This window comes from Oryctolagus cuniculus, chromosome 11 (assembly GCF_051225735.1).
Source record: "Oryctolagus cuniculus isolate XC-2025 breed Fujian yellow rabbit chromosome 11, ASM5122573v1, whole genome shotgun sequence".
Classification (NCBI taxonomy): Eukaryota; Metazoa; Chordata; class Mammalia; order Lagomorpha; family Leporidae; genus Oryctolagus; species Oryctolagus cuniculus.
In genome coordinates, this window is record NC_142877.1 from 112779454 (window position 1) to 112920882 (window position 141429).

Here is a 141429-nt window from a genome sequence, read left to right on the forward strand (position 1 = left end):
TGCCCCGCACCATCTCTGTCCCACCCAGGGTGCTTTGCGCTAACTTCACCGAGGTATTTATTATGACACCTACATTTGAACTGAACTCTAGGAAGGGAGGGCTCTGCCATTCTCCATCATCCCCATTAGACTGTAGATTTCACAAGAGCAAGCATACGGTTCGGTTTGTGTTCATCCTGAACACCCCCAGGGGCCCCACGGCACTGTGTGTGCGCTAAAGACCGCGTGAGAGGAAGGAGGACGCAGGGGCTGCGAAGAGGAGAAGGGCTAGGAGCTGAGCCTCGGAGCACGCGGCTGCAGAACGGGGATGAGCCGAGTTCCGATCCTGCCACCGCCCCGACGCGCTGGCTCCTCCTCGGAGTCCCCGACGGCCATCCGGCACCCTCTGGCACAGCAAATTTCCCAACAGCCACGGAAGTTCTGTTTTTCCCAGGCCTGGGGAAGGCGGAGGCCGTCCTGTGAGTCCAGCAGGGAGGCCAGGCCTGGAAGGAGCCCAGCCACCGGTGAATGATCAACAAGAGGAGCCACACAGCACCCAGGCTCCAGGAGGAGCTGGTGGAGTTTTGTTTGGGCTGATGGGGCACGGAGAAGCAGTCTCGGCCTGTAACACAGGGCTTCCTTTCTGGCTCGTCTGCCTGGGGCCTCAGCCCGCGAGAGAAGCAAGAAAGCTCTTCTACTGGCCTGTTTTCACGCACGGGACCTCTCTTTAGGGAAGGACTTACCTGCCCTTTCTATGGTGAACTCTTATTCGTCCTTCAAACGCCCCTGAAATGCCCCTCTTCTCTGAAAATGTCTCTGCCTCTCCCAAAGTTAGTCACTCCCTCTTGTGTACTCCTATTGTAGCTGGTTCATGCGTCTACCAATACCAACCTGCTCACAAGACCACAGATTTCTTTTTAGAGTTGTTCTCACCTCTTTGTAGCTCCAACGATAAATAGATCCTAACTACACGGTACTCCTAACAATAGCCACCGCTTACTCGGCACACACTCCGTCCTCGGATTTGGTGCTAAAATATTTCCATACGTCTCTGAGCCCAGTGCGTTCGGTTCTGATAGGATCCACGTTTTACAGCTGAGGAAGCTGGTGAAGACAGAGTTCACGACATCCCCAAGAATGAGAGCGGAACAGCTGAGCAAATGAGTGCGCGACCAAGTGCAGTACTGCAGTCTTTCAGTGGCTACCTTGGTGGCCCGGGACTCCCACTAGACCGAAGGGCTCCGTGTCAGGGCCCCCGCGTCTCGCAGTGGCAGGAAGGCTGAAGGCAGAGCGGGGGCTCAAGTCCCGGCTGTCACACGTCACTCCCCAGACACCCTGGAACAGAAGGCCTAGGACTACGGACCCGCGGGGAGGGCGCCACCTCCTGGAAGGCTGCTCTTCTCTCTGGATTTCTTTCCTCCCACCGGGCGCTCCCTGCGGATGCTCCTCCAACCCCTCACGAAGGGCGTGTCTGGGGGTATTTAACGCACACACAAGTCCACTTCTTCCCACGCACGTCGTGGGCCATGTACTCAGAGATCGGAACGCGCTCCCTCTTCGGCTGCTTCTCTTTGAAGTCTTGGGCTGGGAAGCAGATTTGCTGCTTGGGTCTGAGGACGAGAGCTTCCGGGCGCAGTCCCAGAGCCTTCCCAAGGGACTGCCACGCTAGCTACCAGCCAGGGATAGAAGCTGCGAATGAGTGAGCTCGGGAGCCCTTGAACAGCCCTGGTGTGGAAGAGACAGCATCTCCGCGGGCCCACCATCCAAACAGACTACAGTGCCCAGGCCGAGCGAGCCAGCCAGCCCAGCAGGTGGCAGCGATGGCCCCCACCGGTGCCAGCCAGAGCCACAGAAGCTGTTTGTACATGAGCAAGGCACGAAGAGGGGCTGCACCCTGTGGAGCCCTGTGGAGCCCTGTGTGAGAACCTTGTGAGAGCCCTGTGGAGCCCTGTGGAGCCCTGTGTGAGAGCCTCACTGGGAGTTCAGGTGAGGAATCAGATCTGCGCATTCGGAGTCTTACAAATTAAATCACTCCAATAATAGTAGTTATTAATGATTTTTTTTAATTTTTTATTTAAAAATCACAGCTACAGAGGGGGGGAGGGGAGGAAGGGGGAGAGAGGGAGAGGGAGGGGAGAGAGGGGGAGGGGGGAGGGAGGGGAGAGAGGGGGAGTGGGAGGGGGAGGGGAGGGAGGGAGGGAGAGGAGAGAGAGGTGGGAGGGGGAGGGGAGGGAGAGAGAGGGCGGGAGGAGAAATCTACCAACCAGTCCATTCTCCAAATGGTCACAAAAAGCCCAGGCTGAGCAATGCCAAAGCCAGAAGCCAGGAGCTTCTCCCAGGTCTCCCATGCAGGTACAGGGGCCCAAGCCCTTGGGCCATCTTGCACAATTTTCCCAGGACATAGCAGGGAGCTGGATCAGAAGTGGAGCAGTGTGGACATGAACTGGCACCCACACAGGATGTTGGCATCATAGGCAGCAGCTTTACCTGCTATGCCAGGGCCCCGGCCCCACAATGATACTTACTCAGCATTCACTGGGACCAGGCCCTGCGCTCAACAGTCTGCATGCAGTACTCAACATAAATCTGTCAACAGCTACAAGCGGGGCCAACTACCAGCAGTGCTCTCATTTTACAGTGGAAGATGCTGAAATCCAAGTAGGTCCAACGCCCAGACTAAGTTCCAGGCTCCTGGCTTTGGCCTGGCCCAGCACTCGCTGATGGGACATTTGGAAAATGAACCAGTGGATAGAAGAACACTCTCTCACTCTCTCTCTCTCCCTTTCAAATAAAAATGAAAATCAATAATGTTTTTAATTTATTGAAAAAATTTACAAACCAGCCAGGTCCAATGGCCTGCACCTGACCTCACAGCTATGGGTTTGTGATGCAAATCTGACCAGGACCCGACGGCTCAGTCTCCACGCTGATCAGCCAGAGTAAGAGTCAAGTCCGACTCTATCAGCCGGGTCATCTGCCTTGTGGCTTCGAAGTCCCTGGCACAGAATCAGGCCCAGCCTCCTGGGATGATCTCAGAACACACATGGCAGTCTCCTCTGGGGGAGGGGGGACACCCTCTGCAACCAGCAGCACTCACGGCAAGCAGTCGGCTCCTTCCCCACTGCCCACATCGCAGGAACCAGGAGGAGGGGACTCCCTGCCCCCAAGAGACACTTGGAGATACTGGCCCCGGCCCTCGAGGTGGTTATCAATAAGACCCTTAAGTCACGCCCCCGGGGGTCTTGAAGCACACTGGCCCCCAGGACTGGATCTTTCCGGACCTCGGCCCCTTTTCCGTGAAGCTGGCCATCAGGACATTTGGAGTCTACCGCCTTGGCTGGCTCTGGCACCGCCGGCTCTTCTGGTACAGGGTTCTTCCCCCGAACTTTCCACCGTGATGGAAATGTCCTCCAGGGAGCTGTCCAATAGGCAGGCACAGCCTCACTGACCATTCACTCTCGAGATGTAGCCCCGAGAGATTAAGGAACCAAGTCTTTCATCTTATTTAAGTAACTTTGGTGGATTTAAAGTTGAGTAGCCATCTATGGATCGTGGCAACCACAGGAGACAGGAGAATTCTATTGTAGGATAGGACATTGAGACAGCCTCGGGGTCCCACGGGATAGGGAGGCCAGTCTGTGTCACCTGTAATGTCGCTACAGTGACCAATAGGACACCAAGGCATCGCTGGAGGGGCCAAATGCCCCACAACCTGCACCAGCACCTTGCAAACACAGCAGAAGAAAAGGAAATTTTCTTTAACACAAAAAAGTGTTTCCTGTGCCAACAAGCTTCCACACCATCTGCCTAACTTCACTGTCTCCCAAACTGTCCCCCAACAGGCCTGCCACGGCCGCCAGGCCCTCTGCTGGGGCTTCTACACTGTCTCAAGTCTCTACACAGAGACCACACCGCAGTGGCTCTGGTCCCCCTAACAGCTCTCCAAGGGTCGCTATGGCCATTTCACGGACCAAAACCCCCATGTTTTAAAGACACCGGATTTAAATGACTTCCACACAAATATTCTCGAGGCAAATCTGGAAATTGTGGAAGCCGGAATCCATGGCCCCTTCTAAGTAGGTGAGCAACGTGTACCTCGGTGTCCTACAGGGGTGTACACACACACACTGCAGCGCGGGGAGGCGAGCTCCTGCGTGCACAGGGCAGAGGAGGAGCCTGGCTTGATGAGAGGGCGAGGGGGAGAGCCCGCCACAGACAGCAATGCAGGGATGGTGTCTACAATGCCACCGGGATTGCCAACGCATCTCAGTCTGTCTGGGTCTTTGTCACTCGGTCTGGATAATAAAGGTCAGGTGCTCCAGGTGACTTCTCAGGTCTCAGGCAGCCTAGGATGCAAGGAATTCATGGAGTGCTGGGTGCTGCGTGCCTGGCACCGTGCAGGAGAGACACACACGGGAGAATCAAAGAGCCCTGAGCTGGCCGCTGTGGCTCTGCCCCACAAGCTGTGTGGCTCCAGGTGGATCACATAACCTCTCTGACCCTGGATTCTGTCAATTGCAAAGTAGGGACACTGCCACCCCTCGCCAAGCTTGTGGTGAGGGCCACGCAAAGCAATGCATTATTAAACAGTGCCTATCGGCAATGCGTGTGTCACGCGTGTCCCTTCCTTCCACTTGGCTTTCGCAGCCAGCTGAGAGAGAGAACACCACTGGGTGCCAGGAACTCCTGGCATCGGTCTTGATTCACCGCAGGCCCCTGCAGCCCTAACCTGTGCTTCTAAGCCCCGCTGGGTGCCTGTATCGCACCGCGCAAGCTCGCCTGGTGACGCAAGAGACGCAAGAGACAGGAACAGAAGAGAGACGCGGGTCGCACGGCGGGGAGCAAGAGTTCCTCCCCAGGATGCAATCTTCAGCCAAATCATCCTCGTGCTGGCCCAGACTGCCTGACAAGTCGCCCTCCTGAAGGCTCCCCCCACAAAATACCACTCATACATCATGCTCCGCGCAGGAACAGCTCCCATGGCGACAAGGAAGAGGCATCTGTCCCTCTCCTGCCTCCGACACCCAGAACAAGTCTAATTAAATTGTGTCTGCTCTCAGCTCAGCTGCCACTGTGATCGGTGCCACGGAAGTGCAGCAGCTGGGCAACCGGGGAGACAGACGCCCAGAAATGCCACGCAGTCGCCAACTCTGGGGGTCAGGTGCTTTGTCAATGCCGAGAGCACACCCTCAAACCGCAGGGACCCGCGGAGGGCAGAGTGAGATGAGGCCAGGATGCAGACTGCTTTTCTGGAAGGAGGCAAACATTTTGTCAAAACAGGCTACAAGCCAAGCTAGCTTTGGAAATCTCGTTTCCCAAATTCTGGATCTCGGATGAGAAATCCGATCAGCCAGGGTCTTGGCAGGAAACAGGAGCTCGCCCGGCTGGTATGATTGAGGATATTTTTAATGAAAGGTCTAGAGGGGGCACACATGGGTGGGCAGGATTCGGAGATCCCAGAAGGGGTGTGGAAGACCCCAGAGCCCAGCAATAGCAGGAGACTGTGACACCCCTAGGGCAGACAGGACAAGGGGAGGACAAGGTTGCTCTCAGACTCCAACTATCAGCCGGAGCCTAGACAAGGAGCTACCTTCCCTTCCTCTCCTCCCAGTCTCCACTCCCTCTCCCAACCACAGACTGAACCCCACCAGAAATCAAAAGGCAAGAGCCATACAGGTGCAATCCACAGAGGCCAGGCTTGTGGGGCACGCGGAGGGCAGAGCAAGGGTCGGAACAGACGCGGGCGGTTGAAGTGCATTCAGGTGAGAAGGGAAAGGATCCTGGTTTTAGGAATTACTCGCCTGGAATCAAATCTTAGCTCACAGTGAAGTAACCCTCAGCAGTCCCTTGCCTTTTTTGAACCTCAGTAGCCTTTTTCAAAAATGGCATGCTGTCACACCCAGAACATTAGAAATAATGTTTGTAAATGGACTTCCTAAGGGCAGGTACAGAAAAGGGAGATGATGACATACAGTTTGGCTTAAAAAGAAATACAGGTATTTCCTGCCTTGCTCCAGCACCCCCCAGCTGTGGGCCTCTGAGCAAGCACTTCCACCTGCCTGAACCCCGGGGTGTCACCTGCTAAGCAGGTATTACAGCGACACCAGCCCCACAGGGTGGCTATAGCTCAAAGATACCTAGAAAGGGCTCAGTCCAGTGTCCAATGCAGAGGGTACCAATGAATAGGTGTTGTTACTCTTTTTGTTAGTTTTTTTGTTTGTTTGTTTGTTTGTTTGTTTTTTGACAGGCAGAGTGGATAGTGAGAGAGAGAGAGACAGGGAGAAAGGTCTTCCTTTGCCGTTGGTTCACCCTCCAACGGCCGCCGCGGCCGGCGTGCTGCGGCCGGCGCACCGCGCTGATCCGATGGCAGGAGCCGGACTCTTTTTGTTATTGCTAAAGATGGATAGAGGACGGCGCCGCAGCTCAATAGGCTAATCTTCCGCCTTGCAGCGCCGGCATACCGGGTTCTAGTCCCGGTCAGGGCGCCGGATTCTGTCCCGGTTGCTCCTCTTCCAGGCCAGCTCTCTGCTGTGGCCCAGGAGTGCAGTGGAGGATGGCCCAAGTGCTTGGGCCCTGCACCCCATGGGAGACCACAAGAAGCACCTGGCTCCTGGCTTTGGATCAGCGTGGTGCACCGGCCACAGCGCACCGGTCACGGCAGCCATTGGAGGGTGAACCAATGGCAAAAAGGAAGACCTTTCTCTCTCTCTCACTGACCACTCTGCCTGTCAAAAAAAAAAAAAAAAAAAAGATGGATAGAAAGTATCTCTCAGGTATGTCTTAAGATCTATGCTTCTCCTATCTTGATTTTCTCTGCCTAGCAGGGCTGAACTCAAATCTCCATGAACTTGAACTTCAGTGGGTCTCCACTCGGCAAAGCCTCATCTGTATTTGTGATGGTCTTCAAGCTGAGATTCACAAGCCCAGGGAGAGCCAGGCCATCAATCTTCATGCCAGCTTGGCTCCCACCCTCCACAATCCAACTGTTCCCTTATCCGGAGGAGAGCAGCACTCAGCTGATGGATCGCAGAGGGAGCCCAGCTGACACAAGGAAGTTTGATCTTCCATCTCCATGCCAAAGGGATGATTTCCCTAAACCATGATGAAGCTGGAGACACAGCCCTGAAAGCCTGGGCTTTGGTGGCCCTTTCCTGCTGAAGCAATGTGTATGCCCTGACCCAGGCTCCCATCTCGACCATGAGCAGCCCAAGGACTAGAACTGCTCCGTGCAACTTGCTGTCCCTGCACCCAACACAGGGCCTGAGTGATGCCGTCCCTGAGCTCCTCCCATGGGCGAGGCCCTGAGCTGGGCAACTGGTGTACCTCATGAGCAAAGCAGACATAAGTTATGACCTCATGATGTCTACAGAATGGCCAAGGAGTCAACAATTACACAAGTGTCACAAATGTTATTGTTCAAGCTCATGGAAGAGATCCACAGCCAGTTCAGATGCTCCAACTAACAGCTGGAGCCTAGACAAGGAGCTACCTTCCCTCCCTCTCCTCCCAGTCTCCAACTCCCTCCCCTGACCACAGACTGAACCCCACCAGAAATCAAAAGGCAAGAGCCACACAGGTGCAATCCACAGAGGCCAGGCTTGTGGGGCACGCAGAGGGCAGAGCAAGGGTCGGAACAGACGCGGGCGGTTGAAGCGCATTCAGGTGAGAAGGGAAAGGCTGCAAAGAACTGATGCTCCCACTGTAAACACAACAAAATGCCAGTGAGACTAAATATTGCATTTTCTTTAAAGTCACCAAGAAGTGGTGGATGAAAACAAATGAATGACCCAAATCCCCAAGAGGACCAAGCCCTTCATCAGTGAGAGAAGACCCGCTGCTGCTGTCATCCCTGGGGCTTTCTATCCTGCCAGGTCCAGGAGCATGCAAGCGAGAGGAAGGCCTGTCACAGGCTGGGGAACTTCGCTGGAACGAGTGTAAACCAGCCGAACGTTTAGGGACAATGTGGGCTGACATGACAGATTGGAATCTTGAAGAGTCCAAATGCAATAATAAATCTCCGGGCCCAGCAGTTCCCCCCTGATGGGAGTTGTGCTGAGTAAGCAGCTGTTGGGGAGGAGCCGGGACGCAGAGATGGATCTTGCGGTTTTGTGCAGTGCTTAATCTAAATCTACAGATGAACTGAAATGAAAGCTGAAAACCACGTCTCCCCTAGCCCAGATCCTGATCAGGTCAGTGGACTGATCCCTCAGGGGTAGCAGCATCGGAAGTTGGATACTAGGAAGGAGAATAAAGAGAGATATCTATCTCATTTGAAACCAGTTGTAAATTAAAAATACAGTTTCAATTCAGCTCCACTCAACTTGATCATGATGGAATCTCAACGATCAGCCTCACACCCTGGCTCCTGACAGGGAAAGGGCTGTACCTCTCTGGGAAATGTATTACTTATTTCAGTCACTGCTGTTCTTTTAGTCAAAGTGTCCAACACAATATCAAAAATTACAAGACATGCAAAGATGTGGAACATGTGACCCATGGTCAAGAGAAAACAAACTCAATACAGACAGACCCACAGATGACCCAGACGTGAAAATGAGCAAATAATTAGTGTAGATATTCTCAAAAAATGAAACCTTAGAAGGAAATATGAATATAATGAGTGATCATATAGGGAATTTTAGAATGCAATGGAAATGTTTATAAAAAAAACTGCATTGAAATTCTAGAACTTGAAAATACAGTTACCTGAAATAAAGGATTCAGTGCATGAACTTAACAGCAAATAAGACTCAGCAGAAGAAAGAATCAGTCAAATTCAAAGAGCAGCCAATATAACATACCCAAGCTGAACCACAGACAAAATCAAATATCAAGAGAGAAACAGGGAGAAGAGAGAACTATGATAGCTAAGATCTAACACACGTAACCAAGAAGGTTAAGTTCCCACAGGAGTACGCAACCCACCAGCATGTTCCCACTCAGATCTTTAACTGTGCCATTCCCTTTGCCTGGAACACAGATGACCACCCAGGTCATTCCTTCACATCCTCCATGGGTTTGCTCAATGTCTCCATCTCACTGGGGTCTTTCCTGCAGGCTCCATACAAGATGTATGAGGTGAACATTGTGTGCAGTGATTAAGATGCTGTTTGGGGGCTGGAGCTGTGGCATAGCAGGTAAAGCTGCTGCCTGCAGTGCCAGCATCCTACATGGGCACCAGTTCAAGTACCTGGTGCTTCACTTCTGATCCAGCTCCCTGCTAATGTGCCTGGAAAAGTAGCAGAAGATGGCCTGAGTGCTTGGGCTGCTGCTACACACATGGGAGACCTAGATGAAGCTCCTGGCTCATGGCTTCAGCTTGGTGCAGCTGCATCTGTTACAACCATTTGGGGAGTGAACCAAAGGATGAAGATAAATAGTATATCTCGATCTCTGGAGATTATATGTGTGTGTGTGTGTGTGTGTGCATAATCTCCCTCCCCTCCTGTCTGTAACTCTTTCAAAATAAATAGATCTCTAAATTTAAAAAAATAACATGCACGAGGCCAGCGCCATGGCGCAGTGGCTTAATCCTCTGCCTGCAGAGCCAGCAACCCATATGGGTCCTGGTTCTAGTCCCAACTGCTCCTCTTCCAATCCAGCCCTGTTATGGCCTGGGAAAGCAGTAGAAGATGGCCCAAGTCCTTGGGCCCCTGCACCTGTGTGGGAGACCTGGAGGAAGATCCTGGCTCCTGGCTTCAGATCGACACAGCTCCTGCAATTGCTGCCATTTGGGGAGTGAACCAGTGGAAGGAAAACCTTTCTCTCTGTCTCTCACTCTCACTCTCTGTAATTCTACCTCTCAAATAAATAAATCTAAAAAAAAAAATGCTGTTTGGATGCCTACCTGCCGTGTTGAAGTACCTGGCTCTAGTGCTGGCTCCTCCACTTCTGATCCAGCTCCTGCTAATGGGCACCCTGGCAAGGTAGCAGGTGATGCTCAAGTCTTGGGTCCCTGCCTCCCTCAGGTGAGACCTGGATTGAGTTCCGGGCTCCTGGCTTAAGCCTGACCCAGCCCTAGCTGTTGCAGGCACGTGGGAAGTAAACAATGAGATGGCAGACAGCTCTCCACCACCACCTTTCAAATAAAATGAAAATAAATCGAAGTTTCTTGAAAAACACAATTTCCATTCACCTATCCTCCCACTCATAGCCGGGATGTCTTCTCTCCATATTTGTTTTATTTTTCCCTTAACTCTTCTCACTATTGATAAACATTTTATTCAGCGTGTTTGTTCCTTCTCTTCTCCACTGTAATGTCTGTTCCCTGAGGACAGGAGTTTTTATCTATTTTAGTCACTGTTGAACAAAACACCAGCCCCTGGAACAGAGTAGATGCGCAACAGACACTGCGATCTAAACCGACTCAAATGCAAAACGACGCAGGAGCAGAGGGCTCCTCGGCTTGCTGACATGAGTGGGTGAGGCAGATCCCTTCCAAATCCGCGGGACGGAAATCCAACTCGCGGGGTAGACGCACAGCGAGACGTGAATACGGCAGGGTGCCCGGCCCCGGGTGTGCCCAGGTCCAGACGCTGACACGCTCTCTTGGCCTCTGTGTTCTACTTTCCTCTCTGGGAGCTTAATTCCCCGGAAACCTCCGGCTTTCTGCGTCCTTCACTACTCCGGGAGGGGAAACTTTCTTTCCCCAACAACTTCAGCGTGGAGTCCATTAGCCAGGCTGCAGCCCTGCTCAGTTCCTCAATGGCGTCGCCACAGCGGGGAGATAAAGAGAACTGATTGGTCAGCCTGGGTCATGTGACCACGCCTCCCACGGCAGCTGAGGGGCGGGGCTTTGAGGGTGGCCGCTCTCCAACGGGGACTCAAGGGGGCAATTTCCTATGAAAGTGAGGAAATGCTGGGCCGGGGAGAAGCACGTCTGTGCCCGTGAGGATGATCTGGAAGCGCAAGGGAAAGCTAGCGAGAGGATGTCTGGCAAAGGCCTGAAGTCGCGGAGGAGAACGGACGCCGCTTGGGTAGGGGAGCGAGGGAGGGGAGATGAGAACCGGGGAGACCCGCAGGCCGGGGCTGAGTAGCGGTGCGTGGGCCTCGGCCGGGAGTCCGGCTGTGGCACTGGCAGCAGCCCACGCAGGCGGTGCCAGTGGTTACCCCTGTGCCCGGGACAGAGCCCGGAACCGTCCTGTTCTGAGTGCGTCCTACAGGTGCAAGGCTGGACCCAGCCCCAGGTGGTGTCACGAGTGTCTGCGGAGAGTGGTGGCAGAGACTTGGAAAGGGGACAGTGGGATGAAGAGGGCAAAGTATCTGGGAGGGGCCAGCGCTGTGGTGTAGCGGGTAAAGCCGCAGCCTGCAGTGCCGGCATCCCATAGGGGCGCCTGTTTGAGTCCTGGCTGCTCCACTTCTGATCCCACTCTCTGCTATGGCCTGGGATAGCAGAAGATGGCCCAAGTCCTTGGGCCCCTGCACCCACGTGGGAGACCTTGAAGAAGCTCCTGGCTCCTGGCTTTGGATTGGCTCAGCTCTGGCCGTTGTGGCCAAGTGGGGAGTGAACCAGCAGATGGGAGACCTCCCTCTCTGCCTCTCCTCTCTGTGTGTACCTCTTTCAAATAAATAAATAAATCTTTAAAAAAAAAAAAAAAAACAGGCCGGGACATGGCTCTATAGGCTAATCCTCTGCCTTGCGGCGCTGGCACACCGGGTTCTAGTCCCGGTCAGGGCGCCGGATTCTGTCCTGGTTGCCCCTCTTCCAGGCCAGCTCTCTGCTGTGGCCAGGGAGTGCAGTGGAGGATGGCCCAAGTGCTTGGGCCCTGCACCCCATGGGAGACCAGGAGAAGCTCCTGGCTCCTGCCTTCGGATCAGCGCAATGCGCTGGCCGCGGTGGCCATTGGAGGGTGAACCAACGGCAAAAAAAAGGGGGGGGGGGACCTTTCTGTCTCTCTCTCTCTCTCTCTCACTGTCCACTCTGCCTGTTAAAAAAAACAGTATCTATGAGACTCAACTCAAGTGCACTCTGCACATGTCAGCATTTATAAAGGTTTCCCCTGAGCTATGTGCTGCTTCTCGCCCTTCCTGTATGAGCTGTATAAGTCCTAGTAGAGAGATCAGCACTGGGACACAGTGGGTGGAGTTCCCATACTAGACTGCCAGTTCGAGTCCCAGCTGCTCCACTTTTTTTTATTTATTTATTTGAGAGGCAGAGTTACAGACACACAGAGAGAGAGAGGTCTTCCATCTACTGGTTCACATCCCAGATGGCCACAATGGCCAGAGCTGAGCCGATCCAAAGCCAGGAGCCAAGAGATTGTTCCGGGTCTCCCACATGGGTGCAGGGGCCCAAGCATTTGAGCCATCTTCTGTTGCTTTCCCAGACCATAGCAGAGTGGAAGTGGAGCAGCCGGGACTCAAACCGGCGCCCCTATGGGATGCCGGCACTGCAGGCGGCATCTCTACCTGCTACTCCAAGGCGCCAGCCCCCTGCTCTACTTTCAACCCAGCTTCCTGTTGATGCACCTGGGAAGGCAGAAGATGGCCCAAGTGCTTGGGCCTCTCTCACTCATGCGGGAGACCAGGATACAGTTCCCATCTCTTGGCTTCAGCCAGGCTCAGCGCTGTCTACTGCAGCCGGCCAGTCAGAGTGAACAGGAAGCTCTCTGTTCATCTCTCTCCCTCCCTCCCTCCCTCCCTGCCACTCTGCTTTTCAAATAAGCAAGCAAACACAAGTCCTAAAGCAAAGGCAATGTTGCAGCCACCTCCCCTCCTCCCCTCTGCCCTCAGCCTGGCTGTAAGGCAGACCCAGCCAACTCCTTGGAAAGGAGTTCCCTGCTGTGAAAGCCACACACAGATGAGCTGATTAAATCTGTGTAGACAGTAAAGGTGAGTGAGGGAGCCCGAGCCGGCACACCTAGGGCACCCACATTGCTCTGGAGTCCAAGAGAGCCAGACTATTCCTGCCTCTGCCGCTTGTCAGCTGTGTGCCCTTGAGCAACTCACTTAACCTCTCTGAACCTTAGCTTCCTCATTTGAGAAATGAATATATTACATTAGCTCACGGAGTGCTTATGAGATTTAAATGACTTTGTGCATCGGAAGGCTGGGAACAGCACCTGGCACCCGGTGAGCTCGGCTGAGACTGGTTCCATTTTTCTTCCGATCCTTCTTCCTTAGGTGCCTGAGGCCCTATTTGCACCCATTTGCGTTTTTGACAGCAATCCTTCATCAAGCCCTAGTTTTCTGATATAATTTTGATAAATGAAATGCAAGTAGTCAAGAGCCATCTCATTCATTACTTTCAGCTCCAATGACAATTACTAACTGTTCCAAGCCTCTGGCAGGACCCTGGAAGAGCCTGGGGAGCCTCAGGCTACTGGCTGTACCCTACTGAACCCTGAAGTCCTCTGTCTGAGCTACTGAGTCAGGAAGGGCACCTGCAAAAGTGCAGGTTAGATGGATGCCTTTAACCAGCGGGGCTTCGTTAGACCGCAGACATCAGGCAGTGCTACACGTGATGTCGCATAAGCGATTACGTCACAGTAAGCCACAGCACCATCTGGATCACAGCTCTCACTCCCTTGCTGATGTAGAGCAAACGAAAGCCATGCGGGGGAGTGCCGTGTAGCCAAGAACCACAGGCAGCCTCCCGCAATGGCCAGTGGGAAATGGAAGCCTCCGCTGGTGTAGTTCAAGAAATGGAACCCTGCCAAGAACCGTGAACTTAGCAGGAGACCCCTCCCCAACCAAGCATCCACATGCGACCCAGCCCTAGCCAATGCCTTAACAACAACCTCGCAAAGGGCCCACCGAAGCCACATCCACGCTCCAAACCCACAGAAATTGTCAGAAAATAAATGCTTTAAGCCACAAGCTCATAGTAACACTGCCACGTAGCCACAGATAACTGGCATACATACTGAGTACTGAATGAATAGATTAATGTCTCCATGAATGAGAAACCAGAGAAAATGTCTGATCAAAACAGGGACAGACCAAGGTGTTTTGATTCCACACGCACGTACAGACAGTCCCTGACTTAAAAGAGCTTGGGTTGCCATTATTCAACTTGCTGATGGCACAAAGTGATACACGTTCAGTAGAAACAATAGGCTGAATGTTGAATTTTCATCTGCTGGGCTGGTGCTCTGTGCAAGGTACTGTCTCACCATGCTGTGTGGTGGGGAGGGGCCTGCAGTAACCCATCAGCCACAGAGCACAAGGGTAAACAAACAAGACCCTCGGGGTGCTGTGTCGCTAAGCTGGGATGTTTGGTAGCTCAAGGTGTGTTCAGTGACTTTTAAGCCTACAATATGTTCAATTTATGATGGATGTATTGGGACAAAGCCCTGCTATCAGTCAAAGAGTATCCGTACCTATTGAGGTTCTATTTGTGCAGAATAGCAGCCGATTATGCTGAGGGCTGATGGGTGGGCCACTGCTATAGCAGACAACCCTAAAACCTCAATGAGGGGTAACACTCACATCAAAATCCAGTGCAGGAAAAGAGTTGGCTGAACCCATACCAGTCTCTGCTCCAGAAAGGGCATAGTTAGGATACAAGTAACCCACCATGCATGCAGGTAAGCAGACAAGTAACAACCAATCATAGCATGTGGCACAGTAGACATATTCTTGAAAGAGAAAATCAATCTGATACAAAGGAAACTTGGGGCCAAGTCTCACCTCCATCCCTAGCCGAGTTGCGGACTCATGGATTCAGTTACCTTCTCTGAGTTTGTTTTCCCACATTTAAATTTGAGAAAATAACCTCCCAGCACCTCAAGTTTTGTCTATTAAAAGGAAATAGTGCTACTCCCCCTGCCTAATTGTCTGTTATGATGAGATGATTCATGTTGGTAAAACGTTTCACATAGCATCTGACGTGCAGCCAAGCCTTCTAAGTATTCGCGGACATTATTGTCATCATTTCATTCTTGTGAACTGTGGGGGCTCAAAGGGCTCTGGAGGTGCGTCATCAGGTGTGAAGAATTTTTCTTTATGTAGCAGATGGTTGCCATATTGCCCGCAACGCTTGGCTACTCAGCGTAAGAGGAGACTGATTCCAGGCAGACCTCCAAGAGGAGGTGATGGCTGATCCAGACTTGGAAGAATCAGAATCTGCACGCGAAACCCAAGATGGATGGCCTCTTCACCCCAGGGGGTTGCAGACGGATGAGGGAGATGAAGTCTGGGGGGCCCAGGGAAGGCTGGGAGGCCACGGCAGGCCCATCCCCAGCCCCCATTCCCGGCAGCCACCGCCACCACACCCACCTTTCTTGGATGATTTAAAAAGCACCAGGTGATTGCGGCAGGGAATAAACTTTTGCATTTCATTTCCCCAGGAGGCTGTCAAGGTGGAAATTTTAAATCATTTCCCGCAAAGCTTAGTTCAATTCATGAGTGATTGATTCCTAATGGGTTATCAAACCCTGTTAAGGAGCAAATCCTTCAACTTTAAGGTTGAAATCCGGGAAAACAGGTGTGTTCTCCGATGAGCCTTCTCTCTGACACAGACAAAATGCTAGGCTGTGTGTGTCTCAGGGTGGACGCACAGTGAGGATTCAGTTAGAGAGCCAATGAAAGGAGACACCTGCACCTGCACTTTGGACCAGGAAGGGTCAGTTCACGGCACCTATGTCTTACTCTCCCCTCAGATTCACAGCAGACATCATTAATCCATCACAGCACCATCTCCCAGAGAACCAGATATGAATGATGGATCCAAGGCTGGTGTTCCAGGGTTATCCCTTCAGAATGTCTGGACAGGTCAGCCACTGTGGGAATCAAATAAAACTCAGTGTCCAAGCCTCTGTCCCACGTGCTTCAGTCCAGAGTCCTGAAGCTCCTTCGCTCCCTTCATATTCATAAGCCTGCTGTTCAGCTCCCGCGTTGAGGCATAACTGGCTACGCCATTGCCTGCCACTCCCGCATCTCATATGAGCTTTGACTCAAGTCCCGGCTGCTCCACTTCTGATCCAGCTCCCTGCTCATGTGCCTGAGAAAGCAGTACAAGATGGCCCAAGTATGTGGGCCCCTGCACCCATGGGGGAGACCCAGAGGAAGCTCCTGGCTTCAGCCTGGCACAGCCCTGGCTGTTGGGGCCATCTGGAGAGTGAGCCAGCAGATAGAAGATCTGTCTCTGCCTCTAACTCTGTCTTTCAAATAAATCTTAATAAAGTAAATGAATCAGCCTGCTGCTCACTTTACGTAACGGAAGTCTGGGCTTGGTAGAGACTCAGAGTCAGGAGGAAGAGGAGCAGCAGGTAGAGTATGAGGTAAAGGAAGAGAGGAGCAGGAAGCACTGGGCAGGGAGGAGGGCCCTGCGTGTGCACAAGGCATCCGACAGCTCACACGCGCACTCCCGTCACCGTCACGTTCACCCATCTCCCCTGCTTTACACAGAGAGCCGACCAAGGCTCACAGAGGGGAACCGACTCACCTGCTCCCGAGCCACAGAGCTAAGACACGAACCAGCCTGGTGGTGCCACACTGGGCTCCTTTTCTACTCCCACACACTCAGATTTGTTTGGAAGCAAATCTTGCTCCTCTAGCTGTCACACTTACCCATCTTCCAGTTGAAGAGAGGGAGGGGGTCAAGCATCTCAGGCACACCCCCAGGACCCCCAGGCCCACGCCAATTCGTCCCTGGCTCCCCTGAACCGGCCCCTCCTTGTTCAAAGCACTATTTCATTCTCTAACGGAACCCTCACTGTGTGCCAACCCTGAGACATACACAGCCTGATATCAGGCCCACGATGAAGACACGTCTCTTGACATCCTAGCAGAGAACACGGTCTACAGCAGCTGAGGCCAGCACTTGGGTGCTGGGTGGCCGCCACCTCCCAGGCCAGGTCTCTGTCCCCCTCTAATGGTGACATTGGTGGCTGCTGGAAATGTCCTAATTATTATTGATTCGCCCAGCAAATATTTATTGAGTGCTTCCTATGTTCTGGGCACAAGGCCAGGCCCTGGGGACACAAACAAGACAGTCTGTGGAGTGTGCGTCGTCGAGAGGAGGGTGAATAATGAACGTGCTTATAAATAAGTGAAGCAAGTTCCCTCCGAGGTGATGGATGTGGCCGTCAGGGCTGTCCAACAGAGGGGAACTGGGTAGTGAGCGGGGACTTCAACTCCAGACCGAGCTCTTGGCAGAGCGACCTTTCAGTCAAGTCTCTAAGAAGGAAAGGGAGCCATCCATGCGGCAAGAGGCGAGAACAGCATCCCAAGTGTACAGAGGGTCGAGGCGGCCAAGCTCAAGGCCAGGAAAGTGCAGGGGAGCAGGAAGCCGAGGGGAGGAGTGGTCATCCCTGCTCAGAAGTCCCCGACTAAGATCTCACAGGCATTCCTGAATGATGCAAATGTACACAGACAGCACACATGCATTGTGCTGTCAACAGTTTCCCCAGGTCTCTGTGCGAGGTCGCCTCTTCTTCCCGCTCAGGTCCTCACCTCCCCAGCGTCCCTCCACAAGCGCTCTCAGGCCACGGACTGCAGAGCCGCCGGCCCAGGATGGTCCTACGGGCTGAGGCAGAAGGGGAGGAAGGAGAGGAGATGCCTCTAAACCAGACTTCTGCAGGAGGAGCCAGCACGTGGAATGGCGTAATCAGATCGGCGGGTGGCTGGTTTGTTCTTCCAGAAGCACCTGCTGATCTCAAGAACTCGGCTAGGATTCCAGTTTGGTATGTTTGCCGGGGAGAAAATTCTTCAGGTTCTCTCCATTTCGGTTCCTCCATTTCCTGAACAGTGATTTGCTCTGGGTCCATCTCCAGCCATGAGATCGGTGCCTGGATCAGTAGGTCAGGAGGCAGCTAATACCAGCCGGATAAATGAACAGGCTACACACAGAAAGAGAAGGATACAAAGGTGTGTAAGCCTGTGTCAGGGCTCACCAGAGAGACAGAACCCGTAATGGGTGTGTGCGTGTGCATGTGTGCCAGGAGAGATTTGCTATGAGGAATCAGCTCACTTGGTCAAGCTGAGAAGTCCCACAAACTGGAGACCCAGGAAAGCCGATGATGTAGGTCCAGAGTCACAAGTCTGACACCCACAAGAACCAATGATGTAGGTCCAGTGAGGGGTCACAAGTCTGACACCCACAAGAACCAACGGCATCGGCCCCGGCTGGGAGCAGAAGCAGATCCGTGTCCTTGAGCAGCAGGCAGGAAGCACACGAGATCAGTTCCTTCTCCCTCTGCCCTGTGTCCTCTATGGGCCTTCTAAAGACAGTGTGATGCCCACAAGCATCAGAGAGGACGCCCTACTGAGTCCTCTGACTCAGGTGCACAATGCCCCAGGCACACCCAGAAATGCTGTGTCCTCTGGGCACGCTGGATACTGGCACTTTGATGAATAAAATTAACCATCACATTCAGGCATGCGTGCATGTAGTCATTACTTATCAATAAACACCGAGTGCCGGACATGAGACGGGAGGGGTTAAGAGACAGAAAAGACACGTTCATTCCTCGATTCATTCAGTCTCTGTCGAGCCCTTGGACTAACAACTCATAGCACTCCCACGGCTTCGTTCCATAGCATCTGTGTGCCAGCACAGCCCTTGGAGTCTGTCCTGTGTCCCGCCAGCCCTGACCATCCAGCCAACCTAGGTTCTCAGTTCTCCAACAGAACAATGGGAATGATATCACCTTTCTGTGTTACTACGCGTCTTCATGTTGATGTGTGAAAGGGACTTGGCATATGGTACTTGCTCACTAAATGGTAGCCCCGGGCCGGCATCGTGGCAAAGCAGGTGAAACCGCCGCCTGCAATGCTGGCATCCCATAGATATGGACACCAGTTTGTGTCCCAGCTGCTCTACTTCCAATCCAGCTCCCTGTTAATGGCCTGGGAAAAGCAGCAGAAAATGGTCCAAGTGTTTGGTCCTCTGCCACCCACATGGGAGACCCAGATGATGCTCCTGGCTTTTCAGCCCGGCCCAGCCCTGGCTGTTGCAGCCATCTGGAGAATGAACCCGTGAATGGGAGATCTCGCTCTAACTCTGACTTTCAAATAAGTAGATCATTTTTTCGAATGATAGACCATCTCATTTTTATAATGTGTGTTCGTCTTGATCCTCCTGCCAAAGCTCTGAAGTAATGCTCTTCTCCCATCTCGCAGAGCTGACAGACATGGACAATTACACGGCCAGTATCTTGAGGCCCTGGGGAGGCCGCTCAGGTGCCTTCGTGGAAAGTTTCCCAGGGGAAGCTCACAGAGAGGTTAAACAAACCGTGCCCGGAGAGCTGCAGTTTCTTGGGTTCTTCCTGCATTTCAGACAAGGTGGTCAACTCCAGACGTGGAATTAATACAACCCATGGCCCGCCTCTGAGCACTCGCAGTCTATGGAGGGAGAGGCAGCTGGCACAGAGACAGACATCCCTGGAGAAGACAGACCACGGTCTTCCTGGCGTGGCTGCCATCCTCACTTGTATCTGAAGCACCATCCTGTGCAAAGGGAAGGTGAGGCAGGAAGGCAGCCAGCAAGGGGGCTTCCGAGATAGGCAAGCCCAGGTGCAAACCACACCTCCTGTGCACTCAGGCGTTGTGACTGGGGGCAAATCCCATAGCGGCGCCATTAAAACAAAAGTTTAGACATCACAAGCTCTCTGAAATGAGGAAGATGTAACTAAGCTGTTACACGTGCCAGCCAAAGTGACGGGACCAGTCCTGGGATAAATTCCCTGAGCCTCCAGTGACACGTGCACTTGGAAAAGCGCCCACTGACAAAGACGTCAGGCTATTTTATAACAAAAGTGTGGAGAGAAGAAAACCTAAACGGCTCACACCGAACCTGCAATGGCCCTAGATGAGAGGGAAGGAACGAAGGAACAGCACACAGCAAAGTCCTGGCATGGGACAGGCCGTGGAGTGCTCGCTGCCCCTTGGTTGGTTCTGTACGCAAGGTGCGATGGTGCCTTGTCGGTTAATCCGCCACACGCAGAGGAGTGTGGAGCAGTTCCTTTCTTTATTGGTTTAGCCCAAAGCTGTCAGCTGATATAATCTCTTCCTTCCATCCTCTGGTCTGTAACTTAATTTAGGACATCTCAGAATTCCCTTCCTATCTCCAAATCTGTTTGCTCCCCTCTAAAAGGGACAGGATAGCATCTCCACGGGTTGCTCACAGCCAATCAGGAAGGGGCCCCACCCTTAGTCTTGCTCTTCCCCAGGGGGATGTAGGTGAAAATAGGACTAAACCCTAAGTTGCAAGAAGGCAGAGACTAAACATCTTGGTTGCTGTAGTTCTGCTCACGTCTGCACATAACTAGGCACAACGAGGAGGGGTTAGAGGAAGCCTTGCAAGGAGATTGCAGGAGAAAACCCTGGGCAACAATGGCCTGTGTTCAGAAGATTGGGAACAACCAGTAGGACAGGTGCAGCCATCAAGACCCCTGGCAGGGAAGGTGGGCAGGGACACTGACAGTGCAGGGAGAGGCACTTAGCCCCTGCATTCTCAGGGCGGGAGGGGCGCTGGGGCAGGCAGTGTGAGTTAGCTGCCCAAACACTGCTCACCGCCAGTCTCTCCCAGCCTCAAAGGATGAGGAGCTACAATGATCCAGTTCCCACCTGCTGCATACATGGTTCTGGCCAGTGAGCAGTTACAAAAGCCCTGAGGATTCTAGGAGAGTTCGCATGTGTGTGTGTGTGTGTATGTGTGTGTATATCTGTGTGTCTGTATGTGTGTGTGTACATGTGTGGCAGCATACACGTATCTGTATGCACATGTGTCTGCCTGTGTGTTTATATCTGTGTTTCTGGATGTACGTGTCTGTGTGTACATATGTCTGTGCCCATGTGTATCAGAATGCATGTGTCTATGTATGTCTGTATGTGTCCACGTGTGTGTGTGTGCATGTATCTGTGTGGATGTGGATCTGTGTACATCTGTAGGTGTCCATGTGTCTCAGAATGCATCTGTATGTCTGCATGTATGTTTTTATGTAGCTGTGTCTATGTGTGTTGTGTGCCTGTGTGTGCATGTATCTGTGTGTGGATGTGGATCTGTGTACAACTGTGTATGTGTCCATGTGTGTCAGGATGCATGTGTGTAGGTACATGTGTCCATAAGCCTGCATGTGTGTATCTATGTGTGTGTCTGGATGCATGTGTCTGTTTGTGTGTCCGTATGACTGTGTGTATGTTTGTATGTATCTGAGTGTCTGGATGCATGTGTCTGTTTGTGTGTCCATATGACTGCATATGCATGTGTCTGTTTATGTGTCCGTATGACTGCATGTATGTGTGTATCTGAGTGTCTGGATGCATGTGTCTGTTTGTGTGTCTGTATGACTGCATGTATGTTTGTGTGTATCTGAGTGTCTGGATGCACGTGTCTGTTTATGTGTCCGTATGACTGCATGTATGTTTGTGTGTATCTATGTGTGTGTCTGGATGCATGTGTCTGTTTATGTGTCTGTATGACTGCATGTATGTTTGTGTGTATCTATGTGTTTATCTGGATGCATGTGTCTGTTTATGTGTCCGTATGACTGCATGTATGTTTGTGTGTATCTGAGTGTCTGGATGCATGTGTCTGTGTGTCTGTATGACTGCATGTATGTTTGTGTGTATCCGAGTGTCTGGATGCACGTGTCTGTTTGTGTGTCTGTATGACTGCATGTATGTTTGTGTGTATCTGAGTGTCTGGATGCATGTGTCTGTTTATGTGTCTGTATGACTGCATGTATGTTTGTGTGTATCCAAGTGTCTGGATGCATGTGTCTGTTTGTGTGTCTGTATGACTGCATGTATGTTTGTGTGTATCCGAGTGTCTGGATGCATGTGTCTGTTTGTGTCTGTATGACTGCATGTATGTTTGTGTGTATCCGAGTGTCTGGATGCATGTTTCTGTTTATGTGTCTGTATGACTGCATGTATGTTTGTGTGTATCCGAGTGTCTGGATGCACATGTCTGTTTGTGTGTCCGTATGACTGCATGTATGTTTGTGTGTATCCGAGTGTCTGTATGCATGTGTCTGTTTATGTGTCCACATGACTGTATGTATGTTTGTATCTACGTGTGTGTCTGGATGCATGTGTCTGTTTATGTGTCTGTATGACTGCATGTATGTTTGTGTGTATCCAAGTGTCTGGATGCATGTGTCTGTTTGTGTGTCTGTATGACTGCATGTATGTTTGTGTGTATCCAAGTGTCTGGATGCATGTGTCTGTTTATGTGTCTGTATGACTGCATGTATGTTTGTGTGTATCTGAGTGTCTGGACGCATGTGTCTTTACATGTCCATATGACTGCATGTATGTTTGTGTGTATCAGAGTGTCTGGATACATGTGTCTTTACGTGTCCATATGACTGCATGTATGTTTGTGTGTATCCGAGTGTCTGGATGCATGTTTCTGTTTATGTGTCCATATGACTGTATGTATGTTTGTGTGTATCTATGTGTGTGTCTGGATGCATGTGTCTGTTTGTGTCTGTATGACTGCATGTATGTTTGTGTGTATCTGAGTGTCTGGATGCACGTGTCTGTGTGTACCTGTGTCTATATGTGTGCCCCCCTTCCCTCCTTTTTGCTCTCTGCCCTGGCCGCCTCTTCTCCCACTGGAAGACTGCGGGGAAGCAGCAGCCGTGAGACCTGCACGAGCAGGAAGACGGAGTGTGGGTCTGCTCGGGAGTCTCATCTGCTGGAACCAAATGCAATCCTCGTGAATGCGGGGACTTGCCAACCAGCCTGTCCAGGCAGCCCTGCTCTGACACACCTGTTCCCCTTAGACCGTTCTTCTAGATGTTTCCAACTGGAGTCATCAACATGCCCCCTCAAGATTGAAACGCTCTTTCCTGGCCTTGTAACCCAATTCTGTTCCATATCAGGGTGAGACTCAAGGCGGAAGCGACTGATGAGTGGATGTAGCCTCTGCCTCGCGGTTCTGCTGAACACCGTTTGGGTTCCCAGTAGCCTGCCTGTTCCGTCTGCCACACTGACAACACCCCAACCACCAGAAAATCGGGCTTGCAGGAGCCGTACTGGAGCAGGAGCCCAGCCCAATGCGACTCTCGGGATGCTTTTCCTTCGTGCGTTGCCAGGAGGGTTCACACTGTCCTTTCTCTCCGTCCTGCTTCACTTCCACAATAAGCTCTGAGGAACCAGGGGAAGGACCAAGGGGAGCCGGACAGACTAGCGAAAGAACAGATGGAGCCACACGGCCTCGCACCAGGGAGACCAGAGTGCGCTGCGGGGTCAGGAAGGCTTGACAAAGACTTGGAAATGAGCAATCAGGTACTGGGTGCCCTTTGGGGGAAGGTCTGAGCGTTCTCTCACGGATCTCCTGGGCCTATCAGCTCCGCAAATGGGTGCCTCTGACAGACACCAGTCAACCAGACCACGGCAATGCTCCACAAGGGGAGACTCCGCACCAAGTTCGTGGTAACGCCAACAAGTCCTGCCTGTGGCGCTGATGCAGTGGCTGCTGGCCCTGTGTTCCACACCTGTGTGGCACCATCTCCCGGGGATGCCCATGGGAAGGCGTGCCTGATCCCCACTTCTACAGGGATCCTGCAGTCTGCAAGGAAAAAGCAAGCTGTTGCCGAAAAGGCTGGGACTACAGGGCAGTTTCAGGGTGAATGGAAATGGACTGCCCAGCTCCAGAGTTCACTGCCGTGGTAGAGACGGGTCTGCAGGTGCCCCTGTGCCCTGTTCAGCAGTCCCCCACTGGAGACTGGGCGGCAGCTCCACTGCTCAGGCCACCCGTGGGGTAGGAACGACCACTGGTCTTAAGCTGCTCTTCATAGTCTCTGAAGCAAAAAGGAAATGAGGGTGATGGCAAATAGATGCCAGTTTCTAAATAAAATCATCATCATCATCATCAACTATTTAACAGTCAAGCACTATTTTCCTCTTTTACTCACTTTCTCACGTGGATGGCAACACTCTCCAGAGGTCATATGACCTATGACATGATTTGCATTGGTCTGACAGCTCAACAGAGTGAGTGTGCATTCTTGGGTTTTAAAATGTATTCGTGCCGGCGCCAATGCTCACTAGGCTAATCCTCCGCCTTGCGGCGCCGGCACACCAGGTTCTAGTCCTGGTCGGGGTGCTGGATTCTGTCCCAGTTGCCCCCCTTCCAGGCCAGCTCTCTGCTATGGCCCAGGAGTGCAGTGGAGGATGGCCCAAGTGCTTGGGCCCTGCACCCCATGGGAGACCAGGAGAAGCACCTGGCTCCTGGCTTTGGATCAATGCGGTGCACCAGCTGCAGTGCGCCGGCCGCGACGGCCATTGGAGGGTGAACCAACGGCAAAGGAAGACCTTTCTCTCTCTCTCTCTCTCTCTCACTGTCCACTCTGTCAAAAAAAAATGTGGTTTTTGGTTTTTTTTGGTTTTTTTGTTTGTTTTTTTTACAGGCAGAGTGGACAGTGAGTGAGAGAGAGAGAGAGAGAAAGGTCTTCCTTTGCCGTTGGTTCACCCTCCAATGGCCGTCGCGGCCGGCGCACTGCAGCTGGTGCACCGCATTGATCCAAAGCCAGGAGCCAGGTGCTTCTCCTGGTCTCCCTTTTAATTTCTGATGTGGCAGATATCAGTGTATCTATCACATCAACAAGAGACCTTTGAAGTCCTCCACGATTTTCCTGAACGTAAGGGGATCCTGAGATCAGAAAGTCTGAGAATCACTGCACTGCAGCCAGAGTATCAGTGCAGTTAACGCAGCATCTAGGAGCAAATTCATTTCCACATCCCTGATCGGTGTGTGTATGTGTGTTCGCCTTTCAACTGGTTTCAAAATCTTACTTTTCCTCTCATTCATGAGTTAAATAAAATCCTTGCTCATTTCATGACTGTCTGAGCATCATGTTTTCAACTTTGTGAAAAAATGAAGATGGAACACTTGGCTTGGAGTGGGAGAGGGAGAGGGGGAGGTGTGGCCAAGAAGGAGGTCCAGAGCCCTGGTCCCTGTGAGGGCGGCCGGGGGGCACCGAGATGGGCACCGCTCTCTCCCTGTGCCGAGCAGCACAGTCAACGGGAGTCAGATCAACCCCTGGTGACCCTCATCACTCAGCCAAGAGCACCACAGGAGTCAACTCCCACCTGGAGTCTCCTGCGTGGCCCTGGGTGTTCGTAAGGCCCCAAAACAAGCGGCATTCTCAACAGTCAGGAGGATAGGGCGAGGCTATGTCACATCATCTGGTTACACAGCCCAAAGCCCCAGAGAAAGCCAGACACCTGCCCAAGGTAACATTGACCATGGAGAAGGAGGCTGGAGCAGAACGCAGAGCCCCCACCTCCCAGCCCAGGGCACCTGCTACCGCTTCCTACTGCCTAATCATGTTGACAAATCCTATTAATTCCCACACTTTGCTTCTCTGAGAAAAGCAGGGAGAATATTAACAACTTCCAAGAGGCTAAAATAATCCATCCCAGAGACTGGTAAACTATGGCCCACAGGCCAATTATAGCTCTGTGTTTTTATATAGCTATGAGCTAAGAATGGTTTTTAAATTTAAAAGGTTGAAACCAAATCAGAACAGAATATTTCATGACACTTGAAATGTATATAAAATTCACATTTCAGGGTACAAAAATAAAGTTTTATTGGAACACAGCCACACACGCTAATTTACTTCTGGTCTATGGCAGCTTTGGGGCTACAATTGTGGAACTGAGTCGTTGCTATGAGACCACATGGCCTGCAAAGGCTAGAATGTTCTCTCTCATCCTTTACAGACGTTGGCTGACCCTGATGGACACACTAAGCCAAGAGGGGAGAGAGGGAGAGAGAGAAAACACAGGCAAGCTGTGGATCTGGAGGGATGTGGAAGAGTGAAGTGGGGGCAAGGCATCCCGGGTGAGGCAGCAGCGGTCTCTGTGAAGATGAGCGGTGCAGCACTGCAGAAAGGGGGTCTTCAGCATGCTTTTGGGGTTAAGGCTGTGACCCCAGGGCAGGTCACTGCTCGGATGCCCACGTCGCTTATCAGAGGGTCTGGATTTAAGTTCCAGCTTTGCTCCCAAGTCCAGCTTCCAGCTAAGGCACACGGCAAGAAGTAGCTGACGATGGCTCAAGTACTTAGTCCCTACCCAAGGGACACCCACATGGGACACTCTAATGGAGTTCCAAGCTCCTCGCTCTAGCTTGGTCCAGCCCTGACTCTTGTGAGCATTCGGGGAGTGAGCCAGCAGATGGAGGCTCTCTTTCTCTCTCCCTCTCTATGTGTGTGTGTGCATGTGTGCATGTGTCTATCTCTCAAACCAAATAAATAAGCATTTAAGACTACCTCTCATTAGAAGTTTAAGTTTTGGAGTAGATGCAAACATACATAGTAAAAATAAAAATATGAGACTAATCCCCACAAAATTCAATGATTCCCTCTGGGAAGGAAAGAGGAAAGAGATAAAGCTGTATCTGTTGTATACTGAACCTTTAAAATTTTTAAGGAGAATGTATATATTTGAAGAAAATTAGCTTATAAGAAATGGAACAAGATTAATGATACAGGGGCTGTTGCTGTGCTGTACTGGGTTAAGCCGCCATCTGCAACTCCAGCCTCCTGCATGGGCACCAGTTCAAGTTCTGGCTGTTCCACTTCTGATCCAGCTCCCTGCTATGTTCCTGGGAAAAGCAGTAGAAGATGGCCCAAGTCCTTGGGCCCCTGCAACCCACATGGGAGACCCAGAAGAAGTTCCTGGTTTTGGTCTGGTCCAGCCATGGCCATTGCGGGCATCTGGGGAGTGAACCAGTAGTTGGAAGATCCCTCTCCCTCTACCCAATAAATAAAAGATTAGTGACACAAAGCCATAAGAATTGATTTATTTTATAGTTCTCTCTGGTGTATGGGTCTAGGGATGTGAAAGGCGTGCAGGAGATTCTTGCTGTTAGCTCTCCTGTGCCAGGTGTCTGCTGTTGTTACTGTTGCTATAGTACCACTACTCACTGTTTGGCACTGAACATAAGGCTTGAAGTTTCCTCACATGTTCATGACTCTGAACAGGCATGCAGTGTGCAATTAATGGCAGAACCCCGTCAAAATGGCAGAGTTTATCTTTTGTAGCACCAAAGGAAGAAAAGGGTTCAACGCATGATCCTCTTCCAAAGCCACAAATACATAATGGATCCTCTTCCAGGCCACGCCACTGCAAGACTCAGAAAGAAACGAATCATTGGTCATTTCCTGTCGGATGACTGGGGTGGGGGTGGGGGAAGAGTGAGACACTTGCTGAGACAGGGCCACCTGCTGTCCCAGGATTGATGTGCCTTCCGTGACCTCCTGGGAGGAGAGAAGCCGAGTTTGAGTCACACACCCCTGGTTCCAATTGCCTCTTCTTGGAAAAGGGACCGAGGAGGAACCCTATCGGGTTGCATTGATTTGGAAGTTTGTGATGAATCACAGGAAACTTGATGCCGGTCAGCAGAACCTGACCTGGAGAGAAGTTTGTCCTAATTCCTATGTGTTATTAAACTGTCTCCCGGAGTGAGATACACAGTCAATAGTCATTAAGCCCTCTTCCCTCAGAGTTGGTATTAAAAGTAAGGGATTTTTCTAAGACGCAAATCCCACTTCCTGATGTAACCACCCCACGGGAGAGAAAGCGGAGGAAGCGAATGGAGCTCTGCTGAGTACAGCCGAGTGTGGGGGAGCGGGGGCGTGGAGAAAGGCATGAGCTGTGGTCAGAAGAGGGAGCAGCCACAGCATCCACCCTTCATCCCTCCCCCTGCAGCACGAGCCTCAGAGTGGACTTAAGAGAATGAAGCCTGGTTCTCCATGAGCTACCCACGGGACCCCTGGAGTCAGCCACACCCACCCGACAAAGCCAAGTCTCAAGCCCCGGAGGTACCGAGACTGAGCGGACAGGCGCTGCACGCCACCCAAGGAAGCGCCTTCCCCTTCAAGTGCTGGATTCCGCGGACCCACGCGGCATCGACTGGTGGGAGCCTTCATTCAGACAGGGTTTGAACCCCAACTACGCGGCAGGCACTGCCGTAGGAGCCTGGGAGAGAGGCTTCCCTCGGCACGCCCACATTTTCTATTCCTATCCCTTCCCCTCGTTTTCTGTTAGTATTAGCAGACAGCAGGGCTGGAATTTGAACCCAGAGGGTGGAGACTCAGAGTCTGTGTTCTTAACTGCTCTGTTGTGTCACCCCTTCCAAGTGGCAAAGGAAATTTTCATCAGTGCACCCGAAACTTGCTCTCCTGTCTCAGTGGTCGTTCTGAACAAAAGTTAACAGGCTCTGGAATTCCTCCCTCTCTGCTGGCCTCTGATCTCTGTCGCTCCCCCATTCGCAGAGGAACGACACTGGACCCTGCGCTGTTCTTTTTTGCCTGCTCGGCTCTTCCTGGGTTAGCTGCCGTTCCCTCACTCGCAGAGGAACGACGCCATCCCGGGTTAGCTGCCGCCCACCCCACCTCCGTGGAGGGACAGCTGCCCCTGCCACTTTCCCCGCTTCCGCGGAGGAGCGGCACACCGCCGGCCGGCTCTCTCGGGGGCTGCTCAGATGTTATCCGGATGTTCCCCTTAGATGTTCCTGGTGCATGTTGTCTCTCTCCTCCTTTATAGTCCTCTTCCACCAATCCCAACTCTGCTGCCCACACGCTGAGCACGCTGCTCTCCTCCAATCAGGAGCAGGATCAGCTCCTGCAGTTTATCAGTCGAACCGGTGAGGCAGCTGTGTAGAGGTTGTTTGGTCTCTCTCTCTCAGCGCCATATTGTGGGAGAGCAGATGCATAGAATAAGTCTTAATTCCAGTAACTTAGTCTAGTCTCCATTGCTCCCCACAGATTTCCATCCGAGCAAAGACTCCGTCGGCCTTGGGACTGCTGTGATGCACAGCGTCAAGCCCAGGACAGAATAGATGCTCACGCAATGTGTGTTGACTGAATGAACGAGTGAACTCACTTCCAGGGGGAGATCTGGGCAGAGTCGCCTGATCAGTCAACCCTCGGACTCCACGTCCAAGTCCATCCCCACTGCTCTAACGGGATACCCTGGACTAATCCATAAACAATAGAAACTTGGCAGTTATGGAGACCAAGAAGGTCAAGGTCAAGGTGCCAGCACATTCAGGGTCTGTCCTCACGGTAAAAGAAGTGGGAGGGGCCAACCACGCTCAGGCTTCTTTTTAAGGATACTAATACCACCTATGAGGGGTCTGCCCTCACCATCTCATCACCTCCTGTAGGCTCTACCTCTTTTTAAAGTTTTTATTTACATAAGGTAAATGGATTTCACGCATTTCGTATACAGATGTAAGCGCATAATGGTATACAGATTTTAAAGTATAACGGTACTTCCCACCCTCTCTCCTCCTCCACCTCTTGCAGTTTACTTTATAATCACAAGCTTAACCCCCCACCAAATAAAGAATTCACCAAGTCGTAGTATCAAAGACCACTGTTCCTCAAGAGCAGAGACAAGGGCTGTAAACAAGACTCAAACCGTCAAATGTCAATTTCACTCCTACACCTTTCCTTGTGCTCTGCATATTAATGACCCCCTGTCAGGAAAAACATACAGTTTTGGGGACTGGATTGTTTCACTAAGCGTGCTTAGTACTACTGTGGTTTGCGATTGAGTTTTGACACACAGAGGGCTGGGGAAGGACACACATCAACTGTGGCACCCGTCTGTTTTCATCCCTCTGAGTGCAGCTGCTGTAGGGCAATGAGGCCGCTCAGTAATGGAGTCTGACACGCACCGTCACCGTCACACCGCTGGGACACGGGCGGGTGCTCTACAGGAGCTCGGAGCTCTCCTCCAGGGACACGGTGAGCATGGACGGGATGGCATGAGGAGGGGGAAGGGAACGAGGGAGACCAGAACCCAGCTCTCCTTCACAGCAACACCCTTCCACCCTTCTGGGTCCGCCCCCAGAGCGGGCCCTGCTGGTGGGCTCTCGGCAGCCACTCCTCCCTGTAGGAACCTGAAGGGCCCCACCTTCTCTCTCTCTGCCCCAGCATCTACAAGAGGCCTGGACATCTGATCAGATTCAGCCAGTCGTTTCCTGCTTGTCTCTCTCCCTCCCCATCTCCCTTTCTCTTGGAGCTGGCCGGGAATCAGTCACCACCGGAACTGAGCAGTTGCCACGATACTACAGAAGCTACGGGACCCACCAATGCTCTGCGCCAAGTCTGATACTCCCTAATGAACGTCCAACAATTCCCTTTGGGCTTCAGACAGCTGTTACCTGCCCCCCAAAAAATCCCATGTGCAGAAGCCTGAACCCCGAGAACTTCGGAATATGTGGAGATCGAGCCTTTAATGATGCAGTCAAGAAAAACAATGCAGTTAGGTTAAAATGAGGTCCTTCGTGTTGGCCCTAATCCAATAGGACTGGTGCTTTACAGGAGGCCCTTAGGGAATGGACGGACACACACACATACACACACACACCCCTTGGGAAGACACAGGGAGAAGACAGACAGCTACGGGCCAAGGACAGAGTCTCAGAAGACATGGACATGGCCAACATCCTGGTCTTGAACTTCCAGCCTACAGAACCATGAAAACCACCCACTCCACGCCACTTCCTTGCGGCAACCCCACAATCAAGGCAGTATCCACGGTCAGCTTCCATTCTTTGCAGTCCTCAGATCACACGGCTCATGAGTTGCTAGTTAGAGACAGGTGCAGACGATGGTAAGTAGCACAAGACGGGAGGTAGAGCCCCAACGTCCAGGCCCAGCCGCCTGGGTTTGCGACTCACCCTGCCGCTTCTACCACGTGACATTTCAGCTCTCCATGTGCCTTGGGTCGCCCTCTGATAACAGTGCTTCCCTTGGAAGGTTGCTATGTGAGGAGCTAACACGTGAAAGAGACGTCAGCGCTTGGCAAAAGCTAAGTGCTGCTAGGCGCTCTAGGTTGTAACCCCGTGCTCTCAATGGAAAGACAAATGCCGGAAGACAGAGGGCCTGGTCTTAGAGATGGAGCTGGCCTTCCAGGTGTTCTGCCTCTTCCGGGTTGAGGCGCCCACTGCCCTCACTCTACCTCAGTAGGCCCTCCAGCACCTGTGACGAACGGCTTATACCAACACAACGACCTTACACTGTTTCAGCCACGACGCCATACACAGTGGAGCTCAGGGAACACCAGCCCCTCACCCCCCTCCCCTCCTCCCCCCCCCCACAGTGGGCAGGGGCTCTGTGGAGGGCAGAGTGCAAACGGCCCAGCCCAGCCCATTTGACCGCAGAAGGAGCCGAAGTTCAGACAGGAGCACCCGTCAGTGCACGGCAGGGCTAGGACAAGGAGCCTGCTCTTGACATCAAAAATTCAAAAACGCCAAGAACCCACCCCTGACCTCCTACAGCCAGGGAGAAGTGAGGTGAGGAGAAGAGGAAACGGGGCTTCCTGTTGCCTGGGCAGAAACAAGACAGACAACAGAGTCACCTGCCTAGAGCCGCCCCCACTCCTCCGCACCCGAGCCCTTCTGTCTGCAGACAGCGAGATCCCGGCGTGGGAAAGGAGCCCCTGCTCCTCCTCGCGGACCCTGGATGAGCGCCAGCCCCGCTCAGTCTCCTTTCCTCCCTGCAAGCTCAGAAACAGCAGCACCTACCGCAGGGGGCTGCCCGTGAGCTGTGCACCAGGCACTGCGACCGACCGCTGGGCTGCGGCTCAGCTGGGAGCCAGGGCACCAGCTGATAGAGGCTCCAGTGGGCGCCCAGGTAACCACTCCAGAGAGGTTTCACGACCAGGTCCATCTGCGCCGGGGCTCCAGGCCTCGTGAGTTCCTGTTCCCCGGGCAAAATGCTCCGGTCCTTGCTGTTAGCCGCTGCACAGCCCACCCACCAGAGCCGGTGAGAGGAAAGGATTTCAGGAAGCCGGCGGTCTTGGGGAAGGAGTGATCTCTGGTTGCAAAACGTACGCTTTCTGCCCATCAAGGCAGCCAAAAGCGTCTTTAAAGGGAAGGAGTGGCCGCAGGTGGAGCTCGGGTCCAGTCAGTTGATCATTAAGCATATTTTCAAGCTCTGTTCTGATGAGATCCGTCCCAGAAATCCCGGGCGTCAGCCAGGTGGAGGTGTCTTAATAACGCGCCCAGCTATTTGCGGTTGACGGCTGCAGACGTTGTCCTTAGTTGGGTGTGAGGTCGGCCCTCCCAAGCCCCCTCCTTTCAGCTGGAATTCTTACACAAGCACTGTTATTCGCAAGACTGGGCACAGGTAATTGACAGCCTCAGCCAGTAGTTGGCCATCGTTAGTTACATCGTGGAAAGGGAGGGGAAGATGGCTTCCTTAGGGTTACATCCGCTCCAGCTGAGGAGCCACCCAGCCTCGCTTCTCAGAGAAAGCCAGGGTCCCTCGGGCGGCTCTGTGAGCCCCCACAGCCCTCCCACCCCACCCACGCTTCATCAGCCTGTTTGCCTTCCCCTACTCCACACAACAGGAAGCCACCCTGGTCCATGGAGCTGACCCAAGTGACCGAGAGCCCCACCCACCCTCCCAAGACGGTGTGCATCGTGGTTTCTAATTACAGCTCAAGAGAAAGTGGCAGAATCCCCCAATGTGGGGGCCTGGGGGCTTTGCCAAGTATGGCTGCCCACAAAGATGGCCACGCCCACAATGCCTCAATGCCTCAGACTCACGGCTTCCCCCAGAGGCCACATCAGCACCTTCTTTCGGGCAAAAGTGGCGTGTGGCTCTGGCTGCAAAGCTTTGCCCTCTCCCCACTCAGCCATCCGCCCCATCAGGGTGTTCCTCCTGAGCCTTATGTCAATTCCGGAAGAAGAGGGGCCCCAGGAATGTGGCACCCCCGTTGATAACCACCACTTGATCTTCCCGACTGGAAAAATTGAGCTTCCCAGAGCGGAGTGACTCGGCCAAAGGCTCAGATGAAATTCACAGTGGAGCGCAGCCTGGCTCCAACAGCACAGATCCCGCCCCCCCTCTCCGACACGCGCATAGTAGGCACCTCCACGTACCTGCACGCCTCTGGATCGCACGGAGCCCTACAAGACCCCTTCACCTGCAAGATGGCGTGAGTGCCAGCCGCAAAGCCCTGCTGCGTGGACAAGCCTGGGCAAACCTGTCTCCTGGATGCCTGTGGCTCACCCTGTCCTTTGACAAACTTGAGACCGGGCTGCCTTTTTGCTTGGCGGAGCGAGAGCCGGCATCGCTCCCTGTGAGGCTGCAGGACGCTTCCACGCTCAGCACCTCTTGTTAGACCCTCGGAGTGAGGATGCTAACACATCGAGAGGCACACCCCAGAGACTCAGACTCCAGACCAGCTGATGCAAAAGCAAGAGGATTTATTCGGCGTCTGCGCAGATGGGCCTCCTGAACTCGGGAGTCCGGAGAGCACCCCCAGTACAAGCCACACGGTTTATATACCCGCAGCGACCAATCAAAAGCACTATAGAGTCCATGCACACAGCAGTCCAGTCTGTGAGCTGATCATGTGAAGGGCATGCGTCTTCTATCCAATCAGCTATGGAATCACATGGGAGGCATGCACCTCGTCGCCATTTTGTTGTTTACTTCTTTAGTAGTTCCTTTCCCTGCCAGTGCCATCTTGTTCACCCTGAGGGGGACGACATTTTGCTCCCTTTGTTCCCCTGGTGGGAGAGCGGCATCCCGCTTCCCACACCGTTATTTGAGTATTAGGAGGCATACAAACTGGGTTAGGTCTTAGCACAGCCAGGCACAAGTGTCGCAGCTAGCTAAGCATAGGGTCCCTTATTTTATAGCTGCACCTAATTTTAGCTTTGGGGGAAAAAGTTTAGGGCTGTAACTTTAAACTTTAATTTTTTATTTGGGGCAAAGGTGACTTCTTGTTTTTAATAGTGTTAGCTTAAGTCACTCCACCTTGGTTTGATTTTTAAGGTTCTTCACTCTGAACCCACCCAAGTGCCAGGTGCATTCAGCTATGGAGATGGGCAGGTGGAGGGACACACAGAGAAACCCATCTCTTCTGAGATGTCCTTTGGGATTCCGAAAATTGGAGGAAGCGGGGCCAAACGGCGAGGGGCGGGGGCTGTTCTCTCCCTGGTGGGAGGACTCCATAGGACCCCCCAAGTGCTTTGCCCCTGGAGCTTAGGAGGGTCGGTGGCTTACAACTCACTGACTGGTTTCTGTGCCCCTGCCACACAGGGCCAGGCCAAAGTCAGGAGCCAGGAACTCCATCCGGGTCTCCCAGGTGGGTGGCAGGGGCCCAGGCAGCTCAGCCACCACCTGCTGCCCCCCATCCAGGGGGAGCGTGAACAGGAAGCTGGAAACAGGACTCCCACCCAGGCCCCCTGATGTGTGATGTGGGTGTCCCAAGAGGCATCTTAAGAGCTGCACCGGCCGGCGCCGCGGCTCACTAGGCTAATCCTCCGCCTAGCGGCGCCGGCACACCGGGTTCTAGTCCCGGTCGGGGCGCCAGATTCTGTCCCGGTTGCCCCTCTTCCAGGCCAGCTCTCTGCTGTGGCCAGGGAGTGCAGTGGAGGATGGCCCAGGTGCTTGGGCCCTGCACCCCATGGGAGACCAGGAGAAGCACCTGGCTCCTGGCTCCTGCCATCGGATCAGCGCGGTGCGCCGGTCGCAGCGCGCCGGCCACGGCGTCCATTGGAGGGTGAACCAACGGCAAAAGGAAGACCTTTTTCTCTGTCTCTCTCTCTCACTGTCCACTCTGCCTGTCAAAAAAAAAAAAAAAGAGCTGCACCACATGTCCACCCCTGGGGAAGGAAACTGAGTTGGTAAATAGAATAAGGCACTCGGTTCTAGACCGACCTAAAAAGCCGTGTCCCTGGGCGCGGGGGAGGGAAGGAGGTGCCACCCACAGGCAGTCCAGGCTGCTAGTAAGGGGCCATGGACGGTACTGCTACAGGGCAGGCTGGCTTGAGAGAGCGCCAGGTGGGAAGGGTCCAGGGCTCTGCAAGCTTCAGTCAAAGCAGACCCTGTGTGGCAGTGGCACAGTAACCGGTCAGGGAGCTGTAAGCCCCGGCCCCATCTAGGGAGGTGAATGTGGTGGCCCCCAGGGTCCTCTATACCTGGGCAGGGGAGGGCTGTGTCTCCTGACAGGTGTCCCCTAGCAGCAGCCCAGGCAGAAACCAGGAGGCCTCAGGAGGGGACGCCCCTCTGCCCAGGGTTGCGGGAACAGCTGGTCAGAAGCAGCTGATCTGGAGCCAGAGCACCCAGATCAACCCAGGCAAATCACTCAGCCTCTCCGCGCCTCCATTCCATCCTTGGTAAACCTGGATCCTGCCCTTGCCTTGTTGGGTTGTGTTGGAAGGAAGTGATGGGAACACTGCCCTGCCCAAGGATGCCCCAAGGGCCTGGAATTCCAGAGGGTCAGGGAGCATCTCATGGAAGCCCCTCCCCCACCAAGGACCCCCAGGGAGCCCCTTCCGGAGGCTGCACAGTTCCAACAGCGCCCACAAGGTGTGCTCCTCCAACTCAGCAACCTTCCTCTCTCGGCGTCCTCTATGGGGTCAGAGGAGCAGGAATGGTTCCCTGGGCCCAGACGGGGCACGGGGCAAGAGGATGATGTCATGGGGAGAGGCACTCAGCAAAGAAGCGGCCCCCATCCTGGCGGCCCACCCACCCACCAGGGCATTCTTCTCCACCTGCACCAGCGGGTCTGCCCCAGAGCCAGGAAAAACTAAAATGAATGGAAATGGTCCGCAATTAGAGCAGGGAGGAGTGAGGCAGCACACTCTATTAATAGTGCTAATAAATGCTCCAGGATAATACGCTGCCTTCGGAACCTGCCCGGGGGAGGTGTTGCTAGCGCTCATTTGCATATTAATTTGGAAGGAAAACGCCCGGCTCTTTCTGCTGGGATAAATCAATTCCAGTGGAAATTCCTAGACGGGAAGCTGCCAATTCTTCTTCCCTCTGCCTCCCAGCAGGAAGACACCTAAGTGCTGCCAGGAAAATACTTTTAAGAGCCACCCTGGTGGGAAAACAGCAGGCAAAGGGCAGGTTCTCAGAGACAGCCGCAGCCTGGCCGCCAAGGGCTGGGAAAGCAGGGGTTGGGGAGGCCTGGGCCGGGTGACCCAGGCAGACCCATGGCCAAAGGAAGCACCTTTGGAGCAGGGGTGGCCGCAGGTTCACCCTGAACGTCCCTGAGTTTGTTGATGGGTAACAGCTGGCAATGCCAACACGCGCCTGAAAAGGATTTGAAATCCAGGACCAGACTCGGAGCACAGAGTGCCATGATTGATTGATTAGTGATGTCTGCCATGACAACCGGTGTGGTGGGCTGAGTGCTGTCCTCGGGAGATGGCTCGTAACCTCCATCAGGGATTCAGGGGCCACCAGAGACAGGCAGGGAGGGGGGCAGAGAAGAGACCATCCAAAGGATGGGTGAGAGAGGACATCAGTGAGTACTAATAAAATTCCTGAGTGTGTACTGTTTTGGATACTGTGTCAGACTTGGAGAGACAGTTAACCGAAACAACGCTTTATTTTAAGAAATTAAATCTGATGAAGGAGACAGTTATGTAAACAGTACTTAGGAAATAATGAGACACTGCGCCTCTGCCTCTCCGGCTGCTGCCCACCCTCGGCCCTCCACACCCCTGCTTCTTCTGTGGAGCACCGGTTCTCAGCCAGAGCTGCCCGCCCTGCCCCGTCCAGCTCCTCTCCTCAATGTGACTGCCCACAAGGTGGTCTCTTTGCTCCCCAAGCCAGAACTTCCTTTTTGGCACGATGGCACCACATGTTGGCCTCACTCCACGGTTTGTCTCCCCAGCACCATTCTCGGTGGGCACCAGGCGCCTCCACAGCTCCAACCCTGGTGTTCCAGATGCAAGAACGGAGGCCTGGAGAGTTCAGCAGTGTCCCCAGGCTCCTGGCTCCGGCCAGCCCCAACCATTGTGGTCATCTGGGAAGTGAACCACAAGGCCCCAGCTGCATCCTGTCTCCTCCACTAGCCTAGAAACTCCACCAGGGCAGGGACTGCATTTTGTCCACCACCAAAAAGCCCTGGCATTTAGAATAGAAAGCAACTCAACACAGCTCTGCCAGGCCCATGACAAGGCCAAAGCAAAACTGTTCAGAAGGGACAGCGCGCAGGCTCTACCGAGAAAACTACGACCAGACTGTTAAAACGCCAAGGGCCGAGAGCCGTGATCCAGAGAGACCAGGCTGAGGGCCGGGTCAAGCCAAGTGATCGGCCACCAGACAGGCCTGCTTCCTCACCTGGGACACGGGAGCTCGCGCCCCGCAGGCAAGGGTAGAGTGAGACAGAAAAGCAATCACGCCCACAGCCATGCGGGCCTGCAGGTGCCCGGTCGGCGGCCTCTGCCACTGCTGCTCAGGGTTCCAGCCGAGCCCTCTCCTCCCTGCGTGTCTTCCTGGCCCTGCTGCCCCACCTCCAGGGCCTCCTATTCACCAGCCAGACTCCGCCTGTCCGCCACCAGTAAGACAGACCTGCTGTTTCAGTGACACCCGAGCTGGAGGAGGGAAGGGCCGCATCTCCTGTTTTTGCTTTCCCAGTGCGAGATTTGTCAACATGGCCCCGCTGACAGGCTGTCTCTGTGTCACCGCACTGGCTCCCTTAATTGCTTTCCCCGCGTGCAAGCATCTGTGTGCCTGTGTGTGTGCGTGTGTTCCCTGGGAAAGGCTCACTCGCCTTGGCAGCAGAGATGCTGATGCTGGGAGACGGGGCCAGAACGTCCGACCATGACCTCGACCTCAGCGAGACAGCAGAGGTGGGGGCAGGAGGCCTGTCTGGGCGTCGGGCAGCTGAGATCCCGTTCCACAGTCCCACCCTTCCACAATGGGGAAGTTGGGACTCCCAGCTGACAGATGCCCCAGGGAGCTCTTTCTAGCGCCACCTCGGATCCGGGCCTGGAACTCGTCCCACGCCAGCCGAGTGCTCAGCCCCTCCTCCACCTCCTGTGAAGTGCGTGGCCCACACCTGTTGGCAGTCCTGCAGACCTCCCACCTCCACTCTGCTGAGCACCAGGGCAGCCCCAGAGTTTGCATATGAAGGGACTCCACCGCCTTCGCCCAAGGTGGTGACGTGGGGGCCAGGGGACATCCTTCCTACAGCAAGCCCAGCCAGATGTGCTTCCAGGAGGCCAGCAGCTGACCTTGCCTGGGATCTGGGGCATCTTCATCCTTGAAGAATCCAACGAGGCCGGCGCTGTGGCACAGCGGGTTAAAGCCCCAGCCTGCAGCACCAGCATCCCATATGAGTGCTGGTTCGAGTCCCGGCTGCTCCACTTCCTATCCAGCTCTCTGTTGTGGCCTGGGAAAGCAGAAGAAGATGGCCCAAGTCCTTGGGCCCCTGCACCTGCATGGGAGACCCTGGCTCCCTGGCTTCAGATTGACACAGCTCTGGTCATTGCAGTCATCTGGGGAGGGAACCGGCAGATGGAAGACCTCCCTCTCTCTCTCTCTCTCTCTCTCTGGCTCTCCCTCTAACACAGGGAAAGAGTCAGCATGAAGCCAATTCAGACTGCAGCAAGGTGACCTCAGCCATGGGACAGACACCAGCACCAGACTCCCAAGTGTGGAAGGAAGAGAGGTAGGTGAGCAGCAGGTCCCCATGACCCTGAGACAAGCTAGAGATGGGAGAAGTGACAAGACAGACAGAACCCGAGTCCCTGGTGAGCCCCTGACCTCTGCATGAGCCAAGCTCCGTTGTCACACCTTTAGTTTTCTATTTTGTGGGTTCGAGGCAATATAAGTAGCTGGAGCTAACTGTGCAACAAGCAAATGGAAAAGTTAAGGCTGGAGGACAGCTCTGGGGGCTCTGAGGGCGGGGCTCTCCCTGGGTCACGATGCTGAGCTGTTCGGGTGGTCACACAGGAAGGGCCGTGTAAGCCCCCGTCACAGCTGGGACACGGGAGGCACGAGACACGGAAGAAACCAGGCATTCACAAGCTTCCAGGGAGCAGGAGCTCGAAGCATGCGCCGGGATATAGTAAGCACTCAATAAAACTGTGTTCTGGGAAATCCTAGGGCAGGGGAGACCGAGGAGACAGGGCCGTTATGAGGGCCCTGGATGGGCTCCTGGAGCAGAAAGAGGATGCTGGTGGGAAAGGCATGGGCCCCAGGTACAGTCTGAACTTCAGCCAATGTGCATAGTAACTCAGCAAGGTCAGGTTCCTCCTGTGACCGCTGGACCCAGCAGGGTAAGACCTTAGCAATGGGGGAGACTGGGCGTGCTCTGTGGCCCCACCCACCACCTGGCCTTAGGGTTAGAACCTTGCCAGAGCCTGGAAGACCCCTGGCCTTCTCTCTGTGGCCACGCCAGCCTCCTGCTGCGTGGTGGATGCTTGGAAAAACCTAAAAGCAAGAAGGTGCAGGCCCTACGGACGCCCCGAGAATGAGCACCATGAATCTCAATGCTGACATTTCACAATATTTGCTTCTGCACGCATGGTATTATCATTATGGAGCGGTCTGCATGGACTCAAGGTGGATGTAAGTGTGGAGGCACCCACCCGCCCTGGGGGGCAAGGATTCTGACAGGGGGAGCCAAAGGAAATAGGGCGGGAGGGTGGGCGTGTGAGCCTGGCTCCCTGCCCCTGCTCCGCACCTGCAGACCACCTACGATCCCTCACACACTGTACCCGTCACAGCATTCATCCCAGCCAGCCTAGGTAAGGGACTCACTCATCCACTCGGCATCTGTTGGGCTGTGTCCTGAATCTGTGTTATCCGCAGAAACAGGCCGGGGCTGTGTGGCCAGCACTGCAGGAAGCCAGTAGCCCAGCTGTTCACGGGGGAGTCTGCCTCCCCCAGAACGGTGGGATTCTGGGGGCTGCCATCTGTCTTTCCATCATCCGTAACAGCCAGTGCTTCGCTCAATACCTGGCACACATGAGGAGCATAATCAATGCTTAATGAACGCACGATAAAATGAACCAACACTAAAAAAAAAAACAGCCTGTTTCTCTCTTCCTTAAACCTCTCCAACGCCCCAATTATCTATGACCACGGGCCACAGCCAAATCCAACCTTCACCTGTTGTTCTAAATAAAGTTTTATTGGAACATAGCTGTGCTCATTCAAGTGTATACAGCCAATGGTTGCTTTCACGCTACCATAGCAACAGAGTCGATGAGACTCTAAGAGGCACAAAACCAAAAATCTTTACTCTCCGTCTCGTTGCCGAGAAAAGCCCTCTACTCAGGAGGAAAAAGCTCGAACTTCCTAGGGAGGCACCGGGGCCCTGTCCAGCCACACCTCCCCCCCACCCCACCCCCCACATCCTGGGGCCTGGCCGCAGCAAACTGCCCATTACGGGTGCAGGGAGCTTGGGGGTGGGGAGGCGGCCACCACGCCCCAGGTGGCAGGCCCAGCCCGCTGGGGAGAGCCCAGGGGGACCATTCGCCTGCCCTTTGCTCAACTTGCCTCACCTCCCAACCCTGCCACCCTGCGGACTTCAACAACGCACACAGGACACACAGGATGGGCTAAGCTGATCCAAGCCGGGGGAGGGGCCGCCTCCTTCCCCTCCCCCAGCCGAGTCCCCCACCCCAAGGCCATCTCCTCAGCAACTTTGCTGTGCACTCCCACCTGGGGAGCGAACCAGTGATGGGAGAGTTCTCTGTCTCTCACTGTCACTCTGTAACTCTGATGCTCAAGTGAATAAATAAAGCTTTTAAAAAACTTAGCCTGCTGGGGCCGGTACCGGAGCATAGTGGGTAAAGCCTCCGCCTGCGACACCGGCATCCCATATGGGCGCTGGTTCAAGTCCCAGCTGCTCCACTTCTGATCCAGCTCTCTGCTATGGCCTGGGAAAGCAGTGGAGGATGGCCCAAGTCCTTGGGCCCCTGTACCCGCGTGAGAGACTCAGCCCAGTTAGGCTGCTGAAGTCATTTGGGGGGTGAACCAGCAGACGGAAGATCTCTCTGTCTCCTCTTGCTGTCCCTCTGCCTTTCAAATAAGTAAACAAATCTTTTTAAAAAAAAATTAAAAATAAGGGGCCAGTGCTGTGGCGCATCAGGTTAAAGCCCTGGTTTGCAGCACCGGCATTATATATGGGTGCCAGTTCGAGTCCTGACTGCTCCACTTCTGATCCAGCTCTCTGCTATGGCCTGGGAAAGCAGCAGAAGATGGCCCAAGTCCTTGGGCCCCTGCACCCACATGGGAGACCCAGAAGAAGCTCCTGGCTCCTGGCTTCGGATCAGCACAGCTCTGGCCATTGCGGTCATTTGGGGAGTGAACCAGCAGATGGAAGACCTCTCTCTCTCTTTCTCAGCCTTTCTCTGTGTAACTCTGTGTGGGGAGCAATTCGGACTAGACTAAGTTACTCGAATTAAGACTTATTCTATGCATCTGCTCTCCTCTGTGGGGAGCAGCTCGGACTAGACTAAGTTACTGGAATTAAGACTTATTCTATGCATCTGCTCTCCTACAATATGGCGCTGGGAGAGGAGAAAACAGCTTCTACCCAGCTGCCTCCAGTTCAACCAATAAACTGTAGGACTTGCTCCTGATTGGAGAGCAGCGTACTCGGCGTGTGGGCAGCCGAGTTAGGATTGGCGGAGGAGGACTATAAAGGAGGAGAGAGACGGCATGCACGGGGAACATCTATGGGGAACATCTAAGGGAACCCGTGCAGCCCCCAGAGAGCCGGCCGGCGGAGTGCCGCTCCCCTGCGGAAGTGGGGAATGCGGCCAGGGGGAACCGCCCTTCCACGGAGGTGGAAGGGACAATAGCCAACCCGGGAAGAACCAGCAGCAAACCCGGGGAGGGCCGAGCAGACGAAAGAACAGCGCAGGGTCCTGTGTCGTTCCTCCACGAAGAGGGGGAGCGACATAATGGTGCCGTGACTCGGATAGGAAACCTAGCTCGGATAGGAAACCTAGGACGGATAGGAAACCTAGGAGGGAAGAAGCAGGAAAATACCGGAGAGAGAGACTAGCAAAGAGCCTAGGTGCCGGAAGAAGCTATTGAAAGCCTAGGCAGAGACTCGGATATGGACTGTGGGAAAGAAGTTAGGATTTAAAGTGAAAGCAAGAAGAAACTTAGATACGGACTGCAGGTTGAAAGTGAAAGTGAAACCTAGAGGAAACTTGGACTCGGATATGGACTGTGGGGAGAAGCCAGGAGAAATGAGGGAGGAATATTGTTGGAAGAAAACTTGGGGAAGCATGCCGGGTAGAGAAAAATGTTAGGGAGGATGAAGCCGCGAGTGCAGGCCAAGCCACCTTGGAATTCTTCAAGTCACCCCGGGGAGCAAGAGGCGAAGATCTGGAACCAGAGGCAGAGACGTGGGCCGCCAGGATTCGCCAGGTTAGTCCGGGGAACTTGGACTGAATGCCGGTGGTGGCGGAAACATTCGCGGAAGCCGCCGCGTGCAGAGAGAGCACGGGGCGTTGGCGCGAGGCCGTGGTGCGGGCGCGAAGTGCGTGGAGACCGCGGAGCGTGCGTGCAGAGCCGGGAACCCGCCGGCGGGGCGAGGCGCCGGGAAGCCGCGCAGAGCCGTGAAGCTGCCGCGGGGCGAGGCGCCGGGAAGCCGCGCAAAGCCGGGAAGCCGCGCAGATCGGAGAAGCGCGGGCTGAAGCGGCTCAGAGCCGGGAAGCCGCCGAGAAGCAGTCTCGGGGCGGGCGCCGGAAAACCGCGGGGATAAGAGAAACAGAAGTTTTAGAAGTAAAGTGAGAGAAATAGGAATGCTGGAAGATAGAAGTGGAATGGGAGAAATAGGAATGCCCGGAGATAGAGAAATAGAGAAATAGAAAGCCCTCCCTACAACACTGCAATGTGAGAGCTTGGATTCGGTCTGCCTGATTAAGTGAGGCGATGAGCACCTGGGCGGCTAGCAGCTTATGCGCCGCAGGTCACCGAAGACAGGCACGAATTAACATCAGTAAGGCCTCCCCACAATACTGCAATTAGAAAGCTTGGATTCGGTCTGCCTAATTAAGGCGGTAAGCACCAGCAAGCAGCTCGACCAGAGTATGAGCTGCAGGTCACCGAAGATAGGCACGAACCAACACTAATAAGTCTCCCCCACAATACGGCAATGAGAAAGCTTGGATTCGGTCTGCCTGATTGAGGCGGTAAGCGCCAGCAGGTGGCTCGACCAGAGTATGAGCCACAGGTCACCGAACACAGGCACGTATCAGCGCCTAAAAACCTCCTCACAACATGGCGAAGAGAGGACCCGGATTCGGTTTGCCTGATAGGACTTGTAAGAGCCTGTGGCAACTCTAGCAAGTAGAGCAGAGTGTGTGCCGCGGGACACCGAAGACAGGCGCGTATCAACGCCAAAAAATAAAAAGAAAGGGGGATCTGTGGGGAGCAATTCGGACTAGACTAAGTTACTCGAATTAAGACTTATTCTATGCATCTGCTCTCCTCTGTGGGGAGCAGCTCGGACTAGACTAAGTTACTGGAATTAAGACTTATTCTATGCATCTGCTCTCCTACAATATGGCGCTGGGAGAGGAGAAAACAGCTTCTACCCAGCTGCCTCCAGTTCAACCAATAAACTGTAGGACTTGCTCCTGATTGGAGAGCAGCGTACTCGGCGTGTGGGCAGCCGAGTTAGGATTGGCGGAGGAGGACTATAAAGGAGGAGAGAGACGGCATGCACGGGGAACATCTATGGGGAACATCTAAGGGAACCCGTGCAGCCCCCAGAGAGCCGGCCGGCGGAGTGCCGCTCCCCTGCGGAAGTGGGGAATGCGGCCAGGGGGAACCGCCCTTCCACGGAGGTGGAAGGGACAATAGCCAACCCGGGAAGAACCAGCAGCAAACCCGGGGAGGGCCGAGCAGACGAAAGAACAGCGCAGGGTCCTGTGTCGTTCCTCCACGAAGAGGGGGAGCGACACTCTGACTTTCAAATAAATAAATCTTTTAAAAAAAAAAATGCTAAAGCGAAACAAGTGTGAGAAGAGCCACCGAGGAGGACAGGGTTATAATTTCACAGAAAGCGGCCGCACTCGTCCTTGTTGGGGAGGCAGCATCTGGCAAAGAAGTGAGAGGCTGGAATGGGTGAGTCAGGCGGGTGGGGAGGGTCGCGGGTCAGTGCAAATGCCCCGAGGCAGCAGGGAGCCCAGCCTGCTCCAGGAGCAGAGACCAGCGAGAGCATGAGCGGAGGCAGGTGACGGCGGGCACCGGGTGCCTCAGCCGCAGCCACTGCCCGGCCTTCCCGGCCTTCCGGGCTGGGCAGTCTGGTGCTGTACGGGGTCTCCCTGTGCGAGCCTCTGTCGTCAGGAGCGTCTCCCGCCTTGTAGAACGCATGTCCAGCATCCCCAGCCTTCACCCACTCGGTGCCACTAGCACACCCCCTTCCCCAGCTGTGACAGCCAAAACTGTCCCCAGATTTGGCCAAGTGTCCCCTTGGGGACGAAACCACCCCCTGTTGCCGTCGCTTGCCCAGGATCGCCATGACTCATGTGAAGAATCTCATTCCAGGGTCAGCACAGGCCCAGGCCGGCAGCCACCCCCGGAGCAGAGAGTCCTGAAGCCTGGGCAGAACTGTGGCCCCCGCGTCACAGCGCATAGCAGCAGCAGGGGTCCGGCACCTGCCCGGGGCCTCCCCGCAGCCTGCTCCCACCCAGCAAAGGAGCACGGGAGCACGCCCTTAGGGTCACTCCTGCTCCGGGCAGGGCCCGGTGGACGTCCCCGCTGAGGACCCAGGCTGGCCCGAGCCGGAACCTGGCTGCGAGGCCCGCGTACGGGATGTTCGCCCAACTTCATTCCCCGGGGCCGCCGCAAAGCAAAGCGCAGGCGGGGAACTGCTTCCCTGGCACTTGCACTTCCGGATCGGCCCGGAGGATCCCTGGGGACCGCGAGGGCCCAGGCGGAGCCCGCGTGGAAGAGGGTCGGGGAGAAGCTGCCCCTTCCCGGCGCCCGGCTCCGCCGCGCTGGAGCAGAGCCGCCCGGCCCCGGCCAAAGCTGGGCACGCAGCGCCCCCTGGCGGCCGGCTTCCCGCGCTCCCGCAGCCGTGCGCGGCGGAGCCGGCTGCAAATGAATTTAGCATCAGCACAGTTATTTAAATTGTTTTAATTAATCACAGATTGAGCAGTAAATGAACCACTAAGTGGAAAGAGCGAGCGGCAAAGAGGTGAAGGGAGGCAGGCAGAGCCGGGCCAGGTGAGGACTCCGAGAGGCGCCAAGAGCTTCCGTGGCCGCAGGCCCCGGGTGCGGGTCCCGGCCCTCTCCCTCTCCCCCACGCTCCGGGGCGGAGCCGGGAGGCACGTGGGGCTCTGGAGCTGGAGGGGGCGGCTGAGCGAGAGCCGGACGCACGGAGACGGGCACCTGCGTACCAGGGGCCGTCCCTGGCAGCCCTGCGGGCAGCACGGAGCGCCCCACCGCCACCGCTCCTGGCACCGGGCCTGGCAGGGCCCGGGGCTTGGGGCTTAGTGCTCCTGGGCCCGTCGGCGTCGGGCGTCCGTCACACGAGGTCACCAGCGCCCTTTGATGCGCCCGGGCCCCTGCGCCTGGTCTCCACCGGCCCCAAGCCAAGAAGACGTCCTGTTTTTAAGCCTGAAGAGAATAATATTGCGTATAGCAGTGAACATGACGAAATGCATATTCCGTGGGTTAAACGCTGTTGGGAACGTAGCCACGCTCTCCAGGGCGGTGCCTGTGGCTGCTTTGGGGAGGTGGCCGCGGCAGGCTGACCCCCGGATGAACAACCCCCATCTGCAAGATCTGTGCCCTTTCTCCTTCGCTGAGAAGGACCACAGTGCCGTCCCATCGCTGAGGCTCTTCTGCGTATTTATCTTGGGCCATTTAAACCTAGGAAGCTTCTAGAAACGGAGTGCGCAGAAGATCGGTTTATTTCGGTGCACCGAAATTCAGAAATCCAGGCGTCGAGTTTTCATATGAATTTTCCATGGCTTTGGGGCACCAAAATACACGGGTCTTATGAACCCACTTTGCACAAGGTTTTTGGGGGGTGCCAGTACAGATTTGCGGGGGCGTCTCCCAGGGGAACCCACACAAGCGCCAGTGTAGGCCCCACTCGGAGCACTCTCGCCCTTGTTCTGCACATGGGTGCTCCGTGCCTCTGTGCCACCCGGCGTCTCTCGAGAATGCTTCTCCGTGGCCGTGGGAGCCCCTCGCCAGCTGCCGGGGCCGGCTCTGGGGGCTCTGATTCAAATGTCCACACTGTGACAGCCGCCTGGTCAGTGGGCAGAAGGAAAGCTCCAAGGAGGGAGGGGGTTTTGAGCAGATCCACGGCAGGCTCTGGCGCCCATGTTTAAAGTCGCTGTGGCTTCGCTGGGTCAGAAGGAAGGCAGTGGGCTAGAGCGGAGCAAGGAAGAGCTGGGGCCGCGCCGAGAGGTGCAGGCGGCTCGGGCCCGGCGGCTTGTGATGGAGACGTGAGTAGCAAGAACTTGAATGTCTTCTCAAAGCAGAGCGACAGGGTTGTTGGTGAATCGGACATAGGCGTGAGTGAAGCAGCCCCGAGGGTCCAGGCGGAGCCAGTGGCGGGAGGGAGTCGCCACTGGCAGACAGGACAGGTTCCGTGTAGGAGAGGGGAACAGGGAACCAAGAAGCCGTCGGTTCTTGGATCCTCCCTGCAGATACTAAAATCCCAGCCCTGGGAAGTTAGGGCACCTGGGAGCTCCAGGTCTCTGAGATACACTTGGGGCCCACAGGCGACCGCGAGGAAGGAGGTGGCGGAAGGATGTTCTCGTGGTCACGGCGAAGACAGGTCCTAGGAGTCCCCACAGCTGCAGGGGACAGGAGCTCACAGCAGAGCTGGTGCCCCGCGGGGCTCGAAGGGGAGGAGCTGAGGGCCCAAGTTGAGTTCTAGAGGGCTCGGAGGAGGGGCCTGGGCTGGCACCTGGCCCCAGGAAGGGGAATTCGGCCCTGACCTTGTTAAGGTCATGGGGGAGGGGGTGGTACATGGATAACGAAAAGCAGGTGCTGGTTTTAGTCTAGATTTTAAGTCCTCTGCAGGCACAGACACAGCCCTTCTTGCCCAACCCAGGGCAGATGGCTTCTGTCCCTGGCCTGGAGTGTGCCCTGGTCTGGGAGTTCAGGGCCGCGTGGAGCCGAGTCGGGGGAGGGATGTGCCAGAAGCAGCAGGGCAGGAGTTTGTGCGGGGGGGGGGGGGGGGGGGCAGAAGCGCTAGCCCAGGGCGGGCGTTCGGCGGAGAGGTTAAGACCCAGGGAGGGCCTCCTGCATCCCTTATGCAAATGCCTGGACCTGCTTTGCTGCTGATCCCAGCTTCCCGGTAGTGACAACCTGGGGAGGTGGCAGCTGGTGGCTTCAGTCCCTGGGTCTCTGCCACCCTGATGGGAGGCCTGCCCTGGGTTCCCTGCTGCCAGCCTCCCCCTGGCACAGCCCTGGCTGGTGCTCTAATCCTCCTGGGGCTCACGCATGTCGCCAGGCAGTGAGCAAAGCCCCTGGCCAGGACCGTCTTCGCTGTCCACCCGGCACCCCTGCAGCCATGCCGCCAGCATCCTCGGGGGCAGGCTGTCACGCTGTCAACCACTCTGTGCCCCCCGCCCCTGCCCCCCGCGGCTGTGCACTTGCTCTTCCAAGGCACCACGACGGGGCAGCTCCTGTGTCCCTGCCACACACAGGCACCCGTGGATCCTCGGGCACGAAGGGCAGGCTGTGAGCTCTGTCTTGCAAATGAGGAATCAGATCTGAGGATGAAAGCTGCCTTGAGGAGCAGGTCACGGTGACCAGGAGGCAGAGCCAGGGACAGGGCCCTGTCTGAATTTGGATTCCTGATATTCCTGGAGGCTGAGAAACCTGGGGTCGTAGGGCCGGCAAGTTTAATGGCAGGTGAGGGCTTGGTCCCTGCTCCCATGATGGCACCTTGAACTCCGGGTCCTCCCATGGCAGAAGGAACAGGACAAAAGGGCTCCCTGGCTCTCTCCAGCGCTTTGGAGGGTGCTGGTCCCACTCGGTCCTGCCTGTCCTGAAGGCCCACTCCTCAGCGCTGTGCATCAGTCATTTCATGTCCACATATGAACCGGGGGCACACATCACAGCAGGCAGGAAACCACCCACCAGTTGCTTTCTCCCCAAGCATGGTCTCCGAGGGTCTCCCACGCGTCACTGGCGGGGAAGCCGCTGGCTGCTGCTGAAGCCACCTGCTCACAGCCAAGCCCTAGGAACCAAGAACAGAAGCTTTTCCTCAAGCGCCCTCTACTGGCCAGCTGGGGGAGCCGTGTACAGGGTCCGGCTGCACAAGCTGGGATGGGGAGCTGAGAGGGGCTGGGTGGCACCTGGTCAGAGGAAACAGGTAATCCCGCAGCAGCAGCCCCTCCCACCCCTCCACGCCATCTCTCCTCACACCCTTCCCCACCTGCCCTTCTCCAAGAAGCACTTACCACCCCCAACAGGACCACCTGCCCGGGACCCGTCCCCCGCAGGGAGCACCCAGCTCCCTCCTCCCAGTCAGCTTCCCTCGAATCTGCAGGCACATTTCGAATGTCTGCTAGCTTCTAGTCACTGTGCTAAAATAGCCCATTTCATAGCCCAAGAAACTGAGGCTCCGAGAGCAAGGTCAATAGAACGAGGCTACGCGGGGAGCCAAGGGCAAGGGTGGGGCTGGGAGGTCCCTCCCGTTTCAGGGCTGGCCCCTTGTGCCAAGCCTGGGCTCTCTTGCTCCCAGCCAAGGTCGCCCAGCACAGAGGGCTACACCCAGGTGAATCCACCTCCTACCTACAGGGCCCCACCACCTAAGCGGCACCTGTCCCCACGTGTGTCTCCAGTGGATGCCTGGGCCCAGCCACCAGGGACAATAAGGCAAACACAAAATTGGATCATTCACAGCATCAGACGCACCCAGAGGAGAGCTACGTGTGGAATAAAGAGTCTCACTGAGCGCAGACCACCACCCTGACCCCGCCTTGTCCCCAGCGGTCCCAGCCCTCCTGTTGCCGTTTGAATTCCCATCTCTGGAGCTGCTGCCGAGTGCTTTGTTCTCGGTATAAAATCATCTCCATTTCCTCCAGAGTCCATGTGAACCCCAAGACCGTCTCCCGAGGTGCTAATGGAGTCCTCTTCGCCTGGGGTGGGGGGCTGGAGGAGACAGGAAGGCACAGAGAAAGAGGCGTGGGAAGGGGGCGGGGTTGTGGGGGCAGGCAGGGAGCTGCCCACGCTCCCCACCCCACCTCCCCTGCACCCCCCAGGTTTGCATGGTCCTGCAGGTGACGCCCACTCCCCAGTGCCACCCAGCTCTCACCACCCACCAAGCTCTGTGCCCTAAGGCTCCGTCCGCCTTGGGGAGAGCCTTCTCCTGGCGGCCACAGGCCCTGCACTGGCCAGCACAGCACTGGAGGTACACCAGGAAGGACCCACATGCATGGGCAGGGCACCATCGCTCAGTTCTTCAGCCAGGACCTTGAACCTGGACCATAGGATGATGTTGATGGGGAAGAGAAGGGGTCTCCTGGCCCAGGCGGATGGACTGTGAGATGGACACCTGCAGGAGGGGCCAGGCCAGGAGTAGCCAGCGGGCTAAGCAATCCAGGGGCAAGGTGGGCCTGGGGGCGGGGCAGGGGGGTGAGCCCCCTCTGCTCTACCTTCTGGTAGCCTGGGAAGGTAACACTCTGTTGTGTGACCAGCACGTGAGCCAAGGGACGCACTCCCTGTCCATCCATGGTGTGCCCCCGCCTCACTCTGGTTCTTCTCCAAGAATAAAACCACCTTCTCTTTTTGCCATTGGAAGGTATAAGGGGCGCTGTGGCATAGTAGGTAAAGCCACCGCCTACAGTGCCGGCATCCCATTTGGGCGCTGGTTCGAGTCCCCACTGCTCCACTTCGGATCCAGTTCTCTGCTATGGCCTGGGAAAGCAGCAGAGGATGGCCCAAGGTCTTGGGCCCCTACACCTGTGTGGGAGACCAGGTACTCATCCGGGGGTTTGGACAGCGGGGCGGCCCATTCCTCCCAGCAGTGGTCATGGCTCTCTCTGCTGCATGCTGGGAAGGCTGGAGGGGCTGACTTCAGACGCATGGTTTAAAGGACAGCAGGTGCAGGGACAGAGTCCAGCACACTCTGCGAAGCAAAGCTCCTGGAAGCCACGGAGAAACACGCCCACAGCCGCCTGCCGGTGTCCGGACCTCAGTGGCTCCACACAGGGAAATGGCCCAGGGCTGGGGAGAAGTGGGCTTCCCCTGGGCGTGGTCTGAGGAGCCCTACACTGGGTTCTCCTACGAGGAGCAGCCGTGAGCCTCAGCCAACTCAGTCCCTTCGCAGAGGCAGCTCTGGGCCCACGTGTTGCCCCTCCCTATAGAGGGGCACTGGCAGGTGAGGCGAGCGCCCACAGCAACTCCACACTGTCCGTGAACAGCCCCTCTAGGGGGGGCAAGCTCTCACAAAGGGACGTACAATAACACCTGTGCCTGTGGGACACCTGTGGGGGCACCTGTGAGTCCCCTGAATAACGTAGTCTGCAAATGTGGACCTTAGCACCTAATGGAGCCATCAACCCCAATTTACAAGTTGTTGAATAAAAACCAAATCCATGTTGCAGGCCACCTGCCAGGAGCGCCACCTAGGGGAGGAGAGGTTCCTCTGCAGAGTCTTCTGCCGGCAGGAATGAGGCCATTGTGGGTTGATGACCCTAAAACCTGTCCTCTGCGTGGAAGGGACTTGGAACATTCGGTTCCCCACGGCCAAGGGCAGTGCCTCCCACTCGCCCAAGAACCGTCCAAGTCATAACACATCAGCTAAAGGGAGCCGGGAGCGAGCCACGCCGCCATTGTGCTGTGCCCAAAATCCTTGGCTGTTTGTCAAGACTCCCGGTGTCCCGAGCCTGGCCCCCAGGCCGGGTTCAGATACACGTTCTGCACGGGCAGGAACAAACGCAGAGCTCCTGTAATTGGTTTCTCTTCACGCAATTCGTTTCTCTCCACTGAAGGAAAGACCAAAAGCAGTCCTTGCTGCTGTAATTCTTAGTGCCTGACAATTTTTTGCATGAGCGGTATGTAGAAAAAGGTCACTCATCTGGAATAAGTGTGCCAGAAACCCAGGAACTCCTTGTACAAAACAGCAGCCCGAGAGAGCTCGGGTGGGCAATCTGGCAAAGAGGAAAATTGGCAGATGCATTGGCGGGAGCTAGCAAGTAAATCAATGGGTCTGTCCTTTGGGGAAAACCTCGTGTGGCCGGCTAGTCTATCCTTTGGGGTCGTCAAGACAAGCTCTCACACCTCTGGAGAGTTGAGAAGAGCAGAGCTATCGGACAACTCAAATGCGGGCTGTGCTTAGGTGTAAAAGACACCCCGAGGTGGGAGTTTGGTGCAGCAGCTAAGCCTCCAACAGGGACACCTGTATCCCATAGCCCAGTGCCTTGGTTCAAGTCCTCCAGTTCCAACTTCCTACAGGTAGCAGGTGATGGTTCAAGTCCTTAGATCCCTGCCACTCACCAGGAAAACCCAGACTGAGTTCCCTGCTCCTGGCTTTGGCCTGACCCCCGCGCCAGCCGCAGCTGTTGCTGACATTTGAAGAATGAGCCAGCAGACAAAAGCTTGCTCGCTCTCTCCCTCTTTCAAATAAATAAATAAAACATTTAACTGTAATCAAATACACATCAGCTGGAAAACAGGAGTGCAAGCTAATGCATTCATAATCGTACACTGATTACAAGTTGAAATTATTCATATTTATATATCCTAGGTGGATCGGGTAGGTTGTTCCCTGTGCTAGCTCATACGTGTTGCTGTAACAAAATCCCTGAGGTAGGGCACTTTATAAAGAAAAGAGGTTGATTTAGCTCCCAGTTCTGGAGGCTGAAAGTCAAAGACTGGGCAGCCCCATCTGTTTGGCCTCTGGTGAGGGCTTTCTGGCTGCATCGTGCATGGCGGATGGCATTGTGTGGAGTGGAGGAGGGGAGGGGAGGAGAGGGGAGGGCAGGGGGAGGGGGAGGGAAGGAGAAGGGAAGGGGGAGGGGAAGAGGGGAGAGGAAGGGAGGGGAGGGTAGAGGAGGGTAGGAGAGGGGAGGGGAGCAGACACAGCGGAGCTCACTCCATAACTCTCATAGTGACCTATCCAGACAGCAACCCCTTTCGAGGGTGATTCCCCCGATGATGTCACTCCCCCCCCCTGCTAGGCCACGCCTCTTAAAGCTTTACTACCTCTCAACACCATGACCACCGTGGGGCCACACCCACTTCCCTTCCTCAGGCTGGGTATCCACTTACTCCCTGCCAGACACCAACTCCCTACAGCCTGAAACTTACTCCCACTGCACCTGGGGCCACCCACCGCCCTCCACCTGCCGTTCAGATGATGGGGAACTGCTGCTCCCGGTTCAGACGTTCCCCGTGGGATAATCGGAAAACCGGCAGTGCGCTCCCACCCCCAGCCATGCCGTGGCCCAGCACCCGTCCCGGTTTAGCTGTAGCATCAGCGACCTTAAGCTTGCTTGCTTGGCACACATAAGTGAAACTAGACGAGCTACTTCTTGGAAATGCCTACAGGGAAGAAAATTAGAATTTGAGCCCCACCACAAAGAGGCAGCCACCAAGCTTACAATCTGTGGCTGGGGACTTTCAGCATTCGGCTGTATGCAGTCAGGTATTTTCTTCTCTGTACAACTTTTACATTCAGCCTGTCTGTTACTCTTCGTAACAGAACTCCTGGTTCCTGAAGCACGGTGTGCTCAGAGAAACTCTCAAAATCTCCTAGAGCCTCAGTGTATTGTTCAACATCACAGAGGAAGTCACATTGGCCACTTGTTCATTCTTTGTCATCTGTTCACGCAAGGGCCATGACAGCAGACATCTGGTCTACCCTGATCACAGCCATTGCCCCAGCACAGAGATCACTGCCCGGCATATCATTGCTTGGAAAACACTGGACACAGGCATAGGAAGTGGATGGCCAGTCTACCTTTCCTAAGTACCCTTCAGAAAATGGAATGTCTCTCCCATCGATGAAACTAGGAACAGTGCGTGCGTCGTGCCTGCCCCCCACAGCCCTGCTCCAAGTCCTGCTTCCTGCTCTGGTGCCCATGTGACCTACTGCATTGTTCAGCACCAGCTCTCTTCTGAGTCCCAGGGTCGCTAGGATACACTGGAAAGAGTGACTCATTTGAACTCAGCTTGGAACCTCAGCTCTGCTGCAGCCTGGCTGTGGGGTCCTGGGCAAGTTATTTAAATCCCCTGGAGCCCAGACGCTTCCCCAGAGGGGGGCTAAGAAATCCACCCTAGGGGCCAGCACTGTGGTGTAGCAGGGAAAGCCGCCACCTGCAGTGCCCGCATCCCATATGGGCACTGGTTTGAGTCCTGGCTGCTCCACTTCCGATCCAGCTCTCTGCTGTGGCCTGGGAAAGCAGTAGAAGATGGCCAAAGTCCTTGGGTCCCTGCACCCACATGGGAGACCTGGAGGAAGCTCCTGGCTCCTGGCTTCAGATCGGCATAGCTCCAGCTGTTGTGGCCATTTGGGGAGTGAACCAGCAGATGGAAGACCTCTCTCTCTCTCTCTCTTTCTCTCTCTCTCTCTCTCTCTCTGCCTCTCTAATAAATAAATAAATCTTAAGAAAAAAAGAAAGAAATCTGCCCTGGCAATGTTTATGCTTGGGTGTTTTTGAGTAAATCCAACTAGAGTGCTCAGAAAGGAGACTTGTTACGAGGATATTTCAAAAAGTTTGTGGAAAATGCAGCGAAAAGCTAGTTTTTGAGGTCCATGCATAGGTCTTTCATAATACACATTTCCACGAACTTTTCAAAGGAGCCCTGGTATAGGACAGCCCCAACTCCCTGTGCTCCGCCCCCTCCTGGGCACAGCTTCTACACAACCACGCCCCCTTCTCTGACCGCCCACCAAGATCCTGCCCCGGCCACTGGCCCCTCTCCACCTCCCATCACGCTTGTGTTGGTGCCATCCTCGCCCTTCCTCCCGCCTCAGAATGTGAGTCCCTCAGGGCGGGGCTGTGTCTCCCTCATCCGCATCTCCCTCCAGTTTGGTGCCGAGTAGGTGCTCAAGAAACACCATCTGCATGTGGATGATCTAAGAATTGACACTGGCGGGGTGAGGGCTGCGGCTGGCCCTGGGAAAGCCAGCCTGGAGCAGGTGTGAGTGTCCAGGTCCACACCGCACCATGGACAGGTATTCCCTTGACCTGCCCAGGGCCATGCTTCCCCAGTAGACCCAACCTCCAGGGTATCCCCGTATATGAGGGCCCCTCCTTCCTGGGCCCTGCCGCCTCCTCTTCATAGCTGCCATGGCTCCAGGCAACCATACCCTCTGACTTCTCTCAACGCCCACGAGGCCCCACCCCGGACCAGAGCCTCTCCCCGCCTCCTGCTCCAGATACACCTGCGCCATCTTCCCACCCCTCCCCAGCACATGGCAGGGCTGCACCTGCTGACCACATAGGGCAGCAAACGGTTCATCTTCCTCCACTCTCTCCAGCCCTAGCTGCTGGGCAAGGTCATCACACACCCTGGGCACAGCCAAGGAGCAGAGTCCTGCAGCCACTTCCACTTCTGACCCTTTGCTCTCTCCCCTCCTCTGGGGCCCCCAGCTGGCGGCACTGGGCAGCTCAGTGAATGTCCCGCTGCCCTGGGCTGTGACATGGGCGAGTGAGCAAAGAAGCACTCGAGGTTTGGGGGTTCACTCACTGCAGCTGAGCCTAACTAATGGGAGAGCCTGACAATTCCAAGGGGTGTCAAGCCCATCCCAGGACATCTTGGCACATCCTCCCCACCCCCAACCCTATAAGGTCTGGGTGTTCACACCCAAATCCACATTCGAAACCTCTGCCGGGATGTGCAGAACTCTCATTGGTTCCTTATGGCCAGCATGGCCGGAAGTTTCCCAGGCACCACGTAATCAGACCCTGCCATCTCATCCCTCCCCTCCCTCACTCCCCACCCCCGCACGCCTGGACCTGGGCCTCAGGTTCTCCACGTACACCTCTGCTCTGTTATTTGCAAGCTGGTAAAGCCACAACTGACACCCAGCAGGTCCCACCCAGCCCAACCTCCAGCCTGTACGTGACCCATAAGTCTCCTCGTTGGGCAAACACATTTGATTGCACCTGGGCGCACTTCCTGGCCCAACCCTCCCCCGCCACCTTGCCTCTGCAGCTCGGTCCCAGCCCCTCCCCAGAGCCTCCATCCTGCAGCTCCGCGGCCTCCTGACACCTGCATCCCGGCCTTCGCCGGTGGGAGGCTCTGCCCTTATCAGCCGGGTTTACGGCCCCTCCTCCCTGGTTACACAGTCATCTGGAGCAGAATTCCTGGCAAGGTCGCATCCGTGACTGTTAGCTCCCAGCCCACGGTCTGTTGGGCAGGACGGGTTCTCAGGAGACAGGTAAGGGGCGTGCACACAGGAACGAAACAGAAAGGACTCCAAAGTGAGAGAGAGGCACCGCCGCCAGCCCAGGCGCTCATGGAGAGAGGACTCAGAATGTGAAGTGAGGTTAGGCGGAGGCGAAACAGAAACGGGCAAGAACAGGGGCCAGCCCAGAGACGTCCACAAGGACTCAGACCCCACACCAGGCTGAGCAGTGACGTGACCGCCCCCTCGGCTCGGCCCGCACCTGCAGGACAGAAGCACACACCCTCCACAAGGCGCATCCTAGAATCTGGAGGCAGCAACCCTACAGGAAGCCCAGTGGGGCTCCCGCGAAGACCCTGCCAGCTGCAGTGTGGCCCAGGACTGAGTTGCTCACCTGGGGCCCCCGGGAGACACGGCAGCCTCCCAGAGCCAGCCGGAAGGGGCCACCAGCCTGAGAGAGGGCTCAGCCTGAACAGCCTCCTTCCCTCCTCTCTTTGTCCCCCTGGCTGGCCTTCCCTCCTCTCTTTGTCCCCCTGGGCGGTGGCCTTAGGGACCCTGGCCTAGGCTGCCGACTGTGAAAGCACCTGCCTTGGAGAGGAGCCACCTGCGGAAGCCTCCATCACAGCCCAGCAGGGATGACTCCTCCGTGTCCGGCTGGGGACAGCTGACGGCAGGGCCACAGGATGTGCTCCTGTTGCGTCTGCCTCCGTGGTCCCCGGGCTATTTGGAAGTAGCACACGGAAGTGCCTGTGGAGAGGGAATCGTGCTTGGCGAACCCAACAGGAGACCAGGCACAGGCTGCGCTCTGCAGGGGCATGGAGAGGAAGAGCTCCGAGTGCCAGGAGCCCCTGAGGAAGCGGGGCCTGTCCTTTTCCATCGAGGCCATCCTCAAGTGGCCCGCGGAGAGGAGCGGTGTGGCCAGGCTGGAAGGCGCAGGTGGAGAGGGCCCTGAGCAGGCAGCAGCCGCAGACTCCAGGCTGGTGCAGCCCCCACAGGAGCAGCCCCAGGGTGAGTGACTTCCGACCCCTTCCTTCCATAGGGGACTGTAAAACTCAGAGGGATGCGGGGTGCTGGGTGCTGGGTGCTGGCCGTACACAGCGTCCAGTGTTGTTCCAGGACCCTGGCTTTCCAGGCTGGACGCTCAGGCTCAGACAGCTGCAGAGTGCGGGGCCCCGGGGCTCGTTCCTGTAATAGGAGCACACCTAGGGACGCTGGCCACCACGAATCAGCGCAGACAGCGTGGCGGCCCCGTGCTCTCACTTTTGTAAAATAACACGGGGATCGAAACTGAGCAGAGGAGGAAACTCAGCTGCGAACGAGGAGAGATGGACGAGGTCTCTTGGGTTGCAGGGCTGCTAAGCTAGGACCCGAGACCAGGGCCTGGCTCCGGCTGCCCCCCAGAACCCCTGTCCATTCCAGCACTTCCTACTCCTCACAAGCGGAGTTCAGTCTGCACAGCTTCACCCAGGATCTGCCAACCCCACACCCTACCCCAAGCCAGTGGCCACCCAGGGCGGAGATTCCAGTGCTGTCCTTAGGGACCGGCTTGAAAAGGGGAGGTAGCTTTGGGGCCTCAAGAGTCAGGAACCCTCAGAGGAGGGTAACGGGGCTCCTGGCCGGTGGCAGGCAAGGGGAGGACCCAGGAGGGCCACGTGTCCCCCGGCAGCCAGGGAGCTTGCCACCTCCCTTAGCTGAGCCCCTCAATGGACAAGGGTCCTTGGCTTCATTTTTAGGTGCACATTAACATCTTCCATTCAACTGTGCAGTCAGACACAACCTCACAGTGGGGTCCAACCCGAGTCTCTCCTACTGCAGTCTTGTCAAGTCCATGGGGAGGGGGAAGAGGGACACAGGAGTCTGACAGCTACTACCGGAGCAGCTTCCCTTCCCCAGCCCGACAACAGCTGGTGGCACAGAGGAGGCCTCTAGAATATTCTAGCATATCCCTTGTCACCTGACCCAGAGCAGCTCACAGGACACACTGGCCCCAAATAGCAGCTGTAGCATTGTCAGAGAACGGCCTGTGGCTCTCACAGGGCTCTCATGGCCGTTTCCCATCTCATGGTCATGCCCGGGACCTCAGCTTATATCCAACGAAACCAGGAAGTGGGGACGGGTGACTCGAGGGACGGACGTGAGCCGTTAGCACTGGAATGGCACCTGAGACCACCCACGCTAGATGATCCCTGAACACAGCTGAAATCCATGCATCTCCCACTCTGCTGGCATCCTGCAGTCCCAAAACCTCAGTGGGGGGTATCTCTGATGGTCTTCAAGGCCGCTTTGGGGGCACACAGGAAAGGACTCTTGGCATCGATAGTTCTGTAATGACTTCTACGCTAACCTTCTGGGTACAAGCTCAAAAAATTCTTTTTGGGAAAAGGCTAAGTAAATACTAGTCCCGATGGGTGTCAACCTATGGGAAAAGCAAAGTGAGCTGAGGAACTGCAAAGGAGCCGGCACCCCGGGGTGGGGAGTGTGCGGTTGAGACACCTGTCCTCCAAGCCCAGGTCTGCACCCATGCCCAGGAGACCCCAAGCAGGCAGCTGCCTTCTCCCAGCCTCAGTTTCCCCCTCTGTGACAGGCCCAGCTAGACCATGCACAAAATCTCTCCGAGCTATGATTGGTTCAACAACAAGCTCATGGCCGGGAAACCCTGGAGGACTCCCTCATGGTCATTTTCTGGGGCAGAGCGTTTGGCCGGACCAAATGGCAGATGCCGGCCAGGAGCAGGGTGGCGAGGAGGCCCCACCTTTTGCCAGCTGGTCTCTCCCCAGCCTCCCAGGAGTGCCCACACCCAGACCAGAGCCCAGCCCCGTGCGGGCTGCTGTGTCACTCCTTGCACGGTGCCCCTCCTCTCCTTCAAGACCCTACCAGGGAGGCGACAGTGCCCTCCCCAGCCCCAGCGCTCACCAGGGAGGAGTCAATGCCTCCTGGCCACCACTCGGCACTCAAAGGGCCTTGCCGAGCGGCTCCCAATGCACCCTCGCAGGTCTCCAGTCAACGGGAAAACCCCAAAGGGCCTCCCTATCTGAAAGGCTGCGGGCCCAGCCCAACGCCTTCAAAGCCAAGGCGGCCGCAGGTGGGAGGAGCAGCCTCTGTGCTGAAGGCTCAGACCCTGGGAAGAGAGCAGTCCCCACCCCACCTCTCCCGTGGGCGCCCCCTGCAGGGAGGGCAGGAGAACGCCCCAGGGGCAGACCGTGTGCCACTCATTCATTCATTCCCGCACTGAAGAATTGCTTACTCAGGGCGTGACTTCTGCCTGGGAAACAACATGGTGTTGGGGTGGTCTCCCCCAAACCAGACCCTAAGGGGGCTGATGTGGGGCAGGCAGGGAAGCAGCAGACAAGGCATGACCCTGCAGGTAATGGTAGCGCGAATCCTTTGGGGAATAGAGCAGACTTCCTCCTCCAAGTGCACGGGGCTGTGGCCCTGGCTGGCACTGCTGGCGACAGGAAGTCTATCGAGCCTGTGAGCTCTGGGGGCTCCCAGTGAGCCATCGATGGGGTCTTCCGTGACCACGGCCCCCCGCATGTCAGAGCCAGGGCACAGTGGACAAGCCCAGGAGGAGACTGGCAGTGAGGCTGTCATTCAAGTTCAGTTTAGTCAATGGGATCCTCTACCTGGGCATGCAACAAATAGCCACAGAACTATCTACTGAGTGCCCAGCACTTCTACTGCGTAACAAAGTATCCTGAAGCTTAGCAGCTTAAACAGCAATAACTACTGATTATCTCACTCCATTCACCTGGGTGGTTCTAGCTCAGGGTCCCTGGTGGTATTGCAATAAATCTGCTCCTTGGGCTGTGGGCATTTGGAGGGCCCAGGGGGTCACTCAATGGCTGGGAGGCGGAGCCAGCTGCTGGGAGCCTCATTCCCTCCCCTCATGGGGGTGTCCTCGAGCTCACAAGTTGGCGGATGAGGCAGGGAGAGTCAGGTGGAAGCCACATCCTTTTATAACCTGGCCTCTGAAACCCCCAAGGCATCTTGTCAGCCAGGTAGGGGCTTCTATTTTCCTTTGAATTCTGAAAAGAATGAAGAACCATTTTAGGCAAGACAGGATACAGCGGTCGATATTATTGACAAGTCTTTGGTTCAAATGCACAAGCTTTGTCTTAGGTCAGCTAAGAGAGTACAGAACAGCTGGGAGAAGATCGAGAGACAGTTTCCCAAATGAAGCCACGGGATGAGCAGAGGCACAAGCGGTCACGTCCACCACAGGAGCCAAAAGCAGTCACCGCATGGTCTCTCAGCTGCTTCTCTCTGCGTGCTGCCTCAGCCTTTGCTCACAGCCAATCAGCCTTCTCCCAAGGGCTTCCGAGATTTCCATGGCTGTCCTGGAGCTCCCTCAAATCCAAGTCCAAAAGCCCCAGAGGAAGGACCACTGGTGGAGCTTGAGTGAGCCGTCCACCTCCGGGCAGTCAGCTGGGGCCAGCAGGTGTGGCTGGGGGGGTTTCAAGTGTTTCAGGCCGGCCTGGGGTCTTCCTTCTTCCACCACACTGTTCCATGCTGGGATGATGGCTCCTTACTCCAGGCCCTTAGAACTTTTCAGAGGTCATTGTTGGCCTCCATATATGGAACTCTCCAGTTTCTTTCTTTATCCGTAACGTGCCCTAAAGAGGTTCACCCCCATACGCCTTCTAAAGAGGAGATTGCTAAGAATCTGTTGGCCAGAAGTGTGGCCCCTGTGACTTTGAATATCTCGCATCTGGATGTTCCACGGACTTGCCACGTGGGTGCATCTTCCCTGTGCACTTGAGCCGTGAGAACAGCTAAATTCCTCCTCCGTTCTCAGCAGGAAGGGCAATGGGTTCTATGGCACTTCCTGTGTCACACCATGAAGAGTCCTCCTGCCACCTGGCTTGTGTTGTCTAACAGTTCCCATGCACAGTCACAAACACAGCCTGCAGAGGATTGGAGAGGATGCAGGGGTGGGCGGGATGAGCCGACACACACGCACATGGCACATGACATCCTTGCACGAAAAGCTGTGACTGTGAGTGTGACAGGGCCACACTCCCAAAGCTCACAGCATCAGTCCAGTGCTGCCCTGCCCCAGTACCCAAGCCCGCTCTTCCTGTTTCAGTCTCAACCAGACCGAGGCACTCTGTCTTCACGACACAGATACTACACTCAAACCTGACAAAGGGCTTTAGAACACAGCAGAGGGGATGATGACCTTAAAAGCCACCAAGGAGGGCTTCCAAGAGGAGGTGGCATTTGCGATGGAGTCAGGTAGAGAAGAGGAGAGGACAGCCCAAGCACAGGGAAGCCTGGGTGGCCGCCCCAAGGAATAAAAAGGAATGCTCCTTTTCCAAAGCAACAGAACTCAGGGTGGCTGGAGCCTAGAAATCACGGGGCAAAGCCCGAGAGATGAGCGAGGTAGGCAGACTGACGGCCAGGTGTGCCCAGACAGCAGCTGTGGCTCTCACGGCTGCACGTCAGTGCTTGGAAGACCTCTCTCTGCTGGAGAAGAGCAGGCGGCCCGTGGGATGCATATTCAGAGCCGCCTTGGGTGGAGAAGAGATGGGCGGGGTCCCCACACACCCAACCCAACAAGGGAGCCAGGCTGCTCTGTAAGGTGGCGGGAGCTATAGTTTCCTTCAAACAAAGGGCACAAACGCTTTAATTAAAAAAAAAAAAATGATGAAAGAAAAAGTCACGTGCAGAAAAGCAGGGGAATCTGTGAGCACAAATTCCCCAACACACGCGTGGGAAACGCCGCGGAAGGGAGACCTTACCCTGGAAGGCACCGAGCCTCGCTCAGCCTGCAGGGAGTGCTGAGCCAGCCCCGGCCAGCACGGTCAGCCAGGCCCGGGCTGCGGGCTTCTCCTGGGTCGCCTCTCAATGGCTTCTGTTATTGATATTTTTATTCTCATCTCTTTTCATCCTGCTCTTTCCTTTTTGCTGTTTACTTATGGCCAAAAAAAAATCCATGTTTATTACAGAAAGAATACACACACAAACAGGAAGGTCAAAGAGACTGTGAATATAACTCTACCATCTCGCCATCCAGTAATAATATTTTATAGCTAGATATTAATATTTTGATATATATTAATATCTTGATAGATGATAGGTGAATGAATAGGTAAGTGAGAGAGATGTGTGTTTGTAAATATGGAAGCTCAATAGTTGCAAGCTATAATTTGGCACTCTTTATTTATTTAAAGTTTTTAAAATAAAGAAGGCTATTAGTGATCCACTAGGAGATGAGCAAAAAACCTAGGAGAACAGCTGAGGTTTGATAGATCAGAGTTTGGATGGTTGAATAGGAGTTTACCAAAGAGGTGGACAATGCATTCCAGCCTCAGGCAGTAGAGAGAACATGCACCCATAGGATTCAAGGCCATGGTCAGTGTGGGGGACCCAGGGATGTTCCCGGGACCATGGCAATGAGGACGGGGGAGAAAGCCAATGATGCTAGAAAGGCCGAGTGCAGAGAGCCTTGAATGCCATGCTTAGGAGCTTGCCGTGTACCCTCCGAGCACAAGGGAGCTATAGACTGCTCCAGCCTCCCAGAGAGAAGAGGCCTGTGCCAATCAGCTCCAAGGGGACATATGGCCCGCGCCTCCTTCTTCTGTGTCAAGAGACGTCCCCAGCCTGCCAGAGGGCTGCAGAAGGTGCCCGGGGCCTCTCACATTGTGAGCACGCTGCCCACAGCACAAGAGGGCAGAGCCCGCTCCCAGACGGTTCACCCCAGGGCAAAGCCACCTCCCGCCTCGCCCCAGCCTTTGGCTGTACAGCCAGGGCCATTTAGCAGAACTCAGAGAAGGAGCAATCAGGAGAGGGAGCCGAGTGCGGAGAAACATGGGTTTATAATTAGGTGGCCTAATCACCTGTGTAAACTGTGTATTTCTGATGATCGATGTGCTAAACGGCTCAGGTGTAATTAAGTTCTGCTGACGCGTTCTCTTTGAAGACGCGCTGAAGTGCAGTGCAGTCCGCGATTAGTAACAGGGAGAGGAGCAGTTCCAACCAGGCGGTGCCTCCCTGCCGCCTCCCTCCCTGTCTTCCCGGTGCCCCTGCCTGCCCATTTCCCAGGTGTCCTTGGCCAGCCACAGAGTGGGGGCTGGGCTGTGACCCCTGCTTCTCATCTGCTCTGCCGACAACTGGCAGGGAGACACTAGACTGCACGGGAACGCGAGGATTTTCTCCTTCCTGATCCGGAACGCCTTCCAGGAAAGGGGGGCTGACACCCACCTTGTCCTCCCTCAGCAAGGGCCCAGGTAACCCCTGTCCCTGCTGGCGACTGAGAATCCAACGGTGTGTTTCGGGACAGCTGGCACCAGCGAGGTTGTATCTCCAGCCCCTTGTGTCATGAGTGCCTTCTGGATCCACAATTCATGGCCTGGGTTCCACCTCTGCTCTCCTCCTCTCAGTCACCTGCTTGTTTCTCTCACAAGCCCCTGGTCTATGGCCCAAGCGTGAGCCTCTCTGGCCCCTGGCAGTCTCCTGGGAAGCCGAAGAGTCGACCTTCCTCCCTCCTGAGCCATGCCCTTGGCCACTGCTCTCCCCCGCCCCCAACCCTGCCGTGGGGACCACAGTCAGGTCAACGCTGCTCTGGGTCACCACCCAGATCCCTGGGCACCGTCACCTCCACTGATGTCCTCCTTCTCCCCAGGCAAAGAGGTGCGAGTCAACCCCTCCTCTGGCCCTCCCTGTTCTTCCAAGGCCATCAGACTTGGCGTTATACCCATTGGAGACTTTATTTCCTGAGTACCGGGAGAAACTTAGAGTCAGAGCCAGAATAGGACTTTCTTAAAAATCCAGCAAGAACCCGTCTAGAGCGGCACTGGGCAGAAGATGGGCGTGTTCTGTAGATGTGCTGTCCAGTGTGGGAGCCAGCAGCCACGTGTGCCTGTTGAGTTCTGAATAGTGTGCCTAGACAGCCACACGTGGCTAGCAGCTACCGCAGTGCACAGTACGGCTCTAAGGGGTGAAACCTTTCACAAGATCTGGCCTTGGATCCTAACCTCATTTCGCTGACTCCGGTTTCAAGTTCTTTTCTCCCAAAACTGCTTTGGCTTTTAAGTTGGGTCCCTCCAGTCGTAAGTCAGGGAGCCCCACCCACAGGGAGTGATCTCAGCTCCAGGGTTCCTCTTCCCGCCACGTCTCTGATTTGGGGTTGCTGGGTCTGGGATAACATCCCAAGAAACACTTGATGAAAAGCGGCAGCATTAACTGTTGACCCTCAGGAACCTGCTGCCCATCGAGGGGGAGGGCTCTGGCATCCCGAGGCCTTCAGACTGGTCCATTTGAGGTCAGCTCCCATCTTCCCCAGGAATATGCATCGTAGGCATTGTTTATATTCCTGGAGAGTTCATTGGCACTGTGCCTCTCTCTCTCTCTCTCTCTCTCTCTCTCTCTCTCTCTCACACACACAGACACATACACACATACACCACACCTTACTGTCATTGTTGTCTCTCAAGGACAAACACGTATCCTGAGAGTGTATAATTCAAAGCTAATGAGGAAAAAAAAAAAAAAAAAACATGTTTCTACCCAGCCTCTCATCTGCCAGGCAGCCCCTTCTCCATGACATCAGCAGTCAGCTCACCAAGCAGAGTTGGTCTAGATCTTTCCTCCTCCTTCGCTCTACTTTGTGGGCCCTTCCAGCATGCTAGGGAGAGAGGAAAGCCACATTTCTCTTCCTAGCTGCTTTCCTAGCTACACAAATGGGAGCTTTGAAATGATTCTTCTGTAAGAAGTCTGTTCTCAGTCACACATCCTCGCTCGCCCACGCATCCTTCTGCAGAAACTGGAGGAAGTGGGGTATTTCTGTCACGCTCTACCCTCCGGTTGTAATCCTCTGTTCCCTGTGTTGTTTCATCCCCTGAGTTAGCAGGCTTTTTGTTACTATAACAAAGTGCCTGAGGCAGGCTTCTTCATAACGGAAAGAGGTTGACTTTGGTCCACAGGTCTAGAGCTTCAAGGACCAGGCAGCTGACTGCATCCCAGCAGGGTGGGAGAGCACGTGTGCCTTACCTGGGTGGGTTCCCCCCCTTCCTTATACAGCCACCCGGATTCAATCACAGGCTCCACCCTACTGGCCCCATCTCAGCCGATGGCTTTCTCAAAGCCCCGCCTCCACACAATGTAGTTTCCGCTCCCCTAATAGCAATCACGTGAAAGTTGGGGCATTAACTTTGCATGAATCCTGATGTAGGGGGCAGGGGCAGTGGGACACTCACATTCAAACCCCAGCCCCTGTGCTCTGGTCTTTGCCCTGCATTCTCTGTCACAGCTCTGGATTTCCGGGAGAATCTCAGCTCTGAGCTGTCCGTGACATGCCAATTTGCCCAGCCAACCTTGGGCTCTTCCTCTCTGAATTTTGTTTTTTGCTTTTTGGGTTTATTTCATTTTTTATTTTTTTGTAACTTCCTATACAACTGTGCTCTGTCATTGCCTATCCTTTCAAACGCTGGCCAGATGAATGAGTGAGCGAAGGCAGACACACTTGTTCATTTTGTGCGCCTGCAGACAGGCCCTGCGTGCATAGCAGATGCTGGGGCCAGCAGTGGCCTTTGAGAAACTCTCGGATGGATTAACACCTGCTCTCTGCCTCTGCCTCCGAACCAACTGACTTCAATTCTAGCCTGCAAACATACCACCAGCTCTAAACGTAGAATAAATCACTCTTTAAAAAAAAATAGAAAGTAAAAGACAAGGTGGACTTGGAGAAGTTAGAGAGGGTAAAGGGGAGGAGAGAGACTAGTTTCTCCTACTAAAGGTAACTCGGCCCGCAGTTTAATCGAATGGGAAATAAGTGTTTAAAACCTCACTGCCTGTAGCTCCCAAGGGTCAGCAAAACCAAGTGAAAGCAATGCAAGGAGATAAAAATAGATCAACAACAAAGACTAGGAGTGAGACCAAGCACAGACAGGGAAGCCCATGCCCACGACAGAGCAGCAACGAGGCCAACTCGATTCCCAAGAGAAAGTCTCCCCGCCCTGACCCTCTTCCTTTTGCCAAGCAAACGGGCCCTGCAGGCAAGCCCAAGGCAAGACTCTCCAGCCTCCCTGAAGAGAAAGGGGGTCATAGAACGTCAGGGAGAGTTTGGACCTAGCCCCCTGATCATTCAACCCCTTTCTCCTACCCCATTCTACAGATGGGGAGACTGAGGTCCAGAGGACGAATCAAATGTGACCCAAGTTACAGAGTAGAGCTAAGAACAGAGCTCAGGTCTTCTGACGTCAAGCTTGGTGGGTTTTTTCTATTACCCAGGGACAGTAGGACTGATAAGAAACACACTCCGGTGATGTTAGCTGGTCCCTTTAGTTGTCAAGCCAACACAAGTGCAATCCATTGATCACTGAGCACCTTCTCCAATGCATGGCTTGTGGGGGCTTCACTTTCCCTGGGTAGGAGTCAGAAGACCTCAGCTGACACTCAGACCCCACCCCTCCTTGGTGGGCGCCGTGGTTCTCACCGGTTGTCCCAGCAGACATGCAACATCCGCTGTACGACATTTCACACAAATCATGGGAAAGTGTCCTCTCTGTCCAGCGGAATTCAGGGAGAGCCAGGATTTCCCGGGTTTCCCGTTCATTCATCGACAGCACCCCCACTAGGAGCCAGTTACTCAGCTCCTTAAGAGCAGTCCCCGCCCTCCAGAAGCTCAGAGTCCAGGTAGACGGCAGCAGGTGAGTGTGGGCCCCCTGCCCTGGAAGGCCGCGGTCCTCCAAGCGTGATGTGAGTGACCTGCAACAGGAAGTGCCGGGACACTTGATCATGGTCTGAGAGCATCTTTTCTTATAAAAATGAGGAAGGGGCCGGCGCCGCGGCTCACTAGGCTAATCCTCCGCCTAGCGGCGCCAGCACACCGGGTTCTAGTCCCGGTAGGGGCTCCGGATTCTGTCCCGGTTGCCCCTCTTCCAGGCCAGCCCTCTGCTGTGGCCTGGGAGTGCAGTGGAGGATGGCCCAGGTGCTTGGGCCCTGCACCCCATGGGAGACCAGGAAAAGCACCTGGCTCCTGGCTCCTGCCATCGGATCAGCGCGGTGCGCCGGCCGCAGCGCGCCGGCCGCGGCGGCCATTGGAGGGTGAACCAATGGCAAAGGAAGACCTTTCTCTCTGTCTCTCTCTCTCACTGTCCACTCTGCCTGTCAAAAAAATAAAAAAAAAATTAAAAAAAAATAAAAAAAAATAAAAAAAATGAGGAAGGAATCAGGAGAAGCAAGGTGGTCACCTAGGCTGGGAGGAACGCCACTGTCCCCAGAAGTTAAGGCAACATGGGGAGACGGTGGATACCTTTCCTTCAATCCCTAAAATTATATCACAAAGACTAGTTAGTCCGAGTAGAACTGGATTGCCAAGTCCATGGTCAGGAAAAGAAACACATCCTCACCTGGTTGGTCCTTCCTCCAATGTCCACTTGTCACTGGACTCTGCCCAGGAACTATGAGCAACACCGGCTGATTCTCCCGGTCTTCACACAGGGCAGTCCTTGTTTGTGACTATGCCTGGCATGGTCAAGTTCAAGGACAAGTTTTCAGTCCCCATCATAGCTGGTCTAGCAGCAACGGGGACACAGCTGACTGCCTTCTTTCCTGAAAGGGTTTCTTCACCGGGCATCCATGTCACCTCACTCTCTTCCTACCCCAGAGCTGTCCCCTTCTTGGTGTCGCTGGTGGCCTCTCCTCTGCTGAACCCCTGCCTGGTGGCTCCTAGACCCTCTGCTCGTCCCACCTTCACTGTCTGCCCAAGTGATCTCACCCATTCCCACAACTTCAAAGGTCAAGTGTATGCGAATGGTGTCCTAATCTGACCCTCAGTGCTGAGCTCCTCATGGAACTCCAAGCTTATAAATGTATTTGCTTGTTCTGTAGCTTCCTTTGAATGTCCAATAGGCACTTGAAACTTAACATGTTGAAAGTGAACATCTGATGGCCCCATCATTACACACACACACACACACACACACACATACACACACTCATCCCTTTGCTCAAGCCAAAACAGAAGAGTTGTCCCTGGGCTTTCTTAGCCAAGACATAACCCATCAAGGTACTCTGATATCTTCCTTCCAAAATGCACCCCATGGTCATCTCCACACCTTCTCCCTACACACACCTTTAGCAGCGTGACAGGACAGGAGAGATGGTGACTGATAGACCAAGTCTCTCATCCCATGTCTGCCACCATTAGAGGAATAGTTCCATACAAAAAGCTATTCTATGAATGGTTACCAATAGGTCCAGTTCAGGTGCTCACACTTGAACCAACCCAGTTCCCAATATATCTATTTATTGGTGTGTGGGAAGGAGAGTTTCCAAGAGAAAAGGTGTTCTGGTCCAAGAAAAGACATGATTCTATACAGAAAAATCAAACTAGCTCTCCAGCTCACTCTAAGTCATATACAAACCTGCCGTAGCCCCTACCTCGCCAGACAACGAGGGGCTCCCAGACAGCAGCCATGCCTCCATCCTGTCTACATCAAATGCCTAGTGCAGCGACCAGCACAAAGAAGTATGTGCTTAATGAAGATGTAGATGAATGAATGACGTAGCTAACAAGCCGGATAAAGATCCTCTTAGTAAGCATGATCACCCAAGGTTAAAAAGATGGGGGAAGAATTATTGGAGATTATGAGAATGGATGTAGGTGCTGAAGAACCAGTAGGAATTAGAATTACAGACAAGAGAGGAGAGGTCACCTCAGACTCAGGGCCACTTTAGATACACCAGAGGGACAAGCACTCATGTGCTGCTTTGCAGGGATGGTGTCGGCCAGCCTGCGTGAAGCCAGGTGTGCGGGGCAACAGAGGGTGGAGGAGGTGGGTGTGGCCAGTGCAGATGCGCAGAGCCTTGGCCCAGAAGGAAGCCCTCTGATTGGCACTGAACGCTGATGGCCACCATCCCAAACTTCTTAACAATTTCACACTTGCATTTGTGCTTTCCAAGTGAAGGCTGACGGGCCAGGGAAGCACCCACTGGGACCTTGGAGCCTTGACTCAATGCCCTGTCCCCACCTGGAGCAGGCTCGGCCAACTATTCCTCTGCTCCTACCCGGCTGCAGGGTGGAGGCAAGTTCCTTCAGTAGGCGTCCATGCTGCCAAGTCCCAGAGTAGGCCGTGGGTCCCTGTGAGCATTGCTGTTCTCTCTCGGGGGAGCGTGACACTAAGAGAAACTTAAAAACCACCCCTGGTGGGTGGAGAGACTAGGAAAGGAAGGAAAAGCTCCTCTCCTGCTTTTGGAACAAGGGGCTCCACCTAGCATCTTTCCCTGGGCCCCACTAACGCCGTAGCAGGTCCTGGGTAGAACAGAGGCTGGACAGGTGAGTTGGAGGCGCACCGGCAGCAGCCTTGGCTGCTATAGAGCTCAGCCTGTGCTTGGTCGACCAAGGCTGGCATGCTCCCTCTGTAAGGGGCTGGGCGCCAGTTACTTTAGTCCGTGCAGGCCATATGCTCTCTGTCCTCTTGGCTCAGCTCTGCCACTGTCGTGCAGAAGCAGTCAGAGGCAATACACAGACCCGTGGGCAGAGTTGGGTGCCAATAAAACTTTATCTGAAAATAGAGGGTGGGCCAGACGAGGCCTGGGTTTTTAATGAATTTGCTTTTTAAGATTTTTCTAGAGATTTATTTCATCTATTTGAAAGGCAGAGTGACAGGGATAGGGAAAAAGAGAGAGGAGAGGAGAGGAGAGGAGAGGAGAGGAGAGGAGAGGAGAGGAGAGGAGAGGAGAGGAAAGGAGAGGAGAGGAGGGAGAGGGAGGGGGAGGAAGAGGGGGGAGAGAGAGAGAGAGAATATCTTCCATCTGCTGGTTTACTCCCCAGGTGGCCACAATGGTCAGGTATAGGCCAGGCTGAAGCCAAGAGCCCAGAACTCCATCCAGGTCTCCCCACGGGTGGCAGGGGCCCATGTACTTGAGTCATCGTTCACTGCCTTCCCAGGCGCATTAGCAGGGAGCTGGATCAGAAGAGAAGCAACAGGGACATGAACATCCCACAGTAGGAGATGTGGCACCACAGGTGGCAGCTTGGCCCCCTGGCCCTAATTTGAAAAGGTAGCGTTATTTAACTTTTTGCCACATTTGCTTCCTATGTGGCTATTATACACATACACATATATGCTATTTTTTCTTGGAAACGGGGATTTTAACTTCACAAAATGTGGGATTCGGGACAATGATCATAAGGTGGGGAGATGATACATGGTGTGACTCGGTGCAGCAGTCTTTACAACTATGCATCAAACAGTGCATCGTCTTCCGCTGCAGACAGGGGGAGCCACCGAAGACTCCCGGGCAGCAGAGAGGAATTTCCAAGCCGGACTCAGCCTCACTGTCCGGGGTAGGCAAGAGGGCATCCGCCGAGAGGCCAAGGACTTTAGCAAAGATACTTCAAAGCTCCATGCCCCAGGAGCCAGGGGTCAGACGCGCTAGGGGCAGCAGCAGGGTTGAGAGGGTACAACACGGCAGCACAAAAGCCTCACGGAGGGGCCGACATCAAGGCCCCTGACCTCCCCCCCGCCCCCCGCCCGTGTGTCCTGCAGAAGGGAGGAAGAGCAAGCGCAGGGTGCGGACCGTGTTCACCACGGAGCAGCTGCAGGAGCTGGAGAAGATCTTCCACTTCACCCACTACCCCGACGTGCACGTCCGCAGCCAGCTGGCCGCGAGGATCAACCTCCCCGAGGCTCGGGTGCAGGTACGGCCCCTCCCGCCCCCCAGCCCGGCCCTGGTGCCCGCGGGACCATTGGTGAGACACAGCCCCCTGGGGCTGCCCCATCGGAGAGTTCCCCTTGATTTTATCCGACGAGTCCAGCTGTCTGTCTTCCCAGAGACGAGGTCGCCTACATGGTTACACGGCGCTCGGCGTCCTGGGCAGGTGAAATGCTATGGGGCCGCATCAGGGCTCTGCTCCTGCGCCTTCCCCCTCCTGCGGTTAGTGTCCCAGAGCCTCCTTCACTCTGCCCCCGCCCCCGGCAACACGGGTCTTGACGACCCCGACCAGGAGATGACATCCCCTCTCTGTAAAGGACCAGACGGTGACAATTTTCATCATGGTTGCCACCGTGCCACAGACAATCCGGAAACAGACGAGCCCGGGGGTGTTACAATGGAACTTTATTTACGACCACTGAAATTTGAATTTTATATAATCTGCATGCATTACGAGATACCATTATTCCTTTGGTTTCTTCCAACCATTGACCAACGAGAAAGCCATTCTTGTCTCATAGGCCATTCAAAAATAAGTGGAAGGGCCAGCGCCGTGGCTCAATAGGCTAATCCTCCACCTGCGGTGCCGGCACACCCGGTTCTAGTCCCGGTCGGGTCGCTGGATTCTGTCCCTGTTGCCCCTCTTCCAGGCCAGCTCTCTGCTGTGGCCCAGGAGTGCAGTGGAGGATGGCCCAAGTGCTTGGGCCCTGCACCCCATGGGAGACCAGGAGAAGCACCTGCCTCCTGGCTTCAGATCAGCGTGGTGCGCAGGCCACAGCGCCGGTCGTGGCGGCCATTGGAGGGTGAACCAACGGCAAAAGGAAGACCTTTCTCTCTGTCTCTCTCTCTCACTGTCCACTCTGCCTGTCCAAAAAAAAAAAAAAAAAGTGGAAGGCCAGAGCTGGCCCACAAGTACAGATAGCCAACCCCTGATGGAGACCACACAGAGAGTGCTTTGGGGGCCACACAGAGACATGCAAAGGACCCCGGATCCATGCTCCGAGCCCTGGTGGCAGCACCATGAGCCTAATCTGTCATCTGTAGTCTCTTCACCCCAGAGTGTGTGCAGCCGCACCCCTGGCTAGAAATACAGCAGCCCCTAGAAACTCAGCCAGGCACATTCTCCCCCTCTTTGCACATCCCCAGTTCCTCTTCACATAGCCCCAGTGCTGTGAGGGCCAGGCTAGCATACAGAGTTCCAGCAGACCCAACTGTGGGACTAGGGGCACTCTCTCCAATGCAGCTTCCCAAGTCACTCTCCACTTGTCTTTAAAAACAAATGCAAAAGATTTGTACTCTAACCCAGAAGCTGAGCCAGGGCCCAGGCCAACACTCCACTCTTTATTTTAATCCAACCTCCTTCCCTTATGGCTAGGGGTCACCCCTGGCTCAGACTTCTCCCCTTCCCCTTCCCATCGGGCATCAGGTTCCAGCTAAGTGGGGAGCACCTGTGCCTGCCTGCCCAGAATTCAATGCCTGGCAGAGCTACCAGGTACAAGTGGGCGTGCGTCAGGGGCTATCAGGGCGCGCTCGTGAGTACCGAGAAACGCCAGTGGGCCATCCAGAGCTGCCAGGTGGGCCTGGGGGCTGCAACCTGGTGACCTGCTGGCGGACAACAGCCCACCGGCGAGGCTTATTTGGTCTGCACGGTATTTTACGCTCAGAGGCTGTCACATAAAAATCAAGATTTTTCACCTTGGAAATGAACGAGCCTCCGACATTGAACTTCTGTTTCCACGGGAAACTGCTTCCCTGCAGGTTCTGCCCTCCACAGGCCCCTCCCCCCATTCCCAATTCTCTGCCCCTGGCTGCTTCCCTCAGGTGCAGCTGGAGGCCGTGACCCTGGTCCCCTCTCAGAAGGCGGATCTCCAGCCTGGGAGGTTCTTCACAGGAAAGCACCAGAGATGGGGACGACCCCTCTAACTTCTCTCCATCCCCGTCCCTACCCACAGATCTGGTTCCAGAATCAGCGAGCCAAGTGGCGGAAGCAGAAGGTCGGCGGCCTGGGCGGGCCACAGCCCCTGAGCGAGGCTGTGAGTGGCTGAGTCATCTGCGGGGGCGGGGCGGGGGCGGGGAGAGGGGAGTGGGGGGGCAGCATCCAGGAACACCCCAGCCAGACCCAGAGGGACATGGTTCAGTTCTCGTAGACACAGCACAGGGCAGCCTGGCAGACAGGGACCCGGCCCGAGGGGCTGGCTCTCTGTCCCCATCGTCCTCACCCAGTGGCACACACAGCACCCTCCTTTCTTCCCGAGTGGCTTGTAGCACTGTGCAAATGTCCCAGCCTACAAAAACAAGGCCACAGAGCCAAGTACGAGACGCGGGCTGGAGAGCATGGGTTTGGGAATGAGACCGCGCAGGTTCGAGTCCCAGCCCTGTACTCACCTGCTGTGTGGCCCAGCGGAGTCACCTCATGCCTCAGACGACAGGGGCCGAGTCTGCTGACGGCCGCCTGGAGAAAGCCTGGCACCCAGGAAACAATTCCGAACAGTTAACTGCACCTGGAGCCCACACGCACTCACAAATGGGCTCCAGGTGCTAAGCACTGTGGGTAGAGCGGTTAACAAAGCAGACGGCCCCGCCCCACCCACTGGTGGGAGGTTTGCCCTCCCCAGTGACACAGTCTGGCAGGGTTCTTCATGGACTCACTTTTGCTAGCGCAGAAATGGGTTCAAAGACACGCAAAGCGATGTTGGCACATCTAACAGGTGCTCTGAGTGCCAGGATCAGGACCAGGCTCCCAGTGCTAAACCCAGTGTTGATCAAGCAGAACAAGGCGGCCACGCTGCCCGCCCTGAGCTGTTCAGGGAGTGCAGGGAGGCTGGGAAGCTGCAGGGACAGCCCAGGGCAGCGCTCACCACTCACTTTTCCCTCCTGGCCTCTCCTGTGGCAGGGCCCCCTGCTGACACCCGCTGCTCTGCCCAGACTGGCCCCTCCCATGGGGCGGTATCTTCCTGCTCAGGATCAGCTGGCCACTGCCTGGTTCCCAGCTCGGATCACCATACTCCCACAGCACCCATGGGAGACGCAGCCCCTGCCGGGCCCTGAGCTCCAGCAGAGCTGCGCCCCTGCCCTGTACCTCCTTACACCGGCACACCCGACGTGGGGCAGCGTCTGTGCTTCTTCAACCTAGGGACCCGACACACTCTCGCCAGTCAGGCCACGCTCCTCGCGGGAGGGAGTGGAAGGCACGTGGCAGATGGACCCGGGGGGACATGGACCTCATCATCCAAAGACAGCCCACAGCCCAGGAATCTCCACGAGCGTGCCCGCTGCCAAACCACCGTGGACCCAGCAGCAAGGCACACAGCAAAAGACAGCTCAGGTCTCCAGCCAGAGTGGCTCCCTGGCTCCGAAGGCAGATGGGCTGAGACCTCAGGATGAGCCCTGGACTGCGGAGGTGGCCGCCGTGCACCCGGGATTCCTCTAACTTGCTGTGTGATCTCCTGCTGGTCACTCACCCCCTCTGGACCTCATCTGTAACACAAGGGGCAGCTGGACAAGGTGACTCCTGCGGACTCTTCTGACCCCCACTTTGATAGAAACGTGGAGACACAGGACACGCCTTGTGCGTTCATTCATGACACACGCATTGAGCACCTGCCACGTGCCGTGTCACAGAGCTGGACCTCAGATGCACAACTCAGGTTCCATCCAGGTGCTGCTGCCCTGCCCGGCAAGCAAGACCCTTGCTCACGTGACCTGCAGCGGCCCGGGTCTCACGTGTTCTTCGTGGCGTGGATATGGGCGTCCCGGAGTGGGAGAGAAATAAAGTGGGTGTTTTTTTTTTTTTTTTTTTTAATTTAAAGCAGACTTTGGTGTCTGGTTACTCTGCTGGAGTGGGAAGGCGTGCTGTCATTTCTGGTATGGATGAAGAGTAAGCCAGGAAGCTCTTTTTTTAGGGTTCACCTTCCCAGGACATGGAAAAGGGGTTCAGCTGGAACACCAGCCTCTCTCTGCCCTGGAGAGTCTGAAATTACATCCAACTCTCTGTTTCCTTGCCGCGAGGTTTCGGGCAAGCCGCGAGCCCTGTCAGCCTCTGTCTTCCTATCTGTAGAATGGAGCTAGTAGCTCCCACCTGGTAGTAACTCGCAGAGGAGGCGGCCCCGCTGTGGAGGGATTGCTGTCATCCCGGATTCTACTGGGAAAAGGGTGGCTTTGGACCCCAGCCCTGGCGACCGCTGAGCTCCCCCTCTGTGGGAGGGTCTCCGAGACTCAGGGAGCACAGGGCCTGTACCCTAAGCTGGGTATCCTGGACTGACCTCCATGTACCAGCCTCAAGTGAGATCTAGGGCTCTGCCCCCAGATTGCCATCTGCCTGGGCCCCTCACCCACCCAGGCGTTGCTCCAGGAATCGGACAGCCTGGCTCTCGAATTTGCTGTGCCAGTCTCACCTCACCCAGCCTCCGTTTTCTTAGCTGTCCATTGGAGGTGGCAAAGCTAGCTCTGGCTTTGGGCAGGAAATATGTCAGAACCACAGAGGGCCGCCCTCACCACGTGAACCAGCCCTGTAGACTAGATATGCCTGGTCCCGTGGAGCCCATGCATGCTGTAATTGACAACCCCGGGGGATGAAAAGAGCCAATCAACCAGCAAAGGCGGGGGGCCCACACCACGGGTAGCAGGTGCCCATTTTGTGGGCAAAATGTAACTCCAATGGCTTGCCAGCATTGGATTTGCTTTCCGTGTGGTCAGCAGGGAGCTGATTCTAGAAATGTCTAGGAATGTCCTGGCTCCTCTGACAGCTCAGGGTGAAACACAGTCACCTTCGGGGTCGTCCCCCCTTCTACGCCTTCCCACAGGGGTCTTTGCCAGGCTGACGGTGGAGGCTGGACACATGTTTTTGCAAATGCCACTGCATCTCTGGAGGAAGAATGTCCCTTCCAGGCCTCCATATTTCTCACCCACACTGGCATCCGCTGTGTGTGTCTCATCTGGCCTGGCCTTGGCCATGACCCCCCTGCCCTGGCCATGCCCCACCTCCACCAACCTGCTGTGGGGGGTTCATCCCGCATTCCCCACTGCAACCTCCCCACCCCAGCTGCGAAGGCCTCCACGGATCCCTCTCTCTCCCACTCACCCCCACCCTGGAAGCCCTGGGTCAGGCGGCCGGCCCCACTCACTGCAGAGCTGTCGCAGCCATTCCTCACGCTGTGGTGGCGGGAAGGCCACGGAGGAGACTGCAGGTCTCCAGACTTCCGGGGGGAGTGGGAGATGCAGGCCCCCCTGCCCCGGGTCCCGGCCCTGCCCCCTTCACATGCCCTCCTCCTCTGGGCCTCTGCGGGAAGCGGATTCGCACATGCTGGGAGGCTCGGGTGACCAGATGTCCCAGCCTCACTATTACCCCAAACGCACATCCTGGGGGGTTGTTTCTCTCCTGGGAGATTTTCCTTCACAAGAATGACTCGATTCCCTTGACCTTGCACTCGAGCCTTTGGGACAAAGGACACTCTAGAACTTTCACCCGTGTGTCATCTCGGGCCAGGGACACCCCCCAACTCTCGGGCTTCTGTGCCCAGCACAGGAAGGCCCACCTTCCCGCATGTGGCCAGCACCCAGCACACGGGAAGAACAAGCCCGTTTTCCCAAACCACCTCCCACCCTTCCATTCTGCTCCCGGGCAGCCGTTCCACCCCCAGCTCCTCCGCACAGCTGCAGGGAGCAAAGGGACTCGCAAAGGAGTAAGCAAAAACGTGCGTATCTCTGTGTGTGTCTCCTTGTGTGTCTGTGTGTGTATGTGCCTGTGTGTGTCTGTGTGTGTGTGGGGAGCAACCCGGACTGGACTGAGTTACTGGAATTAAGACTTATTCTATGCATCTGCTCTCCCACAATATGGCGCTGGGAGAGGAGGCAACAGCTTCTACCCAGCTGCCTCTCACCAACTTGACAAGCTGCAGGACCTGCTCCTGATTGGAGGAGAGCAGCGTACTCGGCGTGTGGGCAGCTGAGTTAGGATTGGTGGAAGAGGACTATAAAGGAGGAGAGAGACGGCATGCACCAGGAACATCTAAGGGGAACACCTGTGCAGCCCCCGAGAGAGCCGGCCGGCGGTGTGCCGCTCCCCCGTGGAAGTGGGGAAAGTGGCAGGGGGAACCGCCCTTCCACGGAGGTGGAAGGGTCAGTAGCCAACCCGGGAAGAACCAGCAGCCAACCTGGGAAAGACCAGCAGCAAACCCAGCGAGGGCCGAGCAGACGAAAGAACAACGCAGGGTCCTGTGTCGTTCCTCCACGAAGAGGGGGAGCGACAGTGTGTGTCTCTGTGTATGTCTGTGTGTGTCTGTGTATGTGCCTGTGTGTGTCTCTGTATGACTGTGTGTGTCTATGTGTGTCTGTGTGTGTGTGACTGTGTGTGTTTGTGTGTCTGTGTGTGTGACTCTGTGTGTGTCTGTGTGTGTGTGACTGTGTGTCTGTGTATGTCTGTGTGTATGACTGTGTGTGTCTGTGTGTGTCTGTGTGTGTCTCTGTGTGTGTGCCTGTGTGTGTCTCTGTGTGTCTGTGTGTGTGACTGTGTGTGTGTGTATGACTAAGTGTGTCTGTGTGTGTGCCTGTGTGTGTCTGTGTGTATGACTGTGTGTGTGTCTGTGTGTGTATGACTGAGAGTGTCTGTGTGCATACCTGTGTGTCTGTGTGTGTCTCTGTGTGTGTGTCTGTGTGTGAATGTGTGTGTGTCTCTGTATATGTATGACTGTGTGTGTGTGCCTGTGTGTCTGTATATGTATGACTGTGTGTGTGTGCCTGTGTGTGTCTGTGTGTGTGCCTGTGTGTCTGTGTGTGTATGACTCTGTGTGTGTCTCTGTGTGTGTCTGTGTGTGTGTGTGTGTCTCTGTGTGTGAGTGCGTGCCTGTGTATCTGTGTGTTTCCTTCTCCCAGGAAGCAGATTCATTGCCTTCATCAGCTTCTCAAAGAGTTCTGAGGCTCAAAAATAAGGACCATAAAGAATCCCCATGGCCAGTGCTGTGGCGCAGTGGCTAAAGCCACTGCCTGTGGTGCCGGCATCCCATATGGGTGCTGGTTCGAGTCCCGGCTGCTCCACTTCTGATCCAGCTCTCTGCTATGGCCTGGGAAAGCAGTGGTAGGTGGCCCAAGTGCTTGGGTCCCTGCACCCGTGTCAGAGACCCAGAAGAAGCTTCTAGCTCCTGGTTTTAGTCTGGCCCAGCCCTGGCTGTTGCAGCCATCTGAGGAATGAACCAGTGGATGGAAGATTCTCTCTCTCTCTCTGTGTGTGTGTGTGTGTGTGTCACTCAGCCTTTCAAATAAGTAAATAAATAAATCTTTAAAAAAAATGCCAGGTGGGGTCTTTAAGAGGTGATGAGGGCTCTGCCCCTGGGGATGGCTTGGGGTCATCCCTGCCGGACCAGAGCCGGTTCTGCTACAAGGACGAGCCCGGGCCCCTGGTCTCCCTCAGCGTCTCTCTGGCCTCCTGTCCCAAGAAGGCTCTCCACAGCCGCACGGCCTCCAGCACCAGGAGCCAGCACCTCTGTGTCCTTACAAAGGACCCGGGCTGCACAGAACAGACGGAGACTAGAAAAGGAGCGAGTGCCCGGCTTTGTTAACTCTCTCTCTCGTTAAGGAGGGAAGCAGTAGCTGCAAGGAGGCGGGCAGGGAGGTCGAGGGGAACTAAAACAGTCAGTGCCCTCGCCACTGGCGGCGAGCCATTAGCGCTGCTACCGACGTGATCCCTGTGCATTGCTGACACTTTTCCACTTAGAGAAACAGCTCAGGGATCCTGAAAGACGCAGGCGCCCTGGGAGAGTGGGCTGGCCAGGACCCCCCCGGGGGGGGGGATTTTTTGCAGGCCCTTAGGAGTCTCTCTCCATCCTCCCAGCTGGAGGCTTCTTTGCCTCTCTGAACCCCTCTTTCTCTCTGTCAGGGCTGGGAAGCCACGTGGGTGTTGATGACATCATGCGTGGGCTGTACAAAATGACCATCCCAAGAATCAGCCTGCTAGATGTATCGAGTCTGCGGTTGCCTGGGCAGGGGGCTCTGCAGGGCCGGACGGTCCCAGCCCCTGACACTGGAGACCACAAGACCAGCCTCAGAAGGCAGCCGTGAGGGTGATGACCCTGGGCGATGTGGCCGAAGACTTTGGATTTGTAAAACACTTGGAGAAAACAGGAAATTCCTATCTATGGCTCTGCCAACTCCTCTAGAACTCAGATCTAAAAGTCTGTATCTGCAAAGAGCTTAGAAACGCAGCCACATTCCCTTAATGCCCATTGACCTTTTACGGTCCAATTTTTTAAGAGAGGAACAACAAGCAATAGCAAGCAGGCAAGGGGCCAACAGAAGAGATTCACAGGAAAACCAGTGCACAAGTGAGCACTAAACACATGAAGAGCCTCATCCTCATCTCTAATTCAAAGTAGGAGGGGCTGGCACTGTGGCTAAGCCTCCTATATGGGCGGACGTTCATGTCCCTATTGCTCCACTTCCAATCCAGCTCCCTGCTAATGGCCTCGGAAAGCAGTGGAGGATGGCCCAAGTCCTCAGGCCCCTGCACCCACATGGGAGACCTGGAAGAAGCTCCTGGCTCCTGGCTTTGAATTGGCCAAGCTCTGGCTGTTGCAGCTACTTGGGGAGTGAACCAGCAGATGGAAGATCTCTCTCTCTCTCTTTCCCTCTCTGCCTCTCAAATAAAAAATTAAATCTTAAAAAAAAAATAATGTGTGAACAAAAAGGAATAAAATATGTTATTTATGTTCAGATCAGCAAATACGTAAAAGTATTAGGGTTTGATGAAATAGGCATTCTCTTGCAGTCGGCGCCGTGGCACAGTAGGTTAATCCTCCGCCTGCGGCACTGGCATCCCATATGGGCACCCGTTATAGTCCCAGCTGCTCCTCTTCCAATTCAGCTCTCTGCTGTGGCCTGGAAAAGCAGTAGAAGATGGCCCAAGTGCTTGGGCCCCTGCACCTGCATGAGAGACCAGGAAGAAGCACCTGGCTCCTGGCTTTGGATCAGTGCAGCTCTGACCATTACGGCCATCTCTCTGTCTCTCCCTCTCACTGTCTGTAACTCGATCTCTCAAATAAATAAAATATTTTTAAAAAAAGAAATAGGCATTCTCCTATACAAGACAGTATGAATTAAATAATTTTAGAAGGCCATTGGGCACCAACTATTAATATTCTAAATTCAACTCTCTATGACCCCGTAATTCGATTTGAAGAATGTATCTAGGGGCCAGCATGGTGGCATAGCAAGTAGCCGTCACCTGCAATGCATGGGCACCCAGTCAAGTCCTGACTGCTCCACTTCTAATCCAGCTCCCTGCTAATGTCTGGGAAAGCAGCACATGACCCCTGCCACCACATGGGAGACCCAGAGGAAGCTCCTGGCTCCCGACTTCAGCCTGGCCCAGTGCTGGCCGTTGTGGCCATCTGGGGTATGAACCAGTGGATGAAGATCTGTCTGTCTGTCTGCCTCTGTCTCTCCTCCTCCTCTCTCTGTAACTCTTCAAATAAATAAATAAATCCTTTTATTGGAAGAAAAGGAATGCAGGTAATACATACACATGGAGAGCTGTGCGACACACAGGGGTGTTGCCCTCAACAATGGACATCTGCAGAGGTGCCACTGTGGTCCCCCAAGAGTGTGATCACCTAGAGACGTTGTCGCTCTGTAAGTCAGGGTAAGTGCACTCTGTCATATTTGCACGACAGCAAAACCGCCCGATACTGCAGTCCCCACATGTGTCCCCAGTGCTAGCAACACGAGTCTGTGTGTACAAGAACATTCGCTGAGGCTTTGGGTTAGCAAAATCTAGAAACCACTGAAATAGGACACAGGCTGAGCCTATTGGAATAGACTTGTGCACCAGCCACAGAGTGACAGACAGCAGATTGTAGCTCGTGGGAGATTATCACCAGACACAGACAACGGAGAAGGTCAAGGGGCGGGCATTGTGGCACAGCACCGCTCAGCTACTGCTTGCAACCCCACATCCCAGATCAGAGTTTGGGTCCCGGCTGCTCTGCTTCTCCTACAGCTCCCTGCTAATGCACTTGGGAAGGCAGCAGACAATGGTCCATGCACTTGGGTCCCTGCCACGCACGTGGGAGCCCCGCATGGAGTTCCTGGCTCCCGGCTTCCCCCTGGCCCAGCCCTCGCTGTTGCAGACATTGGGGGAGTGAAACTTTAAACAGAAGATCTCTTTCTCTATTCTCCCTCTCTGTCACTCTGCCTTTCAAATACATAAAATACGCCTTTGAAAACAAGAAAGAAAAATCAAATTGCAAAACTGAATTCTGATCTCACTTGAGTAAGAAAGAGGTAAAGATATCCTTATAAATGTAATATATCACATCATCTGTACTCTGTTTTATGCCAGAACTAGCTTCTGTTCCGTGGCTAATTATCCCGGACCTCAGTGGCCCGAGAGAACAGCGAGGACTGTGGCCCATGCCGCCGTGGACTCCTCACCTGCCCTCAGAGGCCACCACAGCTCTCAGCAGGTCAGCAGCCACGCCGCCCACTGCGACGGCCACACTCCCAGGTCTGGCTTTGTCACCCGGGAGCCTGGTGACGAGGTGATCGGGTCAGCTGGCCCTCACTCAGCTTCCTTGGATAAGGGACCCGGATGCTACGTGGAAGCTCCCAGGGCTCTGGCTCGGAACTCGCTCACCACAGCCGCTGCCTTCCATGGGCCGGAGCTTGTCACAAGGGGTGGGGAAAGCCTCGGGGTGCTGCACCACGCTGGGCACCCACCATCACCCCCATGCACCCCAACGTGCAAGCTTGCACAGGGCCCCAGTGGCTCCGACGCCTCCACAGCGCTGAAGGCGGCCCCCTGTGCAAGGCAGTGCACAGAAAATGTGGTGCGGCAGAGACTGCAAATCTTCCCCAAGTCCAATTTTTTTTTTTTTTTGACAGGCAGAGTGGACAGTGAGAGAGAGACAGAGAGAAAGGTCTTCCTTTGCCGTTGGTTCACCCTCCAACGGCCGCCGTGGCCGGCGCACTGCGGCCGGCGCACCGCGCTGATCCGATGGCAGGAGCCAGGAGCCAGGTGCTTTTCCTGGTCTCCCATGGGGTGCAGGGCCCAAGGACCTGCGCCATCCTCCACTGCACTCCCTGGCCACAGCAGGGAGCTGGCCTGGAAGAGGGGCAACCGGGACAGAATCCGGCGCCCCGACCGGGACTAGAACCCGGTGTGCCGGCGCCGCTAGGCGGAGGATTAGCCTAGTGAGCCGCGGCGCCGGCCAAGGAAGACCTTTCTCTGTCTCTCTCTCTCTCTCTCTCACTGTCTATAACTCTACCTGTCAAATAAAAAAAATTGAACCCCCAGTGCCACCTCCGCACAGCCTGTGGGCCCCTTCTTGACTTGCTCGTCCTCTGGAGCACCTGTTACAGTCGATGACCTAAATGTCTACTCCCTGTCTCCCCTGTAAAATACAAGCACCACAGGAAGATTCTGGACTTTATTTTATTTATTAATTTATTTTTTGAGAGAGAGAAAGACTGATAGAGCGTCTCCATCCACTGATTCACTTCCCACATGCCTGCAACATCTGGGACCAGGTGGGGCTGAAGTCAGGAGTCAGGAACGGAATCCGGGTCTCCCAGGTGGGCGGCAGAAACCCACCTACTCGAGCCATCGCTGCCGCCTCCCAGGGCCTATAGCAACAGGCAGCTGGAGTCAGAAGCCCGAGCCAGGTGTTGAACCCAAGCATTCCAACGTGGGACCCGGGCGTCTCAACCAGTGGCTTGGCCACTGTGCTAACGTCAAGATTCCTGACTGCTTGGCCCACAGCCAAGTATGGACAGTACCTGACCCCGAGTGAGGCCTCCATATGCGTTTATGAAATGAATGAATTAATGAATGGGTTTCTAGGAGCCTTTAGACACGCCTCCAGGGAGGACCTCCTGCAAGCGAGCTCAAAAGCCCCCACCTCAGGACTTTCACGATTATCTCGGATAAGGGAAAGGAGAAGGAAGACCTCGCAAAAACACTGGAGGAGCAGCAAGACCCGAGGGCAGGCGCGCACTCCTTCGTCCACCCCCACGGTCCCAAGCACAAGGAGACAGCAGTGAGCGAAACAGACCAAATCCCTGCTGCCAAAACACAGTACATCAATCACATGTGGGATGGGCAGGTGTCAGTGACACAGAACAGAAGAAATGCCACTGCAGGGCAAAGGGGCTGTGGGCCCTGCCGGGGGGCTGCGGGCTGCATAGTGATTGCAGTGGTCGAAGAAGCCCCTAGAGACAAGTGACATGAGCGAAGACTTAAAGGCAAATGTTCGTCTTAAAGGTGAATGGCCAGGGAAAGGGCGTTTAGTCTGGCGGTTAAGACATCCACGCCCCCCATCAGAATGACTGGGTTCAAGTCTCACCTCCCCCGAGGCAGACCCTGGGAGGCAGTGTTGATGGCTCAAGTAATCAGGTTCCCGCCAGCCACGTGGGGGGCTCAGATGGAGTTCCTGGCTCGGGGCTTCTGCCTGGCCCAGCCCCAGCTGTTGGGGGCATTTGGAGAGTGAGCCAGAAGATGGGAGCCCTCTCCCCACCCCTGCCTGCTTCTCAAGTAAATGCTGAGTGGCCATAGGCAGGCAGCAGACAGCCCAGTGGGCAGAGACTAGCACTGTGACTGTCGCCCCTGCTTTGCTTCCATCCTCTGCTGCTATACGACAAATTACCCCACAAGCAGAGACTCGGCAGTCACAGCTGGCGTCATCATGACCGTGAGCTGACCAGGCTCAGCTGGTGGTTCTTCTGCTCACACAGTGTGGCAGGAAGTCCCCTTGTGAGGCTGGGGCTGAAAACTACAGGCTGCGGCCTCTCCGTCTCCAGGCCCGGTCTCCATGGAGTCCAACCGGATCTTCTGTCCCATGCGGTGCCTGCCTGGCTCCAGAGACCAAGCATCCAAGGAAACAAGCTCCAGTGTGCAAGCCGCCACGGAGCCTCTGCGTGCATTGCTTGGCACGGTCGCATTGGCCAGAGAGTGTCACATGACCGTGGACCAGGCCCCCAGTCTGTGGGGGCGGGGCTGCCCAAGGGTGCGAAGAGCTGAAAGTGGGGCTCACTCTCCGTCCCCCAGAGTGCGGCCCTGAGCACCTGGATGCTGTTTTCTTAATCAGCAAAGTGGAGGAGTAAACTTCCAGCCTCTCTGCGATCCCCTTTCAACCAGCCTTCCTGTAGGAACCAAGATCACACGGGAACGACCCGGCAGGCACGACCGGGACAGCCTCACTTTGATCCCTGCAGCCCCCTCCACCCTAGGTGACTGTTACAGGAGCATTAGGCACAGACACAAGGAGGTGACGCTTCTTCGCTACAACCAGACCCCTGCTGGAGTGACGCATGTCCTTCTTGGTGCTTCCTCCTTAAAAATAATAATAATAATAATAATTTACTTGAAAGGCAGGGTTACAGAGAGAGAGAGAAAAAGAGAGAGATCTTCCATCTGCTGATTCACTCCTCAAATGGCTACAACAGCTGGGGCTAAACCAGGCCAAAGCTAGAAGCCCAAAGCTCCTTCCAGGTCTCCCACCTGGGTGCAAGGGGCCCAAGCACTTGGGCTGTCTTCCACTGTCTGCCAGGCTCTTTAGCAGGGAGCTGGGTCAGAAGTGGAGCAGCCAGGACATGAACCAGTGTCGTATGGGATGCCAGTGCTGCAGGCAGAGGCTTCACCTGCTGTGCCACAGCACCAGGCCTTTGGCGCGTCCTCTGAAGAGAGAAAGGTAGACAAACTGAACACTTGCAAAGCGCTGACCCGTGGCGAGAGCAGGCTGGCACCTTCCGACCCCTCCATCGTAGTCTCACTCCGAGTGGGGCGGCCCCCCTCTGCGTGAATCCTGACGTAAGGCCGTGAGGAGTGCAGCACCACCTGGGGGTGTTCTTGCCCAAAACATTGAACTCGTGGACTCCACTCATTCTCTAGACCAGGGCTGGGGAAAGCTCTGTCCTGCCAAGGGCCATGTGGGTGGTGACAGCATCGTGCACAGGCCACCCAAAATGATCAACCTAAAAATGTACCTGCTGTGGATGGATCGGACTTCGAGTCCTGCCAGCAGTCGCCTAAGCAGGGCCTTCCGTGGCCCACGGGCTGGGTGCTCCCCCACTATTTGAAGGATAGAAGGTAGAAGACAAAAGCAGACATCATGAAGAAGCAATCAGCCACGTTCAGAAAACAGCAGTCACAGAACCAACAACTCTGTGTTCCCAACGAAGCGATCACACGGAGGGAAAGGGAGAGGAGCTGCCAGCAATCCAAGAAACTTCGGAGCGAAAACAAGCAAAGGCAGTCCGGGAACCTTTTGTGGTCCTGATTTTTTTTAAAAAAAGAAACTTTAAAAATTTTTGCCTCATCAAGGACCTCTGAATATGGACTGAGTCGTAGAGGTTTTAACGTTTGCTGTTCATTGTGCTGGTTGTCACAATCACATGGCGTGGTTTTGGATGCCCCCTTTATTACAGATGCACTCTAAAATCTAAGAGGTGGAAAGACATAACGTTGGGGCCGGCATTGTGGTACAGTCAGTTAGGCTGTGGCTTGTTGATACCCGCAACCCAAATAGGCGCCACTTGGAGTCCCGGCTGCTCCACTGCCTATCCAGCTCCCTGCTAATGCACCCGGGAAAGCAGCAGAAGATGGCCCAAGTCCTTGGGCCCCTGCACCCATGTGGGAGACCTGGAAGAAGCTCCTGGCTCCTGGCTTCAGCCTGGCCCAGCCCTGGCTGTTGTGGCCATTTGGGGAGTGAACCAGCAAATGGAATCTCTTCTTTCTCTCTCTCTCTCTCTCTCTCTCTTTCTCTCTCCCGCCCCCTTTCCTTTCTCTCTGTCACTCTGCCTTGCAAATAAATAAAATAAATCTTAAAAAAGAAAGATAACACACAGTGTTTCCCGAAGGTCTCCTCTCCCTCCGCCTCTCAGTCCCACTCTGGCTGCAGCCTCCCCTGAGCCCTGCATTCCAACCAGGCACAGTCCTCAGAGGCCTCTGGGCCTCCTCAGGCGCAGCTCTATCGCGTACCCTTTGCCCTGTGCCTCGGCCCTGGCTGGGGATGCCCTGCCCTCTTCCCCCACTGTGGGGAGCAATCCGGACTAGACTGAGTTACTGGAATTAAGACTTATTCTATGCATCTGCTCTCCCACAATATGGCGCTGGGAGAGAAGTAAACAGCTTCCGCACAGCTGCCTCCAGTTCAACCAATTAACTGTAGGACTTGCTCCTGATTGGAGAGCAGCGTACTTGGCGTGTGGGCAGCCGAGTTAGGATTGGCGGAAGAGGACTATAAAGGAGGAGAGAGACGGCACGCACCAGGAACATCTATGGGGAACATCTAAGGGAACCCGTGCAGCCCCCGAGAGAACCGGCCGGCGGTGTGCCGCTCCCCTGCGGAAGTGGGGAATGCGGTCAGGGGGAACTGCCCTTCCACGGAGGTGGAAGGGATAGTAGCCAACCCGGGAAGAACCAGCAGCAAACCCGGGGAGGGCCGAGCAGACAGAAAGAACAGCGCAGGGTCCTGTGTCGTTCCTCCACGAAGAGGGGGAGCGACACCCCACCATGGCTGGTCCACCTGGACTCCAAGGGCCAGCTCCAAAGCTGCCTTCCTCTTACCAAGCTCAGCCTCTCCTTCGAAACACGAGCATCCTTCCTAGAAGACGAGGGCCTAGAACACGCTGGCGGCCGGCACAGTCGCACGACTTCACAACTTAGCAGCCACAAAGCCCTATCTTTGCAGTAGATGCTGCAGATAAGTTATTGATGGCCCTCTGTAGTGGCCCTTCCCGCCCGCTCCCGCGACACTGCCACCGCGGGCCTTTATTAGGGCAAGCTGAGGGCCTGCCCTATGCCTCCTCACACCACACTGTCACACAGCCATCCCAAGTGGTGGAGGGAGATGCACCTGGTGTCGCACAGCAGAGGTCGGACGGGAACTCAGGTATGCCTGCTGCCCAGGCTTGGAGCCACCACGGAGAGACATATATAAACATGCACACATACACGCAAGCTGTTCTGCACACAGATGTAAATAACGCCACTCAGTGAGCACTAGAGGTATACACGGGGTCTGTGTAGATATGGACATTTACATTTTGTATATAATAACACTCAACATGGATGTGTGCTCACACACACATCTAGCACTGAGCATAGATCCATACGTGCTGTGTGAGTGTGTGTGTGTGTGTGTGTGTGTGTGTAGCTCCCCTCATCCACCTCCTGGTACCATGCCTAGCACATAGTAAGTGCTCAATAAACCCTGGATGAGTGACTAAACCCTGCATTGTGTCCAGTTGCCTTTACTCCTCCCTCCACAGGGCTGCCACCACGGTGGACAGGACAGACCTGCCATCACAGATGAGTGACGAGAGTCAGGCCGAGGGGCAGGGCCTCGCCAAGGCTGCCAGGAAAAGTGGGCGGGGAGGAGCCTGGGACATAGAGATGTCCAAGGTGTGCCCTGGGGGTTGGGGAGAAGAAGGCCCCTCCCACCTCTTCCCCAGCTGCCCAGGCCCTGACCGCGGCCTGACCCCAGGGGGTGGGGCCCTGTGCTCCCATGGGGAGGAAGGTTACAGCCCTGTTATCAGCCAGGAGGCAATAAAGTCATTTCACGGTAATTAGAATCCTAACCAATTTAAGTCGTTTATGGCGCCAAACAATTACATGGCGGTTCTTATCACCCCAAGAACCCCAAGATGTTATTGGAAGGGAGCCATACATGGGAGCCTGGGGGGGGGGGGATGGAAGTGGATTTAGCAGGAGAAAAACCGTCTTCCCCCTGGAGAATCAGGAAATCCGAGCTGGAAAGCACGCTTCCCAAACGAGACCCTGGCCGTGCGTATGGTCTGTGCCGTGTTCTCGGGCGTTGGAGGAAAAGTGCTCCTTGGGAAACTCCTGAGCTGTGGCTCCCTTTAAGGTCATCTCAGGGCCGAGGGCATGTCCGAGGTCCCGGGAAGGTCCACAGCAGAGACCCTATGAGAGCTGGAACTCAGCGGGAGCCAGCGCATCTCAGACTGGGACCCCTGAGCCTTTCTCCCATCAGGGAGGCGAGCACAGCACGGCTGGGGACGCAGGACCTGCTGGTCAACGCTCCCAATAGCTTCCGGCCGAAGCTAGGCTGACACCACCCCCACCCGGTTAGAGCAGGCAGTCGGCCATCTGTGGGGACTCGTGGAAGATCCGGGGGAAGACCCCTGCTGACGGATCAGAAATGGGGCCGCCCCCGGAGAGAGATGGAACTCCCCGCCGAAGCTGAGACTTGTCCTGTGGATCAGAGGGGCAGAACCGACCCAGTAAAAGGAGCTTTCTAACAGTCAAAAGTGCAGACGGGGGACAGACTGTTTCAGGAGGTTGTGAGCTTCCTGACGATGTGTGTGGCCAAAGCGGAACAGCCACCGAGGACAGAATATTCAGTCGGTTAGCAAATATTTGAGAATCTAGATCGTCCAAACCACAGTTTCAAGGTAGCAAAACAATGAGGGGCTGTGGGAGGAATTCCTTGCTGCCCTGGGCCTTATTCTCTGATGGGAAGAGGGGAATAGCTTAAGAACCAAGGGAACATAATGATTTCAGAGGACAAACGCTATTCTAAATAGTGAGGGGAGAAGGGCTAATGATGCAAAGGCGACCCAGCCAAGCCCGGGCAGGGCCACGCCGCTCCAGCTGGGACCCGGGCAGGAGCCCCCAGGGACAACGTCCCAGGCCCGTGGCTCAGCAAGCGCAAACCGGAAGTCCTGAGCCTGCCTGGCTGAGAGGCTGTGTGGGTAGGTGACTGACTAACACGGACTAGCAAGCAGCAACTCAGCACCACGCGCGTCTCGCAGCATCACAGAGATGGGTGCGTCGGGGCCGCTCCTTGGATGTCCGCCTCCCAGACTCCACGGAGTGCCAGTGCCGGCCCCAGCTCCTCTGCTCCTGAGCGAGCAGCCTCGTGTTGACGCATCCTGGTGGGAAGTGGATGATGGTTCAAGGGCTTGAGCCCCTGCAGACCGCACCACACGTAGGCATCCCAGATGGAGCTCCAGGCTCCTGGCTTCAGCCTGACCCAGCCCTGGCTGTTGTGGGCATTTGGGGAGTGAACCAGCAGATGGGAGACCTCTCTCTCTCTCTCTCCCTCACTGCTTTTCAAGTAGATGAAAATAAACAAAATAAACATTTTTTAAAGAGTAGTGCAGAGGCCAGCATCGCATCACAGTAGGTTAGGCCACCGCCTGCAACGCCCGGCAACCCATACTAGAGATCTGGTTCAAGTCCCAACTGCTCCACTTCCAATCCAGCTCCCTGCTAATGCACCTGGGAAAGCAGGCAAAGATGCCCTGGGTGCTTGGGCCCCTGTACCCGCGTGGGAGACCCAGATGGAGTTCCTGGTTCCTGGCTTTGGCCTGGCCCAGCCTTGGCTGTTGCAGCTGTTTGGGGGGTGAACCAGTGGATGGAAGGTTTCTCTATGACTCTCTGAAACTCTGCCTTTAAATAAATAATAAATTAAAAAAAAAAAAGTGGTACTCATTGAACCCTCCCAAGAACGCTAAGAATTAGACACTACTGTAGTCCTGTTTTGTCAACAGGAAACTCAGGAACCGAGAGTCAGCTGGTGCCTCTAACATGTAACAGATGCTAAGAACCTCAGCATCTCAGTTGCTAAGTACATCAGGACCTCAGATGCTAAGTATATCAGTGTACCTCAGATGCTAAGTGCGTCAGCACCTCAGACGCTAAGTACATCAGGACCTCAGATGCTAAGTACATCAGCACCTCAGATGTGAAGTACACCAGAGCACCTCAGATGCTAAGTGCATCAGCACCTCAGATGTTAAGTACATCAGCACCTCAGATGCTAAGTACATCAGCACCTCAGATGTTAAGTACACCAGAGCACCTCAGATGCTAAGTACATCAGCACCTCAGATGCTAAGTACACCAGAGCACCTAGATTCTGAGACGGGGTAGATAAAACAGTCTCTGCGGTCCGCGCTCCCTCTCTCCCCACTCCAGCACTGCCAGTTCGGGGCTCCTACAGGTCCGGGCCGGGTCTCAGCAGCAGCCTGCCCAATAGCGCCGTGTGGCACTGATGCGTAGGGACAATTGGTGTCATGCGGTCAAAGGAGACGGGTACAGTCACCCAGGCTGCGCACCGTCTACCAGCACGGCGGGACAGCGGCCAGTTCAGCACCTCCTCCTTCCATCCCGGGCACATCTCTGTGGCGCTGGGTTAGAATCCCCGCTGTGGAGACTGGGGAAACTCAGTCTCAAGTAAAAGCCTACGCCCAGCCTGTAAATAACAGAGCTCGACACACAAAGGACTTTCCTTCCGGCTCCACGCCACCCCGACTCCCCAGGAGGACCCAGCGTTCAAACTCCAACACCTCGTTTTCTTCCAAGGGTGTTTCCGGGACCTGGGCTAGGGTCCGTCCAGGTTACCTACGAGAAGCAAGCAACATTTATACCTTAACTGTGACGTAGCAGAAAGAAAAATTAGAATCTGCTCCCTCCTAGGTCGAGAAAAATTGTCTCTATTACAAAATATGTATTTAACACATTTTACCATGTAAACAAGTTTTTAAAAGGATTCGGCATCGGAGGGGTCTTATAAAGCAAACAAGGGTTTTATTTAATGCCTTCTTAAATGTAATCTTAATGCAATCAGCTAACTCAAGGCCTTCATCTTTCTGACCCTTTGAATCTGACAGTTTCCTTGTTCTACGCCCACAAGCTGCAGGCACAGCCTCTGGACTGTCGCCAGTTTGAACTCAGATGGGGCATTGCTTCCCTTACGAATGTGGACAGCACAGGGCCCAGCAGCGTTCAGCGCGCCCCTGGCTGCGGCCCCACCTTCCTCTCCGCTGACGGCATGGCCCGGGACCTCAGAACGCTGCTCCACTCTCACTATCCTCATAGCTGAATTTCTGTATCACTGACTTCATTTAAAATCCGCATTTTACTCCACCAGCTTGAAAAGCAGAAGCAGCCCTTGGAGCAGGGGCCCGTGGTTGGCCCAGACTGCAGAGAGAGATTCCGTGGCTGCAAAAAGGTAAGAACCCGCCCTGTGGGCCTTGTGCCTCCTGCTTCCCCAGGCTTCCCTCCCATGTATGATACGTGTGTCTCGGGGCTAACGGGAGGCATGGCATCTCCCAGCCTCCTAGCCACATGCATCCTTCCTGCTGGAAAAAAAATCACCATGGCTCTGTGCTTGGGTGCTGCCCCTGGCGGTGACCTCTGGAACTAATTTTCCCCATCAGAGTTTCTCCCTTTCAAAGAGGAAGGAAAATGCGGGCTCTGCAGCCCGCTGTAGGCGCCTTATGTAGTTTTGCTCAGCCACAGATCGGGTGCACGCAGAAGACGGAAAGCCGGCCACAGCTGTAGAGGCTCAGGGCGGCATCGAGGGGCTCTGTTGCAAACTGCTTTCCCAAGCTCAGATCCCATGCCTGCCCCAGCAGCAGAGAGCGCCCCCTGGCGACACTTTGGAGGGGTTTACAAGGTGGAATTCAAGTTGTTCCTTAGGTGACCGGACCCAGACCTTCGAGCGCAGCATCCCCGGGAAGCCCCGCTGATGTCTCACCACTTACGTGCTCACTAGGGGCTGCAGGCCACACGGGTCAGGTGTTAGATGGGGGCAGCCGCTTAGCAGTTGTGCCCGCTGTGTCACCATCCCCCACTTGTTCTCCAACACATTTCTCAAGCCCTCTGAGAAAATGCCTCCTGGGACGTGGGCCAGCAGAGGGAAGGTTCCAGATCTGGGCCAAGCTTTCTGCACCTGTTGGGTGCCCTCTGGACAGCTGTCCGTGCCCTTGGCCCTCAGCATCCCCGTTTGCAGACCAAGAAGGGCAAATTGGATGGTGCCTCCCATGAGAAATTGGCTATCGCAGCAAAACCACTGTCTTAGCTCCTTTTCTGTTGTTAAGAACCTAGGTTCTGGCCAGCTCACTAGGCTAATCCTCCACCTGCGACACCGGCACACCGAGTTCTAGTCCCGGTCGGGGCGCCGGATTCTGTCCCAGTTGCTCCTCTTCCAGTCCAGCTCTCTGCTGTGGCCCGGGAGTGCAGTGGAGGATGGCCCAAGTGCTTGGGCTCCTGCACCCCATGGGAGACCAGGAGAAGCGCCTGGCTCCTGGCTTCGGATCGGCGCAGTGCGCCGGCCACGCCGGCCATTTGGGGGGTGAACCAACGGAAAAAGGAAGACCTTTCTCTCTGTCTTTCTCTCTCTCACTGTCCACTCTGCCTGTCAAAAAAAAAAAAAAAAAGAACCTAGATTCTACAAAGAAGAGGTGCTCAAGGGGTCACGCCTGGTGACAGCCTCCTCGCAGAGTTCCAGGACATCGTGTGGCGAGAGACAGAGAGTACGGGTCTGCGGCCTCTGCTCTCTTCTCTGTCTCTTCTCACGAAGCCAGCAGTGTGGGCTCACGGGGCCCCACCCTGATGGCCTCCCAAGGCTTCCCAAGGCCCCGCCTCCACCCACCGGAGTCAGCGTAAGATTCACCCTCTTCGTAACTCACGGTGGGGATTCAACTCCTACAGGAGCTTCACAGGGGACAAGCCACATGCAAAACACAGCGGCCGCTCCGGGGACGCCTTTCTGGGAGGTGCCACCTGCAGGTAGCACTGCCTGGTCCCACTGCTGGACCTCTGGCCTGGTCGGAGCAGCACCATGGAGGAGCCAGAGCCCACGGCCTCCTGCCCCACTCACGACCACTTCCCAAAACACGAGGCATCCAGGAGCCGTCAGCCAGCAAGGCCAGGGAGCCCACAGCCCCTGGCCCTGGTGGGAACCCTTAGCTTGCCTCATGGACACTCCTCTTCCAGGTCTGTGGGCTCATGGCCATGGTGGCCGGGGGGGAGAGCTGGAGCGGGAGCCCCTTGGGGACAGTGGCTGCTAGGCTTGCTTCCCCAGGAGGCTCAAGGCAGTGAGCATGCGCCAGGCCCTCTGAGGAACAGTGTTAGGGGAGGAGCCACCCCTAGGATTTACAGGAAAGGAGAGAGGACAGACGGCCTTGCCCAGGGACACGTGGTGGTGCCAGATGGACTAGAATCCAGGCCCAGGGCCAGCGTCGTGGCACAGCAGGTTATGTCACCACCTGCAGTGCCAGCATCCCATGTGAGCGCTGTCTCGGGTCTCAGCTGCTCCACCTCTGATCCACTCCCTGCTAATGCACTGGAAAGCAGCAGATGGCGGCCCAAGTGCTTGGACCCTGCACCCATGTGGGAGACCTAGACAGAGTTCTAGGCTCCTGGCTTCCGCCTGGCCCAGCCCTGGCTGTTGCGGCTATTTGGGGAGTGAACTGGCAGATGGAAGATCTCTCTGTCTTCCTCTGTCTCTGTCTCTCTCTGTCTCTTTCTCCCTCTCTCTCTGACTCTGCCTTTCAAATAAATCTCATTTTTATTTATTATTTATTTGAAGGGCAAAATTACAGGAGAGAGAGGGAGAGACAGAAAGAAACAGAGAGATCTTCCATGCTGGTTCATTCCCCCAAATGGCTGCAACAACCCAGGGTGGGCCAGGTCAAAGTCAGGAACCAGGAGCTTCTTTCAGGTCTCCCACATGGGTTCAGGGGCCCAAGTACTTGGGCCACCATCTGCTGCTTCCCGAGTGTGTTAGCAGGGAGCTGGATCAGAAGTGGAGCAGCTGAGACCTGAACCAGCACTCACTTGGGATGCCAGCGTCCCAGGTGACGACTTTGCCCATTACACCACAACATCAGCCCCAAATAAATCTTTTTACAGAAGAGAATACAATCCCCTCCCCCACCTCCTTTATTTATCCTGCTGAGGCTTTTTAAATGCCAAAAGGGCCAGGTGTTTGTGCAGTGACTCAAACCCTGCACAGGCAATGCCTAAAGGAGGCCATTGCCCACCCTCCCACATTCCTCACCCCCACGCTACAAGTGCTGAGCCTGGGCCTCTCCCCAGCTGCCCCCAGGTCAGGGGTGAAGCAGTGACCACCTCCCCAGCTGTGCTCGGAAGGACACATACCAAGCACTGGGAGCGGGGTGCTGGGGGCCTCCTGCACAGCGCTTGTCTCTCTCTCCCCTCTCAGCCTGCACCCTGGAGCGGAGAGGGCCTGCCCATCCTCCTTCTTCTATGCGAGGATTCCAGGGGACTTGGACAAAGGCGCTCTGTCTGTGCCACGTGGAAGGACATCCTTCCTGGCCTCATGCCTCCACCTGGCTTGGCTTTAATCACCTGCAGCCTCCGGATTGCTCTTCCGGCTTCGAGAACCTTCCAGCAGCACCCCGTCCACGGCCTCACCAGAGCGAGTGAGCCTCCAAAACACCACTGCTGCCAGCCTTCCAGGGCCTCCTTGCCCCGCAGGTTAGCAGGTGTGCAGGCAAATGGTCTGGAACCTTGACTCCTAGACCTGCCCCCAGGGACGCCTCTCCAGCCTCCACTCCCGCAAGCCCCCAAAGCGCTCGCTGTTTGGTGCCAGCCGCGGGAAGACCACAGTTTCTGGAATACATGATGCTGTACCTAGGGTGAGCGCTTTGTCCTGAGACAACCACGCGTTCGCAGCCTCTCCCCAGTTCTCTCCAACGACAGCATCGGGTCAAACTCGAATACTTCCACACCAGGGTGTTGGCATCGGCCTGGCCAAGATGAGCAACTTTTCCCACAACAGAAGCATCTCTGTCTTGCTAGGACACCCCTTGTCTCGTGCCCCAGCCAGAAAACGTAAGCTTGGGGGGGGGGCGGGGTTGTGGCGTAGCAAGCAATTGCCACTTGCAATGCCAGCATCCAATATGAGTGCCAGTTCGAATCCCCGCTGCTCCACTTCCCATCCAGCTCCCTGCTGATGGCCTGGGAAAAGCAGCAGAAGATGGCCCCAAGTGTTTGAGGGACCCGGATGCAGCTCCTGGCTCCTGGCTTCAGCCTGGCCCTGCCCTGCCACTGCGGCCATCTGAGGAGTGAACCAGCGGATGGACGATCTCGCTCTTTCTGTCTCTCCCTCTCTCTCTGTAACTCTGACTGTCAAATAAATAAATAAATCTTTAAAGAAGAAAGAAAGAAAATGCAGGCTTGGGGGATGGGGGTGGGACTTTCTGCCCGGCTCCCTTGGTGTTTCCAGGTCACCGGTTGCGTCATTGCCAATTCTGGAAAGCACAAGGCAATAAGAAAACTCAGGGAACTCACCACCATGCCATGCCTAGCCCGACTCGGTCTTCTCTCCCGTCCTACAGTCTCCTTGGGTTGTTCTACGTCTCTTGTCCAGGGCTATCCACGGTACTCAGGGGAGGGCTCTGGGGAGGTGCCGCTGCTCCCTCTGCCCAGGGGCAGGCATCTGGGTCATGCTTTCTGTGCCTTTGGCCTCTGCACCTGCCATTCCCCCTGCCAAGAACAACCTCGCCTCTGCGCCAGGAGAGGAAGCCGCCCCTGGCCCCACCGACTGCAGTGGGCACTTGCCAGCAGCCCACGTGTCTGGCGCAAGGGAGAGATCCATGCAGGGGGAAGGGTCTTCTCTTGCCTGTCAATTGCTCTCTGAACCATCACCTTCTTAGGGGAACGACCAGGCCTGGGCTGACGTCATGGTTCTGGCTCCCACCGCATGGTGTCTGACATGTGGTCGGAGCTGCACAAATGTTTACTGAATGAGTGAGAAACAGTGACTGCAGGCTTCTCTGTTGCCCTTGGGCCACGCGCAGCCTGCACATGGGGAGAGCAGTGCTTTGCGCCCAGTCTTCCCAGATTTTTCTGGATGACCTTGGGCAGATAGACCTGAACTCTCTGACAGGAGTTTCTTCCAGACTGACTAATTAGCATGAGAATGGGAATAATTGTTATCCTCGAAAGCAAGCACATAGAACACTCATACGTGCCAGGCACCTGCTGTGCCAATTGCTTTCTCTTCCTCATGCCCTTGAATTCCGAAAATAACCCAATAAGACATGTTCTAGCGGCTCCGTTGCACAGAGAGAGACCAAGGCTCCCTGGAGACGAATAAATTGCTTGCGCAAGCAGAGGGAGTGAGTAAATGCAGGGCAGGGTCAAAGCCAGGTGTCTCTGCCTCCCTCAACCCACGTGCCGGTGAACTCCACGAGACATTTCTCCTAAACACACCTTGGGTCAGTCTCAGAGGGACTCGCAGTACCCTCATTGTATGCTAGGAACTGGAGGTTTGTTTAAATCCCCAAGTCCACAAAGATCACAACTAAAGTCAGAGATGTCAGAGCAGCTCAAAGCGTTAACAACAGGTGGCGTGGGCTGGGCTGGGGCTCACACAGGCCAGGTGTTCTTGGCGGGCATCCCTCTGCACGCCGCGTCTGCCTGCTCTCCGCGGTCCCCCTGAGGCCCCACTGCAGCCTGCACGCTGCAGAAGTCGAATTCCCAGAGGAGGAACAGTGTCCCCACCCCACCCCACCAGGCCCAAGGCCAGTAAGCCGCGAAGCCAGGCCTGGAAGTCAGGCCCGGCTCTCTCCAAAGCCCTCAGTTACCAGGGTACGCATGCGCCATACACAGCCTCCGTCTGAAGCACGGGAAAACCAAAAGGCAGCTCTCATCCCCCTGCCCCCGCGGGCCTGCAGGCACCACGCATGACGAGTCGGACGTCCAGACTCTGAGAGTGCTGGGCGGGGGTCTCGGCTTGGCCACCACTGCCCAGCTGTGCAAGCCTGAGCCCCGATGGCCTCATCTACAAAGCGCGGTTGGCTCATACGGCAACGTATGTGGGCAACGCGCCGCGGTCCCTGGCACCCGGCAGCTGTGCAGTCAGTGGTGCTGAAAATCATCGTGCCAAGCTCCAGGGTGCACAGCTGCACTCTGAGGTCAGAGGGGTGGCCTTCGGCTGTCTGGGGAAATGGGCAAGGAGGCGCTACAACCCCGAGGTGAGGACCAAGAGGAGAGGCAAGGTCCATGGTGGCAAAGGATGGGAGACGAGCAAACGATTCGCGGGGTCTGAAATGGGCTAGAGTCTTAAGCCCCTGAGAGAGAGAGCGTGCAAGAGAGAGACAGACAGAGACAGAGACAGAGACAGAGACAGAGACAGAGACAGAGACAGAGGGATGACGTTCCAGGCCAGCAAACGGCAGGAACCAAATCCCAGAGGCAAACCTGATTTCTCTGGGTTTGTTCGTTTTTAACTTGCAGGACTTCTCAGAGGAGAAGCCTGGCGGGAGGGCAGGGGCTGACCTCGATGGGAGCAAGGTCAGGTGAGATCCCAAGAACTGAGCCTCCATGCTGGCTCCTTCCTCCCGTTCTTCATAGTGATGCAATCGGGCCCGGGACAAAGTTGTACTCTTATCCAGCATGTGATCGCCGCCGCTGCCTTTACAGCCCTAAAGCAAAGTCCGGTTGCGAATCAGAGGAGACCTCCACTCTCCCAGCCACGTGTACTGAGCACCTACTATGTGCTGGGCGCCACCCCGGTGCTGGAGACCCAGCAGCAACAGGGACAGTGCAGCCCCGGTACAGGCCAGGGTGGAAGTCAGGGAGTAGGCAGCTTCCTGCATGGTCGTCATGGTGCCGTCTGCACAAAGGTGAGTGGGTGAGCGGGGAGCTGCTACGTCCTGGGGACCAGGGCATCAGAGGGAGCTCAAGCCTCTGCCATCTTCAGGGCAGAAGCCGTGCGGGCAGCCCACCTGCAACCCAAGTTGCCTGCTGAGTTGCAAGGTGCCCGGCAGACCGACCTTCTTAAGGGGCAGCCAGTACATCCAGGGGTCACAGGACCCCGAAAGAGAGGCTGCAATGGGCAGGGTTTGACATGTTCCAGACGCAGGCCCCTTTGGCATTGACGGGGTGGTAGAGAAGAAAGCTCGCTGCTTCCGGAGTGTCTTGGTTTCAGGGGCTTGAGCAAGTTCTAAGAGGTAGGGCCGTTCCCAGACAGATGCAGCCCCATCCGTAACAGGTTGCTCCCCGTGCACCCCTGACAAGCAGCCCCTCGACGTGAATGCCCCAATCTAGGGGACACTCATCACCTGTCGGAGGCGGGCTTCCAGTCCGGGCCGTTCCTTGAGCTGAGTGCATTCTCCCCTCCCTGACCCATGCCTGCTGATGGGGTTCTAACAATGGCTTCCATGGCTGAATGCTGTCTACACGCCCAGCTCCAGGCTGAGCGCGTCCGCTGTGCGAGCTCAACCAAACCGTTCAGGAGTATCCGTGAGGTCAGCACGTGCCTCGTCCACAGCACAGCAGGCTGAGGGCTGGAGAAGGGGCATCACCTTCCCTGGAGCCCCCCCCCCAAAGGCCAAGGATGTAGCCCTTCCTCACCGCTCACTTCTTGGCCCCTCCCCTCCGAGCTCTGCCCCCCTGGAGCTGCTAGACTAACAGGAGCCACGTGCGCGGGTCCTTCCCATGCACCCAGCCCATTCTCCAGGATGGCAGCGTCACAGGGGAGACACCTACCCATCACCTGCCCAGAGTGGTGTGGATCCCAGGTGGCAGGTGGGACGCCGGCTCTCAGGCCGCCTGGCTCCAGTACCCAGCGTGAGCCACCCCTCTGGGTGCTGCCATGCCTGCAGCCTTCTCCACACCCCAGGCCCCAGGCTGGCTGAGGGGACCGTGTGCCCTGTAGGCCTCATCTTCCTGGCTCCACAGCCCCTGCTGCTGGGTCTCCTGACTCCTCTCCATCCTTGCCATTCTCCTGGGATTTTGTGCAAATAGCCAGGCCATTTCCATGGCCCCAAAGAAGGAAAAACTCAGGGAGCCAGCGTAGTGGTGCAGTGGGGTAAGCCACCACCTGTGACGCCAACATCCTCTATGGGCGTCAGTTCAAGTCTCAGCTGCTCCATCTCCAATCCGGCTCCCTAAGAGCAGCAGAGGATGGCCCACGTCTATGGGCCCCTGCACCCATGTGGGAGACCTGGAAGAAGCTCCTGGCTTCTGGCTTCAGCCCTGGCCCAGCCCTAGCCATTGTGACCATTTGGGTGATGAAAAGATGGAAGTTATCTCACTTGCTCGCTCGCTCGCTCGCTCTTGCTCTCTTCCTCTCTCCCTCTGTAGCTCTTACTTTCAAATAAATAAATCTTAAGAAGAAGAAGAGGAGGGAGAAGGAGGATGAGGAAAAGTCAGGAGCCCTGGGCTGGTGACAAGAACAAAGCAGCTGTTAACTGGGGGGTGGGGAGGTGGGGAGGGGATTGCTGAGCCCAGCCCCTCCGGGAGAAGCCAGAAGCCAGGAGCTTCTTCCAGGTCTCCCTGGAAGGTGCCTTTAACCCACGTGGCCCCTGCTGGCTCTGGCAGAAGCTCCAAGGCACATAAGTTGAATGCACGGGGCCATCCTTGTTGTCCTCTTCCTGCAGATGAGGAGAGAGACGTCCAGCAGATCTCAGACCAGGCTTAGAACCACCCAAGGGTTTCAATCCTGCAACCACCTGCCTGGCTCGGCAGCTCTGCCAGGCTCCAAAGCTTTTGCCCCGCCACGTGCACTTCTTGGTCCACCTTCGCAGTCCAAAGAAACAGAGTTTCAGCCCAGAGACACCTTGGGCCACTTCGCTGATGGTGACCAGGCTCTCTGTACAAGGCCCCCCGGGAGACCTCCAAGGAACCCCCCGGAGGAAGCGCCTCCTGGGTTTGGGGGAAGGAAGGGAGAGAGTGTCACGCCACAGCAACATCGCAGCCCTGCTGGGCCACCCATCAACTTCTTTCACCATGGCAACCACTCCCCCTGTCAGACACTCATCAGGTGTCTTTGAAGAACTCGGTAGAACTGAGTCTCCATGCACAACCTGAAGATAACGGGAACTCACGTGTGCGGGGCCCACAGATAAACCAGGGGGCGCTGTGAGCAGGGATCGGGGGAGGGGTTAGATGGTGGGGTTTGAGGCCCCCAAGATGGACTCAGCTGTATCCTGGAGGGCCCCAGCCTGATGGAGATGCCGGGAGGCAGCCGAACCCACCAGCGCCAGCGTAGGACCGTGGGCACACAAGAGTCCTCCCTATGCACTCATCTGTTCAGCATTGATTGACACAAGTGCTTGCCCCCCCCAGGCTTGCTGTGAGGACTACAGAAACAGGTCCAGAGAGAGGAAGGAACCAGCCCAAGGTCACACAGCCAGGAAGTGGGGGAGTCAGGATGAAAACCCGCGCCCAGGGGACCCCAAATGGCAGAGCTCAGAAGACTTCCCTGGCTGGGCTCTGTCCCCAACCTTGATGTGCCCAGAGTGAGACAGAGCAGGGGAAGACAGGACAGAGGAGAGCCCCAGCAGGTGCACGCACCCCCAGCTGTGCCCACACAGGAGAACTCGGGGGAGACTCCGGGCCGGCCTGAAGGGTTCAGCCGCCTGCCCAGGAAATGCCTGGAGGGCTTGAACTTCTGAACTCCTCGCTCACCTCTGCCTGAACCCAACGAATTGGCTGTTATTACTTTACAGCCCAGATTGTAAATTCTTCCCTGATCCCTCTTTATGGCTGCGGGATAAAAACATCTGCCTGGGGTGTACACTCGGAGGAGCGCCTGATTTATAAAGTGGGGCTGCCACAGCACGGAGGAAGGCCCAGCTTCTTGGTCCAGCCGCGGCATCAGGGGTCCACTCCCGGGGTCCTGGACGGCCAGACTGACCAGACCCTGCTGTGACACGGAGCAAGATTCAGCGCAGCCCTGAGGGCCGAGCGGCAGAACCCGCCCATGATGGGGACTGCAGCCGTCAGGTGCGCCTTCCCAGCCATCTGTCCCTGCCACCTCGGCTCGACCCACAGATGGGCCTGGCCCTGTGCTTGTCCATGGGGCAGTGGGCACAGCAGAGCAGGTCCAGCCTCATGGGCTGCTCAGCCATCCCAGGAGAGTCAGTGCCACCCTTGGTCCCTTGGCAGCCGCTGCTGCCCAGGCACCTGCTGGATGCACGGATTCCTGCACCTCCCTCTTCCCTCTCTCGGGAGCTGATGCTCTCTGGGACCGGAGCCCCACCCCTGCCCTGGAGAGGCCTGTGGGCAGGGGCGAGAGGGACGTGGGCAAGGGCAGAGAGTGAGCCTGCCCAGCCCAGCACCTCAGGGGCTCTCAGACCCTGGCTCCGGATTCAAGCCCCAACCTCTAGCCACAGCCACATCAGTAGCAAATGCACTCTTTGGACGCGATCTGCCTCGCCCCCTTGTCTTGTTTCCAGGTATAGGAAAAGGCTGAGAGGTGCAAATGTTGGTGTGTTGGGGGTGGGGAGGGGACAGTCGGGTCCAACAGGAGTGAAGATCCCTCTGTCACCACCACGTCACTCTGCCTCAGCTCCTTTCCCCGAGGCCCCGACTTGCGATGTGACCAAGGCTGGTGGGCAGAAAGTGGCCCGAGCCAGGACAACACTGCAGGGCTGGAGACCGAGGAGCAGCCAGAGGGGACCAGGGCGACACTGACACTGCAGGCTGCAGCCGCCAAGGCAGTGGTCCCCCGCAGTGCACCGGCTCCTTCTATCATCTCTGCTGCTTCCTGGCTTCAGCTCCCGACTCCTGGCTTTGGCCTCAACCCAACCCTAGCCTTGGAGAGGGCGAGCGTCTGGGGAGTAAACCAGTAGTTGGGAATCTCCCTATATAGATTTCTTTCACTCAATCCCACTCCCTGGCTCTCTGCCTCTTAAATATATAAATGATTGTAAAAAGAAAAAGCATCCTCTTCGAAGCAGCGTCTGTCCTGGTCCCACCACTTCCAAGTGATGCTGTCCTTCAGTGTCCCCACCCGTAAGAGAACGAGTCCCTTGGCATCTTGGCCGATTTCTCTCATCCAGGACCGCAGCTGCCCACTTGCCTTGCTTCTTCTAAATGCCTCCACCTGCTGTGACGCCGAGGTTGCAGGCTGGCTGGTATGGAGGACCCAGCCAGGACTTGCCCACTTTGTCACACTACTCCAGATAGAAGTGAGGCATAAATAAACCTAGGTGTTTCCTAGAAGAGGCAAGGGGGCCAGGGCGGCAAGGGGGCTGAGAAGCTGGCCTAAAGGAGCTGGGGGCCGGGGCTCCAGGCTGGCACTTGATCTGCTTAGATGTGTGGCCTCGGGCAACTTGCCCAAGCCTCAGTCTTCCCTGGTTTGTGTGTGTGTGTCTGTGTGTGCTCACGCGCACGCACATGCAATGGCCAGCCTAAGGGTATCTGCCTCCCAGGGACATTCAAGGACTTAGAGAACCTTGTTAGCAGCTCACACCCTCTAGAACATTCTCACCCAGGAAGGCACAAGAGCCGTTCTCTTCTTTCCTTGGGCAGAGGGGCTGGGGTCTCAGCTGGAAGCCGTAAGGAGGGCTCTGGGCATGATCCAGGCATCCTCCTCACAGGTGGCCAAACTCTTACCAGATGTATCCACTTCCCTCTTTCCTGTATGTCCATTCCTGGGATCACAGCCCCAGATAAATGAGCCACGCCTTTGGTAAAACACGGGGTGCCGGAAGTGGCCCCAGCTAGCGACCCACAGCTGACATTTTGGAACTATGAGCAACCCCTGGGATTCAGTGGCGTCACAATGACTCAGACCTTGGATAAGGGCAAGACTGAAACGCTGAGCTAGGTGGTGCCTGTGGCCTTGACCAGCTAAAGGAACTTGTAATTATACAGACTGTAGGGGCAGGTGTGTGGCGCAGTAACAGTTAAGTCTCTGCTTGGGACATCTGGTTATCATTAAAAAAAAAAAAAACTTTGTGGAGCTGGGCAGCTGTTGCTAATATCTTGAGAAACCTTAAAAGCAACAAAGGACAGGCCGGGATCAGCCACTCCCAGGGCGGAGCTGTGCTGAGCCCGCGGCAGGTTTTAAGGATGCCCTCATCTCCTGCAGCTGCCTGGCAGACGGGCTGAGCATCCGCCTGGGACCTGCTTGTAAGAGCCACCAAGGAGACTGCAAAGTCACCACACGACACTCCATCATCAGGGACCTCAGGGAACACTGACCGGGCCCCGAGACCCAGGGGCCAGTGGGGCTAACCAGCCCGAGAATACTGAAACGCGGATTCTGAGCACACCAGCCCCGCTCTGTAAACAGTGGCCGCGCCCCCTGGCCTAGGGACCCTGCAAAGACCTTCCCCGAGGCTGGCACCGTGCAAGCTGGGGCTTGTGCTCCTGCCGCTCGGCTCCTTCCTGCCTTCAGGGTGGTAAACAGCGTCCAGTCCAGCCGCAGCCTGAGCCGGGAGGTGCAGCTTCTGCTCTGAGCAGAGGGAGTATTCGCACAAAAGGAGCTGGAAGAACTGGCTAACATGCAAACTCTCCTGGGTTTCACCAGTGAAATATAAAAACAGAGAAGAGTGGAGGGGCCGGCGCTGTGGCGTAGCGGGTAAAGCTGCCTCCTGCCTGTGGGTGCCAGTTTGAGTCTCGGCTGCTCCACTTCTGATCCAGCTCTCTGCTGTGGCCTGGGAAAGCAGTAGAAGATGCCCCAAGTGCTTGGGTCCCTGCACCCATGTGGGAGACCTAGAAGAAACTCCTGGCTCCTGGCTTCAGGTTGGCCCAGCTCCGGCTGTTGTGGCCATTTGGGGAATAAACCAGCGGATGGAAGACCTCTCTCTCTCTCTCTCTCTCTCTTTCTCTCTGCCTCTGCTTCTCTGAAACTCTACCTTTCTAATAAATAGATAAATCTTAGAGAGAGAGACTGGATTGACACGAAGCTGCTCTCCTGTAACCTGTGCTGGCAAAGACACCTGCAGCCGTCTGGACACAGCTGGGGTGGCTCCTTGAAGCCTGAACATGAAGACGTTCGCAGTAGATGGAGAGAAGATGCTAGAAGCGTTACTGGAAGTCCAGACCTTGTCAATGGTGCTGAATGAGAAAAGCAAGGATAAAGGAAAGAGAAAATTGAATCCCCCGGCAGGTGAGCCGGCTGGGACTTTCAAGAGCCACCGTTGTCCTCCGGGAGGGCAGTTTGGGGCTTTTCAGGAGTGCCAAAGGGAGGATGGGCTGCTGAAGACTTGACTCATGGCAAGCTAGGAGGAGAGACCCAGCCTTCAAAGCCAGCTGTGGGTCTGATAGGAGGATACCTCATAAACCTTACACACCGATGCAGGCCCCTGGGAAACCTGTCGGCTTGACTGTGTGGAAGGAGGGCGTAGCAGGATGTTGTTCACAACCAAGCAGCTGCAAACGTTCTCTGGCCGGGCTCTGAAAGTGTTGTGTGAAAAGACACCAGCGTTTCCTTAGCCAGGATGAAGCCCACGCAGCCTGGGGCCCCAGCAACGTCTGCCTTCGCTGTTTCTACCCCTTTACACCCTGGGACAAGAACTCCGGTCCTCCGGCCCGGCCGCCTGGGGAGGGCCAGCCTACTCTGCCACTGCAGTTGGCTTTCCCAGGACCAGTTTCATTCTTCCTTTTTTTTTTTTTTTTTTTTTTTGACAGGCAGAGTTAGTGTTGAAATGAAAATCAATTTATCTAGAATAGCGGATATCTAGAACCAGCAGATGCTGGATATCAATTGCTTTTTGCTCTGTACTATGCTGCTGGCTCAGTGACTTAGTGCGGGATGTCCAACGTGAGAAAAGGCGGGGGGGGGGGGGTAATTGTACCACCATGACAGGCTTCACAAACTCCAGGAAGACAGGAAGGCCCAGTTCTTAGCAAACAAAACTTAGTAAATACTTCCTGAAATTAATGGTCTCCTATTTCCTTGTGTGACCTCTTCCTTCTGAGACGCATAGTCCCGGACTGCTGAGATGCACCAATAAAATGCTCAAATTTAGGTAATTGACATATAAAGAATAAAAGAACTAGCATACTTGCGTAATGATGAATATACTTGTTTACTCAAGTGTATAAAAACGCTGAGGCAGGGCTTCTCACCCCTGCGCTGCACTGTGTTGTATGTGTCGGTGGGAGCCCCAGCTCCTGGCAATAAAATAATAAATCCTCTTGCCCCTGCATCTGTGACTGTATTTGTGGGTTAATTGGGAAAGGTCTTGGATCCCATAATTCAACATTAGAAAGTGAGAGAGAGAGACAGAGATAAAGGTCTTCCTTCGGTTGGTTCACCCCCCAAGTGGTCGCTACGGGCCAGCGCGCTGCACTGATCCGAAGCCAGGAGCCAGGTGCTTCTTCCTGGTCTCCCATGCGGGTGCAGGGCCCAAGCAATTGGGCCATCCTCCACTGCCTTCCCGGGCCACAGCAGAGAGCTGGACTGGAAGAGGAGCAACTGGGACAGAATCTGGCGCCCCAACCGGGACTAGAACCTGGGGTACAGGCGCCACAGGCGGAGAATTAGCCTAGTGAGACCAGTTTCTGGAATTCACAAGCAAGCGTGATGGATCTGCTGACTTGAGCAGACACCCTAGCCAGTCACAGGCCCAGACGTCAGCTCTCATCCATGAGAATACGAGAAGGAAAGAAAGACGCATACGGCACGGTTGCAGAACTGGCATGGTGTTGAGACGGGGCCAGAGAGCCAACGGAGGCAGGAGGGCTAAGCGGCTTTATCGCGTGAGCTGGGCAACCCCATCATCCCTCACAGAGCCAGAAAGTAGGGCTACACCACGGGAAGCAATGCGGGAGGATGCAGCCAGCCCGTAGAGAACCGCGGGGCAGCCATCCTGAGGACGGCTACCCGGGGCCGCTTCTCGCACCCGGTGTCATAGCTTGAGTTCTCCCAGCTCATATGTGCCTCGTTCCTGTAGGAATGTGCACGCAGGACTGAGGATCAGAGGGAACAAAAACAATGAGGAAGAAGGGAAGCCATGCAAAGGGCCGTTGCTCTTTGGATAGGGGTGCAAGACGCTGCCACGGGCTGGAGTGTCGAGGCCGTGGAGACCACGGGTTCTGCTCACACAGTGTCTCCTCATCTCCAAAGGCCAAGTGGACACACAGAAGCCGAGCAGCAACTGCGGCAGGAGGATGCACTCATTGGCCTTACCCAGGCTGTGTTTTGGGGGGACCCAGGTTTAGGCGTGAACATGGTCTGATTGCAGCAGCGCCAAAATCCACCAAGGTAAGAGCGCTCCAGTCTGTCTAACAGGTGAAGTCTCGGAGAGTGGGGTGGAAACCAGTCCCCCGGCCTTCACCACCTCAGAGCTCTACAGGACGAGGCTGGGGGAGCCGCCATGTCCTCTGTCCTACCCTCCCCTGTGGCTTTAAATTCCACTGCTCGCTGACAGACTCGTCACCTGTCGTAAGCACAGAATCCATTATTATTATCAATAGCGGTAATGGATAATTAAACAACAAATGCACTAATCTCATTAAGCCACTCATTTAATTAATTTATTTTAATTCATGTAATTAGTTAATATGATAATGCCTTCTCTCATCCAAAGACAGGCCCCAGGCTCTCCAAGAACCACGGATTCTTATTAATGGATTTTCACACGTGCAGAAGGAAGGAGTCTGGGTAGTCAATCAATGTCACGGAGTTGCATGCTGGGGGTCACTCAACCCACAGTGAGCCCACTGCTCTGTCTCCGCTGACTCTCTCCCACCCACAGGCACCACGCTCTCACTCACTCTCCTGTCTGTACTTGGCTTTCTCCATGCCTGGAAAGCTCTCTCTACTTTCTTCCTGAGTAACAACATCACAGACTCGGCTTAGGGCCACCTCCTGCAGGAAGCACCCTGACTTCTCCCAGCTGGGGTGGCTGGCTCTGCTAAGGTGCCCCACGAAACACATGTCACATTTACAGAGCAACCCCTGATTAAAATGCACACCCTTGGGGCAGGAATGTGGCACACCGGGCTAAGCCCTCATTTGGGGTGCCTGAATGTCACATCAAAGTGCCGGTTCGAGTTCCGGCTGCTCCACCTCTGACCCAGCTTCCTGCTAAGGCACCTGGGAGGCAGCAGGTGATGACCCAAGGGCTTTGGCACCTGCTACCCACGTTGGGGGTGGTGACCTGCATGGACCTGCAGGCTCCTGACTGGTCTGGCCCAAGCCTGGCTGTTGCCAGCATCTGGGGAGTTAGACCAACAGGCAAAAGACCTCTTTCTCTCTCTCTCTCTCTCTGTCCTTCAAGTAGTTGAAAATAAGTAAGTGTTTTTTAAAACTACAGATCCTGGGGTCAGTATTGTGGCACGGCGGGTTAAGCCACTGCCTGCAACTTTGGCATCCCATATGAGCACCAGTTCAAGTCCTGGACTTTCTGCTTCCAATCCAGCTCCCTACTAATGGCCCGGGAAAGCAGAAAAAGATGGAACAAATGCAGAGTTACAGAGAGAGGGAGAGAGAGATCTTCCATCCGCTGGCTCTCTTTCCAGGTGATTGCAACAGCCAGTATTGGACAAGAACTGCGAGCTCGCAGCTTCTCCTGGCTCTGCTCTGTGGAAGGCAGGAGCCCAAGCACTCTGAGCATCTTCTACTGCTTTCGAAGCCCTTTGGCAGGGAGCTGGATCAAAAGGGAAACAGCAGGACCGAAACCAGCGTCCAAATGGGAGTTCGGTTGGTTGGTTTGTTTTAGGGTGTTTTAATTTGAAAGGCAGAATTACAGAGAGAGAGAGACAGAAATAGAGAGAGAGGTCTTCCATCTGCTGGTTCACTCCCTAAACGGCTGCAATGGCCAGCGCTAGGCCAGGCTGCAGCCAGGAGCCAGGAGCTTAATCTAAGTCTCCCACGTAGGTGCAGGGGCCCAAGTCCTCAACCATCTTCCGCTACTTTCCCAGGAACATTAGCAGGGAGCTGGGTCCGAAGTGGAGCAGCCACGATTCGAACCGGTGCCTGTGTGGGATGCTGGCACTGCAGGCGACAGCTTAACCCACTACGCCACAACGCCAGCCCCACATGGGAGTTTTAGCAACAACATCGATAACCACAAACTTGGCAGCTGCCACTGTCCCCGGAGTGGCCACTTCCCCAAGCACGTGGCACAGGGAGTCACTGGTCACTGTCACCAGCAGGGGCAGAAGAAGTTGTTTCCCCATTGATTTGAGGGTAAAGAGACAGAAGCTTGGAGCGGGCGGGAAATCTGCCCAAAGCCACCCGCCAGACCCAGGATTCAAACCCACCTGTGCCTGCCTGTCCTGGAAGGCTCCGCCCCTCCCCAGGACCTCCTACCTAACAACCTGCACAAAACATGAATGCCCCAAACGCCCCCCACCAGCAGAAGGAGCCTGTGGCTGAGAGGAGTGACAATGGGCGATTTAGAGGAATTATGTCATTATGTTGCTCTCTCACGGTCACAACTAAGGACATTAAAAATGTCAGCGCTGTTGATGGGATTACATTGTATTCTAAGGCTTAAAACGACAAACAAGCAAAGAACTAATAATTCCATTAGTTGTTAAAAATGGTAATAATCCTGTTGAGCGGGACTTTTATTGCTATGGTAACTATAAAACCCAGAGATGATAAATAAAAGTCCCTGCGTGTGCGGGCCCTGTATTTTGTTGCCAGTGCTCCATCAAACGCCGTCACCTATTCGTAGTTAGAAAGTGTCATAATTCGCTGGACAACAACTTTTATCGCTCTACCTGCAAAACACAAAGATAACAAATAATTTTGTCAGCTGGAAATGGGTGATAGTAACTCAGTCGCACCAGCGAGAGGCCTGCGGTTTGATTTCAGTGTACACCTGCAACTGTGACTTAGAAGCTGATTTTGAATTTAAGGGCACTCGCGCTCTCTTGCTCCCTCCCTCCCTCCCTCCCTCCCCCTCCCTCTCTCCCTCTTCCCCTTTCTCCCTCTCTCTCCCATTTCTAGTGTTCTCATGGCAAAGAAAGAACACACTCCGAAACTGCTGGATGGATGGTGGCTCTGCCACCAGCTTGTGGCCCACGCTGGGGCTCGGTCTTCTAATCTGTGGGGACGACCCCAGGTGGGAGTAGGTTCAGGAGGGAGGGGGCGGTGACTCGCGGCAGGGAGCCCGAGGGTTGGCTGTCTTTGCCGGAAGTCTGGCCCCCAGAAGAGAGACAGGTGGTGAGGAGAGGGGAGTGCAAAGTCAAGGGTGCTGTGATTGAACGGATTTGAAAGATCCCAGAAAGCGAAATGCAGGAGAGAAACTAAAAGCAACTACAGCAGGAGCCAGGGCTGAGGGGCAGGCGCATGGGGGTTGCTATGGTTTCAGAGAGCCCCCCCCCCCACCGCTGCCTAAGTTCACACGTTGGAAACTTAGCCTCCAGTGTAACAATGCCAGGAGGTGGGATTAAGAAAATGGATTAAAGTCGCTATCACGATGAGTGTGCTTTGTCACAAAGGGGAGTTGGGTCCCCTCCTGCTCTGTCTTCCCCTCTTGCCCTTCCGCCTTCTGCCACAGGACAACTCGGTCTCAAAAGCCTTTTCCAGATGTGGCCCCCCCCCCTGTATTTCCCAGCCCCTAGGCTGTAAGAAATCAACACCCAGTCTGGGGTGTGGAGTTACAGGCACCAAAAACGTATGAAGAAGGGGGAAGGAAGATGTTTAAGGAAGTGCTGGCTGATGCCCTTTCATTGTGCACCCCAGGACGCTGTCTGGCTTCACCCAGGCTGGCGCCCAGAACTGACGCGTCCTGGGGTCCTGGAGTGACAGCTCTTGAGTGTCACCCTTCCCCCAAGAAAAGCTCAGCAAGGCAAGTTGTCATCAAAGGACCGGAAGGCTTCTGGAGACCCTGGCTTGTCCCAGCGTCTGCAGCTGGGAACTCCTCTCTACAATCTCCCCCAGAAGCTCAACGCCTAAATAAACTTTTTTTTTTTTTAACAATAAAAGAAGAAAGGTGGAGCTCGGGCGGCAGCTGGGGGCCAGAGCCTGGAGCTCCACTTGCTCCGACGCTCTGATGCCCAGATACCCTACAGCAGCATCGCAAGGCTGCAAACCTCCAGCCTGGCTCCAGATCCCCAGGAATTCACTGCACCTTTCAATCCAGCTGCCGAGGGCATGAGCGAAGCCGAGCCCTGGGTGGTCTGCGAAAGCCCTCCAGGGCCTGCAATCCTCAGCTGCACACGTGCACTCTGCTGTCAACTAACCTGACACGTTTAAATTAAATGTCTCTCTCTCTGCCCTGCCTCATGCCACAGAGGATTTGAGGCAGTGTACCAAGATCTACGCGAGACAAGATGAAAATGCCCAACAACGCAGACAAGAATGGATCATGCAATAAGCACAGAAGGAAGAGAGGTTTAGATCAGAGACGAACTCCAGGCCCCAGCCACTTGCTGCAAAGAATCGCAGAACGGACTCTGAGCTCTGTAGTGATCACAGCACAAAATGCACGTGGCGCGTGAGAGCCACGGAACCAGGAACCCGACCAGCCTCTGAGCACTGCCCCCAACACCAAGAGCAGTGGAGGCAGGGCTGCCAAAGTGGATTTTTTCATGATTTTATTTATTTATTTGATGGGTAGAGTTACATACAGTGAGAGGGAGAGACAGAGAGAGGTCTTCCTTCCATTGGTTCAGTCCTCCAGGGGCCACAACAGCTGGAGCTGTGCTGATCCGAAGCCAGGAGCCAGGAGCTACTTCTGGGTCTCCCACGTGGATGCTGGAGCCCAAGCACTTGGGCCATCTTCTACTGCTTTCCCAGGCCATAGCAGAGAGCTGGATCAGAAGTGGAGCAGCCGGGACTTGAACCGGCACCCATAGATGGGATGCCGGTGCTGCGGATGGAGGATCCTACTACGCAATAGCGCCACTCCCCTGAAATGAAATTTTATTTTATTTCTGACAGTCTGAAGACGCCGTCTCAGGGGTGGGGCTGGGGAGACTTTTTTCTGCCTATGGCCATCTGGAAACTGATGGCGTCATCCGTGGGCCATACAGGACGATCCACTCGAAGATCCACCTGCTCTGGATTGGTTGAATTTCGAGTCCCACCTGGGGTTGCCTGGGCAGGGCCAGAACAAAGGATCTTGCAGGCCTTGTGGGGCCACAGCCCAGACCTTCCCTGCCCTTGGTGTAAAGCAAGGCGGGGGCCTTACCTGCTTTCAACAGCTAGGAACTCCCAGGGTTCACAGAGCCCAGCAGTGCCTACTAACTCCTCCCTTTCAGAACGCTCCAGGTCCTTGACACAAAAATGTGGAGGCCATCACAAGAACAGGAAGACTAACTCAGGACAGCGGTGCTGGAAGATTCCGGTCTGGGGTGTGGCAAGTGCACCTCACTGGCTCTGAGACTCAGCCTGCCTTGTTCTGATCCCAGGAACCCACCCAGAGCCGCGGATCTTCACGTCATCTCCTAACTCCACTGCCCCCAGAACACAGACTATTCACTCATTCACCCAGGGACGTCAGCCGTCCACGTGTCACTACCAATCCAAGACCTCACTCCATTCTCAGACAGCCCTCTGGGGAAAATGGACCTGATCAGTCCCATTTTATAGGTGGGAAAGCCGAGGCTTCGTGAAGTTAAAGACCAGCCTAGGGTGCACAGTGAGCAGGCTGCAGAGCTTAGATCTGGGCCACGTCTCCCGACCCTTGCCTGGTGCTCTTTGCGTCAACAAAGCAGCTAAGCTGAGCACATCAGGGCTGAGGGTCAGGGATTGCCAGCCAGTCCCAGGCCAGGCAGACATCCGAGAACCAAGAGGACCGGGGCAATGGACCAAAAGGCTCGTAGGGCACGTTGTTGGCTTACAATCACGAGAGCAGAATTAGTGTCCTCGTGTGCAAAATTCAAACCATAAGCCCTGCTTTGCAGGTGTGTTGATTAGAGCCACCACGTGTGGTGGTGCAGGTCGCACACTGCACAACTCCAGGGCAACAGTGTGCATTCGTATATCTATTATCACAGTTTCCCAAGTGTACCAAAGAATGGGCACCTTTTCCTAGTTTTCATAAAGGTGCGCGGGACGCTGGCAGGAGTGCTGGTGGGCGCCTTATGGGTGAATGATGGGTGTCTAGCGAGGGCACCGAGTAAGCTGGCGACACCACCAGCTCCCCATTCCTCTGCAATATGAGGACGGCCGGGCTCGCTCAGCCTGCCTCACCGTACACGAAGAGCCTGGATTTTAAGGTGTTTCTGTAGGCACACCGGGGCGCCGCTGAACACAAGTGTGGGGAATTCATAAATTGGGCGAGGAAGCCGAGGGGAGGCCCGGGCCCCCAGGAAGGGTCCTGATTTCCAGGAAGCAGCCAGGCCGCAGGCGGGGCTCAAGGTGGGCGGATTTGGGGGTTGGGAGGACGGCGTCCCCGCCCCCGCGGCCACGGGGCCCACCCTCACGGGGCAGACAGTATGTGGCTGTCTGGGGCGGGGGTCGCGTCCACACACCCAAGCAGTCTGCAGGACAGAGGTGACGAACTCCGACAGGAAGCAGGGAGGGAGCGAGGGAGGAGGCAGAGCTGAGCGGGAAAGCGCACAGGGCTGGGAGGGGACTTGGGGGAGCAAGGCAGGTGGGGGAGAGAGCAAGAGAAAGGCTGAGTGAGCCGCGGCGGGGCGGCCACGGCACAGAGCCCGGGAGCAGAATGCGACTGAGACGAGATGGGAGTGGACATAGGCAGGACCACGGGAAAGACCCCCAACATGTGGGAGACGGAGAGAGCAGAGGAGAGCAGACAGCCTGGCGGGGTCCACCTGGGAATCGGAGCGCCCTTGGTTTTCAAACCTCAGCGCTGCCCATCGTCCGCACCATCTTGGGGGTCCCTCGCGTCCCCCACACCCCCCACGTCCCACGCCACAGTTTCCATGACGCCCTCCCTGGCGCTGCCCCGTCCCCACCCGCCCCGGCGCCCGGACCCGCGCGGTGCCGGCCTTGGGAAGCTGCGGAGCCGTTGCTGCGCCCTGCGTGCGTGAGGACACGGTGCGCTTCCCCCTGGCCCGCGGCTCAGGCTGGGCTCAGGCCAGCCCCGCTGCTGCGTTTAGGGCCTGACACGGGGGAACCTCCTCGGGACGCGGGGAGCCACCCGGCAGCTCTGCGGCGTTTCTCTCCAGGGCTCTGGGAGAGGCCGGGGCGAACGGGCGGTGCGGGAGGGAAGCCCTGGGCGCCGGGCCCGTGTGCCTGGCATGGCTCCCCTCTTGCCTGGGTGTGAAGAGCCCATAAAACAATTAGAGCCCTGCAGGGCGTGTGTGTGCCTTGTAATCCGGGCAGTGATAAGGGCCCCCCCTTGCAGCTGCGGGGCAAAAGAAGCTGCGCCATAAACCTGGGTCACCAGCAGGGCGCCGGGGTGAAAAGGTAAAAGGAGGAGCGGGCGGACCGCGCCCTGTCCCGGGGAACGTCTCCAGCTGGATTCTGACCTGGGTGGGGGAGGGTTCCTCCTCCGGCTCTATGGCCGGTGCAGGCGGCCGGGCCGGGACGCCCAGGGGCGGGCGGACCCTCTGTCAAATCCTGAAGTCTCTGTTCCGAGCCCAAGACCCTGCCACCCTGCCCCTCACCTGCGGCCCCCGGGGCCACCCTCTCCCTCCATAAGGGGTCATCAGGACCCTGCTTGAGCCCCGGCCCTCACCCCTCCGGCTGAGTGGCCCTGCCCAGGTCTGCACCCCGCCCCTGCCCACAGCTGGTTCCCTGAGCGCCACTGTCATAGGCAGGGGCCAGGGGAGGACAGAGGCCAGGGGGGGCCCTGGGGGCAGACTGCCCCTGTCCTCAGCTGCTGTGTCTCCTTGGACCCCGCTGCGTTGAAGGGGAGGGGGACCTGCTCTCAGAGAGCAACCGAAGGGCCGAAGCCATTGCTGAATTCCCCGCCTGTGTGTCCCACGAGCGGACTGCCGAGGGTCCAGGATGAGGGCTCAACTCTCACTCAGTCGCCTGAGAAGGAGGCGCCAGGTTCCGGGGGTGCCCTCCAGTCCTCGCCGTCCGATAAGGTTCCAGGCAACGTGAGGATAGGCAAACCAAGGCCAAACTCTTTCAGGCCTGAGCGTGGCCTGGGCAGGGAGGCCGGGAGCTGGCAGCGTCTCTCCCTGGCTCAGGACGGGTTCTCCGTCATCATCGCCACCTCCTGGGTATCAGTGTCCCTGCCTGTGAAATGAAGGCCTTGGGTTTGATGACCGCATTCTGTTCTTCTGATTTAAGACTCTCATCCAACCAGCTGGCCCTGGGATACGGGAAGGGGGATGCGGGAGGGGGCTGTGCCCAGCCGGGAAGCGGCCCAGCACTTCCTGAGAACGTGAGAGTTTGTTGGAGACAGAGCTGGGCAGGGTCCCCAAGTATGTTCGTTCAGGTTGCGCACTGCACAAAGGTGCTCAGCGGAGACGGGGTTGGGCCCTGAACCATAGCCTGGGTTCAGCTCACCAAGCTGAGCACCCGGGCACAAGGTAGTCCTGGAGGAGCTCCTCCTAACGTGCCCAGCGGGGCCACGGGCCCAAGTGGGGTGCAAAGCTCATTTCCGGTGCCTCCTGGCTCTGTAGCCTCAGGGAATTTCAAGCCCCTGAAGTGCAGTGTTATGGTAACAGGATCCAGGTTTGTCACCATCTCCCGGCAGGAACAATGTGACGCTGAACTGAGAAAATGTGTTGCCGTAGCGAGCGCAGAAACTGGCCCAGAGCTGCCACTCAGCCGAGAGACTCTCCTTCCCGCCCATGCCCCTGGTGCTAGCAGTGCTGCCCCCAGAGACCCCCGCAGGTGGGCCCCAGCACTGCCCACCCCTCCCCCGCCTGCCGCCAGCAGTCCCAGCATTCCCTTTTGTCCTGGCAGGGCTGCAGCACCCGTGGCCATCCGGGAAGGTGCATGATGAAGACGGCCCGCACTCATTGTAACAATTTTCGCATGTGAACCCAAGAGCTTTTAACGGGTGCCCCCCGCTCCCCTCTAATGGCTTCTTCATCTCCTCTCTCCACTTGCTTCTCCCATTTCCCATTCTTGAAACAAAGAGACTGAAGTGTGGCCGTGGACCCTGCGTGTCCCCACGGAGAGGCCTGGAGGGGTCAGCTGCTTCCATTTCTCCCTCTAGGATGCGTGAAAGCCTCATGGGACATCATCTAATTATCATACTCTCCGGACCCACCCCCCCGCGGCCTGCTTCCCACAGGGCTGAGAGGGGCTGCCAGCAGCTGTCCCAGCGGGCAGGCTCTGAAAGGACCGGGTAGGACCGGCCAGGCTCTGAAAGGAGCCAGTGGGGGGACACACTTTCCTGGCTCTGTCCCTGGCTGCCCTCATCCTCGATCAAGTCTTGCCTTCAAGATGTCACCCCCACGGCCCTGTGCTCTCTCAGGATCTAAAGGACAGGACCACGTCCCGAAAAATCCGCTTTGTCTACACTCGGCCCCGCCCCCGAGCCTTCAGTGGCTCTGTTGCTTCGGGATTAATCCAGTTCACTTCATTGGCCCCCTGCTCCACATGAGTAAATGAGCCTCAGTCTACCCTCTCATGCGGCTCGGGTTCTGCTTGGGACAGAGACAGTTACAGCGGAGGCCGGGAGGTGAACCGGAAATGAGCAGGACAGCGGCCAGCGGCCACGCCGCAGGGGGACTCAGAGGGTGGAGCAGCGGCGTGCGCCCAGGGCTTGCAGGGCTGTGGCCGAAGAACTTAAGTGTTCAGGCTGGTATTTTACAAAGGAAGCAAGAGACCCGGAGAGGGCAATGAATTCCCCAAGGTAGCACAGCACAGCAAGGGAGCGGCGGAGCCAGGACAAGAACTCAGAACTCCCCAGCCCGCCTTGGGGTGCTCTTCGTTCTGCCCCAGAATTTCAGCAGCACTGCAGCCTGGCCCTGTGAGCAGTCAGGACGCTGGCACCGTGGACAAAGCAGTGCGTGTGACCCGGGCGGGGGACAGTAAATGGGGAGCATCTGTGTACGGGGCCAGGAATTCTGAGACTCAACACGCAGCCAGCAACAAGAACTAGAGCAAGAACTGGGGACATCAGGACAAGTGAGGCAAAGCTCTGTTGCCGGAGACCCTCGGAAGTGGCCGGCAGGGGGAGGGGGAGGGGACAGCAAGCAGGGAACTCGCCGACCCCGGCCATAACAGGGCCTGAGCCCTGGCTGGGTGATGGACGGGAGGAGGGCACCAGGCAGACAAAGTGCGCTCAGAGCAGAGATGCCCCAGTCAGGGACCAGAGAGAGGGAGGCGAGGACAGGGACCCTCAGCTCTCCCAGGAGGAAGACCAAGAGTGACCCACCTGCTCAGGTGTCGTGACCCAGCCGCCCGGGTGTGGTGACCCAGCCGCCCGGGTGTGGTGACCCAGCCAGGCTGTGGAATCCCCTGGAGCCCCTGGACTGGGAAGGCAGCCCAGCGGTCAGCAGGCCCCCACTCCTCGGCGCCAGCCTCTGATCCCAGACCTCGGGCAGCTCCCAGCCCAGCCCTTCCCAGGGGAGATGTGTGCTTTTCTGCCCCCACCTGCCCATCACTCTGCCCTTTTCCCAGGAGAGTCCAGGGACACCTCCTCCAGGAGGCCTGCCCTGATTCCGCCGGCGGCCTCCACTATGGAATGTGTGCAGGTGTGTGGGTTACCTACCCGCTCCTTGGCAGTCGGCTCTGTGCCTTTATTCACCAAAGCACGCGCACAGAGCCTGGAGGGAAAGAACTGTAGGAAATGACATTGAAGGAGGAGGGAGGAGGTGTTGCAGGTGAGGTCCTTAAGAGAGGGAATACAGCCCCCAGGGTTAGAAACCATGGCGGGGCGGGGGCGGGGTGGATTATTAGGGACCAGCCGTGTGTCCAGAAAGGGGTGACTGCTCATTAAACATGTTTTAAAGTGATAAACTGAAAGTGGCATTACCAGTGGTCCTGGGTGGCTAGGGGATAGATTGCTCAGGGGAGAGTGTAGAAAGGTGCACTGGGACCAGCTTGGGAGGTCAGAGGTCAACAGTCAAAGGTCAAAGGCTTACCTTTAACAGAGGGTGGTGAGAAAGCATCCAGGCTTTTGAGAAAGGCCCTGTTTGGAGAAAGAGGAGGCTGGGTCTCAGAGAACGCTGATTTCCCTCCTAATGAGAGGGATTGTGGGGCGAGAGCGCCCCCTCCTGGGGGAGCAAGCGCTCCTCTGATTAACAAGACTGAGACGTGACTGGGCCCCATGGTGCCTGTGGGCAGGACCAGGCCACTCCCGACACCAGTGGGGCACAGGGCGAGAGCCTCCATGGAGACCCACAGGGCAAACGCATCGCGGCCCCGTGCCTCAGGGCCCCGCGTGTTGGCATGCCTTCCTCCAGTGTCCCGAGGCTTCGTGCAGCGCCTGGGACCAGCCGGGTCCCCTGTGCCTGCCCGGAGGGCTGCTCCAAGCCCAGTCTGGGTCCCACACAGGCTGAGTCCCATCACTCTTATCTGGGGCACTCCCTGCTAGCCACATTTTAGAAAGATTTGGGCAAGACTAGAGTGCAGTTAAAAAGACATGGCTCCACGGCTGAGACGTGGCTTGAGACACCCACACCCCACACTGGAGTGCCAGGGGCCAAGTCCCAGCTCTGCTCCCACCGCAGTTTCCGACCGTGCACCCTGGGAGGCAGTGGCGACGGCACAAGTAAGTGGGTTCCTGCTCCCCACGCACGCTGGAGCCCTGATCAACTTTCCAGCTCACGGCTCCGATCCGGCCCCAGCCCTGGCCATTGCAGACAGCTGGGGAATGAACCAGGGGATGGGAGACCTCTCTGGCTTTCTGCCTTTCAAATAAATTAAATAAATAGACTGAAAACCACTTCTGAAGACACGGTAGGCTCGGTCAGAGCTGCTTCTGTACTTTTTGCAGGAACTCCTGTGTGTTTTCTAGTCTCCCTTGCGGCTGGCTGGTGTGTGATTGGTTCCATGCAGAGGAACGGAGTGGGAAGTGTGCCACCTCCAAACCAAGGCCGTGACAGAGCCAGTGTGCCGTCCTCTCGCCACAACCGGAACAGGACTGGGGCAGCCCTGTGACAGGGTGGGAGAGGCTGGCATCCCTGAATCACCACTTGGAGGAGCCGCCCGCCCCTCACCCACAGGTCACCGTGTGAGACATGAACTCTGCCTGGCCTCAGCCAGGGAGCTGGGTGATCGTCACAAGGCCGCTCTCGCTGCCCCCAGCTGCGGGGTTGGGGGTGTATATGAAGGGAAGAGATGGCAGGGTTGAGCCCCGGGCAGGATGCACGGGTATGAGAAACCTTAGGGCAGCAGAATCACCCAGAAGCCAGCGGGAAAGCAAGCCATGTCTGCAGAACTCCAAGTCAGATGTGACAGGGGCCACACGGGGGCCTCACACAGGGCCATGGGGCCGCGAGGAGGGTGAGCAGTTAACACTGAGAGATTGCACGGGACAGGTGTGGAAGACACAACCAGCGTGCCCCGGGCTGACCACTCCCCAGCCCCAGTGCTCTGGGGCTTTGTCCCAGTGTTGTGAGCTGGCAGATGGACAGATGGCCGCTCCCCAGTGCCGTGGGACACGGCTCCCCAGCTCCCCACCATCTGCAGACTCGGGATCTTCACGGGTTGATCCGAGGAGCAGACGTCCCTGGGTTCTAGTCCAGGTCTGTCTAGCCTAGCTGTGCACCAGAAGCAGGAAGGGCCTCCTCTCTGGGCCTCCGTCTCCCCTACGTAGAAGGAGGAGGTGGGTTGGATCCACATATTCAGCCAGTAATTTTTTTTAAATATTTTATTTATTTATTTGAGAAGTAGAGTTAGAGAGAGGGAGAGACAGAGAGAAAGGTCTTCTATCTGCTGATTCACTCCCCAAATGGCCGCAACAGCTAAAGCTGGGCCAGTCTGAAGCCAGGAACCAGGAGCTTCTTCCAAGTCTCCCATGCAGGTGCAGGGGCCCAAGTTTTGAGGCCACTGCTTTCCCAGGCCATCAGCAGGGAGCTGGATCAGAAGAGCAGCCGGGATTTGAACCAGCGCCCCTATGGGATGCCGGCACCACAGGCAGAGGCTTAACCTTCTTCGCCACAGCGCTGGCCCCATGATGGTGAGAAAAACTAAGCAAAATGGGTGGGCTGGGGCGGATGGTTTTGTCTCCTGCCATGGTACAAGGCGGCACCCACTCAGGAGAGACAAGTCAGGGACCCACTGGCCCTCCCGCCTGAGCTCACCTGGCCGCTGAGCCCAGCCCAGGCTTTTCCAGCTCTGCCTGGGGGGGGTGAGAGGGCTGGGACTGCTTTTTTTCACCAGTGTGCAGATGGTATCATCAGGTTAAACAGCTGCGCTGTGAGAGGTCAGCAAGAAAATTGGGGGCATCTGAGATTCCAGCAACTGCCTCTACCAGCGGCTTGCTCGGAGCTCGGCCAGCCACACCGCTCCCATGAGCTGCGGTGGGGGGGGGGGGGAACAGCCAGCGCCCCTAGGGCTCAGAGCCAGGCCTTCCCACCCTCCCTCAGCTCGGGTGCCCCCCCAGGCACTCACCTGGCAGGAAGGAGGAGCCCCAGGGAGAGCACTACACCACCCTGCCCCGAGCCACCCGCTCACACTGCAGATGGGTTTAGATTGGTGTTGAATGACACCAGCATGACAGGAAGCCTTGCAAAAATGTTAAAACATCAGGGACAAGACTCTAAGTCCTTTGGGTCACTGGAACCTACCCCCAGCCTCTGAGCCCCAGAAGCCACCAGGACCACTCGGCCAGGATCCTGCCTTCTTTAGTGCCTTCTCTTTGGATCGTGTGTATTAAACAAAAATATCAAACGGTATCACGTTTACATAAAGGCCATGTCGCTGAACACATTTTATATCAATGGTACCTGAACCTGGGCGACTTACCTGAGCCCCCTGCATCTCGGTGCCTTCACTTGTGCAGCAGGCATCTAAACGGTACCTCCCCACCCCTGCCCCAGGCATTGGTGGAGCACACACTCGAGGGCTGGTGAGTGGCAGCCATCATGGGGGTTTTGTTGTCATTGGTGCTGTGCAAACGGACATCTTTGCTCAGCTGTCTGCCTCGGATACCTTTCCAGGTTGATGCGTTGGGTTTACCCCCATCTTTTCACCTGCTGTGGTACATCCCATAGACACATCTCTCTAATTTACTGAGCCATTCCCTTTGGGTGCACATTGAGTCATTTTTTTTTTTTTCCAAATTTTAACTGCAGTAAACATCCTGCCATAAGCATACCATGAAGTACTTTAAACATTCTAAATCCTCAGAACGACCCCTGAAATAGATCATCGTTTACCGGCTTCTGCAGTAGGGAAACTGAGGCTGGCACAGTCAAGGGGCTATGGGGGAATCGAGGCCCGGCCCGAATCATCTCCATGGTCCACGCTTTCTGCCCTGCCCCAGGCCACTCTCCTGCCCCACCAGGGGTCCCCACCTCTGAGTACCCCTTAATTTATATCAGAAGCTCATTTAAGTATGAATGGATCCTTGTCCCTGAGGTTGTGGTCTTCTTCCTCACCCCTGGCTACCGGGGTCCACGTTCCAGGGAAAGGAAGGGGAGCCCCGCCTGGAACCCGAGCTGGTTGTCTGTGTCCAGCCCGGCGCCCTCGCCCTCGCTCCCAAGGCTCTCCTCTACCTTGCAAAGGAGCACCTGGCGCGACAGCCTCTGCAATCTCTGGCCCCGTAGTCCTCGGCCAGGCTCTGCCGCCAGGAGGGCCTGGCAGGGATCTGCAAGGCGGAAGTGAAGGAGGAGCCCAACCTCAAGGGCTGGCAGCTCCTGGGCACCCCTAGAGCTGCTGCTACCAACCCGGGTGGGGGCAAGAGCTTCCAGAAGCACTGTGGCTGCTCCCGCCAGGCCTCTGGGACACGGGCTACAGCTCTGCGGGCGGAGGTCCCCAGCCAGGTCAACGTCCCTGTCCCCTCACCTCTGACCCCTCCTAGCTGCCAGCTGTCACGTGAGCTGCTGATTCAGCAGTAAATCATCATGCCTGGAACACACACACGCAGCCTCCTGATTGGGCCGATAGAAAAGGCAACGCCAAAGCAAGGAGCATTGACTTTCCACTGAACATTGATTTAGGAAAAGGGTTGAAATCTGACAAAGCTTTCTGTATCTCCCACTCATCCCCCAGAAGAACTGTGATGCAGCTCTTCAATAAGTACCCGAATTCACAGTGCAGGGCAGGAAGGGGGCTGAGTTTTAGAGACAGATCGGGAGTGACTGGCCAGCAGGCCACTGGTGATCGGCTTCCTCCCTTCACACGTGTCTCTAGGCCATTCTGTCTTTGGCCTAGACCAGAGGCATTTGTGCTGCCCCCTCCTGCCCCGTGCCACAGCAGACATCACTAATCGAGCCTAGGTTTCTTTCTCTGAAGAGTCCAACAGGGCCTCCCCATCTTTCTCTCTGTGAGCTTCAGGCAGCCAGTTAGGCAGCGCGGACCTGCAAGTGGGGGAGGCGCTGCTTGGAGCAGCAACATGAAACAGCATCTTGTTCTCCTGAACTGGAAAGGTTGGGGGCAGAGCAGGGTGGGCCCTCAAAAGTGCTTTCCTGGGGACCGGTATTGTGGTGCAGAGGGTAAAGCCACCACCTGTGATGCCAGCATCCCATACAGGTGCCCACTCAAGTCCCAGCTGCCCCATTTCTGATCCAGCTCCCTGCTAATGCCCCTGGGAAAGCAGTAGAAGATGGCCCCAGTGCTTGGGCCCCTGAACCCTCGTGGGAGACCCAGGGAGAGTTCCAGGCTCCTAGCTTTGATCTGGCCCAGCTCCAGCCATTGTGGCCACTTGAGAAGTGAACCGGCAGATAGATCGACCCCTCTCTTTCCCTCTCTGTCCCTCTCTGTCCCTCTCTCCCTCTCTCTGTAATTCTGCCTTTCAAATAAATAATAATAATAATAAAATCTTGCTTTTAAAACAGTGCTCTCTAGCAGCAATGCTGTCTCAGGAGCCAGCGTTGCCACCTGGCCATGGGCTCAGCTCACCGCTCCTCCCACAGCCCTGCCACCAGCAGGTGGGTTTGGAGGGGAGGGGTGGGGGGCTAATCTCCAGGGTCCCCTGAGCGGGTTAGCAAGGACTTAGCCTAATCTGCAGCCCAGGCGCCAGGAGGCCCTTCATTAAGCATTAGGAGATAATCCTGATCGTATCAAGCAATCTTTCCCAGTCCTGGGAGCAAAGAAATCCACATGCACAAAGCCAGGGGAGGACGCACGGGTGTTGCTGCCTCCTGCTGCTATTTTCACTCTTCCATGACCGCTGGAGGGCACAGCCCGATGTGGCAGCTCAGCACCCCCTCGCGGGCCACAGAGCCCCTCAGTGCTGCAGACAGGGTGCCCCCGCACAGACCAGTGACGAGCCCCAGGACACACCTTACCAGCTCTGGTTCAAGTGTCCCCTCCCAAACCCACGTTGAAATTTAATCCCCATTGTGACAGCATTAAAACGGGGGGCTGTTTAGAGGGGACCAGTTCCTGGGGCCAGCGTGAGGCACAGCAGGTAACATGGCCACCTGTGGCACCAGCAGCCCATACAGGCACAGGTTCGAGTCCCAGCTGCTCCACTTCCATCCAGTCTCTGCACCCGGATGGGAGACCTGGAAGAAGCTCCTGGCTCCTGGCTTCAGAACAGCCCAGTCCTGGCCGTTGCAACCATTTTGGGGGTGAACCAGCAGAGGGAAGACCTCTTCCTCTCTCCCTCTCTCTCTCCCTCCCTCCTGCGGCTCAATAGGCTAATCCTCTACCTGCGGCGCCGGCACACCGGGTTCTAGTCCTGGTCGGGGCGCCGGATTCTGTCCCGGTTGCCCCTCTTCCAGGCCAGCTCTCTGCTGTGGCCAGGGAGTGCAGTGGAGGATGGCCCAAGTGCTTGGGCCCTGCACCCCATGGGAGACCAGGAGAAGTACCTGGCTCCTGGCTTTGGATCAGCGCAATGCACTGGCCGCAGTGCGCCGGCCACGGCGGCCATTGGAGGGTGAACCAACAGCAAAAGGAAGACCTTTCTCTCTGTCTCTCTCTCACTGTCCACTCTGCCCGTCAAAAAAAAAAAAAGAAAGAAAGAATAAATCTTTAAAAAAAAAAAAAAAGAGGTGATCAGGTCCTGCCCTCTTGAGTGGACCCCTGCTGTTACCTTGCTGTCTTGAGAGTGGGCTGGTTTTCCTGGGAGCAGGTTCCTTGGCTTTCTCCTGCTTCCCACCCCCCCACCCCCCCGCCATCTGCCACCTGGGCTCAGTAGCTTGCCCTTCCACCCTCTGGGGCCACACCCTTGTCTTCCCAGCCACGAAAGCACCCTCTGTGCACCAGTGGTCCATAGTAGCATAGAGGACAGGCTAAGACACCGTCCAGCCCAGAACTTCCAGCTTGCAAGCCAGGGCTGCTTCTCCCACACTCTGCTGCCTCCCTCGCTCAGGGCTGGGTGATGGGAGACGCCGCTGTGGCCAAGCAGGTCTGGCTTCCTGCAGTGGAGCTGCTGCTAAGAGCGCTGTGTGCCATGCGGCAGGAGCAGGGACTACCCAGCATTGAAGATGGCGGGGGCCTCGGAGGAGGGAGACACCGCCACCAGCTACCCGCTGCGTGCAACCTGAAAGTCGCTGTCCTCTCTTAGTCTCTCTTGGTCCAGTGTCCACCCCTCGCCATGGCAACAGAAGGGACCAGGGACCCCATTAGGGCTGGACTACATCCCCACCAGAGGCCCTGTGTTGGTGCCCGAATCCTCAGTATTTCAGAATGCGATTGTTTGGAGTCAGTACGTTTAATAGGGCACTAACGGTAAAACAAGGCCATCAGGGTGGGCCCTAGCCCAGTATCAGCAGTGTCCCTATAGGGACAGGAGACGAGGACACAGGCAGGCAGAGGAGGGGCTGGTGAGGCCCAGGGAGAAGATGGCCGACTGCAGGCCACGGAGGGAGGCCTCGGAAGACACTGACCCCTGGATCTCGGACTTCCACCTCCAGGACTGCCCGGCAAGGCTCCAAAGCCCACAGTGCACGTCTCAGCAGCCCCGGCAAACAAAGGCAGGCCCTTATCCCCAGCCCACTGTCTTCCTCTCTCTCTGAAGATACCCCTGCAGATATGCCATGGGCGGGACAAGGGACTCCCAGCTGGAGGGAGAGAAATGAACGAGGAATTGTATCCATCCAAGATTCACTGTACACCTGTCAGGTACCAGGCTGGGTTCCAGGCACTGCGATATGATAATACACAGGACAGGCATGGTCCCACGTCTGGGGGTGGGTGGGACGCCGACACGCACACACCTGGCCCACTTTCCACTGAGAGCCGGGTGCAAACCATGCATGCACAGGCAGTCATGTCCATGTCCAGGGCCCAGAGAGGGTGAGTGAGCTGCCAAAGGATGCACAGCTGGTTCGTGGCTGAGCCTGAGCCGAGGAGAGTACCAGCCCCTGAGCAGAGACACAGCCAGAAGAGTGATGTCCAGACCCACGCTGCACGTCCACAGCTGGATGACCTCGGTGCCCACACCCTTCAACTAAGTGCCCGGTGCAGCCGGACACTCACTCTAACGAGGCGCTCCGAGCTCCGGGGTTTCTGCAGCCAAGGTGGCGGGGCAGAGTGGGTGCAGGCTTTGCACACGGAGGTGCCCGGCCGGGGCTGCGGGCCAGCTGCTCCCAGGCTGGACGCTGTGAGTCCCAGTCATGTGCTCCTTCCACAGCTCAAAGCCCAGCTGGCTGAGTGGCTCCTCGCCCTCCCCTGGGGGATCCCGCGAGTCCAAGCCTCTCTGGCTTCAGCGCAGCCGCCTGACACCCTCAGCCACTAGGCCGTCTCCTTAAAATGTAGATTCTCAGGGGCTGGGAGCAAATGTTCAGGGGTCCCTGCAGGGCGCTTCCACGTCGCCAGGGACCCGGGGTGCCCACCCTGCCCTACACCTGAACCAGAGAAATAGAGTTGGACTGAGTTACCGTGAGACAAAACAGCTTTCTGATATTACACAAAAAGAATTAGGCACATGATGTGCCCACAAGAGAGCAGACGTGGGGTCAGGTGCTGCCACACGAAGACAGGGGCTCACAGCCCAGGGCACAGGGGCCGGGTGTGCTGAGGGCTTTCTGCACTTCTAGAACAGTGACTGTTCCCAGAGAGCCCAGCAGGAGGCAGCAGAGGGCCAGAGCAGCCCTAAAGGCTCTGGGTTCGGCCATGCAGACCCGCACTTCTAATCCGGGCTATGCCATGGCCAAGCTACATGATCCCAGGCAAAGGAATCATCTCCGGGACTCAATTTTTAAAGGAAAAAAAAAGAGAGAGAGAGAGAGCAGGGAGGAGTGAGATTAAGGCATTTTCCAGCGATAAGATTTGAGGACTCACAAGAGGCTGTGTCCCTAGCCATGAGGCCCAGGCACCCATCGGCCCGATATGCAGCCCGTCTCTAGCACTCACAGCTCTGCGACCTTGGGAAGGTCACTTGATCCCTCTGTGCCTCAGTCCCCACATCAATCGAAACCAGAAATGATAACAGCACCTGTGCTTCATAAGGTCCTTAGAAACAGTGCGTGCGGCCAGCATTGTGGCAGAGCAGGCAAAGCCACCACCTGGGACACCAGCATCCCATGTGGGTGCCGGTTCGTGTCCCAGCTGCTCCATTTCTGGTCCAGCTCCCTGCTAATGCTCCTGGGAAAGCAGTGGAGGATGGCCCAAGCGCTTGGGCCCCTGCACCCGCATGGGAGACCTGGAGGAAGCTCCTGGCTCCTGGCTTTGGACCAGCCCTGCCCTGGCTGTTGCAGCCATCTGGGGAGTGAACCAGCAGATGGAAGACCTCTGTCTCTCTCTGTAACTCTATTTCAAACAAAGAAAATAAACTTTTTTTAAAATATAAAAATGGAATAAATTAAATAAGTTTTAAAAAGAAAGAAAGAGGTGGGCTGATACACTCCCTGGCCTCCCTCCAAGGACCATGTGGGCATTCGCTGCTCTTATAAAGTGAGTGCTCTCAAATCCCAGTCAGTCCTTTAGCAATCTCCTAACATCAGGCAGACCAGGAGGCAGTCTAACACAGGGACGATCCTAAACTCTGGGATGATTTGGAAGCAAAGCAGTTTTCAAGTGCCCAGTATTCCCTCCCCGACTTGGTCTGGCAATGAGCAGTGTCACCAGGGGCATCTCGTCCACCCCAGCCCAGCTCCCGAGGAACGTGCATGCGTCCGCAGCTTAGCCAGCGAGCACTCTCCATCCCCCAGGCTCAGCGGCTGGGTCAGGAACAGGCACATGACCCAGACCAGGCCAATCAAGGAGAGGCCTTTGGCTAAAGTCACGGGGAAAGAGACACCCTCTCTGGCACAAAGAAGTGAAAGCCAGGAGCTCCCGCGGGTAGCTCAGGTGCCACAGGGAGCCAAAAGATGAAAGCCAGACTTCCAAGGGCATCATTTGAACTCAGAGCCCAGCACACTCAACTCCAGACACCCCCCCCCCACCTCGGAGGCTGATCACTTCCTGTTCCTTTCTTGGGCTCGATTGAGTTGGTTTCCCTCACCTGCAACTTTTTACTCAAGAACCCCAAGACAAGGATTATGGGATGTCTGCCCTCCACCCTTCAGTGCCCTGACCCAAAGTCTCTTTCTTGATGGAATGGAAGGGAGATCCTGCCCCGACAACCTGAGTGTGCCCATTTCACAGATGGGGAAAGTGAAGGCATGTTGGGCATGATCACACAGTTGATAGAATTTGGTTGAACATGGTCTGCCCATCTCCAAAGGCCAGGCCTTCTGCTTTCTATAAGCCCACTGGGCTTTCCGAGTGGGTTTCAAGTCTCTTTCAATGAGGGAACAGATTAACCCCATTTTGGCATAAGTGCCTGCTGGGCATGGCTTGCCACGGCAGGGGGGAGGGGCGAGGCCAAGCAGACGAGGCCCGTGACCTCCAAGAGTTCCCAGTATGGTGGCGACAACCATATCTGCCCCACAGCAGCCTCTGGACCTCTTCTGAGTGAGGCCTTGTGGCCATGGTCAGCATTTCAAACCTCCTCCTGATACAGCAGAACCCCCTTACCCACGGATAAGGTACCCACTTGTCCGTTAATATTCAAAGGAAAATTCCAGAAATGAGCAATTCACAAGTTTTACGTTGTGAGTAGGGTGATGCCATCTCGCCCTGTTACCCTCTTTCCCAGCAGGAAGTGAATTATTCCTACATCCACTCTGTATTCAAATAGGCTACCCACCTGCTATCAGCCAGCTGCAGCCAAGGTTATCTGGTCAACCTCCATGGCCCAGCAGAAGCACGTTGGTGCTGGGATTCAGACAGGCCACGGAGGAGCCATAGAGAGCTTGCTTCCCATGAAAAGGCAAACGTTCTCAACAAGGAAAGGAAAATGCATATGCTGAGTTGCTAGCAATCTTCCATCAGGCCGAGCCCCTACCCATGAAGTGACAAAGAAATTCCTACTGGTTTCCCGTTGCGGCCTCAAACTGCAGGAGTCACGGCCTCTCCGTGAGACCGTGTGGTGAGGATGCAGGAGGCGCTGCGTTTGTGAGCAGAAAACCTTCTGTGCCAGAAGGCATGAGCCGTGGGGCTCGGTACCGTCTACGGTTCCAGGAACCCCCCAGGGGTGCCACTGTCCACTCCCCAGCTGCCCTCACCCTCACCTGGAAGACTCCTACTCATGCTTCAACACCCAGCGCCCAAATGACCTCCCTGAGGCCTCCCCTGGGAAGGGTCCGGTGGCGGGTCCTTCCCTGGGACGCCGCCCACGCTGCACTCCCCGCCATGATGACCACGGCTCACTCCAGCCCGTCTGTATCAGTCAGCTTTCATGACTGAATCGCCTGCAACCAGCAACCTAGGAGGGGCCGAGGCCACCCCAGCTTGCAGTCTCGAGGGGCCCAGGCCAGGCCTGTGTGATGGTGGTGGTGGAACACGTGTCGCAGGAGGACCCCCACGGCCGCCCTTCCCCCTCCCTCCGCGGGCCTCTCCTGATACGGCCTCCCGGGGCTGCACCCCAGCAACCCCACCCACTCACTTCCAGGGGCCCCACCTGTAGATGCCACGCCAGGGTCCAGCTGCCCCCCAATCCATCAACCTCCAGCATTAAACCATGAGCATAGGACTTTGGGGTTCACACGGCTGCATCCACTCAACCCAGGGCACCGTCTGTGAGCGCCTGGAGGACGTCACCGTGTTCCCTTCATCTTCGATCCCCAGAGCCCAGCACAGGACAGGCTGATGGGTGCTTACTGAATGAGGCAGCCTCAACTCAGCAAGGCCTCAAAAGCACAGCCAGGGGCCGGCGATGTGGAGTAGTGGGCTAAGCCTCCGCACGCAGCACCAGCATCCCATATGGGTGCCAGTTCTACTCCCAGCTGCTCCTCTTCCGATGCAGTGCTCTACTATGGCCTGGGAAAGCAATGGAAGATGGCCCAGATCCTTGGGCCCCTGCACCCGCCGGGGAGACCCGGAAGAAGCTCCTGGCTCCTGGCTTCGGATCAGCTCAGCTCTGCACATCGCAGCCAGTTGGGAGGTGAACCAGCAGATGGAATACCTCTCTCTCTCTCTCTCTCTCTCTCTCTCTCTCTCTCTCCACATCCAGGATCCGCCTCCTTATAAGAGCCATAAGCCCCTGAGAAAGACTGCTACAGCCCAGAATTTCCAAAGTGGGAGGGGCAGGATGAAGGCTCCCTCGTTCTCCCCTGAGCCAGGAGAGGATCATCAAGCACTCAGAAGGCTGAGGTGACAGGGACGTCCTTACTCAGTCCCAGGGACCATCTGTGAGGAATGACAGAGGGGAAGGAAACCAGGGGTGGGGGTGGGAGTGGGGAGTGAATGATGTCAAATCTACAAAGTGGTTTGGCTCCCAGAGGGCTGAAGGGAGGCATTTCAAGTTCAACTCCTTTTAAAGACAAGATGAAAGATTCAGCCAGACAGGGGCTGGGGACGGGGCTACCTCCGCAGAGAAGGGAGTGAGCCGGTGCCACACCCTAAGGAGACGCTGCCTGACGCCCAATGACCCCAGCACCCAGGCGCTGCTGGCAAAGCACTGTTTTAGATTGATTGATTTGAAAGGCAGAGTTACAGAGAGAGAGGGAAAGGCGGAAAGGGAGATCTTTCATCTCCTGGTTCACTCCCCAGGTGACCGCAATAGCTGGGGCTGGGCCAAGGCAAAGTCCGGAGACTCCACCTGGGTCTCCCACGTGGGTGGGAAGAAGCTCCTGGCTCCTGGCTTCAGATCGGCACAGCTCTGGCCATTGCGGCCAATTGGGGAGTGAACCAGTGGATGGAAGACCTCTCTCTCTCTCTCTCTCTCTCTCTGTCTCTGTGTGTGTGTGTGTATGTATGTATGTGTGTATATGTGTGTAACTCTGACTTTCAAATAAATAAATAAAATACATATTTAAAAAAAATTAACCCCTGTGGGTAGAAAACAAAGAACATAAGCAGGAAGTACATAAGAAGCACAAAATAAATGGCCAAGAAATGAAAAACAGTAACCCTCAACCATGAAGACATGCACATTAACATAGCAATGAGACACACGCTATTTCCGAGTCATGAAGTTGTTCTCTGTTAAGAATTGTTCATTAGGGGTTGAAGATGAGGCATGGTGGGTAAAGCTGCCACCCGCAGCACCGGCATCCCATACGGGTACCGGTTGCCGGTTCAGGTCCCAGATGCTCCACTTCCAGTCCAGCTCCCTGTTAATGCACCTGGGAAAATAGTGGAAGGTGGTCCAAGTCCATGGGCCCCGACACCCATATGGGAGACTCGGAAGAAGCTCCTGGCTCTGGCTTCAGATCACCCGGGCCGGGTGTTGTGGGGAAGCAGGTGCAGCTGCTGCTTGGGGCGTCTGCATCCCAAACTGGAGCACTGGCTTTAGCCCAGCTTCCCACTAACGCATCGGGGCCCCCGCCACTCACATGGGAGACCCAGATGGAGCTCCAGGCTCCTGGCTCAGCCTGGCCCAGCCCTGACTGTAGCAGGCATTTGGGAAGTGAACCAGCGGATGAAAGATCTCCGTCTCTCTCTTTCTCACACTCTGCCTTTCAAGCAGATACAAATAAATAGCTTCCCTGAGATACGCGTATTTTTGTCCCAGGAGTTGATTTCTTCAAAATTGCAGCTCCCTAGGTTTTCTTGAACAGCTGTCTCTCCTTTCCCTCAACCGTGCATCCCACTTGGTCTGATGTCTCTCCTTTCCTTCAACCGTGCATCCCACTTGGTCTGAGTTTTTCTCACAATATATATAGCTTGCCTTTCCACAATCGGTGAGTTACTCCAACTTGCACAGGTTTTGTGAAATCCCAAAAGTCACATTTTAATTTTAAATATTTTGTGGAGTTGTTTAAAAAATGTCCTTTATTGGCCATTCAAATCGATTTCATTGAAAAACATGAAAAATAACAGCAAATTAACCTGGAAAAAATGAACTTGGACTTAACCTGTTAATTTATTTTAAAAGTTGGATAAGTAAAATAAAGTTTTTTTTTTTAAGATTTACTTATTTATTTGAAAGGTAGAGTTATAGAGAGGTAGAGGCAGAGAGAGAGATAGAGAGAGAGAGAGAGAGAGGTCTTCCATCCGCTGGTTCATTCCCTAATGGCCACAACAGCTGGAGGTAGGCCAGTCTGAAGCCAGAAGCCAGGAGCTTCCTCCAGGTCCCCTACGTAGGCACAGGGGCCTAAGGACTTGGGCCATCTTCTACTGCTTTCCCACGCCAAAGCAGAGAGCTGGATCAAAAGTGAAGCAGCCAGGATTCGAACCAGCGCCCATATGGGACGCCGGCACTGCAGGCGGCAGCTTTACCCACTATGCCACAGCACCAGTCCCTATCTTATTATTTTTAAATGTACTTGATCTTCTTTGAAATATGTAACAAGAGCCATAAAAACTTTTGTGTCCTTTGACTCTACAATTCTGCCACTAGAGATTTAAGCTAGGACATAAATAAAGATCAACAGGGATTCCTCAGGGGTAGCCAGCACAGGACTAATCAGAACAGAGAAGTGCTAGAAACTTCCAAACACTGACTACCTAACCAGGAGATGGTTAGACACGGTAAGGTGGTGTCCGTACGGCAAAACGCATTCTGACACTAACAGTTATGCTTCCAAAAACCATTTAAAGGCATGAAGAGCCACTCATAATCAAACAGGAATGAGAGGACTAAAGAACGGGGGAGAGGGGTGTTTGACCCAGTGGTTAAGAAGCCCCTGGGTGCACCTGTGTCCTGTATGCGAACGCCTGGGTTTGAGTCCCAGCTCTGTTCCACCCTCCAGCTTTCTGCTGATGCAGACCTGGGAAGCAGCCAATGAGGGCCCAAGAAATCCAGTCTCTTCCACCCACATCAGGTGGGGTTCCCAGCTCCCTGCTTCATTCTGGCCTAGACCTGGCCATTGTGGGCATTTGGGGAGTGAGCCAGCAGACGAGAGCACTCTCTCTTACCTAATTTAATTTACTAAAAGTCTCTTTAAGCGACACAGAACTGGGTGTGTAATTGTGGTGGAATGAGAAGACCATGCCAAGATGGCCACTGGCAACAGAAACTGCCTGGCAATGGGCTGTGATTGGATGGTTTCAGAAACCACACAACAATGGAACCTGCCTGGCAACAGGCTGTGATTGGATGGCTTCAGAAACTGCCTGGCAACAGGGTGTGATTGGTTAGGGCATAGACCGCCCCTTGACCGGATTGGCTGGTCTTGGCTATATAAGCTGCTGTAGCAACTGAAATAAATGAGTCAGCAGGCCGCTTGCCTCAGGCCTGCTTTCACCTGACTCCCGGGGTCTGTGTGGTGACTCCGCGCCTCTTGCCTCCACCACGCTCCTCCTCTCAGAATGAATCCACGTCAACATCAATCATAGCCATAGGTTAAAAACATGGGATTTTGGAATACACACACACATGGGCATAGAGAACGTGAAAGGAGGCACATCAAAATGCCAGCCATGAGAGTTACAAACAAGAAAAAATTCAGGATGTAAAGGCTTTTGAGTAAAACTTGGAGTCCCACAGGAGCAATTGGCTTGAGATCAGATTTCCTTTTAACTTTTAGGATACAAGCCTTGAACTCACTCTCACCACATAGAACAGCATAAAAAGAAAAAGAACCACGGGTCATGAATTCTACAATTGCAGAACCCTTTTATGTCTAATATTACAGTAAGCTTTTTCAATTTTTTTTCACTTTATTTGAAAGAGGGAGAGAAGAGAGAGAGAGAGGTCTTCCATTTGTTTGTTCATAAATGCCCACAATAGCCAGGACTGGTCCAGGCCAAACCCAGGAACCTGGAACTCAATCTGGTTTTCCCACGTGGACAACAGGGCCCCAGTCCTTGGGCCCTAAACTGCAGCCTCCGAGGGTGCACGTTAGCAGGCAGCTGGATTGGAAGAGGAGGAGCCAGCACTGGAGCCAGGCCCTCCAGTGTGGGGTGCAGACTGCCCCCATTGTGATCCACCTGCTACACTGCACAATCACCCCGACGGTGGGTTTTAGACACAGAACCAACTAAGTGAGGGACCTTGATCCCAAAGGCATTGTCAGCAAGGCGGCGGGATTCTGCTGGGTAGAGAGAGAGAGAGATGTCCTACACACCACAAGAACACTGGGCGTTCTCTCTGGCTCCCCCCACGCACATGAGAAAACCCAGCATGACACGTCACGTGCCTCCCACAAGGAGCAAAACCACCCTGACCAAGAGCCACCGCCCAGAGATTCAGGCCTTCTCAAGTGCACCCTTGGTCCCAGCCCAGACCAAGCTCCCATGGACCCCTCTCGGCAATCGCGAGACTATACTGAGCCTGGGCAAAGGTGTACTTAGTGCAGCACTGGCACCGGGAAGCACTTAACACAGAAGTTACTAATGATGACAGCTCTGAGGGAGAGAGACCTCCCATGTGCCCGGGGTACTCAGAAATGGAAGTGACATGCCTAGGGTCACACGACGGGGTCCCAGCCCAGACTGACCCCAGAGCCTCTGGGCCTGTTCCTCCCTCCTCTCGCCATCATGCAATGGAGGCAGGGTCCCCAGCCCCTGACCTCTGGGATGGACCCCTCCTGTGAGCCTCGGGACATCCTGGCCCAGGGCAGGACACTACAAATCCAATCCTGAGGCCAGGCTGGTGGTGTAGATCAGGATTCGCGGGCCAGGAGGAGAACTAGAGCTGCCGCCAGCCCTGCACCCCGCTGTCTCTGCATTGCCATCCCTGGGGCTTCCCCCCACCACAATCACGCGCTCCCCCTCAGGGCAAGGACTGTGCTGGTAGTTTGGTTCCCAGGGCTGCGGGTGCTGGAGAAAGGAGGGTAAATGAGTGGCTGGAGGAGGAAGCAAGAACAAATGAACAGAATCACGACACGGGGGACACGCAGCCTCCAAGGGAAGGCAGAAACACACAAAGTCAAGGGTGGGCGCTGTGGCCAGTGGGTGAAGCTGGTGTCCCATACAGGCCGGGTCCTGGCTGCACCACTTCAGATCCCACTCTCTGCTGTGGCCTGGGAAAGCAGTAGAAGATGGCTCAAGTCCTTGGGCCCTTACACACACATGGGAGACCCAGAAGAAGCTCCTGGCTCCTGGCTTCAGACCAGACCAGCTCTGGCGTTGCGGCCAATTGGGAAGTGAACCAGCAGATGGAAGACCTCTCTCTCTCTCTCTCTTTCTCTCTCTCTCTCTCTCTCTCCCTTCCTCCCTCCCTCCCTCCCACCCCCTCCCTCTCCCTGCCTCTGCCTCTGCCTCTCTGTAACTCTACCTTTCAAATAAATAAGTAAATCATCAAAAAAATACACCAAGTTTGAGGCCGGTGTTGGGGCACAGAGGGTTAAATTACTATTTGTGATGCCAGTCTGGAGCACCAGTTCAAGTCTCGGTTGCTCTATTTCCAATCCAGCTCCCTGCTCCCTGCTCCTGGGAAAGGAGGAGAAGAGGGCCCAAATGCTTGGACTCACCCATGTGGGAGACCCAGATGGAGCTCCTGGCTCCTGGCTTTGGCCTGACCCAGAGCTGGGGATGGTCTCTTTGTCTCTCTTCTTCTCTCTCTCCATTGTTCCTCCTAAGAAAAGACACAAAACCAGAGTTAGCTGTCCTAGCAGGATGGAAGGAGGACATAGTTCTGGGATTAAAAACTCATGCTCCATAAACCCCTCCACTCTGAGGGAGAGATGGACCTAGAAGCCCAGGGCCAGCCTGGTCCTTCCACTCAGGGCCCTGCAGCAGGTGCAGTGCAGGGAGCAGGGCCCGTCACGGCTGCTGGGGTCCCCTGGCTGCCCAAGTCAGGGATCCCTGGTCTCTGAGGTCTCAGAACTGCCGGCAGAGTTAGTGGCTGTGGCCACTGCCTGGACACCCCCAGAATGCCCCTGAATTCCATGGCCAAAGGCGATTCCTTTTCCTTCCTGTTGGGCCCATAAAGTTATTAATAAAATCCTCTCTGTTTCGAGTCTATAGGAGAAAATGCCTTCTTGTCCATTAGTCTGCTAATGTGTGTGTCCACAGACCAGAAAGAAAGGTGGGGGGCTGATGGATGGACTTGTCATCCGTAGGTTGGTACCCATGTGATCAATGGGCTGTGTGGTTTATAATGCAATGCCCATTTCGCTCTCCTCCTTCAGCCCTGGATGATTAATGGGACCCGGCATCGCTGTTGCATTTCGATGGGACACAGTGATCGCCCTTTATCGCCCTGGATTATCAAGTAGCTCCTTTGAGAAAAGGATGGCCCAGAGTCAGGGTAGGCGCGGGATGGCGAGAGGACGCCCTCGGTGGGAGCCTTTGCACCCAGCTGCTAGAGATCTGGCCTTTCTCCCTGAGAGCCACCTCACCCTCTCGAGGGTGAATCAGGACTGGAGCCAGGGCCCCTCCAGCCCACAGCCTCCTCTTCTCCACTCCCCAGGCTGTGCAGGCTCCTTGTGGCTCTCAACCTCCCTCCCCACCTGCTCTGATTTAGCTTCACATACAGCCTCCCCGGGAGCCCCTCTACCATCACCCCTCCCCGGACCTCCACAGCCTCCGCCCCCCTCTCCCTGTGTGACCTCAGCTGCTCTGTTAGCCTCTCTGAGCCTCTGTCTGCTCACCTATAAAATGGAAGAGATAATTGCACTGCAGAGTGGCTGACAGCATTAAGTGGCTTGGCATGGAACCTGAGACTCATAGCCTGAGCTGCACAAAACATCAGTCCTTGCCATTCAGCCATCAGCTGTGGCCCCTCTGACTGGAACGCCCCGGTCCCCACTTCTCCAGTGAGATCGTCTCCCTCCTTCAAGGCCCAGCCCAGCTGCTCCGCCTTTCCCTGAGACCCCTCTGATCCTCCAGCAGGACACGGTTCCCTGCCCCTCCTTCACACTCAGCTTAGGGCTTGCACCTGCTCCCACCAGGTTGTGCTCCCCATGGGACCATGAGATCCTTGAGGAGGGGGCTGGGGCTGGGTCTCCACTGTCATCCACACCTGGTACAGTGCCTGGCACATAGCACGTGCTCCATATGAGAGTCCTGAAGGGCCCAGAGCAGGTTGAACAGGAATATGTGGCATGAGTGGGAGCCCAGACACATCCCAGTGATGTGGGACCCAGGGTATAAATAGAATAGTCAGTTAGAAGACCCAGACATGAGTCTGAGCAGCTCATGCACAGCCACCTGTCCCCTTCACTCCATTCTCTCTCTCTCTCTCTCTCTCTCTCTCTCCCTCCTGATCCTGTGTTCTGGTTCTGCCCTTGGTCCTTCATCCAACAGATGTGAATTGCTGCCTCTGGCATACCAGGTGCCAGTGACACACCTTGAGCCAGAGAGGGAGGGGACCCGTGCCCTCCTGGATGCCCAGCCTGGTGAGGGGTCCAATAAGGAGAAAGTACACAAATGGCACAGTAATGAATGTGACGAGAATCGTGAGGACCAACAAGGGAGGTGAGAACTGGACCCGCAGGGAGGACCCACTCCAGAGAGGGCACCGGGGCAGCCTCTCGAAGGCACTGATGTTCAAGCCGTGGGGTGAGAAGAAGCCGCGAGGACACCAGCTGCTCCGTGGGGCCAAATCAGAAAAAAGACATCTGTCTTCAGGCAGACAGAGGCTTGAGCAGATCTTCATGTGGGAGGAGCACAGGCCTCTCCCCCACCTGGTTGGAAGACCACACAACCAGCCAGCTGAGCCCTGTGGGGGTGCCCCTTCTCTGGACATAACAACCCATGGGATCCCAATTTTGTCCTTCTGTGCTTCCAGGGGCCCAAGTTCACATTCATTCCACCAATTCTTGGTTGCCTGGATTACACCTCCCAGATCTCGCTCTTGATTTGGGAGGCAAGACATTGGTTTAAGCAACTGGCTGGTGTTTCTAGGACCCCATGCCAGCTCCCAGTCAAGAGGATACAGACGCCAAAGCAGAAAATTAGTCATTGAGTTCAAAGTCAGCACATGGAGGAAGCAAAGAACTCTGGCTGGAGACCAGGGGCCACAATGCCATTACCTCTGGACCCCCAGCTGCCATGCTGTGCCTGGCACAGAAGAGGCAGGTGGTGATGTTGGGGGAAGGAGGCAAAGTGGAGAGAAAGAGGGAAGCGTGGAGGGAGAGGGGGAGGGAGGAGAGACAGAAGAGGAGGAGCGGGGGAGATAGACTCATGGGGACAGGAACCCAGACAGGCAGCGGGGGCAGCTGACTCACAGGCAAGCATGCAGGAGGGCTGGCAACTGGGGCTACAGTTAAGAGACTCTGGAAGGAACAAGGGCACAGAGAGAACTCACCCTTGAGGGGCACTTGTGATGGACCGGAAGGGGACTGGCAAGATGAAAGAAGGGTTTGAGATGGCTTCTGAGTCTCTGCCTTTAAAAAATGGGTGGATAGGCTGGCGCTGCGGTTCACTAGGCTAATCCTCCACCTTGCAGCGCCAGCACACCGGGTTCTAGTCCCGGTCAGGGTGCCGGATTCTGTCCCGGTTGCCCCTCTTCCAGGCCAGCTCTCTGCTGTGGCCAGGGAGTGCAGTGGAGGATGGCCCAAGTGCTTGGGCCCTGCACCCCATGGGAGACCAGGAGAAGCACCTGGCTCCTGCCATCGGATCAGCACGGTGCGCCGGCCGCAGTGCGCCAGCCACGGCGGCCATTGGAGGGTGAACCAAAGCAAAGGAAGACCTTCCTCTCTGTCTCTCTCTCTCTCTCTCTCTCTCTCTCACTGTCCACTCTACCTGTCAAAAAAAAAAAAAGAAACTTCTAAAAAAAATTTTTTAAAAATGGGTGGATGGGGAAGCCATTTACGGAGACGGAGAAGGCAGGCCGGCGGTGACAGCAAGAGGACGCACAATCACGAGTCTTGTCAGGGTCGTAGGTTGGCAGTGTTTGTGGAATTCACAAGTAGAAAGAGACAACTGGCATTACACAACTGCTTATAGGAGGGTACTTCAGAAAGTTCGTGGAAAGGGGAGTTAAAAGATAAGTCTGTGGTGGTGCAAAAATTGTTGAAATCCAGGCATAGATTTTTCCTAATATGTATCTTCCATGAACTTTTTGAAGACCCACTCATAAGGGCAGATTCCAATAATTTTTACACCAGAATGGGCTTGTGTGGAATTCCACTTTTGTGGCCCTTTTCAGGTGCCCTCGTACACATCTGAAGTCTGGATCCACATGCGCAGGAGACACAGCTTGGAAAGCAGTCCACATGTTGCAGAGGCCCAGGCCGCTGGAGAGAAGAAGGGGAGAATGCGGGGAGGTCGGCAGCGGGGAGCGAACCAGGAGAGTGGGACCCCACGAAGCCAAGAGAGGGCAGTGTTTTCAGTGAAGAAATGGCCAGCAGGCTGGAAAGCCACAGGCCAGTTAAGATCAAAGCACAACTGGGGCCGGCGCTGCTGCTCACTAGGCTAATCCTCCACCTTGCGGCACCGGCACACCGGGTTCTAGTCCCGGTCGGGGCGCCGGATTCTGTCCTGGTTGCCCCTCTTCCAGGCCAGCTCTCTGCTGTGGCCCGGGAGTGCAGTGGAGGATGGCCAAGTGCTTGGGCCCTGCACCCCATGGGAGACCAGGAGAAGCACCTGGCTCCTGCCTTCAAATCAGTGCCGTGTGCTGGCCGCAGCGCGCCAGCCGTGGCGGCCATTGGATACAAATGGCCACTAGATGGGGCCGTCTGTGGTTACTGCGTGTGGGTGAGACAGGAGTGCTTGGAAAGGTCGGTCCCTGTCCCTGGTGCTGAAACAAGGAGCACGGGGTTTAAGGACAAAGCCAAGTTTAATCTAGTGGGTGACGACAACAGCAGACCTGGGGGTCTCAGGAACTACTGTCTACTTAGTGAGGGTTGTCTGGGGTTCTTACCGAAGTTGCAGAGAAGCGAGCTGGTTTCACAGCAAATGCGACAGGAACAGCGAGTCTTCAGGGGTAGCTGCAATAAGGGCCAAAACTGGTCAGCCAGGCTCAGGAGGAGAAACGCAGGTGGAGAGATTAACCCTATCTCGGCTGGGTTGTGTGCTCTGGCTTCCTGTAATAGAGGTTGAAATAAGGATTAACACATCTGTTGGGCTTGGGTGAAAAGGAAAAGACAACAACTTAGCCTTGAAGTGTAACATAGCGTAGTGCTTTGTAAAGGTGGCATGAGAAGGATCATTTGGCTTGGACTGATGAGTACAAAGCTGTGCACTGTAGGAATCTGTGGCTTTGCCCTTGATTACAACATGAACCAACTCCTGCGACCTTTCTCTCCTCTTGTACACAGGTACTTATTTGAGCCAATGCCTGAATGGGGCAGATTCAAGAAGAGATGAAAGGAGGGGAATTGGTGATACTGAGTATAGTCAACGTTTCCAAAGAGTTTTGCTGTGAGTGTGAATAAAGGACAGGTATGGGGTGAGGGACGCAGGAGGGGACCTGACATTGATAAAGGGGTCTGCGCAGGACAGGAGATATCATGGTATATCTGTATGCTGATGGGAATAACCAGGGCTTGGAGGGGAAGGTTGGTGATGCAGGAGAGAGAGGAAGAGTGGCGGCAGTGATGTCCCCTGAGGGTATCCAGTGTGAAGGTGGAGGGGTGGCCTTGGATAGGAGGGGGAACAGCTCACCACTGTGCCAGGAAGGAAGTAGACTAAGCAACAGATACAAGTGTCACACAGGTAAGATGCACGCTGTATGTGAAAACTGCACTCTGCACTGAGCCCAGGGTGTCTCACCTGAGAATGCTTCTCACCAGCCCTCTTGGCCCTGACCCACCGACAACCCGTGACTGAGGCCTATTCCTCTGTGCCTTTCCCTAGGGGCCCCCTCCTGGCCTTTCAATGGCTGGCCTCCCCTGTCAGCACTCCCACTCCTGAGACATCCAACAAGGTGCCAGCAAGCACCCTGACAGGTACCAATGGGCAGGGGGACATGGCCATGCCCTTGGCAGCCACAGCAAAGCTTTCAGAAACTGGCAGCTCGGGAACTGGGCTGTTCTCACAGCCACACAGTCAGGGACCTCTTGCCAAATGTTAATGAAATGTCTGAGTAGAAAATTAAAATGTGGCCAAGGCTCCATTCCCTGCCCCCCACCTCCCTGAGCCCACCTCCTCACCACTGCCACATTGCCCAGAAACTAGAGGAGCGAGGCTGAGCCAGACATGTCTGCCAAAGCCAGGGGCAACCTCGTTTGCAAAGGGAAATTGGAGAGTACGGAACATCCTAGAAGCATCCAAGGAACACCAGGGAGATGAGGCCCAGGGTCTCTGTGGGGTGCCAGTGGCCAGCACTGCACAGTGCTAGGATGGCTGGCAGGGTGGTGAGGCACGGTAGGGGGCACCCTGGTTGATTCCAAATGGCCAGTGCTTCCCTTTTTAATTTTTATTAACAATGACTGTGCATATGCATGGGGTAGAGTGTGACTTTTTTTTGGTGTTTTTTTTTTGTTTGTTTGTTTGTTTTTTGGACAGGCAGAGTTAGAAAGTGAGAGAGAGACAGAGAGAAGGGTCTTCCTTTTCTGTTGGTTAAGCCCCCAAATGGCTGCTACGGCCGGTGCGCTGTGCCGATCCGAAGCCAGGAGCCAGGTGCTTCCTCCTGGTCTTCCATGTGGGTGCAGGGCTCAAGGACTTGGGCCATCCTCCACTGCAATCCCAGGCCACAGCAGAGAACTAGACTGGAAGAGGAGCAACCGGGACAGAATCCGGCTCCCCGATTGGGACTAGAACCTGGGGTGCCGGCGCCGCAGGCGGAGGATTAGCCTAGTGAGCTGTGGCACCAGCCTAGAGTGTGATATTTCAATACATGCGCACATGTGCACTGGCCAACAAGTCCCGTTCTTTGACATCACTTTATGCCTGGCAGCTCGGGGCTTCTTTCTTCCCATGTTCTTACAGTATCTATGAGGTTATTGTGATCTGCAGTCTCCTAACAGGACTTTGCAGCACGGGGAAGCTACTCCTTTGGCCCAATTCTGACCTGGTACCTGTGAGCCAGTCTCCCTCTATCCCCCTCCCACCTCTCCTACTTGATTTGAGAAACAAACCATGTTCAAACCATAGCACCAATTATAAAATCTCAGGGATGTAAGAAATAAAATGCTTTTTTTGCCAACACGAAATTTGATTTCTCCCTTAAGCGCCATTTTACTTGGTGAAAGAAATGAAATCTTCAGTTTCCGGTCTCCTCTGCTCTGGGGGAGGAGTCATTTTATCAAGAAAGAAAACACTGCCCAGGCACCAGTAGAGCGCATTCTGACCCGAGGTCATCGCCTGCCTGTTTAGCATCTTCAGAGGCTGTGGTTCATGTGTCCTTGCCCAGTGGTGAACTGACTTCCACTCAGGTCCTTCAGGAAACTCTGGGGACGACGCAGGCTTTTCTTGACCTCTGTGATATAGCCGAGTTCCAGAAAAGTCACCCTGTGCTCTCTAGGAACCTTACACGGCTCACCCTACAGTCTGCCTGGGCACCTGAACTCAGACTCCCCTGAGTCCAGAGCAGAGGAGAGCCATGTGGTCTTGCTGCTTATCGATGACTTGTGCGAGAAAAAGGGTCCTGTTCCCTCGGTATCAAAGGAACTGGGAAATTCCGCCACCTCCCTCTTGTTCTCTCCAGAAGCACAAGACAGGCAGATCTCGTCCTAGAGACTAAACATCTAAGCCCCAACCTGCACTGACTGTCCTCTCTCTCTCAGTTCTGGAAGTTTGATCTCTCCGACAGTTAGGAAATTTGTAAATCATGATTAATCCTCAAGCAGGGTAAAAACAATGAAATCCATACGTGAGTACAGATAGAAGATCTTGAAAGTATGGAAAGAAAATGCCACAGCCCGTAGAGAGCAGACAAACAGGAGCGGCGGCTGACGTCCCAGTGGAAAGAAAGGAGGCTGGACAATGTGGAGCACCTTGGAGCACGCAAGGAAAGGAAGCTCCGGCACCCGAGCTCCCACACCTGGTGCAAACATCCTTCAGAAACGAGAGCCAAAGGAAGGCACCATCACACCGAGGAAACGCTTAGAGGCTCTGCCTCCGCAGGCTTGCACTGTAAGAAGTGCCAATGCGGGTTACGCAGGCTCAGGCGGAAGGAGAATGATTCATGGGACGGGCCAGAGAGATAAGAACTGTAAACATGAGGGCAAATGTTTAAGTAAGCATTTTAATTTCTTTGTTTCATATTTTGTATTTTTAAAGTATTTAAAAAGATGGCTTAAAGCAAAAAAGTTTTATTGTGGGGTTTAGAAGTATGTAAGAATAAGAATACTAAAGGCAAGAAGAGGCTGGAGGGAACTGTATGGTCTTAGGGTTCTTACGTTGCGAGTTGGCATAATATTATTTGAGTATTATTGTAGTCTCTATAATAATCCCTTAAATTACAAAGAAGTACAGCTGAAAGTCAATAAAAAGATTAAATCCATACTAAAGCGACTCAATTCTTGCAAAAAGATGGCATGAAAGGAAAAACAAAGAACAGTTAAAACAAATAAAAAACAAACCAAGGTGGGCAATCAATGACTTCCTTACCTGTTAGGAGACTAAACATTCCAATTGAAAACCAGACATTATCAGGCTATATGGTTTTTTTTTTAAAGATTTATTTATTGATTTGAAAGTCAGAATTACACAGAGAGAGAGGAGAGGCACAGAGAGAGAGGTCTTCTATCTGATGGTTCACTCCCCAGTTGGTCGCAATAGCTGGAGCTGAGCCGATCGGAAGCCAGGAGCCAGGAGCTTCTTCCAGGTCTCCTACATGGGTGCAGGGGTCCAAGCACTTAGGCCATTTTTTTTTAAATTTTTTGACAGGCAGAGTAGACAGTGAGAGAGAGAGACAGAGAGAAAGGTCTTCCTTTGCCGTTGGTTCATCCTCCAATGGCCACCGCAGCCAGCGCACTGCAGCCAGTGCACTGCGCTGATCTGAAGGCAGGAGCCAGGTGCTTATTCTGGTCTCCCATGGGGTGCAGGGCCCAAGGACTTGGGCCATCCTCCACTGCACTCCCTGGCCACAGCAGAGAGCTGGCATGGAAGAAGGGCAACCAGGACAGAATCCGGCGCCCTGACCGGGACTAGAACCCGGTGTGCTGGTGCCGCAAGGTGGAGGATTAGCCTAGTGAGCTGCGGCGCCGGCGGGCCATCTTCTACTGCTTTCCCAGGCCACAGCAGAGAACTGGATCGGAAGTGGAGCAGCAGAGACTTGAACCGGCGCCCATTGGGATGCCGGCACTGCAGGTGGAGGCTTTACCCTCTGTGCCAAAGTGCTGGCCCCCCTGATAATGCATTATTTTGAAATGCAGATGGAACATTCACCAAAACAGATCATGTGTTTTTGTGACAAAACAAATCTCCATAAATGTCAAGGTATTGAAATTATACAGGATATGTTCCTTGACTCCAATGGCATTAACTCAGAAATCAATAATTTAGGATAATTTAGAAAATTCACCAAATATTTGGAAATTCAGCAATATGGCTCTAATGATCTGGGAAAAAAAAAGGAAGGAAACTTAAAAATCTTTCAGCCTAATTAGTAATGAAAGCAATTTCTATCAAAATTTTCTATATTCTGTTAAAGCAGTGCTCAGAGGGAAACTCATAGCCTTGAGTGGTCTAAAAGAAAAATGTAAAACCATTTTCATAAGCTTTCATCTTAAGAAATTAGAAAAAAAGGACAAAGTAAACCAAAGTTAGAACAAATGAACTAAGATCTAGAAGTAAAGGTTGGTATAATTGAAAAGAGAAAAAATAATGGAGACCAGTAAATGCAATCAAATTGATTTCTGAGTAGATTATTGTAATTGATAAACCCCTAGGCAAAGACGGAAAACACAGCTACTAATATCAGGTATAAAGAGAGGAATAATATAACGATCATACAGACAATCCTTGACAAGGAGATATTATGAGCAACTTTAAGCCAATAAATTCAAAGCTTACATAAAATTGAATAATTCTTGAAAAACACATCAAAATTCATACAAGAAGAAACGGAAAGTCCAGATAGCCCTATGTCTATCTTAAAAATCAAATTATTAGTCAAAAACCTTTCTAAAGAATGGTTTAAATAACGAATCCTATCTAACGTTTAAGAAAAATCAAAGATCAGTTTTATATAAACTTTGAAGTATGACAAGTTGCCAAGAAATTGGCTCTGAGAGAGAATTTTGGTGAAGAGGCTCACCCAAGAACG

General features: G+C 55.3%; 1 protein-coding gene and 1 long non-coding RNA gene across 2 annotated transcripts; one reads left to right on the forward strand and one right to left on the reverse strand.

The window, feature by feature from the left end:
* Positions 1 to 16874: 16874 nt before the first annotated feature.
* Positions 16875 to 74821, reverse strand: LOC149123621 (uncharacterized). The gene is made up of 3 exons (XR_016216323.1): positions 74736 to 74821; positions 71998 to 72075; positions 16875 to 17762 (listed from the first exon to the last, which is right to left on the reverse strand). It is a non-coding gene; the product is annotated as an uncharacterized LOC149123621 (long non-coding RNA).
* On the forward strand, positions 54811 to 72894 carry ISX (intestine specific homeobox). The gene is made up of 4 exons (XM_070051488.2): positions 54811 to 55959; positions 69447 to 69598; positions 71565 to 71645; positions 72506 to 72894. Exons 1-4 carry the CDS (start codon positions 55767 to 55769, stop codon positions 72743 to 72745), a joined length of 666 nt encoding a protein of 221 aa, XP_069907589.2. The 5' UTR covers positions 54811 to 55766; the 3' UTR covers positions 72746 to 72894.
* Positions 74822 to 141429: the final 66608 nt, after the last annotated feature.

Excerpts from the sequence above, each read along its gene's own strand:
- ISX (XM_070051488.2), top strand. The coding sequence starts at position 55,767 with ATGGAGAGGAAGAGCTCCGAGTGCCAGGAGCCCCTGAGGAAGCGGGGC. Across the intron at positions 55,960-69,446 it reads CCCACAGGAGCAGCCCCAGG|AAGGGAGGAAGAGCAAGCGC; the intron begins GTGAGTGACTTC and ends TGTGTCCTGCAG. Across the intron at positions 71,646-72,505 it reads CACAGCCCCTGAGCGAGGCT|GGCCCCCTGCTGACACCCGC; the intron begins GTGAGTGGCTGA and ends CTCCTGTGGCAG.